Source organism: Pelodiscus sinensis, chromosome 3, assembly GCF_049634645.1.
Source record: "Pelodiscus sinensis isolate JC-2024 chromosome 3, ASM4963464v1, whole genome shotgun sequence".
Taxonomy (NCBI): Eukaryota; Metazoa; Chordata; order Testudines; family Trionychidae; genus Pelodiscus; species Pelodiscus sinensis.
The window spans coordinates 103,156,523-103,264,177 of NC_134713.1; the positions used below are offsets into that span (position 1 = coordinate 103,156,523).

The window sequence follows — 107,655 nt, forward strand, 5'->3', positions numbered from 1 at the left end:
TGCCACAGTGGCATGACCTCAGTGCAGAGGGCATGTCTACACAGCAGTGTTCTTTCAAAATGACCAGCGTTATTTCCAAATAACGAAGTGAGCATCTACACAGCAAGCCCACTATTTTGAAATAATTTTGCAATAGCAGGCTTCTTATTCCAAATTCTGTAATCCTCATTTTACGAGGAATAATGCCTATTCCGAAACAGTTATTTTGAAATAGGGTGGGTGTAGACAGGGCAGTGGAAGTTATTTCAAACTAAGTGGCCTCCAGGGCTTCCCACAGGTGCCCTGATGGTCACTCTGTTCATACACATCAGAACTCTATAGTTCCCCTTCCTCTGCAGCCCTTAAAGCTGCAGCCACAGGGGGAAGGGCTTGTGGCCCACAGCAGGCCCAGCTCACAATGTGCCACACCTCAGAACCCTGAATGCTTTCTCTGCTGCCATGGCAGATCCCTGTGCTCTCTCCAAGCCCCACATGGCTGCAAAGGAGCAGGGAGCCACCTCCCAAACCCCTGCCCAGGAGCAAAAGCAAAACCCCTGCCCCTCATGCACTGACACGGAGATCCTGGATCTCACTGAGACCTGGGGGGAACATTCCAACATCCAGGCTTTCGGTGCCAGATGGTTAAATGCAGGTGTCTTTGGCTGGATGGTCGACAGACTGTCCAGAGGGGGCACAGCTGCAATCCGGACCAGGTGCAAATGAAAATAGAAATTCCAGCAGGCCTATACCAAGGCCAGGAAAAGAAGTTCTTGATTGGGAGTGGCACCCCAGACCTGCTGCTTCTTCTCACAGCTGGAGGGCAACCTGGGAGAGGGGCAGGTTGCCTCCCCTCCCCAGTGACTCCAGCCTGGACAACCCTGTTGTCAGCCTCCTGGAGGGCGTGGCTGTGGAGGAGGAGGAAGAGGCCAGCACAGACACCATGCCCAGCAGCCAGGAGGTCTGCCAGTCCCTGGAGCCGATAGCTCCCACCCAGGATGTCTCCCACAGCTCCCAGAGACGGCCCATCAGGTGAGTTACATTACTTTCCCTTGACACACCTGGGGGGAGGCGGTGAGTGGCAAGGGGCTGTGCATTCCTCACCCAGCATTCTCTGCTTGAAGATCGCGCACCAGCCTGTGGACATGGGTGTGCATGGAGCTCCCATTTGGAGCACACAGCTGCAATGAAGCAGCCACTCAGGAACCCTGTGCTCCTGCTCACAGGGTTTCTGGAGAGGCCTGCCTTACTCATGACCCCATAGTGGGACACCTTCCCACCTCTAAGGAGGATGCAGTCAGGGGGACAGATGGACGGGAACACACACAACCCCCCTCCCCCGCACTCTTCGGGCAGCATGCACTCCTGGGCCAGTGTGGCGAGGTAGAGGACACCAGTCCCCTGCCAGGGGAGCCTGCGGGGAGGGCAAGGAAGTGGAGGGAACCCCAGCAGCACCCTCTCCAGCAAGCAATGTTTGCCACCCACCCACACCTCCCCCAACATCCTTCCCCCTCTCCTCCAGCAGGCAGGGATACAAGTCTTCTACCTATGGGACACCACTACTGCCGGACCTGGTGTGTACATGGCCCAGAGGGAATCCAAGCCACCCTGTTGCCCCACCTCCCACCCACAATCTCCCAGCCTGGCCGGCACCTTCCCATGCCTGCTTGTGCCCAGGGTGAAGGGGTAGCAAGGCTCCCCACGGGACATCTGTGCCCCTGCAGAAAAGGGCCCACTGTCTAGGTCACAGATGGCCTTGCTCGAAGCACATCACCTTTGTCTGACCCAAGACCTTTCAGTGTCAGCTCACACATGAGGGGTAGATTTCATGCATAGTGTCTCCTGGGATGACTGCTCTTCTCACTTTTCTTCATAGCTAGACCAGCTCTGAGTGAGGGGTGGGACATATCTCCTTTGTCAGCCTCCCAACCCCAAGATCCACAGTGAAGGCGACCCCAGAAAGACCTGCAGTGGGAGCGCATCACCTGCCTGCATGCCCTGCAGCGATCTCTGGACCGCAGCACCTGGCACGAGCTGTTGCAGCAGGCCCAGACCATGTGTGCAGCTTGCACCACCGCCATCAACCACCTGGTGGCTGCTCCTGCTGCTGCTCCACCTCAGCTTCCACCCCAGATGCCGTTCCTCCAGCATCTTCCTCTAGCCCCCCTGTTGGCCACCCACAGCCCCACACACAAGGCAGAGAGACCACCCAAGGCAGGCACCAGTTCCAGCCCCACCCCTGAGCCTCTCCTTCACCTTCCTCCTCCTTCCACCTCCCAGGTTCTTTCCCCAGTCCCTCCCAAGTTACATTTACCCCAATTAAACAAAAATAGAGTTTATTGGTTCAGAACAAAAGGTCTGGTTTATTTTATCAACAGAGGAGGATGTTGGGGAGTAGGGGAGGAAAGGGCAGGGGAAGAGAGGGGTGTGGGAGGAAAGGCACAGAGGAGCAATGCACAATGCTCAGCTTTTGCACTCCACCCTGGCAGGAACATCTCCCCCTTGTGCTGACACTTATTGTGGAGGACACAGTATACTACCACCAACTGGGAGAATGTTCCACTCACCGAGGTCAAGGTGGGTTTGGAGGCAGTGGAACCTCCCTTTCAAATGGCCAAAGGCACCCTCCACAACAATGCAGGCACTGCTGAGTCTGGAGTTAAAACATTCCTTGGTGGGATCCAGGTGTCTATTGTAGGTCTTCACTAGCCAGGGGAGCAAGGGTAGGCAGCATTCCCCATGATGAACCTGGGCATGTCCACTTCCCTGACCCTGATGGAGCAGTCAGGGAAAAAATGTGCCGGCAGGTAGCTTCTAGAAGAGGTGTCATGAGGTTCATGAAGATGTGGGTGTCATGTGCCTTCCTTGACCACTCAATGTTAATGTTAGTGAACAGGCCTCAGTGGTCCAAGAGGGCCTGCAGGACCATAGAAAGTACCCCTTGCAGCTCATATAATCTGATGCCTGGTGGTTGGGGGCCTGGATGGCAATATGGGTGCCGTCCATGCCCCCCCTTCCCTGCAGTAGGGGAAGCCCATGGTGGCAAAGATGATGACCCTGCACAGCAGGATGGTGTTGATGGCCCTCACCACCTGTACAAGGATACAAACAGGGACTCACAGGGTTGCCAGAGCCTTTAGGAGTTCCCCAAGCCCAACCCTTCTCCCCACACACCAGGAGCATTCCCCATCCCCCAGCAGGGCTTTGTAAGGGCAGGACAACAAAACCTTCAGGGAGGAAGAGTCCCCCCCCTTTCCCTAAGAAACCCCTTTCCAGTACATCACCCCCTCCTGTGACTATAGCAAGAGAGCCATACCCGCACGAGCACTTTCCTGATGGTTGATCTCCCCACACCAAACTGGTTGCCAATGGAATATGAGCAGTCCAGCGAGGCAAGCTTCTAAAGTACAATGGTGACCTGCTTCTGGAAGGGACTAGTGGGTCTCATTTGGGTGTCTCAGCACTGGAGGGAAGGGGTGAACCACTCACACAGCTCCAGAAATGTGTCCTTCCACATGTGGAAGTTCTGGAGCTACTGCTGGTTGCCCAACCGCTCCATGACAATGTCCCACCAGTCGGAACTGGTGTCTCATCACCCGAAGCAGCGGTGCACACTGTGCAGGGGAGGGTGGGAGGAATCATGCTACAGGAGCAGCGCCAGGAGAGAAGTGAGGAGGTGCTCCACACTGAACTAGGGGTCCTGTTCCTGCAGGGCCACGAGTGCAGCCTGCAGTAACTGCACTAGGAGGTGCAGCATGAGGTCTAAGAGCAGACGACTGCTTGGAGGCAAGTCCAATTTCATGGCTGGAGTGCTGTGTTGTTCGCAATGGCAACCAGAGCAAGCAGGCTTTCCTGTCCCTCAAGGAGGCATGCAAAGGAGAAGAGCCTGAGACACAACTGTACAGGAGAGGGTCCCTTTAAGCACGAGCCTCAGGAAGCAGCTTCAGGAAGTGACTGCTGTTCTAATGCCCTGCCCGAAATGCTTCCCGGTGGCTTTACATGCGTTTCAGGCTCCAGTCAGTGTGAATGCTCTATTTTGAAATGCTCAGCACTATTTCAATGGGCATTTGTAGAGTGGACACACTATTTCGAAATAAGCTAATTTGGCATTTTTATTTGGAAATAGCTTATTTCAAAATAAACATGTAGTGTAGACATGCCCAGAGAGAGCTGTGCTTTGTAGAATTGTAATGCCAAACACCATACCAGAAAAGCCATCCATGTAAATGACTGTGACGGGGCGAAGCAGCCCCGTCCCTTATCAGCGCCGCAAGCCGCGGATGCCGGTGAAGCAACCACCGCCGCGGCCAGGGTTGCCTCGGCACGGCAGGGAACCGGAGAACTGGCACGTCATCAGGGCGTGCCCGGGGGAAGTGATGACGTCATGGGTGCACCCGGGTGGAATAGGGAGGGACACCCGGAAGTGAGGGAGAAAAGGAACACTGACATGGGACTGGGAGATAAAAGGGACGAGCCAGGGGAAGAAGAAGGAGGTGAGGAGGGGAACGGAGAGCAAGGTACAGAAGAGGGGGACTGGCGTGCGTACGCGGGCTGGTAATTGACCGGCGGAGTGGAAACGACCCAGGGCGGGCTGCGGAACCCGAGAGCAGGTGTGTTTGGGGGTAGACACCCCACCTGCTACTATCAGGAGGCACTCTCCTGACGTTAGGGCCCTGGGTTGGGGTCCGGAGAGAGGGTGGGCCCGGACCCCCCACTCCGCCCCGGAGGGCTTTGATCACTGCACAAACAACCACAAAGGGGTGCAAAGGGGGAGGCATATCGTGACGGGGGGCGTATCATGACACGTGGTGGAGAATATGAGTATCGACCCGGGCCCTGCACTAAGGGCATACAACAGGGGGATAGCTGTATTTGTTGTTTAAAGGGACAAGCGCGATGGAGGCGGATAAAGTTGTGGAATGGCTGGTGGAAAGCCAGCGCCAGTTGCAGCAGCAACAGACCGAAGCATTGCAGCAGCTGACGTCGGAATTCAGGGAGCAGCAGCGACAGCTGGTTCGTGAGTTGAGGGACGGAGGGAGTGTGACGGCACCCGCGGGCGGAGACGACGAGGGAACAATAAGCTCCCGCCTCCCGATTAAGCTAGCCAAATTGGGGCTCGAGGATGATGCAGAGGCATTTTCGAATGAGTGGCGATGGTGGCCCGATGGCCCCAGGAACACTGGGCCACGATGCTTGCCCCGTACCTCTCTAGCCCAGCACAGTTAGCCTACCGGGGCATGTCGGATCGGGACGCTCTCTGTTACTACAAGGTAAAAGAGGCGATACTCGATCAGCTGGGCATCACACCAGAGACCTACAAGCAAAGGTTCCGGGCAGCTAAGTACTTACCAGGGGAGCGACCCCTGGTGGTGGCCCAGCGGATCAAGGAGGCGGGGCTACGGTGGCTGGAACCTGCCGCCAAGATGGCGGATCAGGTGGCCGATCTGGTGGTGTTAGAGCAATACTTGCAGGTCCTCCCCCCAGAAGGACAACGTTGGGTACGCCGTCATTTGCCAGGGACCCTGGAAGAGGCGGTAACATTATTGGAACATTTTATGGCGGCAGAAGGCCCGGAGGAACGCAGCAGGGCAGGGACGGGGGCTAGCCCAGTGGGGCGAGAAGGCCCTAATCTGCGAGGGAAGGAGGTATGGAGCAGTGAAGGAACAGGCCCAAAAAGTATGCCAGGACGAGACCTGGAGCGGTGGCTAGCCCCGGTATGGCGCAGCCCAGAGAGGAAGGAGAAAGGGGAGACACGAAACAATGAGGAAAAAGGTCCCGAGGTCAAGACGGGCCCACCGCCGAGGCCGACCTGCTTCCAGTGTGGACAGGAGGGCCACTTCTGCAGAGAATGCCCCATGATGGACTGTACGTATGGGCAACCCACTCCTCGGAGGGTCTACTACTAGGAGGGGACCGCACCCAGAGAGGAGACATAAAAGCCGTTTGGGCGGCCCAGGAAGAGGAGGGCACGCGCCAAGCCCAGCAGGAGGGGAGAACAGCGGAGACGCGGAGACCCGCAGCAGCCTTAGAAGTGGACGTGGAAGACTTCCTGGTTTTGCAATGGGAGGACCCAACACTCCGGCATGGTTGGGAGAATGCGTGGACGCCCGCAACAGGAGCCGGGGGCACAGGTGAGGAATGCGGGCGAGGACCGTACTTCGAGATCCAGGGAGATAAGTTGTACCGAATCCCGGGGGGAGCAGGGCGAGAAGAGGAGGAAGCCCAGTTGGTTGTGCCCAAGGCTTACTGGTGGCGAGTAATGGAGCTGGCGCACGACAACCCGTGGGCCGGGCACCTAGGGATGGCGAAGACCCAGCAACGGGTACTCCAGCGATTTTATTGACCCGGCCTTTTCCAGGATATTAAGAATTTTTGTGCCTCCTGTCCCCAATGTCAATGGACATCGGGGGCGAGGGTGCCCCGAGCCGTGTTGGTATCCATGCCGGTGGTGGCGGAACCTTTTGAGCGCATGGGCATGGACCTCATAGGGCCCCTGGAGCACACACGGAGGGGACACCAGTACATCTTAGTGGTGGTAGATTACGCCACACGCTACCCGGAAGCCGTCCCCCTGCGTAAGACTAACGCGGCGGCGATAGCCGATGAGCTAATGAAAATGTTCGCACGGGTCGGCCTCCCCAAAGAAATCTTGACTGACCAGGGTCCAAATTTAGTATCACGCCTAATGACAGAATTGTGTAAGTGGTTACAGGTCAAGAAGATCCGCACAGCGGCATATCACCCCCAGACGGACGGGCTGGTCGAACGTTTTAATCAAACACTGAAAGCGATGTTGCAGAGACTGGCACAGGATGACCCTCAGGAGTGGGATAAATTGCTACCGCCCCTGCTCTTTGCAATACGCGAGATACCTCAGGCCTCGGTGGGGTATTCCCCATTTGAGTTGCTGTACGGGAGACAGCCCCGGGGAATATTAGACCTGGTACGAGAGGGATGGGAAGAACAAACCTCAACGGCGCTAGGGGCCGTCCAATACGTGGTCAAATTGCAAAATAAGATGCGGACGATAGGGCAATGGGCCCAAGAGAATCTGCAGCGGGCGCAGGAAATGCAAGCCCGCCATTATGATAAAGGGGCGCGGACAAGGACCTTTAACCCGGGTGACCCGGTGCTGGTATTGTTGCCAGCGGGGGATTCCAAACTGTTAGCTAAATGGCAAGGGCCCTACCGGGTGATGAGGAGAATCGGGGAGGTAGATTATGAGGTGCAGGTAGGGGGTAGGCAGCGCTGGGTACCCAGGGAAGCCCGCCCGGTAGAAGCTCTCAGTGCCGACATCGAGTTTGGGCCATGCGGGGAGGAGGAGGTGACTTGGACGGCTATCCCCATGGAGGCAGGGTTGAATAGCACCCAACAGGAGCAACTACGGGAGGTGTTACAACGATCGGCAGCCAGCCTAACAAGCAGACCCGGAAAGACAACCATGGCATGCCACGAGATCGACACGAACCCCAGCCAGAAAGTAAGAGACCCAGTGCACCCCATACCCCGGAAGTTATGGGCAATAGTACAGCAGGAACTGCAGGATATGGTCTGGTGGCGGGTAGTGGAGAAGTCGCGAAGCGATTGGCGTAGCCCAATCGTGCTAGTCCCCAAAAAGGACGGGACTATGTGGTTTTGTATTGACTTCCGCAAAGTAAACGCAATATCAAAGTTTGACGCATACCCCATGCCTAGAGTCGACAAGCTCCTGGAGTGGCTAGGACAGGCCAAGTACCTGTCAATTATCGACCTAACGAAGGGATATTGGCAGATCCCACTGTCGCCCTCAGCAAAGGAAAAGACAGCGTTTGCCACTCCCTTTGGTCTATTCCAGTTTGTTACCATGCCATTCGGATTGCATGGCGTGGCAGCCTCCTTCCAACAACTAATGGACCAGGTCCTAGAGGCTCACCGGGACTATGCGACTGCCTACATTGATGACATAGTCATCTTCAGCAGTTCCTGGGAAGACCACCTCCGGCAACTGGAAGCCGTACTACTAACGCTCCGGCGAGCCGGACTTACCGCGAACCCAAAGAAGTGCCAGTTCGGTAAGAGTGAGGTGTCTTATTTAGGATACACAGTGGGGAACGGGCAGCTGAAACTGCTACTGGACAAGGTACGGGCGATCCGGGATTACCCCCGCCCTCACACAAAGAGACAAATCCGTCAGTTATTAGACCTGGCGGAATATTACCGGCGTTTTATAGCGCATTTTGCCTCATTGGCTGCCCCCCTGATGGACCTCACAAAAAAAATCAACCCCAAAAGGTATTATGGACACCCCAAGGGGTGCGGGCATTTGAAACGTTACGTAAATGCCTGATATCGGGGCCGGTGTTGAGACCACCAGACTTTGAGAGACCGTTTGTGTTACAGACAGATGCGTCAGAGGTGGGGCTCGGGGCGGTACTAGCGCAAGAGGAGGGCGGGATAGAATACCCGCTGGTATATTTAAGCAGGAAGCCATTCCCCCGCGAGAAGAATTACGCCACAATAGAAAAAGAGGCGCTAGCCATCAAATGGGCGGTAGACTCTTTACGATATTTTCTCGTAGGAAACCACTTCACGTTGGTGACCGACCACGCACCACTGAAGTGGATGCAAACCATGAAGGACACGAACGCGAGGATACTCCGATGGTACCTGAGTATGCAGCCGTACCATTTCGAAGTAAGGCATAGACCAGGTAAAGACAATCAAAACGCCGATTGTCTCTCTCGACTGCCGGGTGACGAGCAGGAGAGAATGGCAAGTGCAAAAATACGGGGGCAGGAAGAGACGAGGAAGAGGGAGAGGCAACCCTCTCGCCGACAACTGCCCAAAAGGGAGGCAGGGGAGGAGATGTGTGATGGAGCGAAGCAGCCCCATCCCTTATCAGCGCCACAAGCCGCGGATGCCGGTGAAGCAGGGTGGCCAGGGTTGCCCCGGCACGGCAGGGAGCCGGAGAACTGGCGCATCATCAGGGCGCGCCCGGGGGAAGTGATGACGTCATGGGTGCGCCCGGGCGGAATAGGGAGGGGCACCCGGAAGTGAGGGAGAAAAGGAACACCGGCATGGGACCGGGAGATAAAAGGGATGAGCCAGGGGAAGAAGAAGGGGGTGAGGAGGGGAACGGAGAGCAAGGTACGGAAGAGGGGGACCGGCATGCGTACGCAGGCTGGTAATTGACCGGCGGAGTGGAAACGACCCAGGGTGGGCTGCGGAACCCGAGAGCAGGTGTGTTTGGGAGTAGACACTCCGCCTGCTACCATCAGGAGACACTCTCCTGACATTAGGGCCCTGGGTTGGGGTCCGGAGAGGGGGTGGGCCCAGACCCCCCACTCCGCCCCGGAGGGCTTTGATCACTGCACAAACAACCACGAAGGGGTACAAAAGGGGCGGGGGCATATCGTGATAAGGGGGGCGTATCGTGACAATGACCTTACTACTTTCCTCAACATTGGAAAATGGGCATAAAACACTAAGTCTTCAGACCTTTCTTCTATAGCTTAGTTTCTTCTATATTATCTCAGCTAATAGAGATTGAAATCTTTCCGTCCAATATCAATGCTGATACAGTGGAATCTCTAGTCTCTACACCCACTCCCAGTCATAAGAACATAGGAATGGCCATACAAGGTGAGGCCAAAAGTCCAGCTAGCCCAGTATCTTGCCTTCTGACTGTGGCCAATGCCAGGTGCCCCAGAGGCAATGAAGAGAACAGATAATCATCCAGTGACCTATCGCCTGTCACTCATTCCCAGCTTCTGACTATTCTTTTGCCAGAATAGCTTATGCCACAGAAAATTCAGAGTCCTTCAAACAGAGAATGCTGCTATATCCAAGGCATCTTCTGGACCACTTCACATGCAGCCTATTTTCATGCACAACAGTGACTATGCAGGTAGTTTGTGTCTTTCTGACCCATTATTGAACCAATGTTCCAGCTTAGAGTTCAGGGATACTGTGCTCCTGGTTGTGCTACTATTCATAAAAAGGTATCAAAGACCTTCTCACTATTCGATCCCATTGTACTTTATGTAAGAGTGAGTGCTAACACCCTCCTCCATTCCAACCAAACCCTAATATCTCTTTGGAACCTTATTCATTTATGATTATTGTTGACAACATTTTTGTAGGTGTCCACTAATTTTGGGTGCCTCACTTGAGACACCTAAAGTCTGAATTTCAATGTCAATGAGCACCCTTAATTCCTACTGATTCTATCTGGAGATGTGGGGCTCAGCATCTCTGACAGTGAAACCCAAGGTGTCTCCCACAACAACACAATAAAAAATGGAGGCACCCAGAAACTAATGGGCACTTCTAAAAGCATTGGTGCTAGGTGATTTACAAAGAAAGAAGCAAAGCCTCCTCTGGAAGGCTCTTGAAATGTAAAAGACAAAATAAGACAAGAGATGCAACAAAACACATTGTTGTTCAGATAGATAGCAATATTAGTTCCATATTGGTTTTTATAGGTGACATTTTTATCCAATTTTCCCCTAAAGTTTCCGCTGGATTCCTATTTACTTCTCTCTGTAACTAGTTTATAGTTTTGCTATAAGCTATTAAAGAGTTGCTGTTTCACCTGCCAAAATCTCAGGAGTAAGAATTTCAACAGTAGATACAGTGATTCCAGTAGACAGATGATACAGATACATAGTGAAGTGTTGTTGGTCCTTTGGGAGGAAAGGTGAATAGATGTGTGCTGATATTCTCTAAAAAGGAAAAAGAAATGTCCTGACAGTGTGATGAAAGAAGCAAACACTAACTCATAGAATCCTAGTACTCCCATAACAAATATCTGGCAGGATTGATTGGGATGTACTGGCTTGCACTTTGCTTTTCTTTGGAGAAATTATAGCAACCTAATCTGAATAGGTTGGTGGTAGGTTTCGCTTTCCTCCAGCAATAGAAGTGAAAATGGAAATCCCATTTTAAAAAGAGTAAAATTAGAAAAATTCTTTTCTGAGACAGAATAATTCATCCTTGAAGGCCTCGCAAGAAAAACTCTTTACAACTTTCTTTTGCAGCCTTAAAAATTAAGATTCCAAAAAAGGAAGTTACTCACTTCGTGCAGTAACGATCGTTCTTCGAGGTGTGTCCCCGTGGGTGCTCCACTTCTGGTGTCGGGCTGGTCCCGGCGCCGCAAATCGGAGCTTTACAGAGCTGTGTGTGTGTGTGGTCGGGCAGCGCGCGTGCACTCTCGTTTCGCGCCTTTCATCTACCGCGCGCTGCCCGGCTCCCGCCAGTTCGTCTCACCGCCTATCTGAAAGACAGAAAGACAAGATTCCGAAGCAGGGAGGAGGGCGGGTCGTGGAGCACCCACGGGGACACACCTCGAAGAACGATCGTTACTGCACGAAGTGAGTAACTTCCTTTTCTTCTTCGGGTAGTCCCCGTGGGTGCTCCACTTCTGGTGACTCCGAAGCAGTAATCTCGGCTAAACGTGTGTTTCGGAATCGGTATTCTGAGCAGCAGGCAACACTGCCAAGGCTACTGCTGAGTCAGAGGCGAAGTGCTGAACAATTGCATAATGTCTTGAGAAGGTAGAATTTGAAGACCAAGTCGCAGCACGGCAGATGTCACGAAGAGGGACACCTTTCACGAAAGCTGTAGACGCAGCAACTGCTCGTGTTGAGTGAGCTCTAGGTTGCGAGGTGAGAGACTTCTTACGAATAGTATAGCACGTCGTAATACAAGAGACAACCAGTTTGGAAATGCGCTGGGCGGATAAGAACTTGCCCCTAGAAGGCCCCGATGTTGAAATGAAGAGGCGGTCTGTCTTACGTAAAGCACGGGTTCTGTCTATATAGAAAGCCAGAGCTCTACGGACATCAAGCGTATGCAGGAGAGCGTCTCGCTGAGATGCATGCGGTTTTGGGTAGAAACATGGCAGAACGATTGGTTCGTTTATGTGAAATTCCGTACAGACTTTAGGTAGAAAGGCTGGATGAGACCTCAGTATCACTGATTCCGGGTTGAAGACTGTATAGGGAGGTGTTGACATTAGTGCGGATAACTCGCTCACCCTGCGTGCTGATGTTATGGCCAGAAGAAAGAGTACCTTCATTGTAAGCATCGGTAGTGGTACCGTGGCCAACGGTTCAAACGGTGGCCTAGTGAGGACATCAAGTACCAGGTCAAGACTCCATGCAGGTGGCGGAGGCCTCCGTGGTGGGTTGAGGTTAGCCAATCCTCTGAGAAATCTAGCCATCATGGGGTGAGAAAAAACTGACTTGCCTTCAACGGGGTAGTGAAAGGCAGCTATCGCCGCTATATGGACCTTAAGTGATGAAATGGCTAGTCCGGTTGCCTGCAGCTGGAGGACATAGTCCAATAATACATGCATCGGCGAAAGCAAGGGATCCAGGAGTTTAGGAGCACACCATCGTACAAATCTGGACCACTTTGACAGGTAAGTTTTCCTGGTGGAATCTCTCCTGCTGTGCAGGAGAACACGCTTCACCTGGTCCGAACAAAGATTCTCGGACTCGCTGAACCATGTACCATCCATGCAGTGAGGTGCAGAGTATCCAGCTTTGGGTGACGCAGGGAGCCTCTCTGTTGTGTCAGCAAGTCCGGTAGGCAAGGTAGTCGGCGCGGTGCTCGTACAGAGAGCTGCCGAAGGGTCGAGTACCATGGCTGCCTGGGCCATGCTGGGGCTATAAGTATCACTCGGGCCCTGTCCATCACAATCTTCTCGAGTACTCTGGGAATGAGTACAACAGGGGGGAATGCATACAAGAGTGATGTGCCCCAGTGAAGGAGGAATGCGTCTCCCAGAGAGTGAGGTCCCACTCCCCCTCTGGAACAGTAAGCTGTGCATTTCGCGTTGGCATGTGTTGCGAAGAGATCTATCACCGGAAACCCCCACTGATGGAAGAGAGTTAAGATGACATCTGTGCGGATCACCCACTCGTGGTCCTGGGGGAAATACCTGCTCAGTGCATCCGCTGTGGTATTGCTCACACCCGGTAAGTATGACGCGACTATAGAGATGTTGTTTCGAATGCACCATTTCCAGAGGCGGATCGCCTCTGCGCAAAGTGAACGGGATCGGGCACCCCCCTGTCTGTTTATGTAGTACATTGCCACTACATTGTCCGTGAGAATTCTGGTGACAGTACCTCTCATGTATACCTTGAAGTGTTTGCAGGCATGAAACACGGCCCGAAGCTCGAGAAGATTGATATGGAGCATCATCTCCATCGTGGACCAACGACCCTGAACTGTTTTTGTGCCCATGTGGGCACCCCAGCCGATGAGAGAAGCGTCTGTGGTTATCTCTCGTGACGGTTGTGGTGCATGGAAGGGGACTCCTGACAACATGTTCTTGTGATTCGTCCACCATACTAGGGAGTCCTTGACATGTACTGGAAGTACCACAGTCTTGCGGATGCTGTGGTCCGTAGGCTTGTAAACCGTGCTTAGCCAATGCTGCAGACACCTGAGGTGTAGTCTTGAATGGCGCACTATGATTGTTGTGGAAGCCATATGTCCCAGAAGCTGTAGACACACGCGTACCGGGAGCATTGGAGCTTGCAAGACTGTTTTTATCAGGTCTTGCATTACTTGAAAACGCTCGAGTGGAAGGTGGACTCTTTCCGACTGGGAGTCGAGACGCGCTCCTATGAAGTTTAAAATCTGTGTTGGTAGTGGGCGTGATTTTTGAGTGTTCACGATAAGGCCGAGGGAGTCGAACAACTCCTGAGTTGCGACTACCATGTGCTGAGCCTCTAACTGGGTGCGTGCCTTGATGAGGCAATCGTCGAGGTAGGGGAAGATAACGACTCCTATCCTTCGAAGATGGGCAGCCACTACCGCTAGTGTCTTGGAGAACACCCTTGGGGCCGAAATGAGGCCGAAAGGCAGGACCCTGTATTGAAAATGATCGTCTCCCACTACGAATCTGAGAAAACGCCTGTGCGCTATGTGAATCGTTACATGGAAATATGCGTCTTGCAAATCCAGGACTGCGAACCAATCTCCTTTGTTTAGTGCTGGCATGATTTTTGCCAGGGTGGTCATTTTGAAGCGCTGCTTTCGGATAAAACGGTTGAGACCCCTCAGATCGAGGATGGGTCTCCACCCCCCGGACTTTTTGGGAACCAGGAAATACCTGGAGTAGAACCCTTTGCCTCGAAATTCGTCGGGTACTCTCTCTATGGCTCCAATCTCGAGTAGGTGAAGAACCTCTTCTCGAAGAGCGGCCCCATGAGACGGGTCCCTGAGAAGGGATGGGGTGGGAGGAGTGGTAGGAGGGATTGATGCGAACGGGATTGTCAGGCCCGATGATATGACCTCTAGGACCCATCGGTCCGAGGTAATGGTGGCCCATTGATGAAGAAATGGCCTCAGGCGGTGGTGGAATAAGGTGGTGGTGGTGATTGCAGGCTTTAGAGTGTTGACCGGTGGAGATATGTTCGCGTCCTCTGCACGGGAGTCAAACCTGCTGCTTCTGGGAAGGCCGAGCAGCAGAGCGGTTCTGTTGTTGATGTTTGCGCTGAGGGCGCTGTCTGAATCTAGGCTGGTCGGATCCACGCTGCTGTTGCTGCTGCTGCTGCTGCTTATAGGGGAAAAAATCATATCTCCTCTGGAAGGGGTAGTATCGTCTGCGTTTAAAAGGTGACGTGTTGTGGGAGAAAAATCAAATAACTCCAATTGTGTCTAAAGGGGGGGCTGTGCAGGAAATCAAAACTCTTTAAAGAAAACTGCTGTAAGGGTTAAAAGTTTTCCAGACCTCTCTCCCTGTAACAGAGAGAAATCAAATTAGCTCTAATCAAGACCCTTACAATACCTCCCATCTCAAGTTCATGGAGACTCCTAGTCTGTCACAATTTGTCATGTAACCCTTATCTTTGTCACAGTTTGCCTTGTAGACTCCTCCACTCAAGTTCTCATGTGGCTTTGTGTACTGTAAAAACTTACTTCTAGCACTCCTGGGGTGAACAGAAGTCTCAGAGTACTTCTGCTGAGACTTTGATATGTTAAAGAGAAACAATCCACAACTGAGCTATCTGATCATACTGTATAAAGACTCCCTGAATCTGTCTGTCAGGGCTGCTGCTTCACTCTTGGAAGTGACAGCCTGCATGCATGCATCATAAAGTTTTCTCTTCTAAGTTTCTTTCCTGCCTCACTGATTTGACCTCCGGCCTCGGACCCTTCTGGGGTCTCTGTACCCCAGGGGAGCGAGATTTCCCCTTCAATTTGGTGTCAGAAGTGGGATGGCTTGGAACTCCAGTTGGAAAGGCTGATGATGGGGAATGGGAACGGACTACAGCACGCATCTGGAGGGTAAGGGATCCATTTAAAATCCCCCAGTCCGCCTCCCTGTTCTCGTCACCAGCTGGACCGGCTGGCGGTAAGAGTCATCTTTTACTTAAAATTTTTTTGTTAAGAGGCTTGAGGGAAACTTAAAACGAAAACACTGGGTATAGCCAAATAGGGGTTGGATTTTGTTGTTGTTGTTGTTGCTGACTGATTGGTGGCGAGTCCAAGCACATGGTTTTGAGTGAGTGAAGTCCGGAGGGGGACCGCAGCCGCACCAGTGCTGTCAGTGTCACTGCACAGCTGCTGAAAGCAAGGGCGGTTTCCCCCGGCACATAAGGAGTGTGAGTGAAGCTGACAGTTTGTGTGGACTCCCACACTATCCTTGGAGAGGGTAGTGTTGCTGGACGCCTGTGCTATCCTTGGGGAGGGTAGTACTGTTGGGCTCCTGCGCTGTCCTTGGACAAGACAGTGCTAACATGGATAAGATTGCTCCCTCAAGTCTGTCTCCTACTGAGGGAAAAGGTTTCTCACAGCCTGGGACTCCCTTGTCTCAGATGATCAGTCAGCTAGGTATTGCCTGCAGGTTTGAAACTAAGGAGACTTAAGGAATTATTGAGCATTTGGAATGGCTATACTCAGGGGAATTCCCAGAATAAATGGCAACTAGAGCTTTGACTTACAAAAGCTTGCTTATCTTAGAGTTTTCCTCGAGGAAAAACATCCTAACCAGATGGAATATTGGTGCCTCTGGGAGGATGTGGCAGTAAAAAAAAATAATCAGAGCATTATGGCTAGCAAAAAAAGATTCTATTGAAAAGCTGCAGCAAGAATTGGCTACTCTAAAGAAACAGCTTGATTCCCCAGATGTGCCATCTGCACCCCCACCCGCTTTGGACCCTTGTCAGCTGAACATTCTTTCCTGTTATCTCCCTTTTCTCTTGTAAACCTTATGGGACGTGACTTGTTGTGTAAATTGGGTGCAAACCTTCTCTGTAGAGAGGAAGGGATATTTGTTGACCTTTCCCCCTATCAGGCTCCAAATTTGATGGCATTACTACTCTCAGAGGAATCTGATGAGACCTCAGGACATACACCCCTCCTGGACCTCTCAGAAGTCCCAGAGACATTGTGGGCAGCCCATTGTGAATGAAGTGGGGTTGCTAGCCTCTGCAACACCAGTGCAAATAACATACAGACACAACAAGCCTTTCCCAAGGGTAGCCCTGTATCTATTGGCTAGGGAGGCACAAGAGGGCATTAAGCCTGTAATCTCTCCCTCCTTAAACAAGGGATACTTGTTTATACAACTTGACCATGTAATACACCTATACTACCTGTGAAAAAGCAAATCTATAGATTTGTAGAAGACCTAAGAGCCATTAATAAGTTTGTAATCCCTAGATTTCCAGTAGTACCTAACCTGGTTTTCTGTAATAGATTTATGTTCTGCCTTCTTTTCTATTCCAGTGCATAAGAATTCCCAATTTCTCTTTGCCTTTTCCTTTCAGGGTCATCAATTAACCTGGACATGTTTTTGTAAAGTTATTGTAAAAGCCCTACTCTGTTTTCTCAGTTTTTAAAAAAAAGCTGACCTTAATTCTCTCTCTCTTCCCTGCAGTTCTGTGTTAGTTCAGTATGTTGATGATGTGCTAATTGCTAGTAAAACTAAGGAAAGATGTAAAACTGATACCTCCTATGTGTTAAAGTGTCTTGCTAATAAGGGTCACAAGGCTTCCAAAGCCAAATTGTAGTTTGTAAAACAAAGAGTTCAGTACTTAGGACATTTACTTTCAGGAGATGGCCGCCAGTTAACACCTGAGTGAATCTCACAAGTTTTTTCCATTCCTCACCCTTTCACCAAAGTCAGGTATACAAATTTCTGGGTACTGCAGGATATTGCAGACAATGGATTCCTAACTTTTCTGGACTCACCAGGCCCCTTACTATTCTACTCTTAATCTTAGCTCCTGACCCAGTGACCTGGTCCCCAGAATGTGAATCTGCTTTCCTTTCCCTTAAAACTCTTCTGCACAGTGGGCTTACCTAAATATAGCAAGCCTTTTACTCTGTTTTGTCATAAACAGGATGGAATTGCAGCTGGAGCTCTCTGTCAACCCCTTGGACCCACACCTCGTCCAGTAGCTTATTTTTCTGCAACACTGGACTCAGTAGCCCGTGGGTTCCCACTTTGTCTGAAGGCAGTTGCAGCTACTGCTGAATTACTTTAAAAAAGCCCAACCTGTCACATTAGGCCACAGCATTATCTTACAGGTCCCTCATGCTGTCTCTGCTCTCTTACAGCAACACTGCACCCAGCACCTATCTGTTCAGAGACAAACCCGGTATAAAAATGTTATCCTCTCTTCCCCAAATGTGGTAATTCAAACATGTAATGTACTTAACCCAGCTACTTTTTCTCCTTTACCCTCTAATGGTAAAGCACATACCCATAACTGTGAAGAATTGCTTGAGCACTGTGTAAAGCCTCCCCAAGATTTGTCTGCTCAACTGCTGGAAAATGCAGTTCTTGTATTGTATACTGATAGCTCATGTAAAAGAAATGCAGTTGGTAAACTAAAGGCTGGATATGCAGTGGTCTCAGATAATAATGTTTTAAAGGTTTTTTTTCTCTTCCAGAAATCAAATCAGCTCAGTCTGCTGAGCTCATCGCTTTAATTCGTGCTTGCCTTTTAGCTTCTGGACAGTCTGCTGCCATTTATACTGACTCAAAGTTTGCTTTCTCTGTCTGTCATGCCACAGGACAAATTTGGAAACAACAAGGTTTCCTTACCTCTTCTGGCTCTGCTATCTCTCATGGTCCCCTTATCTCCCAACTCCTTGATGCTATTCAGCTACCCACATCCCTCTCTATTACCCATTGCCCGGCCCGCACAGGTGCCACTGATCCTGTTTCTCTGGGTAATGGGAGTGCTGATGCAGCAGCCAGACATGCAGCAGCACATGGACCTCTGACTCCCTTTCAGATTCTGGTCTCTCTTTCTCTCCCTGTTTCTTTGCAGGACCTGATAGAACTACAGCAAGCTGCTCATCCTGCAGAGAAAAACCTTTGGGAGAAAGCAGGCTGCTCCTTATCCCCAGCTGGGATAATGGGTGCACCTGATGGCTGCCCAGTCGCCCCAAAAATCTCTCACACGGCAGCTTGCTCAGGTGTCTCATCAAATGACACACATGAGCAAAAGGGGGGTGGCCTCACAAATCCCAAAACAATTGTACGCCCCAGGCATGCACCTAGAAGCTGTCTCAAGAATATCTAATTCATATCTAATTCATGTGTGATTTGTAAGCAGTTTAATGTTGCAGGAGGCCCACAGGCTAGCAGCCACACAGAAAGAAGAAACCTAGACATAAAATGACGGTTAGGAGAGCTTGCACCTGCAGGTAAAGGAAGCCCTCCCAGCACCTACTGATGTACCGTGCCACAACATCCAACCAGGCGACTACGTGTTCGTGAAGGAACATCGCAGAAAGAATTCCCTGACAGCCCGGTGGAAAGGACCGTTCCAATTGCTGCTCATCACCCACACAGCAGTAAAGGTGAAGGAGCGCCGCTCGTGGATCCACGCAAGTCATATACGCCGAACTGCAGATCCGACAGAGCTGATTGACCCCGTCACCCAGGACCCCTCCCTGGAGGAATCACCTGAGGACGAGGTTCAGCGGACCGAGGCGGCAGACTCTCAAACCAGACTGTTACCAAACCGGCCTCCACCAGGAGCTTCGAGGTACAACCTGAGAGGTAGGACTGTACCAGCAAAGACCTACAGGTGAGCCTGGCGCCCTGTAGCTCTGACAAAGGGGAATCCATTCCAGTACTGAGTGAACTAAGAGACTACGAAATCTCGAAGAGTGCCTGCAGAGGCAAGCCAAACAATACTAACTGATTAAGTTTAGTTAAAAGACTGCTTTGCTAGTTGCTAGATAATTACTATATTATTATTATCCTTTCTACTTTAGAGACTTAAGATACTATAATAAGATGGGGATTGTTTTCCTTCTTTTAGTAGTCAGAATAGCCTTAGTATATAACTTTCCCCACCCTTATTGGGAAGCCCTGCAAAAGGTTGTGTCCCTCACCAATACAAGTGATACAAGTGACTGTTGGATATGTGAACAGCTTATAGAAGGCTCTGAAGGCCTTTTACCATTACAGTTTATCCCAACTCCTGCCTCCCTGTGGACCAGACCCCTAAAATTCAGATCTACTGGTAGTCAGTACTCTACAGGAGAGCGGGAGTGGGTAGATGCCCAGAATGATAACACTGTGCCAGAAGTACATAGTCATGGGGGGGAACCGGCAGATTTGGCATAAAAAGCTGATTGCCTCAGAGATTCCCCTTACTCAAGCATTACATCCATCAGGGACTATGTTTCCATTGTGTTTTGAAAGCAAAATTGGCACTGGTAAAGATCTGGGGTTGAATGGGCAGTGGGTCATTTACCCAGCAGATAAAGAAAACCTCCCTCTAAGATGAGACTTCATCCTAGCAAAGGAAGAATACCTAAGAATGTCCAGAATAAACTTTGAGTAATACTCCAGTAGGAGTATTAAAGGGGGGAATTGTGGGAGAAAAATCAAATAACTCCAATTGTGTCTAAAGGGGGGGCTGTGCAGGAAATCAAAACTCTTTAAAGAAAACTGCTGTAAGGGTTAAAAGTTTTCCAGACCTCTCTCCCTGTAACAGAGAGAAATCAAATTAGCTCTAATCAAGACCCTTACAATACCTCCCATCTCAAGTTCATGGAGACTCCTAGTCTGTCACAATTTGTCATGTAACCCTTATCTTTGTCACAGTTTGCCTTGTAGACTCCTCCACTCAAGTTCTCATGTGGCTTTGTGTACTGTAAAAACTTACTTCTAGCACTCCTGGGGTGAACAGAAGTCTCAGAGTACTTCTGCTGAGACTTTGATATGTTAAAGAGAAACAATCCACAACTGAGCTATCTGATCATACTGTATAAAGACTCCCTGAATCTGTCTGTCAGGGCTGCTGCTTCACTCTTGGAAGTGACAGCCTGCATGCATGCATCATAAAGTTTTCTCTTCTAAGTTTCTTTCCTGCCTCACTGATTTGACCTCCGGCCTCGGACCCTTCTGGGGTCTCTGTACCCCAGGGGAGCGAGATTTCCCCTTCAGTGTACATCCCCAGAGAACGGAGGGTCATACGAGAGTCCTTGCCAGAATGGAGGATCTCATCGGTAGTAGAAGCAAACAACTTCTGGCAATCAAAGGGTAAATCTTCCACTTTGGAGTTCAACTCCTTAGGGGCTCCCGCTGACAATAGCCAGGAAGCTCTCCTCATCGCAATGCCTGTTGCCATCGCTCGAGCGGCTGTGTCGGCAATGTCCGCGGCTATCTGAAGGGCTGTCCTACATGCGGTGAAACCTTCCTGGACAACCGATCTAAGGAGAGACTTCTTACTGTCAGGGAGGTGCTGCATAAGTTCCGGTAACTTAGAGTAATTATCAAAGTTATGGTTCGATAGCAGAGCAGCATAATTGGCGACCCTCAGTAGCAAGGTTGAGGAGGAGTAAACTTTCCGACCAAAGTGGTCCAATTTCTTTGTCTCCCTATCCGGTAGGGAATTCTTAAATTGGGGCATTTTGTTCTTGTGACGAACCGCATCCACTATCAGGGAATTCGGCTGGGGGTGATTGAAAAGAAAATCCAGACCTTTGGATGAGACAAAATACTTCTTATCAATTTTCTTATTAGTGGGCGGTATCGACGTTGGCGTCTGCCAGATATCCTGTGCCACTTCTAAGATGGCTTCATCTACCGGGAGTGCAATCTTTCTCTGTTGTTTAGGGTGCAGATTCTTAAACAACTTATGCTGTTTAGCTTGAGATTCAGTGAGCTGCACTTCCTGGGATTGCGCCACACGTTTAAACAGGTCTTGGAATTCCCTAAGATCGTCCGGTGGTGACTTCTCGCTCATAGACAACGGTTCATCCCTAGAGGGCTGTGGTGAACTGGTATTAGGGGACATATCCGGATCAGCTTCCGAGAGTTGCCCTTCCTCTAGGTCTGACATTCGTGAACAATGCGTGGGGGAACGAGAAGATACAGGGCGTCGTAGCGGAGAACGTTTGGAGATCTCCGAGCGGCCAGAGCGTGGACTAACTGACCTACAGGAACATGGAGACCTGCGATGAGATCGAGAGTGACTGCGATGAGATGATTCAATATAGTCCGGTCTATAACGATGGGTATAGTGCCGGCCAGACCTTGCAGGGGACAAGCGTCTAGAAGATCTAGTGCTGTCATACCTGACGTAATATGCACTTCTAGATGAATGAGTTGGTGATCGTGAGCGTCTCGCAGGAGAAGGAGATCTGGAATATCTCTGGTGTGAACAGCTACGCTCTCTATCATAATAGTGATGAGATGAGAGACTGCGGTGGTAATAACGCCCATGGTCTCTTGCGTGGTGCGTAGAGGCACAACGGTAAGGGGATGGCTCATGGTGAGACCTTGGCGAGGTACTCTGAGAGATTCCCTGGGCATTTGATCTTTGTGTTGATGCTGCTGGCTGTGTAGAGCCTGGAGAGTGAAGGGTTAAGGGCTGTGAAGCAGACATCTGAGTATGGGCACGCTGATCCCCTGCCGGTGCTGAGGACAGCTCCCTGTGGGGGGCCGTGGTTAAAAGCCCTTCAGCAGCCGGCACCGATACAACTGGAGCCGCTGCGTCTGTCTCTTTAAGAAGCCCCGGTGCCGGGTGAGGATCCCGAGCAGGGGGCTGACGAGACTCTGAAGTGCCGGCCGGCTTATTCACTGACGGAGCACGGGTTACCCTCGAACGAGAAGTGCCCGGCTTGTCACCTGCGCTTGCCCGCGACTGCGGAGCAGCTGGCAGGGAGTGAGCAGGAGAGGCTTTCCTCTTTTTTGATGAGGACAAAGCCTCAGAAGGAGCCTTCCGCTTATCAGTGGTGGGGTCCGAGGCAGAGGATCCTGAGGCAGTGGAAGGCATGAGAGCCTTATCAAACAGGATCTCCTTCAGGCGACGTTCCCGCTCCTTGCGGGCTCTAGTTGTTAGGCTGGCACAGTGGGAGCACTTCTGGGGGATGTGAGTCTCCCCAAGGCAGCGAATGCAAGCCGAGTGACCATCTGACACCGGCATTGGTTCAGCACAGCCTTCACATTTTTTGAAGCCGGGGGAGCCCGGTATTTTGAATTGTGGGGACTGAACGTTACCGCCGGCTAAGTGCAGCCGCTTGTATGCGTCCCCAGCTTCTCTGAGTTAGTTTCCTTCTGTTTACTTTATCTAAATTTTATTTCCTTTGTCTTTTTTTTTTTTTTTTTTGGTAACCGGAGCAGGCAACAGAAAAAAACGCCAACACTATATATGTAGCACTGCTCTTACTCGGTTTTTTCTTTCTCTTTTCCTTTTTTTTTTTTTTTTTTTTTTAAACCGCGTCTGCCAACGGGGCTAGACGCGCTATGTATTTTAACATTTAAAACTATGAAATTTCCCCACGGCAAGCAGCCGAAGGGAAGAACGGGGAAATTTGAAGAGAAAGTGGGGAAGCTCCGTCTGCGACCCAAGGCGGATGAGAAGAACTGGCGGGAGCCGGGCAGCGCGCGGTAGATGAAAGGCGCGAAACGAGAGTGCACGCGCGCTGCCCGACCACACACACACACAGCTCTGTAAAGCTCCGATTTGCGGCGCCGGGACCAGCCCGACACCAGAAGTGGAGCACCCACGGGGACTACCCGAAGAAGAATCCAGTTTTTCAAAACTTTCAGTTAGTGCTACATAGCATTTATTCAAATGCCAGTAAAAACCACAATGAATGAAAAAAAAAATCAGTCCATGTATAGAAAGGGAGCATTTGAAAAGAGTGGAAGATTAAATCAAATTAGTTTGGAAGACATTTTGAGAGTAGCATATTGAAAGAATATGAATTCTGTGTTTTGCAAGTCCCTCAGGGACACTCAAGCTTGTTTATGTGACCCCGCACAGCTCAGACTATAGGAATGTGAATTCTGGTGCGCACAATTTAAAGAAGATGACATTAATGCAACCTAAGTACTTTTTAGTTCGTGCCTGCAGCATCCCCACTGGTGAATTACAGCTCAAGAATACTGCAGTTCACAACCCCATAGTTTGACGAGTGGGGCCATATAGACATAGCCTATGTTCTATATATTAGTAATGGAAGAAGGTAGATCAACATTTACATCCATAAAACTTTGATGAGGCATTTCTGTTCTCTTTGTTATCTTTCCCTTTTCTTGTGGTACATTTACTTCCTGCACTTATCTGTCCTTGTTTTAAATAGGCCAAATGCTGCAAGTCCTAACTCATACAAAATTCTACATGAGCAAAATGGGAGTTTAAATTGAGTTAGGATTGCAGGACTGGATGATGTATCTGTATGTTGATCTTTATAGTTAGACACATGACACTTACACAGTCATTCTGGCCCATTATTGAACCAATGTCCCAGCACAGAGTTTGGGGATACTGTGCTATCGGTTGCACTATTGTTCGTAACAGGTATTAAAAATCCTCTGAGTATTTGATCCCATCATAATTTATGCAAGAGTGAGTGTTAAAACCCCCTTCAGTCCAACCAAACTCCAAATTGACTAAATATCTCTTTACAAGCTTGTTAATGTTATTGCTGACAACATTTTTGTAGGCGTCCACTAACTTGGGGTGCCTTACTTGTGACATCTATGATCTCAATTTCAGAGCCATTGAGCACCTCTAGCTCCTATTGATTTTGTGTGCAAATTCCCATACTCACAATGATGAACATTTATTCACCCCACTGGAGTCCTTAGGAATTACGTGTGTAAATAGTCACTTAACTATCAGGTTTATTATCTTGTCTTTTCAGATCACATTACAACAGAGCTTGGCTTTCTTCTGTTAAATGGTGCATGCAGTGAATTCATTCCTTGAGTAAGAATGGACTATTCTGGTTGTTGAACTCCATGGAGAATGTTGGTTATGTAGGGAGGGGCACTTTTTGAAACACATTATAAATTGCATCTGTGGTTATTGTCAGGGATAGTTCGCTGGTTTGTAATGACACATATTTCTGATGACTAGGAAATACCACCTGTCTTTGGAAGCATGGCCAAGAATGACTTGCAGGAGATAGGCTGCAATGAGAATATCAACTAAAATGCTATTTTAGGTATTTGGGGCTTGAGTCCATTTTCCACTCTACATCAGTCACTACCCACGAACCTAACACTTGACGCTTAAGTGGTGCTTTTGATCTGCACATCTCCAAGAGCTTCACAGCCACTATTGTTGTTTCGACAGCAGTAGTGCCTAGGAGCCCTAGTCATGGAGCCATTGTGCTAGGCACTGTACAAACACAGAAGAAAAAGACAGTACCTGCACCAAAGAGCGTAATTAATTTAATTTCACAGTATATGGCACGTAGTAATTAATCCCATTTTACAGAATGAGGAATAAAGGTAGAAGAAACTCTAAGCTGAGTAAGATGCTTTGGAATTTCTAAGAAGGCAGAGAGAAAGAAATCTTCTCCCCAGCCTGGAAAAATCTCTGTGCTCTTTGTATCCAGGCCTTATAAGAACAGCAGTTGGATTTGCATGGTGGTTGGTGCTTTGGCCCCACTGCTGGCTAACCCAAACCCCACATTTGTCTGTCCAATGATTGCATGGAGCTCCCTCAGTGCTGTGTCCTGTAATACTCAAGAGATGCCCTCTTCTGACTAGGCCTCTCAAAAGCCTACCCGCAAAGCATACCACCCCATTTCACTGCAAAATACTGCCTGAGCTTGCTGTAAGGACAGGGCAGTTGTCAAAATCTTCTCCAAAGACACAGTCTGTGGGGGCAAACTCAGCTTTTTACTCCTTTCCAGATCAATTTGCACAATATAACAATGTAAGACAATGCCATTGACTTAGGAATATAAAAAGAAAACTTACAAGAAAACGTAACTGGAGGTAAGAACACCTACAGCAGGAAGAGAAGTAAATGCAGAAGCCAGTTACAAAATGGCCACTTTAGGGCAGCAGCTGCTGGTCTCTGCCAGTTTTAAAGGACCAGTTCCTGGAAAGGCTTGCTGGGAAACAGTGCCTATAAGAGTCCAAATCTACACTGGTTACAGTTACATTGACCAGAGATTAGCATTGTGGAGAAGGGCTTCTTGTCTATGTTGTATACCCCACTCAAGGAAGTGGGGGGGACAGGGACAGTTGCCTCCAGGCACCACGCTAAGGCAAGTGCAGGGAGAAAGGCATGGGCAGGTGTGGGACTGCCCGTCTCCACTGCAGCAGCCATGGCTATGTCAGACCCACCCATGCCATTCTCTCTGCACTCACCTTAGCGTGGTGTCTGGGGGGAACTCCCCCCCCCCCTCGCAACGCCCCTGACCCCACTACAACTTTCCAGTCTGCTATTGGGAAATAAGGACTGCTTAATTTCTGTACCAGGAAAGATTATGGAGCAAATAATTAAGCAACCAATTTGTAAACAACTAGAAGATAAGGTGATAAGTAACAGCATGGATATATCAAGAATAAATTTTGTCAAACCAACTTGATAATTTTCTTTGATTGTGTAACATGCCTTGTGGATGGGGAGGGGGAGGCAGTATACATGACAAGAAATTCTTCCACTATAGTCCATGATGATTAGAATAATAGAACTGGAAGGAACCTTAATAGGTCACCAGCTCCAGTCGCTTGCACTCATAGCAGGACCAAGCAACATCTACACCATCTCTAGCAGGTATTTGTCAAACCTGCTGTCAAGGCTGTTCCCCATTCTAGCAGAACGAATGCAGAAGTGGGGGCCCACAAGAGCACTCCAAAACTTTGCCTCTACAGGCTCTGGTACAAAAACTTCCCCCAAAAATCCTATTACCCACATTTTGGGGAATCCACTGCCACCACCCAAGTAATTCCAAGAAAACCACGGAAGAGATCACTTGGAAATTTTCCTCCCTAAGGTAAAACTCTCCTCCTGCCCCAACCTCCATTTTGCTTGGAGTTGGGAAAAACAGAGGGGATTCACAGACAACAGTGGACTCTGCCCTTGTAACTAGGCACTGAGTCCTAAGGACACAACAATCAACCAATCCCAGTTAATTAGAAAAGAAAACAATCCTTTTTTATCAAAACAAAACTACAGTTGCAAGCATAGTAAAGTGGCTAGATGGAAAGAACCAACAATTGATATAGATACTCAGGAAAAGTCCCTGGGCTAAAACTTAGTTACAAAGAAAAAAAACTACAGTTAACAGCTCAGACATTATTTCCAAATCCCCAAACAAGGAACACAACAAATCCTGACGGACTATCTAAATTTTTCCCTAACAGATTTTAAGAAGTCTGTTCTTGGAGAGAGAAGTGTCTCCGTCTCCCTCAGTCTTGGAAGAAACTGCTCTCTCTCTCTCAAACACAGAAGAAAGAGAAAAAATTCTATCTTCCAGTTTGAAATTCCTACCTGCATTGTTATTGGCTGACCACCCAATACCTGGCTAGGTACAGGAGATGTAAGTTAACCCTTTAGTCACTGGGTGATGGTCAGCACTACTGATTAGGACACCTGCTCTTAAAAATCTCTAATTATGAACATTCCACAACCTCCCTAGACAATTTATTCCCACGGTTAAACAATGTGACAGTTAGGAAGTTTTTCCTAATGTCTAACCTAAACCTCCCGTGCTGCGATTTAAATCTATTGCGTCTTGCCCTCTCCTCGGTGGTTAAGACGACCAATTCTTCTCCCCACACCTTGGAACAACCCTTTATATACTGGGGAACTGTTATCATGTCCCTTCTTGGAATCCTCTTTTTCAATCTTCCTTCATAGGTCATGTTTTCTAAAGCTTTAATCCTTTTTGCTGCTCTTTTCTGGACTTACTTCAATTTGTCAAGTATATAAGCCACTGGACTTTAAGTTACAACCCATAATTTGTAATTCTGTTTTACATATCAGGATATCACTCTTTTCTGTAATTTATACTTTTTATTTTGAGCTCAGAACTTGTAGTGACATGAAATCAAAGATTTCTTTACTTTTTCTTTCTTGTCCTTTTTTCTGTTCTTTTTCTCCTCTGTCTTCTGTTAATTTTCTGTCTTCCTTCCAATGCTTGTTTCTGCTTCTGCCTCCTGTTTTTTGTTTCTCCACGAACATATGGAACAGGTCTATGTGGGTGGCGCAAACCATATGTTTTTTACATATCACTCTCTGAAACATTATGGGTTGGTGCCTAACCCCGGTTTACATCATGATTTATCAAACACATTTTACCATCTCTCTAGACCTTCTCATTGAGGGAGGTTAATGTATGTGTTAGCATTAAATTGCCACCATTTTTGTTCCAGTCTTAGCAAGATCTGTGTGTTATTATCATAGCATCTGATATTACTATAAACTCTCCTTAATGCTAATCCCTGCTGATTGATCCAATGGTAATATCAAGATGAGTAATGGTTTCTGTACGCTGACTTCAATCCATTTTTCTTCTCTTCTTTCTATCCAAGGAAAAGCATACCCAGTGTGAAATGCCTCCACTTCCAAGGCCTGAAATGCTCAGTGCTGGTCTGCTGATCCACACTACATGGAACTTTCTTCCTAGCCTGTGAATCAGACACTTTTCTCTTTTTTCTTCAGAACAAATTCATCTGGATCTCAAACCACTGGATCTGCGTATTTCTGGTTCTATAGTGAGCAGCCTTGCTCAATTCTGCTTAAATACTGCTGGATCAGATGGTTCCTTGTCTCATGGACTGGATCTTAAAGAAGAGGCTGATGCCAGTGTTGAATAAGCACTCTTGCTTGACATACCAGATTGACCCTTCTTTTCTCTCTCAAGAACCTAACCATGAGAGGACAACCCCAAGGAGGGTTCAGTAGTCTTATTCTTTAATTCTTCCCTTATTTTCTAGATCCCTTTGTTCTTTGTACCAAAGAGGAGGTTTTAGCCTACTTCATTCCAGACACACTTCGAGTCAATGCTGGTTTACAAAGCATATCCAAAGCAAGCAAATCCTTGGTTCCAGAAGACTTTGTGGTCAAAGCTACTTCAAGAAGAATCACTTGAATTCTATTCTGACTCCCTTCTATCTCACTGTAAACATCAAACATATGGAGCATTTTGATGGCAGCTGATCCTTGCCCAAGCATAACAACTAGCATGAACAACAGACACTGGAAACACAGCTGGACATATCACTTAAAGACCAGCTTCATGGTTTCATCATACTGGTACTCAAAAACTTATACCTGTGTGTCACGTTACTGGATTTTAAGGGGATCAGACAGGTCACTGCTGCATCCATGGGGGGAGGGGGGCATTTGCCCCAAAGTCTGTACAAGGGGGCCAAGGGAGGTGTCAAATGAAAGCTTATGTTCTACTGATTCTGTATCTGCCATTCATGTACTTATACGATATCTGTATGTGGAATTATAAATATTTACTCTGTGCTTATGCTAGAAGATTCTCTGTCTGAGACAGAGCAATGGACCAGGAATGTTCAGGCAGTGACTTTGCTAATTAGCAAGACTCCAGAGACAAGACTGTCAGAGAGGCTAATACACACCTGAAGAATGTGTCTGGGACCTGCAAACTAGCCAATATCATGGCTTCTGACTTGGGACACAAGGATAGGTCACTGGGCCATGTAACCTGCTCCAGCTTGGAAGATACCAGGGATGGATATAAAATGCCATGAGGCAGACTCCATCTTGCCTTCAATTCTGCTACTGATTTCAGATGCAGCCTTGCGAGGAACAGCGAGCCGGGAAGAATCATGGGCCCATCCTGACACAGGATGTACACCAGAGACTTTTAAGCTAGCAGAGAAGTTATAAAATGCTAAGAGACTGCATTGAAAACTTGGTGATTCGATGCATGTAATGTATTCTCCTTAACCTTACTCTCATGCTTTTCTTTCTCTTATTAATAAACCTTTAGATTTTAGATTCTAAAGGATTGTCTCAGCGTGATCTTGTGGGTAAGATCCAAAGTGTAAATTGATTGGGAACTATGGCTGGTTCTTTGGATCTAGAAAGACCTGTTCAGGGTAAGTGAGATTGGGTTCTATAACCCCTCACCTGTGTGTTAGGCCCAGGGCAGATTGTGACACAGGGAGAGCTGGGGTGTCTGAGGGGTTTTGCTCAGTGTAACCAGTTTGTGACCTGTTTGGGGATGTCTCTGGTCAGGAGCTCTAAGGAGCCCTGTGTTTGAGCAATTCACCCTGAGCAGATGCCCTCAGCAGTGCCCAGACCCAGCCTAGTCCGTCATACTGTGTCTAAAAAGTTGAAAGTAGATATAATGATAATAAACTGAACTAAACGAATGGCTAACAACTGTAATTAAGTAGGCACTGAAGGATACAGATCTGGAAGAATCGCAGGAGGATTCCTAATATAGCTGGTAAGGATTGGAAGAAGCTGAGGGGTCTGGAGCACTACACCCCTTTTATACCCTTGCTGTGGAACATTGAACATTTGCAAAATAAAAGATTCAGAAGTGGGAGGAGGGTGTATGCGCATGCCAAAGGGCACAGCGAGGTAGAGTTCCAACGTTCAGGCTGCACTGGTAGGAGCATTCTATTAGTGGGACTATGCGGAGGACACTCAAAGAAGAACTTGATATTCTCCCCCAATTTTTTTATACATCAGTGAAGCTTCTTACAGCTCTTTCTAAAAGGTCTTTTAAAGTAATTGAATAGCATCAATAGTAAATTAAACTGGAACAAAACTCAGTTCCAGAGAGCAGAGTGGTATTTTGAGCAGTCCCTGATGGAAGGGCGGGTTGGGACATCACAATTTTAAGCTCTATCAGTGGGCTTCATCCCTAACAGGTTCAATCCTCCTCCTCCTCCTTAAGCCCATGAAGTAGACTCAGCAAGGATTTGATTATCTGTTCTGTATGTGCATTCTAGCCCCGCAGGTGGAACTCTAGTCCCATCTAGTTGAATTTAAAGCACCTTAACCCTAAGAAAAACCTCAAAGAATCCAACACTGCTAAGCATCCTTCACCTCGTTGCCTGCAGATCTTTAAGCAGGCAGGATAACAAAAGCCTGAATCACTGAACTATCACACAAATGTAGTGACAAAGATGGATTCATTGTTTCCAAATTACATTTTTTTATCCTGAGATAAAGAAGCCGCCCTGAGGGAGCATTAGACTCCTGGTTCACGCTCTGTAATAGAGCCACTACACTAGCTGCCTGTCTGCACAAAAGAAAAGCTCCTGAGGGATAGAAGAGAGATTGAACCGAGGGCTATGGAGGGCTCTAATCAAAGGAATATTCTTAGGAATCTACAGGAATCTCTAGGACTTATTCTCTAAAGATACACTCCATTACTGCTAGGAAATAGATACAATCAATACACATAGCTATAAGGTAGGGAAGGGTTAGCCTCAGGTCCAGAGCATTGGAGTAAACTCAACACTTGTGCAGTCACCATGTGCCCCTGCTTCACTTGGACACACTCACAAAAGCCATTCACTGCCTGCAGCCATAGCCCCTTCTGGAATAGCTAGCTATGAGCAACTCCCTGTGTGCTTGCTGTAGCTCATCAAGAGCAGTGATGAAATGAAGCTTAGATAAGCAGTAGAAATGTTGCTGGTCTGTGGGAAATGGTTTCTTCAGGTGCACACATTTCTATGGTATCTGTTAATACCCTGGTTATTGAAGTGCTGCACAGTAAACATGCCCAAGGGGGAAAGCTGCTCTCCCAGCAAGCAGAGTATATAGGAACTGAATTCTAACATGTTTTCCCCTCAGCCGAGGCTTAGAATCAGAACTTCCAAGGCAAACTGGGACAAGAACTGATTTAGCTTCACAGCATCCCTCTCGGAAGCTCCTTCCGCAAAACACTTGAGAACATGTTTGACTTTAATTATGTGCTGAAGTTTCATGCATTTCAAAGGTGGATGCTTAATGTTTTAAATAGCAATGGACATCAGCACATTCTCAACATTAAGTGCCTTGCTGAATCAGGGCCTCTGAGGCTAGGACTAGACTGCAGGCTTCTTTCAGAAGAAACTTTTCTGGGAGAGAGATTCTGACAAAACTACTTTTGAAAGAGAGCGTCCACACAGCAAAAGCACATCGAAAAAGTGGTCTGCTTTTTCGAAAGATAGTGTCCTCATAGATTGGACGCTATCTCGCATTTCAGTTGTGATGAGTATGGATGGAGTGGCCACCAGGGCACCCGTGTTATTTCCTGGAGGCCTCTTCTTTCAAAAGAGCTCCCTTTTCTGCATCCACACATGCCTTTTTCAGAAAAAGGCTTCTTCCTCGTAGAAGGAGGTTTACTACTGTTGGAAAATCCCCTCCATTCTTTCAACTTTCTGTTGAAAGATCGCAATAGCAGTGTGGATGTAAGTTATAGTTTTTCCCAGAAAAATGGATGTTTTTCCAGAAAAACACTGCAGTGTAGACATACCCTGAAAAGGGAGTACTATCATCTCCATATTAAAAATGCCAAAACTGATAATGAAAGGGGTTAAGCCCCAAACTCTGTTCCGAACCCAGGTATCTGCACTGAGCACTGCTAAGTTCCTTAGCCGCAGGGAGAGAATAATCTCAGCCTAGGTGTGGGTCTTGCTGGAGGCCTAGACATAACTCACAATGTGAACCAAAGCCTGGGAACCAGAGTGGGCCTGGCCCTGGCTAGTTAATAACACACTAGGAATTAGCGAACACCAAATAAGTATACTCCTAACTGGAGAGGATGGTACAGGAACATCCAGCTCTCTAACGAACTATGTAAGTTGTGTACTATGAATTACGTACTTCCTAAGAGATGGTACAAGGAAACCTCGCTCTGTCGTAAGATAGGGATGGAATGGACAAGGATGTTTTGATTGAACCAGTACCCCTGGAGTGTAACGCATGATTTGCTTGTATTGATATAAGGAGAAGTCACAGGAGGGGCAACTTTGAGGGGACAGGATCCTAGTGTGCCGATTGAGCAGATACCTTGCTGCAGGCACACCTCTGTTAATGTCCCTGTCACTCCTATGGGGTAGTTGTACCATGCTTTGTTGACAGTAAACCTGGCTGACCACCTTCGTCACCAAACTGAGGCTGTGGTCTTTCTTATGGCTAACATGGAAGTCCGCTGAATGAGCATGCTACACCGTGTGCTAGTGCAGCTGACACCGGCACTCCGAGAACAAGGACGCTGGCAGCAGAAATAAGGCACTATCAGCGACAACATTCCACAATCCTCACAGCACCCAGGCAGGGAGAGCCTGCGGATCAGAAGGAAAGGAAGAGCAGATTGCAGCAGCTGTTCATCTGCCCCCATGCATTATACTTATTTGTATTGTGCCATCTCTGTCTTTCTGCACACCCTTACCCCTCAGCCATGCTTTACAGGCCAAACATTCTTCTCCCCTCACCCTGCATTGTTCCATTGGTCATTTAAATAGAGAATAAACCAAATGCTGTATATTGGATGCAGGATGTTTGGCAATGCCTCTGGGTAATTGGGGGATTATTAAATCTCGACACATCTCTAATGCATATGGCTGCTTGTCTTGTTAAGCAATTGTACTGGGTTAATTGATTCGATTTGCTAAAACATTGACTCAGCGTTAGATGGGAAATGAACAGCGGTCCATTCTGTGGGCATCATGTACTGTTCCACCTAATTGTAAGCAATCTAATAAAGTGGGCAAATATGACCCTGCTGTGTTGCGGGTCTCATTGCTGGCAACAGCCACGAGCATTTTGTAAGGGAGCCTTAGTATAAACAATGACAAAAGTGGAACAAACTACTTACAGTAAGGAAGGAAGTGGTAAACTAAAAAGGACTTGCCTTATCAAAATGAATGTGCATGTGGAATAACACTAAAAACCAGCAGAGCTTCGAACCAAGGAAACCTCTATTGCTCAGTGTAGCGGGTTCACTCACTTTTTCCACACAGCCTCTTCCCTCAGGGTGGCTTTTAGGGGAAGTAGCTGGCTGTTCCACCACCGACGCGCCCCCTTAGGGTGTGGTGTTGGTCTTCGGGGCACTGCCCTCCGGCAGTGACCACTCTGTTCTTAGTCTGCGACCCCTTCCGGGGGAGTCATTGCTGTTCTCTAGTCCAGGTCCCTCCCTACTCCCTAGGACCCCCAGTTCTTCTGCCCCAGGAACACCCAGTTCCCTCCATGCCATCCCAGCCTCAGTGGCCCGCTGCTAGTCCCTTAATAGCCCCTCTGGGCAGGCCACAGTATCTCTAGGCCCCTCCTCCCTGGCCACAGGAGCGCCTCTGCCTGACCGGTTGCCTCCTGCAACACTGCCTCCTGGTCTTATGGCCTGGGGCGTCCCTAGCTCAATCTCCCCCTGTCTACTGCAGCTGTCTCCACGCTAGCCACGGCTGCCTCCTTCGCAGCCCGGCCTTTTAGGGCTGCCTCCATGCTAGCCCTGGCCCTTCGAGACTGCCTCCTTGCAGTGCTGGGCCTCAGGCCGGGTAGCCTGGGTTCATCCTGCCATAGCCTCCCCAGTCCTGCCCTCTTCCAGGGAGCCTCTTGCTTCCCTGGCAGTCAGGTCTCCACTGCTCTCCCTCCAGAGCAGCATGCAGGTAGATCTCCCTCTCCTCCTCCTAGGAGCTGTTCTTATTGCCTCCATATAGTCCCTCCTCATTTGCCGCAGCTGGTCTTCCCCTGACTCCCTACTCTCAGCCCCTTAAAGGGCCAGGGCAGGGCAACGCCCTGCCATACTCAGGTGTTCAACATGCGAGTCCCAAAGGGTGCATGGAACCTGCAGTGTGGCACTAGGGAATGGAGTGATTCATGCATCCAAGATCAAAACACCACTTGCCACCTCTTCACTTATATTGTGTTCTTTGGAGCCACCTGTCTTCACTTGAACTTGAAGCACTCCAAAAAGAGGGTAAAATAGGCAAAAAAGCACTACTTCAGCCTATGTCACCGGGGACTGGAAAGACTCAAGAAAAAATTAATGTCAGACTAGATCTAGCGATCAAACCCCTTTGAGTGTGGAGTGGCATTTGTCTGGGCACAATGTCTTGGCATGTCTGGCTATGTCTAAACTGTAGGCTTCTTTCGGAAGAAGCTTTTCCAAAGAGATCATCGTCTGAAAGAGCGCATCCACACTGCCAAAGCGCATCGAAAAAGATCTCCTTTTTTGAAAGAGAGTGTCCACACTGAATGGATGCTCTCTCACATTTAAGGTGTGATTACTATGGACAGAGTGGCCACCAGGGCACTTGTGTTTTTTCCTCTTTCCTCTTCTTTCAAAAGAACTCCCTCTTCTCCATCCACACACACCTTTTTACGAAAGAGCTCTTTCAGAAAAAGACTTCTTCCTCGCAGAAAGAGGTTTACCAATGTCAGAAAACTCCTCTGTTCTTTTGATTTTTTTCCGAAAGAGCGCGATTACAGTGTGAACGTAAGTGAAGTTTTTTTGGAAAATGTCCATTTTTCTGAAAAAACTCTGCAGTGAAGACATAGCCGCTGTCAAATAAAGCAGTGACCAAATACACTCAGGAACATTAACTGGATTTGGGATGCTGAAGGGTTGTGGGACCATGACCCCATGTGGAAGCAGCTCTTTTTAGATGCAGCACCTATAGGACATTGTAAAAGGAATGTAGCAGAATTAAATCCACACTAAGGAAAGGAATTTCCTTGAATTATCAGCAATTTGTGGGTATGTTTTAAAAGAGGCGGGGAGGGGGTGATAGGAGGGAGTGAAAAGCAAAAGGAAAAGTAACACATGAGTAAACTCATGCACTGAAATTTGAAACAATCATGTGTGTGCACAGCAGGAAATGTTGCTAAGAACTGCTGTCTTTATGAATGATTGCCCCGTGATTCTGTCGAGGTCGACTAAGTCACTGGAGAGTTCAGTACTGTAGGTTCCAGTTACACTTTTGAAGCTCATTAATTTCCTTTCCAAAATGTGTGATTGCGAGTCTGTGAAATTTTGCTCTTTTGCCTTATTCTTCTCATCCCAGATTGTGTTGTCTCCATTTTGAGCTCATGTGCACCTACAACATGTGCAACATTTGGGTCTGGATTCTTAGCCAACAATGTTAGCAAGCACAATATGGATCTCAGATATGCAATAAAGTGAGTGGGAGAACCAGTTTCAACTTCTTTTAGTTTCCAATCCCCTGGAAGATTAAGCCATTTCATCTGATCATTTTACTGGCATTATGTATTACATTGAGACTGGGATACAGTCATCAAATGTCCTGAGTGCACTTCTCAGTGCCAGCCATTGTGAAATTTGCACAGAACAGTATGACGGCAGATATATACACATTTAAAAGTCATCTCATCGTTAATTAAAGCTGAGCTCCAGCAAAGCACTTCAGCCCATGTCAAATGTTTTGATTGAAGTACATGGGACTATTCTAATACTTAAAGTGTGCTTTGGTGCTTGGCTGGATCAGGTCATAACTGGGGAGAGAATGTGTCCTGTATGCTGAATGAAGGCTTTTATAATTCTAAAGAACAAATAGGCTGCGTCTAGACTGGCATGATTTTGCGGAAATACTTTTAACTGAAAAGTTTTTCCTTTAAAAGTATTTCCGCAATAGCACGTCTAGATGGGCACGGATGCTTTTGCGCAAAAAAGCCCCGATTGCCATGTTAGCTATCGGGGCTTTTTTGCGTAAAACAGTTCTTCCCTGTCTACACTGGCCCTCTCGTGCAAGAATTCTAAGTATTCTTGCGCAAGAGGGCTTTCTCCCGAGCGGGAGCGTGAAAGTATTTGCGCAAGAAGCATTGATTTTGTACATTACAAAGTTAGTGCTCTTGCACAAATTCAAGCAGCCAGTGTAGATAGCTGGCAAGTTTTTGCTGCACAAAATCTTGCCAGTCTAGACTCACCCACTGAATGTTTGATTACTTGCTACGTTCTGCAATTACTGTCCCCTTTTCCTTCCCCCCATCAAAAAAAGCAAGTGGACTTTGAATAGGTATAAACAGGTTCTCGGTTACATTCCCTTCATGTCTTTTTCTCTTCTTTTTTGTCTCTAAGTAAGCAGATTCACAGAAGAACAGATGCTCAGGTTACTCTTTGCCTCTCCCATCAGTGATGATTTTCTGTCATAAAATGCCAATGGATTTTTTATTTATTTATCCCAGACTTCGATAGGGAGAACTCAGTGTCTAGACAAAAGTACATGGAAAACCAGTTTTGGAAGCAGCTTATGGTGATTTCTCCCCCGTGTCAAAGAAGTGATATGCTTCTTTAGCCTGGAGTGAGGGAGGTAACTAGAAAAGGAGAGGATGACAGCTGCATATGGCAGGCTAGGTTCCGATCTCAGCATCAGAGGTGTAAAACTGGAGCGTCACTAAAGACAAAATACTCCAGCTACTACCATCCTTGAAATCAATATATGACCTTCTACCTGGTGGCCCATGGAACAGCACTTACGTTAGGGCTAGTCAGGGATGGAGAACCATGTACACCACTGAAATCACATTTTTTATTTCAATGTCATAAGCAGAATATGCTGATGGCATAGCTCACCATTTGCCAAAATGTATTCTAGTCATGTTTCACATTATTTCTTCTCAGCAATCAAGAAAGGCCTAATCAAATTTTTCCTCTTTAAAATAATCATCTTGGCAGATTTTTTTAAATAGTTTGCCAGTTATTCTCTCTTTTTTTCTTTTTTTTTCTTAATGTCTTGTTGCAGCATTTCTTCAGCTATCCAGCCTCGCATACTTCCAGTCATTAAATGGTGAAATAAGTGGAATTAAACTTCCAAAGCAAATTGAAATAACAGGTAATCTGCTCTCACCTCCGGAGGTGGATCCATATATTACTCCATCCACTGATCCTTTTACCAGGGTTTCTATTCACTTCTAAATTGTCCTCCAGGTTTTTGCCACTCTCCGTGGACTCCTTGACCTCTCTCTGCTCTGCCTTCTAACTCTGCTTCCTCAGCATCAGTCTCCTCTTCCTGGATCTTTGCCAGGGACCTTGCACCACTGAAAGGTTGTTCATTCTGCCCTGTCTCCTTCTCAAATCACACCTTCTCTTGCTATTGCTATTAAACCTTCCTCTTTTATTAGTATCTGCCTGACTCTCATTCTGCAAAATGTTGTGTCATTCTGTGTTGTAAAGCAATTCTGTGGCATCCTTCATAAAAAGCACACTATGGTTCCTATTTCACTTATTGTTAACTCTGCTTTCATTGATCTCTTGACCTTAAGAAGCTCTTCTTTGTCTATCATCAAAGGGAGACAGGCAAAGTTAGAACCTTAGGCCAAAACTTTAAAACCTAGCACTCAGATCCTCAGTTGGGAAACTGACTAGGAATTTCACTCGTAGTTAAAGGGCATGTTGAGGGGCTATATGAGCCCTTAACGGTATTATTACGAAGACAAGTCAAAAGAAACACCTGACTGCTGATGCTTGAATCTGTTCCTTGTTTTAAAATGATGCAAGTCCATTCCAGCTCAGAACATTTTCCCTAAGGTATATGTACATTGAAGAGCCAAGCCATCCAGATTCTTAGTAACTAGGAACCAGGCGTCTGCATCTGCAATCAAGTTGAGTTTTTGGAGGGAAGGAAGGGGGTCCCTGTGATAGTTGAATCAATCATGTATACCCCTAATATACCATTAACTTAATTACAAGCTTACACTGATAATACAGAGCAAGTCTCTCAGTGGAGTCTTTACTGCCATTATAGCAGTTTAAGCCCCTAACGTTATCATCATCCTTCTAGACTCTAGAGACAAGGTTGGTCAGGCTTAGAAAAGGGAGGTGATTTGTCCAAGCTCACACAGCAGCAAGTCAATGACACAACAGCAAGGAGTGCCCATGTCTCTTATTTTCCAGGTTGACACCCTGAATACTGGACCTCCCCCACCTTCATGCTCCTGAAAGCACCCGATTGCTCCTCACCCAGCACATCTCTTTTAACTACACACTGTGAACTTCGTCAGTTATGCCAGGGGCAGAGAGTATCTGTGTAAAAGAGGAAAATGAATCATCTTATAATGAATTGACCTTGAGGCTACTGTTACTGCAATTACATTCTCCCACTCTAGGCTTAACACTGGGAGTCCTTTCCCCAGCTGTGCTCAACAGGCTGTGCTGTAGCAGCACCAGGTAACAGCCATTGCTGTCTGACAGCAAAGAGCGTGCATCAAGCCTCACACAGTTCTTTGCTTCCATTTGTTTAGGCATAGTTAATCAGTACCTTTTCCCACCTACTTACCCTACTCTGCAACACAATCCCATGCATCCTGATTCAGATCAAAACTTATAACTATTCCTGGGGCTTGCCTTTATTAATATGGCTTATTTTAATGTACTAAAAAAAATCACCATCTATTAAAGTCAGATTTAGCACCTACAATGACAGACATTGCCACTGACTTTTAAGATTTGCTTTCCTTGGTTGAACTTGAGAATAAATTTTTTTCAGAAATAATACATACCCTGATAACAGTGATATCAATAGGGAGGTTTGCTACTGACATCAAGAAGGGGTTACCTAAATACTACACGCAGCTACATAGATGCAATTCTTATCAAAGACAGCAGAATTTTGCCTGTTTTCATTTAAAGGCTGATATCTGCTTGCCAGATATGTGCTTTCTCCACAGTCCTTCTGTTTTTACTTACATATTCATGATTTCCCATTACATAGCTTCAGTGTTTCTTTTATTCGTGGCATGGGGTTATTTTGCTTTAAATCCTACATTAGCTTTGCAACATCTCACTGCAATTTAGTGAGAAGGATAAAAGGAGAGAGGAAGAAGGGTTTATGGCAATCTTCTTTTTACTATATCAACAGTTTTCCCAGTTGCAGAACAGTAAAGTCGGTGTGTAATCCTTAAAGTAGAGATGAAAGAAACCCACGGTGGTAGGTACTAACATCCATTCTTTTGCCAAGGAAAGGTTATTCCCTATGGTAACTTTCCTACAGTGCTTGTGCTTCTTCAGAGACTGGGGTTGTATCAGTTTCCTTAGGAGACTCTTCCAGGTGCACATAGGTCTCACATTTCCCATATCATCCACCCAGAAAAGTTGGAGTGAGAGAGTAGATAAAAGGTGGCCCAGCACCACAGGGATTAAAGAAAGCCTTTGGATCCAGTTAGCTCCACTCTGCTTTATCTGTAGCCACTGCCAGGCCTGAAAGGGGGAGAAAATGAAGGAGCCTGGCTCAGTTTGGGGCTGACTAGAGAGGAGGCAGGAGCTTAGCCCAGACAGCAGCCTGACAGTCCAACAGATACAGGAAGGAGTAAACCCCCACTTCTACCCCTCTTGGCAGAAGAAGAGGGGGACCTATGGAAAAAAACCCAACCAAAGGAAATCTGCACTCCTGGGGCCATGTCCCAAACTTAAGGACTTGGGTAAGGAATGGTCAGGGGCTGCTGGGCCAGGAACAAAGGGGGACAGTTGCCCCCCACCCACACATACTTTCCTCCCGACCTACTCAACAATCTAGCCATTAGGCTACCCAACCCCACAGGGACCTATCCACAGTAGGATTAAATTCAGTGAGCGGAATATGAGAATTTTCCTGGGCACCTGGCTCCTATCATGGATTTTCTTGAATAATAGATGCAGGTATCTATAAGCTTCTCAGGGCAGGGACTGTGTGTACTTTGGTAACTTTTGTAGGACATAGAATGCAGTTAAAATGAATGAGACAATTGAAACTGAATGCTTTTGTTATGACTTAAGTGCAGTAGCACTTAGAGGCTACAGCCAATATCACATCCACATTCTATGCTATACAAACACAGAGTGAGCCCTAAGGAGCCTGCATTCGGAACAGATAAGACAAAGGGTGGCCAAGGAAGCAGCGGTAGGAAATTTATTTAGCAGCAGTCACACAGCCTGTCAGCAGCAAAGCCCAGAATAGAATGCAGAGTTACTTTCACCCAATCCCCTATCTACTAGACCATGCTGCCTTCCTAATTAACTGTTAGTTATTGTACCCTGTTTCCTCACTGGTCACATGTTTTTATCACAGAAGGAAAAATACTCATGAAGTGCAAGCACAGTCAGCAAGTCCCTCTTGCAGTGATATTAAGGCAGTTCAGAACACTCAGGCTACGTCTACATTGGCCCCTGTTCCGTAATAGGGATGCAAATGTAGCACTTTGGAATAGGCAAATCCGCGGGGGATTTAAATATCCCCCGCGGGATTTGCATTTTCATGGATGCCGCTTTTTTCCGGCTTGTAGATAAGCCGGAAAAAAGTGCCAGTCTGGACACGATCCTCCAGAAAATAAGCTCTTTTCCGGAGGATCTCTTATTCTTACTTTCCTCTTATTTTCCGGAGGATCGCGTCCAGACTGGCGCTTTTCTCCAGCTTATCTACAAGCCGGAAAAAAGCGGCAGCCATGAAAATGCAAATCCCACAGGGGATATTTAAATCCCCCACAGATTTGCCTATTCCAAAGTGCTACATTTGCATCCCTATTACGGAATAGGGGCCAATGTAGACACAGCCTGTGTGCCTTGTGATTTTTGGCTATAGGAATAAATATGTATATTAGTGTCTATCCTAATATTGATCATTAGTAACCGGGAGTTGTAAATGGTTCCAGTTCATGCAGCAAATTCCATTTGCTTCTTCAATTACATTAGATAAAATAAAATGAGGGTTTTATTTCTACCTGGGCAACAAATCCTCAATGTGCCAATTCTAAATGACATCCATTTTCCCCACTGATACCTTTCAGTGATGACCTTTGAGCTCTTGAATCTGTTTTCTCTCCCTGTCCTCACACACTATTTCAGTTTATTTTGCCCACTTTAAAATGAGTATTTCAGTTTATCAATTCTTAATTCTCTTCTTAGGAGTTATTTTTGTCTTAATATCATCTAGCCATAAAGGTGCTACTACAGGGAGGAAACACACATGCATATTAACAGCAACGGTGCCCTCATCCTTTCACCTAAATTGCATACGCAGTTTAGTGTGCACAAATGGCTAATGAGCCAATCAGCACAAGAACACATTTCAAATTAGGATTTTAATAGATAAGCATTAGATACAGGCTTATCCTATAATTATGCAGCTGGAAAAATTGAATATTATGAAACCTTTGCTTTTCTTTTGCTGTAGCCTTTTGCAGTGGGCTCTTTATTTAAATGTCTGGTGCTTACTAATTGCATTTGGCAGGCAGGACTTTCAATTAGCGTTACCTACTAGAGTGGCTTTCAATAAGGAGGCAGGAATCAGTGCTCTGGGGACAATGTGACAAGTGGGTATATTACAGATTATGTACCGTGGGTCTACAACCTTTGGGAACTCTGTGACTTTTCCTAGTACATTTTTGGCATTCGTTTATCTAATCCATTTATGTAATCCAACAACTGTGTCCCCCTGTCACTACTGTACCACAGTGCCTCATCGGCATTTAAATATAGAAACACCAGTCGAGATTTGATTCAGTAGCACTACAATTTATTTACTAGTTGCAGCTCTTTGATGTTGATGGTATCCACTGGATTCTAAATTACTGGTGTTCTTGTCCAAAAGACCTGGAACTCAATGTGGTGTAAACTTGTACATCAGATCTGCACAACATGAAGAATTCCTGCCTGGCTCCTTCTGCCAAAGAGTGGATGCTCTGAAGTACAGAATTCAATTATCCTTAGCATGCAACAACTATGAATGTAACCACTGAAAACAGTACTAGGTGTATCCTACCCAGCTATACTGAAGGGATCCATGGAATATCCTTTAAGCCTGCAGTTTCAAAAGCACCCACACAGAACTATAACAGATTTTTGTTTCTCATGCATCTGACAAAGTAGGTCTTTGCCCACAAAAGCTTATGCTCTAATTAATCTGTTAGACTATAAAGACTTCTCGTTGTTTTTGCAAACTTCATAAGAATTCTGTTGATAAGTTTTCTATATTTGGATACTGAATCAAATCCAAGAAGTTCTCAGAGATATTGAAAAGACAGAGAATGGGAGGGGAAGTAGCAAAGAATTGACCCAAATCCCTTACTCACTGGAAACCATAGCTAAGTCATCCTGGGTAAGGTGTAATTTACTTCTGGTATAGGCAAGTGTTAAATACTTACCTCCTAAGATCAAATAGGAAAAGGAGGAGGAACTGGGAGTCAGGTGTGAGTTACCCCATTACACCACTGCTTGTCCAGGGCACTCTTGTGCTCTGAGAATAGGTTGGGCATCATCAAAACCTTTTGGTTCACAAAGGCAGGCACACAGATACAAAACATTGTTGTTCCATTCAGACCATGGGAGTCAAGAAATAAACAAATGTTTCAAATGGCTACTTTCTCCTCTTATGTACAGATAACGAACATATGAGCCAAACACATGAGAAAACACCCACTTATGGAAGTGTCATCAGGCTTTTATTTAACAGGCTATAGTTCCACCCAGTATCTAACAAGACATACATTCTTTCAAAACAGAAATAAAGTAGTGGTCAGATAAATAAACTTACAATAACTTTCAGTGGCTTTTTCCCATCTGGAGGCATTGGGGCAGAAAATAAAGCAAAATATATCATGATGGACATTCTCCCTGAATACTGCCTAGAATATTGTAACAGTCTGATCACTAACAAGTCTCCACTATTAGAGTTTCCTTATAATTAAGGTCGAAGTGGGTAAGATAGGGTCTGCACACTGAATCTGGCCCACCCAGCCAGTTGATCCAGCCCATGGCTGCCCTACCAGACTAATCGCAACCTGGAGGCTGGGGAGCGCACAGAGTCTCCTCCCCCCACCAGCTGGCAGATCTCTCTAGGCACCACACGCCCCTGGCAAGGCAGGGGCAGGGAGTGAGAGACTTTGCATGCTCCCCCGCCCTCAGGCCAATAAGGCCATTTCATTATAAATGTCTTTGTAAACACACCAAAACAGAAGGCTCTACCTAAAATGGCCAACATCCCTGTCTGTCTAAGCCAGAAAAATACAAAACCCACACCACTGATTTCTATTTCTGTATATAGTACTCCTGAATGCTTCCGCCTTCTTCCTGCCAGTCTTGCCATCCCTCATGCTTGTATCCTGTGAGATTTTCCTCAGCTCCCGGAGTCCCATGACTACATGAGAATCTCAGCTTTCATTTTGAACAATAAGTTCCTAGCCCACCTTGCTGCAGAGAAAAATTTGAAAACAAGACCCCCTCCCCACAAGGCAAATAAAAAGACATTAATTGTTTTCAAACCTCATGATTTTTCACACACACTCTCTCCCCAAGCAACAAATCTGGGCAGTTCAACTTAGGAATTTTGAATGCTTAGGGTTGGCAACACTGCAAACATCTCCCCTGCTCCAGTCAGCTTTTCTACCACTACTGTCTGCATGAGTAGCGAAGCGGTCCAAATTTCTGATAAAAATCATCTTCAGCGCGAACCAGAGCTTCCTCATCTATGTAGACAGCGGGTCTCCTGGAAGCCACAAAGTATTGCACTTTCCTCAGATTCCATCCCATCACATACTTTAGCCAGCCACAGATAGCGGCTGTGGACCTGCCGACACCAGCATTGCAATGCACATAGACGACATGACCATTCTCTAGTAGCCCGTGCAGGAGACAGACAGCCTGAGGTAACATCTGTATTCTTCCTAGGATTAAAAACAGGGCATGTTCCCATGAACTCAAGGAAGGAAGGATCACTGTTAAATATATATCTCTGTATTCTGCTGCACTGTGAAATCATAGTGGCAGGCAAAGAGAAATCTATTAAAGCTAGTTTCTCTTCTCTCTCCGTGCATTCAGGGCCCCGTGCTGCCCAGCTCCCCGCCCCATCCACCCAGACGGGAACCACATGGCCATGCAGCTCAGCATGCTGCCTTGGGTCCCCTGCACACTCTTTGGCTGGGCCTGTCTGCACTGTCAGAAATTAAGTACTTTTTGCACAGGGTAGGGCCTGAGATTTCCAAAAGTCCACAATACGATGCCTTAAAGAGGCTCAGTTTTAAAAGGGTGGGAGCAAAGCACCTCCTAAAATTTAGGCCCTGTCTCTGGTTAGGCACACAAAATCCACAATCTTTGTTGAAAATCATGGCCAATCTGTGAAACTAACAGTGTCAGTTTTCTCAAATCATTTCCAACCCTCACATTTCCTAAGTATTAGGCCCAGGTAATACAAAAGTACATATAACTTGGACCTAGGACTTCTTTGGTAACAAATGATGTTATGCACAAAATGTGTGTAATGAAACAGTGGTTCTCAACCTTACCAGATTCCTGTATCCTTTTAAGGAGTCTGATTTGTCTTGCATACCCCAAATTTCATTTCACTTAAAAATTACTTGCTTATGAAACTAGGGTTCACAGGTGTCTGGTTTTTGACTGGAATCCACTGTTGGAAAGGGACCCTGGTGACTCCAATCAGCACCACTGACTGGGTTAAGAGTCCAGTTGTCAGTGCAGTAGTGCTAGGGCAGTCTCCCTGCCTGCTTTGGCTCACCATGGCTCCTGGAAGCAGCAGCATGTCACTCCTCCAGCTCCTATGGGTAAGTCTAGACTACATATTTTTGAAGGAGATATTCAAATTGGATGCTAATTTGCATATCTTCTTCTGATTGCTTTTTCAAAAGTGGGTTTTTTGAAAGTGAAATAGTCTGGATGTGGGGGGGTTTTTCGGAAAACATGTCCAGAAAACTTTCACTTTCAAAAAAACCGCTTTCAAAAACACAATCAGAAGATATGCAAATTAGCACCAAATTTGCATATCTCCTTTTGGAAAAAAAATAGTCTAGATGTACCCTAAGTGTAGGGGAAGCCAGGGTTTCCAGCTCCCACTGACCAGTAACAATGGCGGTACTTCAAAATGATTATGTAACAATACAGCAGCTCAGTAGTGGCACATGACTGCAAAAGGGAGAGTTGTGTTGTGAGGGAGCCAAAGTAGGTTACCTAGCACTGCCTCTTTGGTTAAAACCAGAATTATAGCAATTTCAGAATGCTGATGTGTAAGCCAATGACCATCAACCTGCTACATTTGCATTCTCACTAAATTAATGCTGAAAGAAAAGGTTTTCAAGCAGTCACCAATTTTTGGAGGGAATAGAGATATCCTGAGAGAGGAAGATCTGTATCAGAAATAGTTTGAATGAGTTCTGTGTATGACAAAGGGTACTGAATCCATTAGGAGCAACACCACAAAGTTACCACTTACTATAGGTATGTCTACATTGCACAGCTATTTCGGGATACAGGAAGTATTCCGAAATAGCTACTCTATGTCTACACAAGCTGCCCATTGTTTCAAAATATTTTTCAAAATAATGGACATGCTATTTCACCATCCTGGCAAACCTCGTTGTACGAGGGATAAAGGATGGCTTGAAATAGCACCTTATTTCGAAATTTGGCACAGTGCAGATGTGCCAAATTTCAAAATAAGCTATTTCAAACTAGTTTCAAACTAAGATACACAAATTTGCACTAGACAAATGGTGTATCTTATTTCAAGTTTAGGCTGCTTTGTGGACGAACCCTATAATAAAAAACTAAAGCTATTCAGGAAAAAACACTTTAAAATAATGTAGTCACATCACTGAAAGGTTTATTACTTATCCAGTTGTAAGACACATTTGAATATTACCTTCAGTGCTCATGTCTGGGGTTGGCATCCAGACATAAGCAAGACCTTCCTCTTTATACAGTTTCATAAGGATCTCTGGGCTCATGGGTTCTGGATAGCGGTTGCAGCCCCAGGAATTCTGAATGACATCCCACTCGGTCTGGAAGTTCATTACAGCTGTAACACCCAATTCTTGTTTTAGCTTGATAGTCACATGCTCCACTTGCCGAGGACAGCTTCCCAGCCAGATGTTTGGCAGAATCCTAGCGTTGAAACACAAAAACTTAGCAGAGCTCATTAAGTACTTGCAGCAAAGGAACTCACCCACCCCTGCACAAAACTCACACATTCTGTCAGATTAAAAGGCACGCTGGTTCTAACATACTTGGATAACATCAGCATATGAGATGCACTGTTAAACACACCTGTTTCATATCACATACTTCTTGTTTCAGTACAATTTAACCAGTAAAATGTTTAAAATGCTGCATAGTTTGGACCTCCCTGGTCCGGCATCCTTAGGACCTGAGCAGTCCTGGACAAGGGAGTTTGCAGGACCAAGGGAGGTCAGGCCTAGGCTTCTCATGGGATTCCCCTACTGGCCATGGCCCCAACCAGTGCATTGCCCCCAGACTGCCTGCTGGGCTCTGCTGCCCCCCAGCCTGCTGGGAGGGCTCTGCTCTCTAGTCACCAGTGGCACTCCTTGCCCTCAGCCAGTGAGACTTCTCTCCAGCTGCTGGCCTCACTCCGGCCAACAGGGCTCCGTGCCACCAGCCGCTGATGAGGCTCCCTGGCCCCTCCCACCAGGGGACTTTGGGCTAGGATCCATGCCCCAGGCCACTGGGCCTGAGAGTTGCCAGCCATGGGCAACTTCCACGGCTGGGGTTCTCTGGTCCACAGAGGTTCAATCTGTATTTTAAGAACCAAACTGTAAACTCAGCACACATGGCTAAACTCACTTTGCCTGTGTAGACTGGAGCCCCAGCAAAACCATGGCATAATTAGTAGCACAGGTCTCTGAGGCACTAGTCATTCACTGCTACAGCTGAAGCCTATTAGCAGCACTGATGAGGATAGGGAAACCCAGAAGACTCACACAATCTCTGTGCAGAAAGAGACTCACAAAACTCAAATGTGGAATGTTACCGTACAAAATATAAGCCATATAACACTTGCTGTTTTATAGCTAGTACTATCGCCGTGGGCAAATCAGATCTGGGTGAGCCACCATCAGCCTAAACCATACTTTCTGTGGTCAAAAGAGTCTGGAATACTTCTTCCCCACCTGCCTATGCAATATCTGGAGTCCAGCCAGAACCAGTTTCAGAAATATGAACTGTGTGTGTTGATCCTGGAAGAACCAGAAATTCTGTGAGGAAAATACTAGAGGATTGGATAATTTGTAAGAACATCTGCACCTTTTGGTATTTAGCTAAACCAAACCTCTGAACCTTCTGTGGTTTTCCCATCTCTAGTGATCATAAAACTATTATACGCTTTAGCAAGCTTTGGTACACAAATGGAAACACGGAGGGGCTTGCTTTCAGAAGTGGGTGCCCTATTTGCACATGAAGTTAATGTGATTGCATTCCCAATAGATTATTTACATGTTTAAATACATTTAAGTAGTCTTTGGCATGTACAAATTTCTAATTTGCACATGTAGTCACAGTCAGCACCCATGCAAAATAGGCACACAGTTGCACATATAATTTTGAAAATCAGGCCCTTAGTTATTCACAACTAAATAATATGGCATCTTTAAGAGGAAGCTTCCATGAGCTGTTTCAATCTATGATGAAAGTAAGTATATTCCACTGGTGAGTGTGTGTGACAGGTCCCACTTTGTGCCAATCCATATACAACAAGAATTGTTACAGCTCCCAATCAGAGAGCCAGTTGCTCAGACTTCTGTAATTTTCAATAAGGAACAGATCATTGCCTGGATCATCCTATGGTGGAGAGAGCAAAACGGTGGCTTAATGCCACTTTTATATCTCCTCTCCCCATATCAAGTTGCACTGAATATGCCTGGGCCACAACATTTGATAGTACAGGATAAGAAAAAAATGTGTACTCTGAAGACAAGAGCAGTTGGTATTTTTCTTCACAGTTTTTCCTGAGAGTTCAGTACATTCTTATGATAAACCCCCAATTTTGTATGATCAACTAATATACAGATTTATCATCTCTTCCAGGGGATAGTATAGACTCTAGTAGATGATTTAACCAGGGGGTACTAGAACCCTTAGGTCAATGATGCAATATATAAATCGGGCAACAGAGAAAAAGCTACTTTCGAAATCTTTTCCTATCCTTAGCCAGTATGGCTGTGTCTAGACTGGCAAGTTTTTCCAGAAAATCAGCCGCTTTTCTGGAAAAACTTGCCAGCTGTCTACACTGGCCACTTGAATTTCCGGAAAAGCACTGACGATCTCATGTAAGATCGTCAGTGCTTTTCCGGAAATACTATGCTGCTCCCGTTTGGGCAAAAGTCTTTTTCTGAAAGACTTTTGCGCAAAAGGGCCAGTGTAGACAGCACAGTACTGTTTTCCGCAAAAAAGCCCCGATCACAAAAATGGCAATCGGGGCTTTTTTGCGGAAAAGCGCGTCTAGATTGGCCACGGACGCTTTTCCGCAAAAAGTGCTTTTGCGGAAAAGCATCCTGCCAATGTAGACATGCTTTTCCGAAAATGCTTTTAACGGAAAAGTTTTCCGTTAAAAGCATTTTCAGAAAATCATGCCAGTGTAGACGTAGCCTATATGTATAGATGAAAAGCTATACTTGCATCATATTCTATAGCCAGATTATCTACCAAAAGCTTTGAAACTTTCCATCAGAACTTCTGGACCTTCTAGAATCCCTATTGTACCTCAGTTCACAATTGGTGAATTGTCTAGTGGCTTTACCATTGAACATCACCATATTCAATGGAATGGAGAAAAATGGCAGAACACAGCACATAAGCAAGACTAGGGGTGTCACCTGCCTGGATTTAGATCAGTTAACTCTTATGAACTGGTTCTTCGATACCAGTTTCAGGAGTTTTGCCACTAACATAAACAGGATTAGGGCTTGGCTTCTGGGCTTTTCTCCTCAGTTTACCAGTAACGGCTATAAAGGCTTGGTATACAGTGCATGTATTACTTAATTGGGTTTAATTGTTCTTTTATCAGGGTAACATTCATTATAGATAACATGCTCTGTACAATGACACCAAGCAGATTTGTTTATTTAGCCAATTTATTTAAGAGATCTAATTATGATTATTTCTTTCTTAGATGCCTGGGCTTTCATTTGGTTTTATCAGGTTCACTCCTTTATTTTCTCTTCACATAAAAAAGGGTTTTAGTTCAAATACAATCTGCAGAAATTGATGAACACTTCAGTAATTGTATTCTATATATTTATGCCTCATATTTCTCACGACCGTTTCACTGTTTGATAGATAATGAAAGTTAAATAATTGTAATGCTAGCGGGTGATCTTTTCATAGTTTAACTTCTCTTGCCTACAACTATGCTTTAAAAAAATGTGTTTCCTATTGGATTGGGGTAGTACTTGAGCTGTTCAACAGTTGTTGCCTTGCAGCTCTAGAAGTGATTACATTTCAATTATTAAAATAACTCTTCCATATAGTTTGAAAAACATTTACAGATTAAAGGGCCTATGTAAATGTAAGATCATTTCAACCATTAATCCTGTTCTTTTCCTAAAAATCAATGAGTCAAAATAAAATGACACACTTTTTAAAGTGGAATTATAAGTAGAATATGTCAGTGGTCCAAGGGCATTAGAGAGATTATGTAGGAGAGGAAATATCTTTTATTAGACCAACTCCCATTGCTGAGACACCAACTCAGTGTAGCTCAAAAGCTCATATCTTTCACAAGCAGAAGATGGTCCAATAAAAGATTTTGCCTCGCCCACCTAATCTCTGTGTAAAAATGGCCCTTTCTTATTTGATGTACCTGTGCACTCTGTGTTACTAAGACTAAAACACTACATAGGCATTCAGAAGATGTGTTCACATCCCAACTCAGACACAGACACCCCGTCAGACTTTAGGTTGAATAGGCTCTCTCACAAGGCTTTTATTCCCCAAGGGGCTAAGGATGCAATATGTCCCTCAAAAGAAAAAAACTGTTTTATATTCCAAGAAAAGGAATACAAGTAATCAAGTCTGAATTACACCAGACTTCCGCAGTGCCTAGATATGCATGGAGTCTTCCCTCTGCCAGCTCTGCATTCCTGATATTTATTGAACCAACTTCTGTTGGCGAGAGAGACAAGCTTTCACTAACAGAAGCTGGTCTAATAATTGATACCACACCCAGCTTGGTTCTCTGATATCCTGTGACTAGCACAGCTACAGCAACTCTGCAAACACTCATGCCACACACATACTTTACGTCCTTTACAAAAGTCAGGGGTGCTCAGTGCTACCTGCTGCTCAGAGCTTCAGTTCAGAGTGTATTTCTGATTCCTTCCTTGATTGGCATTGCAAAACTCTGCTATCCTATCTTTCCCCTCTACCTAGTGACTTCAGTGTTCTTATGTCACATCACACCAAAGTGTAACATCACCACAACATGCTCACCCACACCTTTGTGGTGACCTTTTTTAACGTACATATATGCAGTTGTTCTTATGAATCTTCCCACCTGTGTACCTATTTGTTCTTGCTGCTTCTGTGCCTTCCAAGTTCAATCTCCTTAAAAACCTATGTGAGAATAACAGTATTTAGTGTCCAGAGGGTCCTTGCAGCTTGTCAGGACGATGACGATGATGATGATGGAGGGCATATTCCAAGCAAACTAGAAATATTACTTAGGTAATAACCTAATCTGCTGGGCTATGTTGGATTTTTAATAATGACTTCAGGGGCAGTAGAGTTAGGTCAACAGTGAGGGCTTTTGAACAACCTATCCTAAACTATATGGAGCACACTGTTTTTGGAAATGTTTCAATCTTTCCAGATCCATATGACTAAAATGCAAAAGAAGCTAATAAATTAGTTTCACTTTCTTCTCACAAATTAAATGGTCTATGGTTCATTTTACTCTGTTAATCAAATTATACTGTAGCACAGAATCATGGAGACCAGATGACTTAGATCTACAATGCCATATTATGATCTCACTTATATCTTTGTATAACCTGAGTAACTTCAGTACTGTTAATGAAATTATTACAGATTTATATTAGTATAGCTAAATCTATTGGGTCTATTCCATGTCCATCTCAGTAAAACCTGTCCCTTATGGTATATTTTTTCTTATTTTATCCAGCTTAGTTTTAAATTATTCCAGTGATTAGGCTTCCACTACTAATCATCTACTTCTGTTGCTTATTATTGCAATTCTATTCGAAAATAGAATTCCTAATACCCAACAGATTTAGAAAGACTCTGGATTGAGAGAGTTGGTGACTGATTTACTTTCTCACAGTTAAATGTGCTCTTTCTCCAGTCGAGAACTGGAATACTCTGTGCTGTGCTTTGACTGGGAATGCCACTGCCTGCACTACACCTATTCTGTGGATTTGTAGAGGAATTCAGTCTCCAAGGTTCTGTCAACATTTTTCACAAGAAAAGGAGGTAAACCAGAGCTGGGCAAGATATGGCCCGGGGCCAGAACTGGCCCGATGAACACTTTGATCGAGCCTGTGGACTGCATCTGGCTGCTTTCTACTTCTATCCTGCTGCCTGTGCCATCAAAGTTCTAGGCAATGGCTCAGGCAGCAGGATCCTATGACTTCCAGTTGCCAGTTGCAGTGCTACCCCAGCAGGGAAAAAAACATCAAAATCACTCCTTATCTGATGAAACAGTGGTGTAGAATTGGCAGATTGAGGCACATGGCTTTTTCAAAGCTGCAGTTGTTTACCCTGAAGACCAGACCAATTCTGTTAGTGACTTGTTACTGATAAAGTTCACCACAGAAGCCAAGTCAGATCAAGTTTTACAATGAGAGGCTTGATTTGAATAGGATTGAGTGAAAGCAGCCAGATGTACTGAACTACGGACCGAATGAGGAGAAGCACTACTAACTGGCTTAAGAGAAGAAGATACAAGGATTTGCAGGCAGTATGATCTATTCAGTGAAAACTGATCTAACAGGCATGATAACATCAATTTTATCAATAAAGACACACAAAATGGCTATAAACTGAGCAGAAGCCTACACAGGAAAAAGCTGATTAATACGGAAAACACAGACTGCTGTAATGACATAGCAGCAGCCTTGTTAAGGCTACTTGCGCTCCAGAACAGTTTACTTTTATCTAATGCCACAAGCAGAAGAAATTTGGTGATTAGAAATTCATCTTAGTTTACTCCTAATGATATACAGTTTATAAATTCAACTGCAGAGTTTTAAAATTAGGAGAATTTTTTAAAAATGACAACGTAGATCCAATGTCCGTCCCCCCCCCCATTATGTGCGGCAGTCTGATGTAAAGTAATTAAGAGCTGGAAATTTTTCTTCTTAGATGTAATATGAACTATCATCTAGGATTCTCAGATGGGAGCAGACTTGGCAACTGGAAGGGAAACACCTGTTTTTATCACTGCAGAACACCATTGTTTATCAGTCTACTAAATTCTGAAGTCCTTAAATATGAGGTGATATGCTTAATAAGCTCTTACTTATTCACTGTTTACAAATTTATGTATGACATATAGCATCAGAGAGGCTGGTTCGCTGATTTGCAATGTGAAAAGGCATTAAGCAAATCAACCTTTAGTTAACAATGGAATCAAATGAAAACAAAGACTAAGAGATACAAAGAATACTGTGCTGATAACTGAGATATGAAGATTTGCTGACATCAAGATGCTAAACAACGCCTGCAGATGCACAGCACCCTCAACCTATACTGATTAGAGGCAAGGAAGAATATGTTAGAAAATTCCAGAAATGGAAACAAAGTCCTCCTGTTTACTATTTTAAATTACATCCATAGGCCAAATCTGCAGCCCCCCACTGTTCCAACGACGCAAAAATGTTGAAATATTGCCTTCACAAGGTGGCTACAGATTCTCTTTCATACCACTCCCTCATCCTGTATTTGGTAGATGCATCAAGGAGTGCAGCGTGCTCCAGTCATCCTGGGCAGATGGAATTACCACTAAGGCATAAATAACTGATGGCATAAATTGAAGCATCTCAGAGGCTATGCTGTTTTATGTCACAGCCTTAACCTGGCTTCCTCCATGAAAAGAGGAAATGAAAAGGTGGATTTAAGCCATCTTTGCTCCTTTGTGCCAATTATAACTCACCTGGACCTACGGATATGGCCAAATATTTTTTAAAAAGTCAAATTAGCCCTCAACTGCAGAGAGCACACTCCCCTAAATTCAGTTGACATATTCCTATTTGTGATGTAAGTGAATTTGGCCCTACAAGTAAAATAAACAAAACAAAATAAATCCCTTAGTTTCTTTATAGCTATATAAGGTTATGTTAAAGTCTCATGAGATCAACCCTATAAAATGATATATGATAGACTACACTACTTTGATTCTGTCTTCTGTTCTGGGAATATCCTGGCACAACTAGCCATGGTCATACATGGCTTTAAATATATGACCATCCTTCACATTAAAAAATGAAGCATTCTCTTTCCCATCACTTTAACATAAGGCTGCATTTCATGTTTGTGCATCCAAGTTAAGAAAATCTGAGGTCCAGGTGGTTATTTATACACACACCAGTGCCTTATAGGACTTGAAGTCCAAAGTTAGCCCTGTGAAACATTCATGCTTAGGTCCCTTTGGCTGTCAGAAGATGCTTGCATTCTATCTACAGCAGAAAACAGAATTTGGTCCTTGGAGACCTGAGTTTTTCCTCACTTTCACCAGTATAAACCAGGTGAAGCTCCACTGAAGTAAATGGCATGTCACTGCTGAAAAGCTAGGGTGAAAGAAGAATCAGGTCCAGTGGGCTCATGCCAAATGATCTGACAAGCTAGTCATGAAGATGGCTTCTCTGAAAATTAATATTTAAATGCTCTAATTACAGAACTCTGCTCAGTGCATTAGTTGCCACCAATTACTTGCTACATATGTCTTCATCGTATTGCCAGCATTCAAATTTGTTTTGAATTAGAACTAATGATCATGAGTGAGAGGTACAACAGACTACATAACTAAGCCAGATAGCAATGAGCCATCAATCTTTTGGCATGAGGAACCAGGAATTCTAATATTAGTGCTTCACAATGGGAGCGAGGCTACCATTAACACCTTTAAGTTAAAATGCCTTACAACGTTGGACAATGCCACTACAGCTGAACTTTAATTAGTTCAGCTGACTTGGACATTGCTAATGAGATGTCTTATTTTATCTTTGTGCTAAGTTAATCACAGTGGTTAATTCAAAATCTAAACTTCCCAAATAATGAGCTGTGAACCTACTGCCTGAAATCCTTTAGAGGTAATCCATTGGGTACACATTAGAAACATGCCCTTGAAGATGAAAATCAAGTAAGTGGAAATTAATTTATTCTGGCTGACAGTTGGCTGTGTAGGCTAGGGCTAGCACATAACATGAAAATGACTGAAAGTCTCTGCTGGACAGGAAGAACCAGGAACTCTGGAGGTAATACATACAGAATCTGTGGTATGTGAAGAGGATGGAAATGGTTCGTTAATGTCATTCAAATGCATTCTAATTGAACAGTTATTTGCATTTAAATTGTCTTTGTTTTGTTTTTTTAAATAACATCACAATGAATATTAAGACTTGTTAAGAAAGCTAGAGACACGGGCTAGAGAACTACAGATGGGAACATTAGGCCTTATAAATATTACAAGCAAAATTTGAAAAAACTCATCTGACCACAGTGAGAACTCCAAAAAGTTCTAAAACAAGGTTACATCCCAACGCCCAAGCATAGGGACAAGATGGCAGGATACTACAACTGTACATAACATGCCATTCAATTGTTACATTATAAACCAAGGGAGACTTTTATAGGTAAGGGTTGTTTGCTACCAGATTTATAATATGTAGCTGCCACATATTATTCTCAGGGTAAATACTCCTCTCTGAATGTTAAATAAACAATTACACTGTATACTTTTAAATGCCATATGAGTGACACCTCCAGTACTCATGTGGAAATTCACCCGAAGAACCAAAAAAAACTCCAATTTCCAACCTACCATGTAGTCTGTCACCAGAGATGACTGGATACTCAACTAGCTATTCCACTGCCAGAGACCATAAAATGTCATACATGCCACTCTCACCATCATCACTGCAGCTGTCACATAGGAAAGCTACCTATAGGAGCCTCCATGATACTGGGAAGAGGGGAAGCGTGATGAATTGAGAAGCACTGGGTTGGGCTGGGTTGCGTGAGGAGGGGCTGGTGGATTTGAGGTGAGGCAGAACGGATGGATTTGAGAGGTTTTCTCCTGACTTTTGGAAGAGGCCCTTAGGTGGTGTGTGTCACAGGGAGGAGTGGCCTCCTACCTACTTTGGAGTTGTGAGGAATTATTGGAGAACAAGGCACCAACCTCTCTCCAATTTCCAGGTCTTCAAACTCTGGACTAGATAGCCAGCAGTGAGGAAGGCTTCAGAACTCCCACTCAGTGCAACAGCAGATGAGCTCTGTCTCTTCCCTTAAAGAGCTTAACAAAGAGAAGATTAAGGAGTGACTTGATTACTGTCTGTAAATAACTACATGGAGACCAAATATTCAACAATGGGCTCTTCAGTCTAGCAGAGAAAAGTATAACATAATCCAGTGACTAGAAGATGAAGCTAGACAAATTCAGACTGGAAATCAGATGCAAATTCTTAACAGTGAGTGGGATTAACTTTTGGGACAATTTATGAAGTATCCTGGTAGATTCTCAACCTCTGATTCTCAACCTCTGAGCTGCTGTATAACACAGACCATAGAACTTCTAACAATTATTTTGGGGAAGTTCTATGGTCTGTTTTATACAGGAGATAAGACTAGATCAGTGGTTCTCAACCAGGGTAGATATACCCCGAGGGTACACATGGTCTTCTAGGGTATATCAATTCATTTAGTTATGTCTAATTTTATAACAGGCTACCTAAAAACACTAGCAAAGTCAGTACAAATAATGTACTTATTTTCACAGCTCTATATACTACGCACTGACATACAAGTACAATAATTCTATTCCAATTGATTTATTTTATAATTATATTGTAAAAATGAAAAGGTAAGCTATTTACAGTAATAGTATGCCGTGACATTTTTATTTTTTATGTCTGATTCTGTAAGCAAGTAGTTAAGTGAGGTGAAACCTGTGGTACTCAGGACAAATCAAACTCCTGAAAAGCATGCAGTAGTCTGGAAAGGTTGAGAGCCTCTAGACTAGAAGATCACAATGACCCCTTCTGGTTTTAGAATCTGATTCTCTTCTGGCACTGAAGCAGTAGGAGGGGAGACAAGGTTATGAGTACTCTGAGGGTATGTCTAAACTACATCTCTCTGTTGAAAGAGGGATGTAAAATAGGCAAATCGAAAGTGCAAATGAAGCAGGGATTTAAATATCTAGACACGGTTCTTTCAGAAAAAAAAACCTTTTTCAAAAGATTCCGTACTCCTCAATGAGGAGCTTTTTCTTTCAAAAGAACTACATCTAGACAGTGCTTTTATTTTCAAAAAACCCTTTTTCAAAAAAGCGCTCGGATGCCATTATGCAAATGCAGTGCTGGATATTTCAATCCCTGCTTCATTTGCACTTTCGATTTGCCTATTTTACATCCCTCTTTCAACAGAGGGATGTAGTTTAGACATACCCTGAGAGATGGTATAAGAAGGGAATTCTCCCCAGCAGTAGCAGGTAGTTTAGTCCTTACTCAAAGAGTGTGTCTACACAGCAAAATTATTTCACAATAATGGACATTATTCAAAAATAACTATGCAAGTCTCTGCACAGCAAGTATGTTATTTCAAAATAATTTCAAAATAATGGGAGGCTTATTCTAACTTATTCTGTAAACTGCAGGGAACCCTCAAAATTAGTCCAAGGCAGGCTTCCCTAATGTAGACATGCTATTTTGATTTAAAGCCCCAGCAGGCACTGGGGAGGAATAAGTTAGAAAGGCCCTGGTAAGGGACTATTTTGAAATAGCAGAAGTGGAGTGTCTACTCAGCCCATATTCCAAAATAACTATTTTGGAATAGGCATTATTCTTCATAGAATGAAGTTTACAGAAGTCGGAATAAGCCTCCTGTTATTTTGAAATTATTTCAAATTAACGCTATGGCTGTGTAGATGCTCGCATAATGGCTGTTATTCTGAAATAACTTTGCTGTGCATTCTACAAAATAGTTATTTTGGAATAGGGGCTGTGTAGATACTCCACGTCTGCTATTTCAAAATAGCCCCACCAGGGCTCTTCTAACTTATGCCTCTCCAGTGCCTCCTGGGGCTCTAAATTGAAACAGCACGTCTACATTATGGAAGGCTGCCTTGGACTAATTTTGAGGAGTCTCTGCAGTGTAGACGTGCTATTTTGAAATAAGCTATTTCAGAATAACTATTTCAGAATAGCTTAATCTGAAATAAATGTGCAGTGTAGACGTAGCCAAAGAGGGCTAAGTGCAATAACAGGTAGAGCTTTTTCCAGCTGCGGAGGGATCCCAGGAGGAACTGTGACCAGTCCTCTTTAGCCAGGATTAGCAACCATATTGTAGAGTACTGAGAAAGGTTTGGAAGTCAAGGAGGGCAAATAATTAGTTTGACTAGAAATTTTAGGAAGCTGGGGTACAGCAGTTTGTTTCTATGGAAGCACAAAGTTAACAAAAACTGGGAAGGGAAAGTGGTTATCTGTATTTTTAAAACTACTTTTTACTTAAATTGTCTTTGTTGCCTAGGATTATGATTTCATCTGCTTTGAATAGAAATTGTGGGCACTTTGGTAACTGGATTAAAAGTGATCAGCTGTAGTTTATGGAAGTACCCCCTGGAGATCTTCTGCTAATTATTCTTATTGTAACTCTGTAAAGTGTTACCCAATCCTGGATAACAGTCTTAGGGTATGTCTACACTACCCCGCTAGTTCGAACTAGCGGGGGTAATGTAGTCATCCGCACTTGCAAATGAAGCCCGGGATTTGAACGGGATGCAAATGAAGCCCGGGATGGAACGAGGTGTACAGCTAGTTCGGATTAGGAAGCCTAATCCGAACTAGCTAGTCCGTGCCGCGTGTAGCCGTGCGGCACGGAGTCCGAACTAGCCGGCATTTAAAAATGGCGCCGGCCGGCTTCATGCAAATGAAGCCCAGGAAATTCAAATCCCGGGCTTCATTTGCAAGTGCGGATGACTACATTACCCCCGCTAGTTCAAACTAGCGGGGTAGTGTAGACATACCCTTACTTCCCACACCACAAGTGTAGAGGGGAAACCAGGTTGGCTTGTTATTTTGTTATATCTTTTGTGGTGGAAATGTTACCCAGTGGAGAGTGGTGAAAACTACTCTCTCACCTTACCATAATGGATGTGAGCTGTTATAGCCCACAGCTACAATGCCTTGAATCTGTAGCAGCTCAGACTTTTAGCTCTAAAGATTCCCAATGTGAGGACCAGGAAGTTGGACATGACAGAAGCTTAGTGTTTACAGTAGGTTAGCACTAAGTAGCATTAAAGGATCTAGCCTTCTATAGTGATGCTCATGGTGAAGGTGAAATTCACACAAATCTGAAGGGCCCACAAAAGCTCTTTTACATCTCTGAAGCCTGTTACAGAGGGGAGAGCACCAAAGGAACATCATGCTGGGAAACTTTGCACATCCTATCTGGTGGAGAGCATAGCATTTTTCCAAAAAAGGCTCTGAATATGCCAGTTCTGGGGTTGACTAGACAGGCCCCAATATACATAATTACACTATCCAGTGGCCCAAAACTGCAGAGCCAAGAGGCAGCAGCCATTGAGAGAGCTGATTTTGTGGCCACAGCCCACCAATATATTCTGTGGGTGAACTGGGCTCTCTCACTGTTTCTCCTTCCTCACTCAACATCATGTACAAAGTCCAAATACTTGGACTATGTGTTTGAAGGGGTTAATTGCACCCTTAAAGAGAATACCTAAAAAAAGAACTACTAACATTTATTGCTTTCGCAATGTTGTTTGCATTTTACTTTTCTCCACATTAAACATGAAATTCATGTTTTCTTTGCAGTTCCTCCCTCTTCTCCTTTTTTTCCTCCCAGGATGCTTATAATTATTTTCACATTATGCAGTCTTACCACAGGAAAAAAAAAAAAAAAAAAAGAAGCATCAGACTTTTCATTCTAATTGGCAACTCTTTTGGGGCTGGATATTTTCCCCACTAATCAAGAGTATTTGAAATCCATATTTCATAGAGGTTGGCAACCCGCATGACACTTTGGTCAATTTTTGTCATGGTTCACTGAGGACTTTTCACCACACTCCTTAACAAATAACAGGAGTTACATACCTAACTCCCTGAATCTTAAATGATTTTTTTTTCACTGAAGAGCATTAAAGCTAAGAAGGCAGCTGCAGTTCATCTATTTTGTTTTTGTTTTGTTTTCTTCCGCAAAAATAAAATAAACTCCAGAAAATATAGCAGCAACTCTAATATTTATTTACTCTCAGGAAATAAAACAGTATAGTTTCTGAAATGAAACTTCAGGGAAACAAAAGGAGATGATCAAGTTTCATTTCAAATAGCTTTTTTAACAGTTAAAATATGATCCCTCATATATTTACCCAGGGGAGCCTTGCTGAATTTATCTTTCAAACATCAAGGATTTTTAAGCCATAAACTTGCAACTATATTTATTATCTGTTTTATAAATTCTTAAAGCATTCAGGAAAATTCAGAATGTGCAGCTTAGCTGTAGTTCACTAGTTTTCAGAGATATTCTCTACTCTACTTCTATCCTTACAACTAAGCAAGCTATACTTACTTTACTTAGTGATAGAGATGTAGCCGTGTTAGTCTGGTGTAGCTGAAACAAAATACAGGACTATGTAGCACTTTAAAGACTAACAAGATGGTTTATTAGATGATGAGCTTTCGTGGGCCAGACCTCATTTACTTTACTTAGGGCATTTTGGGTCAGATCCACAAAGGCACATAAGTACCTACAGCCCAGTTGTAAGTTCTACTAAGATCCTCAAACCTCCTATTCAGCTGCTACCCAACACTGTAGGTGTCAAAACTCATCTTAGCACCTACATTTTTGATGTAAAAATTCTGTAGGTGTTTTAAGTTTTTACATCTGAGGATGAGCACTACTTCCTGTCATTGACAAGTTTAATTCTTATGCAAATGATATGAATAGGAACATCAGCTGGCTCACACACAATCTTCCACATCCTAATGACTTAACTAACCAACTAATCATTGGAGGTGCTAACTATTCCTAATCAGCTTCTTGAAACTACTTGAACCACCTACTCAGTCTCTCTCTTTTTTTTCTTTTCCCCCCTTCTTTGATCTCTCTTTTTTCCCTCCTTTGCCGTTCCCCCTTCCTTTATTTATTCTTGGATCTGGACTTCTAATACTCCAGTCATCTGAAGAATTGGGTTATGCCCATGAAAGCTCATGGTACCATCTACATGTTTTATTAGTCTTTAAGGTGCTACTAGACTATTTGTTGTTTTATAAGCTTTTCCTATACATACAGGCTACGTCTAGACTATAAACCTGTTTTGAAAGAGAGTGTCTAGACTGCAACCACTTCTTTTGAAAAAGCGAGCCACTTTTTCGAAAGAGAGCATCCAGGCAGTCAGGATGCTCTCTTTCGAAAAAGCCTTGTTTGCATTCAAGAACACCTATTTTCGAAAGAGCGCTTTTGAAAAAAGGAGTTCTTCCTCATAAAATGAGGTTTACCGCGGTCAAAAAAACCCACTACATTCTTTCGATTTAATTTCGAAAGAACACGGTGGCAGTCTAGATGCAGGGGAAGTTTTTTTGAACAAGGGACACTTTTTTTGAAAAAACCCTGTAGTCTAGGCACACCCACAGACACCTATAGCCTACCTAAGCCTCAGTATGATACACAAATAAGAGAATAACAGGTGTTCCCTGCTCCTCCCCAATGGGTCCCTTTTGGGTAAAATTAGGATGCTACACAAGTAATGGCTTAGGCACCGACATAGTCTGACTCCAAAGGAGGGGTTCCTGGCTGTGGATGGAAGCAGAAATGGCTTAGGCACCTACACACTGACTGCAGAGGAGGCTGTAGTGCTCACCCTTCTCATCAGCTTGGTAGGTGGCTCCTCCTGTAGCTGGCCAGCTTTTTAAATCATTTTTAGATGCTTGTTTCTTCCTAGTCATTGTACAGGAAATCTGGGCACTTAGCGTAGACTTTTCAGATCCCATTTGTGTACCAGTCATTATTGTAGACACTCTTCTCAAACCCTTCGTAACCAACACCCCCAGCTATCTCCGAGACACTACTGACTTCCTAAGGAAACTACAAAACATCGATAACCTCCCCAATAATACCATCCTTGCCACCATGGATGTAGAAGCTCTATATACCAACATCCCACATGAAGACGGATTACAAGCAATTAGAAACACTATCCCAGAGGACACTACTGCCAACCTGATAGCAGACCTATGTAACTTTGTTCTCACCCACAATTATTTCCAGTTTGAGAACAACTTATACCTCCAGATCAGCGGCACAGCCATGCGTACACGCATGGCCCCACAGTATGCTAACATCTTTATGGCTGACCTAGAACAACGTTTCCTCAACTCCCGTCCCCTTTCACCTCTCCTCTACCTACGGTACATCAATGACATCTTTATGATCTGGACGCATGGCCAAGAAACACTGGAGATATTCCACAGAGATTTCAACAACCTACACCCCACCATCAACCTCAGCCTGGACCATTCTACACGAGAGATCCACTTCCTGGACACCACCGTACAAATCAACAATGGAAAATTAGACACCACTCTCTACAGAAAACCCACCGACTCATACAGTTACCTCCCATCCAGAACACACCACACGATCCATCGTCTATAGCCAAGCCCTTCGATACAACCGCATCTGCTCTAATCCCACTGACAGAGACCAGAAGCTTCAGGATCTCTACCAAGCATTTATAAATCTCAACTACCCACCCAGAGAAATAAAAAAGCAAATTGAAAGAGCCAGACGAATACCTAGAAACCATCTACTTCAAGACAGACCCAAGAAAACCAACAATAGAACACCACTTGTCATCACCTACAACCCCCAACTTAAACCTGTCCAACACATTATCAATAAACTACAGCCTATATTGGAACAGGATACCATACTCAAAGAGGCTCTGGGAGACAGACCCATAGTCTCCTATAGACAACCACCTAACCTCAAGATGATTCTTACCAACCACCACAGGACATACCACACTAATACCAACCCTGGTACCTTCCCTTGCAACAAACCCCGTTGCCAGCTTTGTCCACATATTCATTCTGCTGATACCATTATTGGACCTAACCAAGTGAGTTATAAGATCAAGAACACATATTCCTGCGCATCCAGAAATATAATCTATGCTATCATGTGCCGAAAGTGTCCGTCTGCTATGTACATTGGACAAACATCTCAGACACTTCGCCAAAGGATTAATGCCCACAAAACAGATATCAGACAAGATCACAAAGAAAAAACAGTTTCTTGCCATTTTAACCAGAAAGGACACTCTCTCAATGACTTAACCACCTGCATTCTGCTACAAAGACCTTTTACATCTGCACTTGAAAGGGAATCCTCTGAACTGTCATTCATGTTAAAATTCGACACTTTCCAAAAAGGACTTAACAAACATTTGAACTATCTCACCCATTACCAAGATAGTTTCCCCAATTATCACCTCTAATACCATTAACTCACAAACATCCCACTCTCCCTACCTCTAATATCATCAATTCACAGACACTTATCTTCCTTCCTCCCCCCCCCCCCCTGCATCCCCCTCCTGTTCTGCAATGTGATTTGTCCTTTTCATATTTGTTCATTTTTTTAAATTGTATCCTTTGGTATATATGGTTGTGACTACTTTCTTCCACTATTTGATCTGAGGAAGTGGGTCTGGCCCACGAAAGCTCATCATCTAATAAACCATCTTGTTAGTCTTTAAAGTGCTACATTGTCCTGCATTTTGCTTCAGTCATTATCTAGGCAGCTAACAGGTACATATTGCAATGCTGAATGTTGCAACATGTAAGTCCCTTTATGAATCTGGGCCTCAGCAATTAGGAAGGTACTTGTTTCAGAAATATGGCATGTACCTAACAAAAAATCCTAGCAAAAAACTAAGTCATTTGTAATTATATCAGCTTGTTGATGATGGTTAATCAGTTTCCAAGAAAGAATAGTACATTCCAGCTTGGAAGCACTTTCCCCACAGTACTGGCTGTGAGTGAAAATTACTCAGATTTCAGAATCCTAATCAATTTCATTCACAGCTGGTAATGTAGGCAAGCTGCTTCTCTATTGCAGTGCAATGCTATTCTGTCTCCTATAGCTTGGCCCTTAAAGTACAGAAAGAAAGTAAAAATGGGAAAAAACAATCAGAAGGAAAAGAAAGTAAGGAACAGAAAAACAGACTAACAAAGAAAGAAAAGTAGACACTACAAGAGTAATGACCAAAATCAATTTTCCCCCAACCATGGTACCTCACCTTATATTTGATGAATTGGATCATCAAGAATTGCCTTTTGATAACCCACAGGATAAAAATGGTGCAAATCAGTTTGTTTACACTTGTGGTTTCTTTGCCAAGAGGTTTCCTGTTTTTCTCTCTGCTCTTTTTCCTGAAGAAAATCAGTGTCATTTTTCCACAAGATATAAGGACAACACCACAGCTATGTGACTTTCCATTTCAAAGAGCAGCAGTGTTTTTAAACAAATGTTACACACTGACAGTTAATTTAGGAAAACTGTCAATTCTGACATCAGCAGCCTCTCTCAGCTCACTTGTTTTACATTGAGGAGATCATTCTACCCTGCACAGTGACTCACTCATAGCCATCTCCCTAAGTAATCTATTCTCGGTCAGACAGACAGTTCCCTTTCTCACACGCATACAGCATAAAAAAAAAACCCTGATAACAAAATAACTACAGGAAACTATTAGGTGGAGTGTTAAACTTCTTCACTCACTCATTTTACATTATTGCCGACCATTCCCAACTCCTGAGGTTGTAGAATGTGTAATTCGATTGTACACTCTTTTAGCAAAATCCTTGCCTTTATATCTGTTGCCAAGCACCTTGCATGCTGTTAGTGCTGGACAAATTGCCAGCTGCTTCTGTGAAACTGTAGCATTATTTCTAGTGCAATCGTATGCACCTTTCCCATCCCCCAGTACCTTGAACAATGGACCTTATTGCCATCTATTTTCATCCTGTCCTGAAAGCTTGTTTCTCTCACCAACAGAAGTTAGTCCAATAAATAATACTATCTCACCGACTCTAACATCCCAGGACTGAGAGGACTACAACTACGTTGCATATAACAAGTGACATCATTTTGAACTTCAGAACCCATTTGGTTATGAAAAGAACTCTGTTTGAATGGCCATCAAAATGTATGTTTCAAGTCCAGTCTCTTTGGGGCTGCCATTCATATGGCCAAATACCATGCACAAAACTAAATAGACCTCTGAAAGCCCATCCTTATTCCAGGCCCACAAAGTCGTATTTGCTTTTGAGAGGAAACCCACATTTAATGGCAAGCTACATAAGAGCTATGTGACAAGTCCCCACTCTGATCAAGAGGTTGAATCCATGTCACCTTTCTGCCTGAGGGTATGTCTACACTAGTTCGAACTAGGGTGGCTAATGTAGTCATTCGAACTTGCAAATGAAGCCTGGGATTAAAATATCCCGGGCTTTATTTGCATGTTCCCGGGCACCGCCGTTTTTAAATTCCCGGTAGTTCGAACTCCCTGCCTGCGGCTACACGCGGCACAGGTTAGGTAGTTCGAACTAAAGCCCCTAATTCGGACTACCGTTACTCCTGCAATGAGGAGTAACGGTAGTCCAAATTAGGGGCTTTAGTTCGAACTACCTAGCCTGTGCCGTGTATAGCCACAGGCAGGAAGTTCGAACTACCAGGCATTTAAAAATGGCGGCACCCAGCAACATGCAAATAAAGCCCGGGATATTTTAATCCCAGACTTCATTTGCAAGTTCGAATGACTACATTAGCCACCCTAGTTCGAACTAGGGTGGCTAGTGTAGACATACCCTGAGTTCCTAGCAATAATGGCAGAAAGGCACTGCACATAAGGAGGAGGGAGAAAACTTGTTCATCTTGGCCTCTGAGGATAGAACAAGAAGCAATGGGCTTAAACTGCAGCAAGGGAGATTTAGGTTGGACATTAGGAATAAGATCCTAATTGTCAGGGTAGTCAAGCACTGGAATAAATTGCCCAGGGAGGTTGTGGAATCCCCATCTCTGGAGATATTTAAGAGTAGGTTAGATAAATGTCTAGCAGGGATGGTCTACAGTTTTGGTCCTGCAGGAGGGCAGGAGACTGGACTCGATGACCTCTCGAGGTCCCTTCCAGTCCTAATATTCTATGATTCTATGATTCATTCTGCCTCTCCACTTACGTACAGCTGCAGTTGTTCCATGGCTGAGTGAGTTCCATAGGAATTTAAATGTGTTCGTTTTGACATCATTTTTCAATGTGACACAATGCTTTTGGGAATAAGCTACTTTTTTTTAAAAAAAAAAAAAGAAATACAAACTCAGGGAGGTATTTATTCAGGGAGGAGGAAGAAGTAGTCCTTCACAAAACTTGTTGGCCTACAAAAGAAGAGTGAAACAGAAGAAAAAGAAAGAGGGGAAAGGAAATAAAAGGGAGGAAGTTTCTTTTTTTAATGCGCTTTTGACATTTTAATGGGTTTGAATTATCTTTGAACTGTAAAAAGAATTACTTATTTAATGACAGAGACAAGATCAAAAATATATGGCTAAAAAGGGATATCCATATATCCATGTCACATGAACCAGGCTAAATCAACAAAATAAAACATGACGTGTCATTGGAAAAAAAAATCCAAGTATACATCAAGAATGTGTACCAGCTGCTTTATGGTCCAAAGGCAGGCAAAATCCCAAATAGAAAATCTCGAGTTAACTGGATTATTAATAATACAAGCAACATGCAGGGTAACTTCCTGGAAAGAGGAAAAAGGAAAACAAATTATCCCCAAACCAGATGCACATTAATACTACTGATGGCTATCACTTAATAAATAGCTTGACATAAAAAATAATTAATGGCTGCCAAAGTTGGTAAGGTTTTTAAACAGACCATTTGCTGTCACACTAGTTTTTCTCCCATTTCATCATGTTTATCCAGACAATCTACCATTCTTCGGTAGTTAATTCCATAGTGTCACTCCAATGTCTAGACAATATTTTATGTCCTGCTGATACAACAGTATACAGTAAATCTGACAGAGTACTAGAGAAAGGCAATTCTTCAGGCTGAATAGATAAAATGCAGATAATTATGATAATGGTAGTTTAACAACTGATGAGAGTCAAGCAAAAATCCTGCTCTGAAATGACTCTATCATCGCACAATCTTAGAACAAACTTCCATATAATCTTCTGTTCAATCTAAATTATAATATCTGCTCTATAATACCATATTCCTTATAATTGCAATAATCACTCAAAGTGTGGCTAGATCACAGGACTGAAAGCCAGGAGTCCTAATTTCATTCCCCATTCTGACACTGGGATATATGAATAAGAACATCTTGTTTGCATTCAGAAAACAAAATAAGTCTCTTGCCCACTTTGGTTCACCTGTCAAATAACCTTATTTACAGGGATGTTGTAAGGCATAAATAATATTTAGAACCTGTTTCAACATTAATTAGCTATAAGGTGATGATAAAACAGAAACTATTATCTTTAAATAGTTTCTCTGAAATGATTTTAATTGTAATTTGTTACATCTCACATATTTACATATTTTTGTTATGCAGTATCAAAATTAAAATTGATACTTATTCTTAAGCTTTCCAGTAGCCTGTGGATCTTATTTAACAACTATTACTAGTCTTGGCAGAATTAAATTTGCATTTTTTTTAAATTTTAATGGATAATATTAATGCTTATTTTTAAGCATTTTTAAATGTTCACAGTAGCACAAAAGTAGGGGACCAATGATTTTCCCCCCCAATTTCTTATCTATTTATATGTTCAGAGTTGTGGGAAATTGGGGGTGGGGAGACTAGATAATTGACAGTAGATTTTGCATTGCAAGGTTAAAACTTGATAACACTTAAAATGAGGGCTGTCCAGCAATAAAAAATTAAACAGGATTAATCATGTGATTAATGACACTTAAACCACAACAGACTACAATTTATTTAAAAATTTTGGATGTTTTCAACATTTTCAAATATGTTGATTTCAGTCACAACACAGAATACAAAGTGTACGGTGTTCAGTTTATATTTATTAATTAAGAATGTATGCACTGTAAAAAATAGTACTTTTAATTCACCTCATACAAGTACTGCAGTGTAATCTTTTTATCATGAAAGTGAAATTTTAAAATATATATTTTTTTTATATAACTGCACTAAGATAAAAAGAAAAAGTTTAGAAACTTACAAGTCCACACAGTCCTATTACTAGTTCAGCTAATCACTAAGGTATATCTACACAGCAACATTATTTCAAAATAACTATAATAATACACAGCAGGCAGTTATTTTGAAATAATGTCGAAATACTATCAAGCTAGAGGACTTCTTACTCCGACACCTGTAACCATCATTGAACAAGAAGGAAGGGAAGTTGGAGGAAGAGTGCTCTATTTCAAAATAAGTGCTGTAGAGATGCTCCCAATTTTAAAATAAGCTATGCAATTGACGTAGCTCAATTTGCGTAGCTTCTTTCGAGTTAAGCCCTACCGTGTAGACACACCTTAAGACAAGCAAATTTGTCTACGATTTTGGGAAACATGCTGCCCATTTCTTATTTACAATAGCACCAGAAAGTGAGAACAGGTGTTCACATGGAACTTTCATAGCCAGCTTTGCAAGGTATTTATGTGCCAGATATGCTAAACATTTGTTTGGCCTTTAATTCTTCAGACACCATTCCAGAGGACATGCTTCCATGCTGATGACGCTCATTAAAAATAGATTAATTAAATTTGTGAATGAACTTCAGAGGGAGAGAACTTCATGCCTCCAACTCTGTTTTACCCACATTGTGCCATATATTTCGATTATAGCAGTCTCAGATGATGACTCGGCACATTTTGCTCTTTTTTAAGGGTACTTTTGCTGCAGATCTAAAACACAAAGAAGGTACTAATGCAAGATTTCTTAAGATAGTTACATGACTCAACCCACGGTTTAAGAATCTGAAGTGCCTTGCAAATCTGAGAGATATAAGGTGTGGAGCATGTTTTCAGGTGTTACCAAAGCAACACTCTTATGTGAAAACTACAAAACCTGAACTATCAAAAAAGAAAATCAATCTTCGGCTGGTGGCTAGTGACTCAAATGATGAAAATTAACCTGAGTCAGTTTTCACTCCTTTGCATGGATGCATGTCCTTTGGAGTGGTGGTTGAAGCAGGAAGGGACATGTTCATCTCGCATGTATGTTTATTTTGCCTATCTGTAAATTTAGATAAAATGGAAAAACATTTGTGTGTGCATTTGGCAAAATTGACATTTCACATTTACTAGTAAAAATCTAATCTTTCCATGCCTAACTGTTTAGACGTGTGTACATGATATGTATGGATGCATGGCATACTATAATTAAAGTACTGTTAGGACAGGCATAATAAAGAAACTAGCTGGCAGTTTAGTGGCAAAACAATGCACTGCCATGCAGAAGGTGCAAATTTAGGTCTCAAATGCCAAAAAAAAGTTTTCCCCATTGCTCTTGAGCAACCTCCTCCGGCTGACATTTTCAGTTAATCAGATCCAGATGTTACATTCATTGGTTGTCCCAATGTCTGGTCAGTAGCCAGCAGTGGCCCTTTTCCATTTATGATTTGTTTTAGTAGATGCAGACTTTTCCCTGCTTTCCCCTATATCTTTTGTCAATTCCAACGTTTACGGTCTGAAAACATCCACTCAATATGCAGCAGCAACCAAAAAATGCAAAAAGAAAGCTGGGAATCATTAAAAAAGGGCTAGATCAGAGAGGAAATATCATATTGCCTCTCTAAAAATCCATAACACACCCACCTCTTGAATACTACGTGCAGATGTGCTTGCCCCATCCCAAAAAAAATACATTGGAATTGGAAAAGGTTCAGAAAAGGGCAAATGATTAGGCGTATGGAGCAGCTTCAATATGAAAAGAGATTAATAAGACTGAGTCTTTTCTGCTTGAAAAAGAATGAGTAAGGAGAAGATATGATTGAGGTCTACAAAATCATTAATGGTGCAAAGAAAACGAATAAAAAAGTATTATTTACTCCTCATTACACAAGAACTAAGGGTCACCAAATGAAATTAATAGGCAGAAGGTTGAAAACAAACAAAGGAAGCATTTACTTACACAACACACAGTCAACCTGCAAAACTCCTTCCTGGAGGAGACTGTGAAGGCCAAGACTATAAAAGAGTTCAAAAAAGAACTAGAGAAATTCATGGAGGACAGGTCCATCAAATGGGTATTAGTCAGGATGCGGTGGGATGATGTTCCTAACCTTTGTTTGCAGGAGCTGGGAATGAGTGAAAGGGAATGGATCATTTGATGATTACCTGTTCTGTTCATTCCTTCTGGGGCATCTGGAATTGGCCACTATCAGAAGACAAGACACTGGGCTAGATGGGTCTGACCCAGAATGGCCATTCTTATGTTCTTATGGAATGTGTCCTACCTGAAGACCTGTCAGAAATGTTAGGAAGTATAGAATACAACTCTCTGCTTGTTCAATAGTACTTCCCTCAGGCAGCATGTTATACCTGTTCCCGTTGACCTGCACTGGCTTCCTATACATTTCTGATTGCAATTCAAGGGGCTGGTTTGAATCTATAAAAGGATCAGGCTTTGCTTATCTTAGAAACTGCAATACCACCAAAGTTGAAATCAGCTGAATTATCTGAGCTAATAGTCCTCTGGTTTACATCTGAGAAAGTTGAGGACGAGGATCCTTTGTCTCCTAAACTTATTTTCTCTCTTCCTTCAGTCTGAATTTGTTTCCCTTCAAGCCACAATGCAATTCCTATCTATTTTCTAGGCTTTGTAGGTGAGGACTATGCAAAGTTAATGAGGATGAAGGTCTAGAGCACTAGAATCTGTCCTCTGAATCTGGTCTATATCAATGCACGTTAACAGATTGTTAATGCATGTCAGCAGGATCCACCTAAATAGTCAAGACTGTGGCAGGCAAGTGGAGATAGATTCACACCCCAGCTTGCTGTGAACTAAATGTCTGTGTAGACAAGCCCTTGCACTCTGTGGGAAAGGCTGATAGTGGGAGGTTAATGAGAAAGAAGAATTTCAATCTGGGTAGGTTAGGTAACATCTTTCACTGGTGAGAAATTGAATCCAATTTTTATTTGTATGTGCTTGTAGCCAGACATGAACCCCATCTTGTTCCCCTCTCCCTCCCCTCTCTCCCCCCCAGAGAGCAAGAGAAAGGCAGCTAGCCTTTGATGCCCTGGGAACGCAGGTGTGCTGCCTGTCCCTGACTCTACCATAAACAGAAACCAGACAGTAAATGGGCTAGCTGACTACTGGGAGGCCTCCCGTCGCCCTGATGGCTAGTATCAGTAATTGACACGCCTGCACTGTCCCAGGAGAGGAATCTTCGCCCATCACATACCAGAGGTGCCTATTGTCTGCATTTTCCCAGGTGTGAATTATGCTTTGCACCCTTCGTGGGAAACTTGGCATTCAAAGCCATTTTTCCTAATTGGCCACTTGAGACCAGGAAGAAGCCTATGTGACCCAAGGGGTATAAAGAGGGGTTTAGTAGCTCACCCCATTTGAGCTCCAATCACCTACACCTGCTGGCAGGTATTGATTGTCTCCCGAGGTCCGTGGGACGCCCAACCTCGCCCTACTTCTTCCCGAGGGATTGAGAGAAAGACGCTGGCCATGCCAAGTCTGGAACGCAGGGGTGAGAATTGTATCTGCAATGTGTTTCTTTATGTGTACACTTTAATTGTCACTCTGTTATAAGTTTAGTTACTTTATTATAGTTTCTTAAGGCAAATTGCTTCATTTCTATTGTAAATTGCCTTTGGTAAGGTGATTTAGCCATAAACTTTGGAAATAAGTGGGTGCCCTCATTCACTTATAAATATATATATATATTGAACCAAGTTTCTTTTATTTTATTTTCTCTTTCTCCTATAAATAAGCCAGTGCAAGTCAAGCTTCTGACTTGAACCCGTGCTACTGTACCCGAACCGAACACAAACAAAAGAACTTCAGCCGGTCAAAAGGATAGGTATAGGAAGAGCTTGGGGTTTTGGATTGTGTCACTCCCAGGTGACAGATCCGTTGGGGCATCTCTCAGTCTTTCCCAGACTGCCCACTGCGAAGGGATTTCTGTATCCTAGCAGCTAAAATCTGAGGTGTAATAAGCTCTTCCTATAAACTCGGGGCGTCTGAGAGCCTGTTGGCGGCCCTCTGCGACGGGACCCCGGTCCTAGCAGTAAAGTCACAGACGTTAAACTATTTTTCGGGGTGCCCTCCAGCCTCCTAGGCTGCCCACTGAAACAAGACTTTGCGTCTCAGCAGTTGAAGACTTGGGTGTAACACACACACACACACACACTGCCCTGACCATCTCGGCTGACAGTGCTTGAAACAAAATTTTGTTCAAGCTAGGGATAGGCACAGTTTTAAATAAATGAGCCCAGAGAATACAGATAAGGTTCTGTTCCCATAATGTGGATACCTTCCTCATTCCTCCCCTTTCCACACGTGCATACGCACTTGTTTTTTAAAATAACTTAAATTCTAAATTGTTTTTAAAAGTATCTTCTGCATTTAATCCCTCTCTTCCCCCAGAAATGGCATCATACAACTCCAAATGACATTAAACATAGATATACATGGCACACATAAATAAAGTGACTTTTTAAACTATTCAGTAAAAGGTTATTTCTATTGTTAAGTAACCATTAGAACAGATGTAAATAAGTTTAAAATTGTGACTAATAATAATTAGATAAAACTAACATTTCAAGGATGGATAGCCAAGCCTTCACTTCAAATGTCCTGTCTTTGGATGATCTTTGTACTACAAATATGGTACAAAATTACTTTTTTACATTTAATTTGTAAGTGACTCACTAAAATTATTGGCTTTTTTTGTATAATTCACATCCCCATATTTCTCCCTTAAAATCACTTGTAAAACACCATTAACTTAACTGAGGAAGAAGCAGGCCCTTAGTGACCTTTTACAAATACTCCCATCTTGTTCCTTATTTTTAATGAAAAACTGCCTTGTATTTTTTTTAAATTTACTTGCAATACAAAGGGATGACTTTGCTCTGTAGCTCATTATTCCTTAGTCCGGTTACTGATGCTATTACTGTATTGCTGCGATTCTCAAGTGAGGCCATTAGAGCTGCACATGGTCACCACGCTGACACCATAACTTTTGGGGTCTCAGAGCCCCTTCCCTAAGCTCTCTGCCATGGGTCACTGGTGCTGCTTTTTTCCATCAGCAGCCCAAGTCCATGGTGAGCCTTGTGCTGTTTCAGTGTAGTGTAGTAGGGCAGCTGCCTCTGGCTCAGGAATGGAATCAGCCCTGAGAGAGAGGAGTGTTGAACAATTCCTGTCAAGAACCTTTGAAATAAAAACTAGTTCATTTGCAACTGGTAATTTTAGTGGTATTATTAGAAGTACATATCATTCCTTAAATGGAAGAGATTTATTTTCTTTATATTGACACTTCCAAATAATCACATGATTATATTAGCACTAGTTTAATATTTTCACTGTCAAAATTGCAACCAAAATCAATTTGCTATGATCACCTTTGTGAACCACAGAGAAAGCTTGTTCTTGGCTTTTAGTCCTAAAAGTGGAAAGCCCAGTAAACATCAGCAGACACTGTCCCTTAATTTATAATTTAACCATAATGTATTGTTTCAACTTTCTACTGTAGCACCAGTTCATTGCCGATTAGTTAAAATTAGCTGAATTTATAATTTTGTAATAAAAATTCAACCCAGGAGGACACTTAGTAGCTGAATGGATTTCTTAAATGCACATTTAGTTCAAGTTACAGGAATGAAAACATAAGCATTTTGGTTTAGCTTTTTTTTTTCAGGTTAAATAATTCATAGATGGCTGCAAGGGTGAATAGTAAATATTATTCATTAAGGCAGAATAGAAATCAATGGGTTTTTAAAAAAAATCCATCACAATCTTGACTTTTAAAATAAAGTCATATTTTATTCCTTATTTGTTAACCTATGTGATCTGATCAAACTGGCACAGGCTAATGGGGTTGCCTCCTCCTCACTAGTTCACCTAAGCAAAACATCAATCAGTTTGAAGTTTCTACTCCCCTGTGAAACCACACCTAAAACCCTACTCCTTTTTCAGGTGAGTATTACCACAACTCTAAAGGAACTGCATAGTTTACTAAGAAACTGGGATACAGGGAGGGAGAAAGGATGGCAAGTGTCTATGCTGGAATAACCAAGCCCCAAGGACTCAAAAGCATATGTAAGGAGCAAAATTTGATTGTGATGTAGTCTCACCAGTGAGATTCAAAAACACAGTTTTCATATAAAATGTAGGAGAGAAAACAAGCTGAATCTAAATAAGGAGAGTCCAGTGAAACAGAACATAACTGTGTGGGGAAGAAAAAAAACAATAGGAGCAGGCATTCAGATCCCAGTCTTCATTTACTCAAAAAAGTGAGCCCCTCATGAGATCTTGGAACTCTGAATTCATACACTTAATTCTACATCAGGCATTAATGTTTCAATAAAATATAAAAGGAGCATCAGGGTTTTGCCTTGCACCGTTCCTCATCCATTCAGGGTTAGCTCCTATGCTCTCAAAAGATTGGAAGGGTCTGTATACAAGATTGAAAACCTCAAGAACACTGTTTGGGAAGCTTAAAAATCCTGCTTGAAACCTGTAAGAGAATAAAGTGGCTACAGAACTTTCTAAAGGATTGGGATATGTGGAGTTACCACAGCACTTAAACAACTCTGGGCAGATCCAAACCATGGCAGTATTTTTCCTTTCCTGTTTTGCGATTACAGTAGAAGGTGAAGAGAGAGGTGCTTGATTTAAGAACCAATTTATGAATCACATGTGAGAAAAAAAAATATCTTTTTGGAAAATGATAAATGGCAGGAAAGGGGAGCTTCAGGACTGTGCTGTAACATGAGGAAGAGACTTTCTTGTGCATAAGCAGACTTCTTGTAGACTGAGACACTGCCTGTTAGTAGTCGAATGTTGCTACAACTGCTGCAAACTACATCAGTATACCACTGCCTACATAGGCTGTCTCAGTTTCCTAGTTGAGGGAGATTTGGAAATACTAAATAGGAGCTGAAATAAAACAAACTAATTAATATAAAAAAAATAAAAATAAAATCCAAACAAGTGTAGGGTCCATTTATGGAAAGTTTGAGGGCACCAGTAGAGATTAGTGATTGCAACATCTTAGTCAGGCTGACAAGTTATCTCCAACATACCCCCATAAAGCGGTCAGAATCTTCATTTTCAGTCTACCCTGACTGAAATAACTTTCTTGTATTTAAAGTACATATAAATACCTTTAAAACCCGCTTGTCCCTGCCAAATAATGCTGGGTTTCCATGACTAGTCTTGCTCAGTGACTTCACTCTCCCATCTGCTCAATTTAAAAAAAATCAAATGTTCACTTTTTACCCAAATTCAACCTGACACCTACAAATCAGGTTACTCTTTTCTGCCTCTACCATTATCAACAAAAATACTGCAATCACAGCTCAGCTGAAAATGTCTGGTTGGTGTCTGAGGCTTTACGGAACCATGTTCACTCTTCCATAGCTTTTATTAGTTCTGCAGCACATAGAGGAATAAAAATATTTTCCCCCAACAAATGAAACAGACAGAAGTCAAAGATAAACAAGAAGCAGAGATTCTGAATAAGATATTTTTTGCATAAAATAAGGCTATTCACCACGGAGTAACTGGAGTTCTTTGAGATGTGTAGTCCCTCTCGGCATTCCTATGGCTGTGCCCCATGTGCCTGAGACTGAAAAATGTTTCACTAGTGGTGTCTGCTGGTCCGTGTCTGTGCTCTGTGCCTCCTCATGCTCCAATCAGGGGACAAAAGAGGTGGCACAGACTGCCTGCCTGCCTCTTCAGTTCTTACTGTACTATGAATTATAGTACGGTTCCAAAGCAAAGAGAAGAGAGGGCTGTCATGGAATACACATAGGATCACACATCTTGAAGAACTCCAAATAATATGAAGTAATGTGTCTTCTCCAAGTGCAGGTCCCTTTGCGTATTCACTGTGTGTGACTCTCAAACTACACGCTTTGAGGAGGCAGGTATGAGGAACATGCTGTACCCCAGATCACAGGACCAATGTTCCAAAGGAAACATCTATGGATGAAGCTTGCTTAAGGCTTAGTAAAAATACCTACTGAGCCCATTGCAGTAAACCCACAAAGGCACCTTGTGCTTTGGCACAATGAGCCCTCACACTTTCTTTTCATAGCTAACATGGTTAGTGTGACCTGATGTCCCAATTTTATAGGGACAGTCTTGATATTCAGGACTTTTTTTTATATAGGTGCTATTAACCCCCATCCAGATTTTACACTTGCTATCTGGTCACCCTAAAGAAGCATGAAATATGAAATCCTCACAGAGACCCTTTGCAATACAATTGCATCTCCTTTCATTTGCTCAGTATCACTGTTGCAAAGGTAAGGTTCTTTGGCTGCTTTAATTGTGCACTCTCGTAATAACATATCTGGGCTTCTTTTAAGTAGAACTGTGAGTTTTCTGGGTTTGTTATACTGGTTTTGCAATAACTACAACAGCTCTGCAAAGATTAAATTACCTTTAAATTACTGATCAGTACTCCCACTCCATGGGAGATCGCCACTGACCAGAGGAGCCAACAGAACTGCTGGGCCTTTGGGCAAGAGGGAAGGGGAGGTAAAGCTGGCTCTGGATTCCCAGAAGGGGTGAGACCTTGGGCAGAAGGGGCAGGGTGCGAGCTTGCCTCCCCCCACCAGTCCTTCAGTGCCACCTGAAGCATAACACCTAGTGCTCCAAGGGCAATTTAAAGGACCCAGAGCTCCCAGGCCCTTTTGAATCATCGGGCCCCAGAGTAGTTGAGATTTCCTCTTTAGCTGCCAGGATTGAATAAGCTCATGAGTATTCTCACTGTTTGTTTTTTACCTGGAATAGTGAATGGCTTGATGGCCTGCGATATTAAAATAGAAGTCAGTTGTGTGCTTCATCTCATCAGTGTGTCCAGAGACTTCAATCCAGTGTCCTATTGGCAGGCAGTAAACACCATCTACCAAGTTGCTTTCGTTGTAGACACAACAACGGTCGTGATGGGGTCCATTACCTGAAACAGAAGCAGCAACGTACACAGCTTGTGAATCAACAATGTTGTTTACACAGAATCAAAGTAGATGTGAATTTAAATATGAATGTAAGGTCTTTGAACAGGGACTGTAACACAGGGTGGCTGAACTCAGTACATGAAGTAGATATAGCTCTCCTCTCTGCCAGAATCGGTGTTCCCACTTGCCCAAGTTTGAGGGTAGGGAAACACTTGATGCTCTACAGAAAAAAGGGGGAATAGGAGACAGTGAATCAGATGCCTGAGTGACGGTCAGAAAGGGCAGATGAGAACTGCCAGAGGTAGAAGGTGTTTCCGGGGTGAAGGCTGAAAGCAAGGAAAGCATCAAAAGGGGCTTTCTGGCTGGCATCCCAAACCCAGAAAGAGTGCGTCTAGACTACAGGTTTTTTTCGGAAAAACAGCCATTTTTCTGAAAAAATGTAACTTACATCCATACTGCTATTGCATTCTTTCGAAAGAAAATTGAAAGAATGCAGAGGGGTTTTCTGACATTGGTAAACCTCATTCTACGAGGAAGAACACCTTTTCTAAAAGAGGGTATGTCCACACTACCACCCTAGTTCGAACTAGGGTGGTAATGTAGGCATACCGCACTTGCAAATGAAGCCCGGGATTTGAATTTCCCGGGCTTCATTTGCATAAGCCGGCCGGCGCCATTTTTAAATGCCGGCTTGTTCGAACCCTGTGCCGCGCGGCTACACGCGGCACGGGCTAGATAGTTCGAACTAGCAAGCCATTCCGAACTATCTGTACGCCTCGTGTGGCCATGGCCAAAAGTGCCAGTGTATGGTAGCATTCACGCGCAAGATGGCTTGAGTTTTAATGACTGCTTATACTGTGTGTAGGAAATGAAACATGTCGGGGATTTTGTTGTTTGCGTTTTGGTAATACACTAGACCCAAGGAGGGTATTATTTAATAGAGAGCCTACATTAGCTTTACTGAGGATACTAAAAGGCAAAATAGAGGCAGGTTTGCCTGTCGTGCTGCACCCTGAAGAAATGGAACACTCCAGATGAGGCTATTCTATGACAGACTCCCACTTACTATCTGTTTGGAGAACACCCAGCATAACACAATTCATATCACCCAATCTGACTGTCCTTGCACACAACCACAAAATAAATGCTTAGCAATCACCATCACTGAAACCTTTTAAAAGAAGAAATAAGAGGTGCTGTATAGGAACCCAAATCCTCAACAGGCTATTACAAGCACCTAAAGGTTACAAAATGGGAGAGATTAAACAGTTTTTCAAATGTATGTCTCTTTGCTGCTTCCCTGCAAAGCTCTGCATTTTCCCTGCAACTTTTGAGAGCATCACTAGTACCTAAAGAAAATCTCATCTACAATAGGAGATTTTTCATAAAAGTTTCCACTATTGCTATCATCAGTTCAGCTCCCCATGTGGTAAAGAAATCTAGAATAGACAATGTAACAGGTTTTAAGTACCATGTTGTGTCAGTCTGCTCTCAGCAGGGTGTTTAAATGCTGGGGGTCCTATCTACACTAGCAGTTCCCATACTTAAGTATATATCCAACCAAAACCCAACTTCCTCTCTCCATTTACACATTTGTGGTTTTGTCAAATGTTGCAAGGAAAACAAAAAACTCAGGTCTTGACAGATAAAGAGCCTTTCCATTTCACTGTTATAATGCTTTCACTTGTCATTTTTAAAGGTTAGAGTTAAAAGGGTTAATTATGCCTCTTTCTTCAGAGGAATGCTAAGAAGGGGAGATAGCTAAAGAACCCAAATCAAGGTTCAACACAGATTTGTGGAAAGCAAAAGGTGTACTAGCTTGTTCTGCCATCAGTCTGTTGGTCCCAGAAACTGGGTGAGGCACAGGAAGGCAGTATGGAACCTCAAAGGAAACCAGTGACTTTGTCTAGTATAGGGAAATAACAAAGGATGCTCTCCACAGCACCCAGGAAACATCACAACTTTTAAAGGTACTATATCGCCAAGGGCTGATCCTGATTGTGATATTGCCTCAGTCCCACAAGAGGCATAATTAAACTCCTAGGTTATGTCTACACTGGCGGGTTGTTGTGCCAGAAATATGCAAATGAGGCTAAGTGTGGAATATTGCCGAGCCTCATTTGCATATCTAATGAGCCACCATTTTGCGGAAGAGGCTCTTGTGCCAGAAGGAGCATCTACACTGCCCATTCTTGCGCAAGAAAAACTCTCTTGCGCAATGCCCTCATTCCTGAAAATAATGAGTGTAGCGGCATTGCGCAAGAGACATAGCCCTATTGTGATTGTGAGATTGGATCTTATATAGTTGGGGGTATTTTAAGTTTTACGTTACACATATAATATGTAGCTCAATCAATAATAAAAAGCAATATCTATTTTTTCCTCACAAAAGCAACAACATTCAAGCAATAGTACTTGAAGTATAAAATCACATACTAATATCTATTTTCTTTCTCTGTTATTGAACTGGCATAATGACCAATCTGTCCCTATCCTTCTAATACAAAGATCAATTTTAAAAACTACAGTTCATATCTACAGTTAAAGAAAGATGAAAATACTGTTTTTCTATTAAAGAATTAGTGTGGAGCACAAGAAAACTATAAATATAATTAGGGTTTCTATTTTGCCATTTATTTTATAATACGATATCTGCTAAATTTGCAAGGTCTAATACCAACCAGGGAATATCTCAGTTCAGTGAAACTGTGTGTTTTTTTAAACTATAATTTATAGGGACAAAAAAAAGATATATTTCGGTAAACTCACTGCAACTGTAAAAAAAAATGAGACTGAATAACACTGAGGTCTTAACAAGTAACAGAATGGTTGCTTGTGTGGATAGATAATCGAGTAGATGTAAACTACTTTCATTATACTGTTGCTTACTGAGTAAACAGATATGAGAGACAAATAAGAGTTATAGGAAATTTACTGTGATGAGAGCAAGTAACAAATACTAATGCAAATTATTAGGATCATCATTTAATAATTCTTAATTTTCTTTTTTTAATGCAGCACTTTTTGCCCTAGTTATGTGTTATTATTTCAAATATAAAATAAGGAATATAAAAGTACAAGGGAGAAAAACACTTCTGCCACACCTGTTGCTTAAATATTATATTCCATATACAATGATACAATACAACTGCTAGTAAAATATGGCACTCAGGACCAGCTTATAGCTTTTAACATTATGAATCTTGTCCTTTTATGCATATTTTTATTTCACATCTTTCATTGTTAGGGTTGCCAGGTGTCCGGTTTTGAACCAGACAGTCCAGTATTTAAGCTTTCCGGTTGGAAAACAAATTGAGAAAATATAAATGAGAAGATATAAGTGTCCGGTATTTTCTAAATAAGATGTAATGTAGATTGTGATGTAATGTCAAGTGTGTCCGGTATTTTGGTTGAAACCATCTGGCAACCCTATTCATTGTATGTTTTTCTTGATGCTTTCAAATAATATTTCAAGACAGCAGACTACATCAAAAGTACAATTAAAGTAGAAAAACAGTGACATTTATAAACACAAATACACCATCTGAATACACGATGGTTAGGACTATCTGGGTAGAGCTACAGCTTCCATTTTCTCTTTCTCTCTCTCTCTCTTTTAAAGTTTATAATAAAACTTATTTCAATGGTAAGGTTAAAGGGCCCAGTCCTGAAGGCACAGAACAATTCTCCTGTATATGGATGACTCGTGCCAATAAAGGTTGCAGAACTTTCATGAAACCCACTTATGATAACTTCCTGAAGTCACTTTTTACAATGTGAACAAGTCTAAATAAAATATTTTTCTTTATAAATTCTGAAACGTTCCTTTGTTATATTAATTGAATATGTTATATTCATTGAAATATATAAATGATAAATGAAATGTATAAATGATGCCATCCACTAAATGGCCACATTGATTGCCTTCTTCAACAGCTTTGGCCCTCTTTCTCAATGTTTACTTTTCTTATCACCCCTCTTCACCTACTCATCCTAATTCCATATCACTATATTATTTCCCCCCTTTCCTGGCCTGCTTCAATTTATTCTACAACGTTCACTCTCCCTTCATACTGACAGAGGCGCACCTTCCCTCTACTGGTCTAACATCACTTCTCAGCTCTTCCTCTTGCGCCCTTTCCCTTCACCTCTGGCAACACCCATTCCAAGCCCACATTGGCCTTTTCACTTTTTTCTCTTCCTCCACTTCCTCTTATTCTTACCCTTTTCTCCACCAATCACTCCCGCTGGAATTCTGCAACATTATGCGATGCAGGATTTGCTCAGAATCAATGGTCGTTAGACAACTTTATTTTTCATGCAGAATTTGCTACTGTGGCTGCTCCCGCCTCCTATAGAAGGACGGGGTCCATGTGGTTGAAGAGTAAATAAGAGGATGCGGGTGCAGGACGGTATTGCCAGTGCTAGGCAAAAGACATGGAGACAGCAGGGACCCAAGAGCCTAGATACAGCAGCTATAGCTGCTGACACTCATTTCATTCACACTGTAGGCTCCCATGGGCATGGAAGACACACAGTGAGGAGAAGGGGAACCCAACGACTGGCAGAGAAGGGGAGCTGTGCCTTGTGGCTATGCTCCCTGCCCCTCAGGGGGACACTGCTAGGCAGAGCAGTGTAGGAAACGGGCACCAGGGTGCGTCCAGCACAGTGACTGGTTGCAAGCTGTGCTCCTCAGGCCACTCCCAAGAGTGCCACGCAGTCAGGTATGTGATGCCCTCTGCCCAAGGACAATGCAGGTTTCTGAGGAACTGTGGGACAGTCCAGCCACTGTCTACCTCCATCTTTGCATGCACTAACAGCCAGGGAGCTCCTCAAGCTCAGAGCTCATTTTTATTGCCTCAAAACTTGACGTAAGGTACACTAGGAAGTTTGTCAAGCATCAGCTTTTTAAGGTGTTGGACACATAGCCACCTGCATTTGGACAGTTTGCCCTCATACTCCTATTTCCTTCATGCTCTCTTTTTTTGTCCCATTGTCAGTTCAAAAGTTTTAATTCATTAAAGGTACAAGTATAAGGAAATCAAATTCCCTGCATTCCCCATGCTAAAAATGCTTGGCACTATATAAAGTTAATATGCCCCTGACGAGACTACACAGCATTCTGCAGAGGTACAGAAATAATATCTTTGTTCACGTTACATCCTGGGAAACAAGGATACAGAAAGCTTAAGTTACCTCCTGCCCAAAGTCTCACAGCAAATGAGCACCCAGAGAAAACCCTAGAGTTCCTGGTTCCTAGTGTGGGGTTCATTTAACAGGGCTGCACTTGCCTCACCATTTAGATCACAACTTTTATTTTACCAAGCACTGAGATTGACTTCCATATAGATTATTTTTCAGATAGAAACAGGGACAAGGAGCATTTTTTTCTTGGGGGTGTAAACTTTGTGCCCTAGTTTGAACATTAGTTTACTCAAAATGACTTAAAGGACAATGAACTTTGGTCATACGAACAATGTTTTGTGAACCATACTCTGCTTAGAGTGACAATCCACTAAAAAGACCTCAATTATAAGGCTTCCCTGATAATACAGATATTTTACTTCACTTTATTTTCTCTTAACAGTTGTGATTTTTACATTTTATATTTGATTATTTGAATGAAAACCCTACAAAATTCTTTTGCTAAACATTTTTTTTTCTTTTTGGATGTGTGTGTTATTTCATTTTATTCACCTGGGGTGGGTTCTGCTTCCCATGGGCATTGGGGCAGGCGGCCATGTACAATACCCTACTCTGCAAGTTGGGCCCAGTTTCACACACTCTAGGTATTGCAACCTGAAACTTTTTTGTCGCCTGTATGTTGTTACAAACAAACTTGCTGACAGGGTTGTTTTTTTAAATAAATTAAAATAATTGAAACTGACATGATTATAGTGTGTTTTTTTGAAAAAAATGCAGAATTTTAAAATAGTTACATTTATTTTGGCTTAGAATTTTTCCAGATGTAACCCTTGTCTCTTTTTAGTGCAGTGTAGGGGTGCTCAACTTCCTTTATGCTGTTCCCTGCTCTGGGGATCTTGCTTTATTTTTTTGAAAGCAGACAATCTGTGACATTTCTCTCACACACTTCCTCCATCTTTGTTCTTAAAGGCTTTCTCCCTATACCACAGACAGTCAAAGGAGAAGGCAACAATAGAGGCAATATTCCCATTCATCATGCTCTCCCTTTTCTAACTCTTTTCCCTCCTTCCTCTTGAGTTTTATGCAATCTGCTGACTAGCTTCCTCATCTCCTCATCCTATTTTCTCTTCAATTTGGCTTCCTGGTCCTCCATTTCCTTTCTTCCTAGTCCTCCTCCTTAATTCTTGATATCATTAACATGGCAGTTGAAGTTCTTTTCAAATTTACCATCATTCACTTCCTTTCCCACATGGCACTAAATTTACAACCATAATAAAATCTTACCACTTCTTCAAGTTAATAGTCTTCACTAAACCCTGGTATCTCTCATCTGTCACTTTCAAGTAGCTTTCTCTCTTTGATCGCTATTTATCATTAAAAGAGGTGAAGGAATAAGCAATCATCACTTGGGTTTTATTTTTTTTAAAACACCCTCTATTTATAATAGTGCATTTCACTCAAAATCACATCAAATTACTTTAGTAGCAATTTTTATGCACATCATATACACATCAATCATTCCACTCACCACTGACAAACAACAACAACACAGAATGCACAATTTGAAACAGGAAGGGAAGATGAGTTTGAAGAAAAGAAGTGAGATAATCATTTATAATTCATATACTGATTTTAATAGCATTCAGCATTCATGTCTTAGTTTTTTTCCTCCATAACTATTTAAATAATAAAAAGTTGTGGCCCCATATGGAGCAGAACTGCTGACACATTCTGTGGGACTGTGTCACAAATAACTCTAGTAGGGGAAACCTTCCCTGCAATAAAATGTATTTGGCCATAGCTAGGTGAAGAAACCACTCTAAACTGGCAATACAGAATAGACTCACTTCATGACAGAGTGAAGATGAGTGAGCTATGCCTGCTCATTGAGGGTATGTCTACACAGCAACATTATTTCAAAATTACTTAGTCCATGTCTACACAGCAGGTAGTTATTTAGAAATAATGTTGAAATACTGTCAAGCTGGAAGACTTCTTACTCTGACTCCTGTAACCCTCATTGTAGGAGGAATAAAGGAAGTTGGAGGAAGAGTGCTCTATTTCAAAGTAAGTGCTGTGTAAACACTCCAATTTCAGAATAAGGTATTTCGAAATAAGATACACAATTGACATAGCTCAATTTGCGTAGATTATTTTGAGTTAAGCCCTGCTGTGTAGATGCACCCTAAGGTAAAACATTGCAGTCATGTCTGTGAGAATTAGAAGCCTGCAATAGAAATAGTTGGCACGTCAATCTAATAGCTTTCAGTTCTCTGTCACTGGTGTGTAAAACTAAGTTCTCTGAGAACCATAAAGCTGGCATCTGAAGAGAACTAAAATGGGCTCCCCATCCCAAGACTGAAGCATTTGGCCATAGCACGAAAGTTGGTTGTGGATGGACAAATGGAACACATGCACACACATTGGCTAGATCTATCAACCAATGTAGGGATGTGAGGATATAGAAAGGCACTCTTACCGCAGAGTCCATCTGATGGTAGCTTGCTAGTTAGACAGATGTCTCTCAGCCCTGCAAGGGTTCTGAGTCGTAGCCTGATGTAGTGAACCACATACATGCAAGAGGCCATGTGACCCAAAAGTTTCAGTTTTGTGTTGTTGTGATCAGCAAACCTATGACAATTGATTGAATTGCTTGGAATCCGGAAGAAAGGCCCTGGCTTGAGATAATTCCACTGCAATCCCTATAAACTCTTAGGCTATGTCTACAAAGCTTCCCTCTTCTGCAAAAGCCTATGCAAATGAAGCATGGATTAGCATACTGTCACACTTCATTTGCATAATTAATTAGGAGCTGTTTTTGCGCAAGAGGTTTTTGCACAAGCGGGGGTTTTGCACAAAAAGATGCTGTGTAGATGCCACCTTTTTGCGTAAAAACGGCTCCTAATTAATTATGCAAATGAAGTGCAGCAATATGCTAATCCATGCTTAATTTGTAAAGGCTTTTGTGGAAGAGGGAACCTGTGTAGACATTGCCTTAATGTTCTGGACTGGGGAGAGGAGATATTTTTGTATCAGGGTAACACTAAGCACTTGCCATTTGGACTGGCCTTTGACAAGACAGTTATGTAGATAGGCATTAATATACACTCCTGCCCTTAAAAGGAATGCAACCACTATAGCCATGGCTGAGAGCAGCCTACTTGTTAATAGGTAAATTAGTCTCAGTTTATAAGTACTCACATTGGAACAAATATTTAATAATGGACTCTTCATTCTAGCACAGTGTTTCCCAATGGTGTTCCGTGGAATCCTGGGGTTCCGTGAAATGAAACTAAGGGTTCCATGAGAAAATTCTACTCACTCCCCTGCCGAGCCCGTAGGCAGCTCCCATTGGAGCTTTGCCAGCGGGGGTGGGCTTCTGGCGGTGCACAGCTCTGGCCACTCCACCACCCACTGTGGCTGCCCTACTACTGTGCATGGCGCGGCCCCCTCTTCACCCCACAGGACAGCCCCGTCCCACGGGGCCTCCAGTGGCCTGCAGCCTCCTCCTACTTGTGTGCAGACGGCGGCTTGTTACAGTGGCCACTGCTGCCAGCAGGGGAAGGGGTGGCCAGGTCTGAGGCACCAAGTAGCTGCTCCCAGACCTTGGTGTTTTTAAACTGCTTCCTGCGCCCTGACAAGGGCCACGCAGAACTCGGTTAGGGCTCTGCCCCCTCCCCTTGGGGTGAGCTTGGGCTTACCTCCCCCCCTCCCAGGGTGCACTTGGGCTTGCTGCCCCCCGTGCTGCCGCTCTCTCTCCCCTGCACTCCTCCCCACCCTGCTGGAGAAGTGGCAGAGTCTGGTCTGGTGGGGAAGGTTGGGGTTTCTACACCTCTCCCCTCGCCCTACCAGCGGGAAGCCTAACCTGGTGCTGCAGTTGTGCTGGGATCCCTGCTGCATGAGGGATACCGAGCTCCCTCTTCCACCCCCCTGCTGGGGGAATGACAGCATGCTGCCTGGAGGCTTTCCCTGATGCAGCAGGGTGCCAAGCCACGTACGCATTGCCCTCATGGCCAGACCCCTCACCCAAATCCCCTTCACTCACTCCCCTGCCAAGACCCCGCATTCCCAGCTTGCTTTGACACCCTGCCCCAAGTCCCCTTTTGTACCCTCCCTCCTGGCCAGACACCCTTCCTCAAGCTCTCTCCTGTATCCTCCCTCCTGGTCAGGACATTGCAGATCATCTTCACGATTTATACACATACAGCATGAAGTATTTTCCAACCATAAATGACAACAATAACTGGATTTGAAATCCATTAAGTATAACAGAAAAGCCAGTCGGTTTTTCTACACAAGATTAATTGAAATCACTTCAGACAGCCAATTAATACTAAAATTTAAATACGTTTCTCTGATTACATTTGGGGAGGGGCTTATGTCAAGAATATTAAGCTTTATCAAGACATGCAATTCATCAGTTGTTACCCTTCACCAGCACGTACTTGTACGAAACTGGGTTCTCAAATTATGCAGCAACAAAAATGAAATACAGAAATTGACTGAATGCTGCATGTGATATGCGAATCCAACTTTCCAGTATTAAACCAAATACAAAAAAATTTGCCAAGAACAAAAACAGTTTGCATTGAAAACTGCCAATATAATGAATATTAGTTTTTTAGCTTTATTTTTGTACACATTAAATGTGAATTTTGTTTTTAAATATGTTCAATTAAACTAATTGTTGATCTCATGACCTTGTTTAGCATTTGTTTATTATTATCCTTATTTATTTGTGGTCTACTTTTTCAGCTCCATATATAAGACTGTTATTAGGGGTTCCGCAAAATTCTTTCAAGCTTAAAAGGGTTCTGTGGCCAAATAAAATTGGGAAACACTGATCTAGCAGATAAAAGTATAACAGAATCCTGTAGCTGGAAGCTGATGCTAGACAAATTCAGACTGGAAATAAGCCATAAGTTTTTAATTGTGAGGGTAAACAACTACTGGACTAATTTACTAGTGACTGTGGTGGATTCTCTCTCTCTTTCAATTTTTTCAATCAAAATTCAATGTTTTCTATAAATGATCTCCTCTACATATTATTTTAGGGACCTGTCTTTTATGGGCAGTTAGACTAAGACTATGTCTACACAGCAGCGTTATTTCGGAATAACTCATGTTATTCCGAAATATCATAGTGTGGGTCCACACCACCAGCCTTTATTTCGAAATAATGTCAAGCTGGAGGACTTTTTACTCTGACTTCTGTAACCCTCATTTCATGAGGAGTAAGGAACGTAGAAGGAAGACCGTTCTTCCTTTGACTGCCTACTGTGTAAACAGTGCCAAAAGCCGAAATAAGCCATTTAGACGTAAGCTAAGCAATTGATGTAGCTCAAGTTGCATAGCTTATTCCGACTTTAGCCCTGCCGTGTAAACGTACAATAGAAGATCACAATCATTCCCTCTGGCCTTGGAATCTATGAATAATCACAAAATATCAGTATTATGCCATTTCAAAGTTCCTGTATGTTTTAATCACCAGCATTTCTTTTTCACTTTTTTTCCCTTCTACAACCAGTGTTAAAAAAAATAAATTCAATTTTAAACTCACCCTTTCGTCCCTGGGGTAAAAGAAAATCAAGCAAAATATCCTGTGGGAAAAAGGCCACGCACAACAAAAAGGATATATTTTTAAAAGCTCAGACCACTTTATAAATTGATCTTTTTCTTTAATCTTGATTGTATTGATTTTTTTCCTCTGGGAACAAATGTTGGTTTAATTTCTGAGATGAAGGCAAACTTTAAAAATGTTGTGAAATAAAATCCAGTCATGTCCAATGCTTTTCAAATATTTAATCCATGACTTGACTTAATCTACAGACCTCTCTCTCCAGTCATAGAATCATAGAACATTAGAATTGAAAGAAACCTCGAGAGATCATCAAGTCCAGTGCCCGGCCCTCATGGCATGACCAACCACCATCCCGATAGATGCCTAGACACCTATCCAGCCTGCTCTTAAATATCTCCAGCGATGGAGATTCCACAACCTCCCTCAAAAAAGGCAATTTATTTCAGTGTCATGCACGTCATTCTAATTAAAGAGCAAAGAATCTGGATAAGTTTATGAACAGATATAGGTTTGACTAATATGCATCCTGAAATGAGGAAATGCAGTGCCCTATTTTCCTGCATCAGTGAGGTCTAGAATAATTGTATTTGGCTTGTTACAAGACCATCTTTGAGAATGGCACTTCAAAAGCAAAAATGTTTTTTTAAGAGGAAACTAAATTAGGAAATATAAAAATATCTTTATGGTGACTAGATCATCGGGGCCTGATGTTTTTGTGCCTTACTTGATGGCTCTCATTGCTGCTGAAAGCCATTCTATGGACTCTGCTAGAAGAAAGAGTTATACAAAAATAAAGCAATTAACAGTATTTCATATAGATCAATCTTCACTATTATTTCAAAGCTTTCAGGATTGCACATATGACTCCTGCACATGAAGCACACATGACTCCTGTCTCTATTACAATGAAGATTAAAAACAATTACTAATCAACTGAAAAAGTGCTGGCATGAGGACAAGGCACAAATTTGACAAACAAAAATGGCTGACGCAAGGGCAGCCAAATAAAGATGGAGGGAGCTGTATAGGACCCAATAGATGGGAGAGAGGATAACGCCTTTAACAGCTGAACTTAAAGACAAAGCAAAAAGAGCATTCAGTAACACATCTGAAGAGGTGGGCTGTGCCCACGAAAGCTCATGATACCATCTACATGTTTTGCTAGTCTATAAAGTACTACCAGACCATTTGCTTACTTTTGTTAAAGGTATGCTGCAAAAATATATAAGCAATTAAACCAAAATGTTCACATGGAATAGTCATGAATATAACATATTAAAAAACAGATTTAAAACAAAAAATTGTGAAGGATTATATAAGTGGTAATGGGGATTATAAGAAAGATCCTGATGGACCTACAGGCTGTGTCTAGACTGGCCAGTTTTTCCGGAAAAATCAGCCGCTTTTCCAGAAAAACTTGCCAGCTGTCTACACTGGCCGCTTGAATTTCCACAAAAGCACTTACTTCCTACTGTAAGAAATCAGTGCTTTTTGTGGAAATACTATGCTGCTCCCGTTCGGGCAAAAGTCCCTTTTGTGCAAAACTTTTGCGCAAAAGGGCCAGTGTAGACAGATGAGATTTGTGCAAAAAAACCCCGATCGCGAAAATGGCGATCGGTGCTTTTTTGCGCAAAAGCGCGTCTAGATTGGCCACAGACGCTTTTCTGCAAAAAGTGCTTTTGCGGAAAAGCGTCCGTGCCAATCTAGATGCTCTTTTCCGAAAATGATTTTATCTGAAAACTTTTCAGTTAAAAGCATTTCCGGAAAATCACGCCAGTCTAGACATAGCCATAGTGTCTAAGTCAATCAGAATAGGGCACTTTTGAAAATCAGGCTCCCAGGAGAAAGCCCTACTCCTCCTCCACAATCACCGTGGATCCATTGACAGAAAAAAGCAAACTGACACCCTGCTTGCCCACATCCCTGCTCAACATAAACTCCTTGTGTAGTTTGCTTGGCAGTCAGTGTATTAGCTCTTGCAGGGAGTTGCCTCTTCAGAGTGGCTATGAAGAGGCTACATGGTTTACACAAAAATTCCTACCCTAATCATCCGCCCAGTTCTTGGCTCGGCTATGCAGGGTTTGAGTCTATGTGCACAAATCCCCCCAAAGGGCCCAGTTTTTGTCTTGCATTTATTATGCACATAAAACTCCCATGGACATAACAGGAGATATACATCCATCATACCTTCAAAGTTGGGCTCTAAGGGTACATCTACACAGCAACATTATTTTTAATAGCTAGCATTATCTTGAAATAACTTAGTCTGTGTCTATACAGCAGGAAGTTATTTCGAAATAATGTCGAAATACTGTCAAGCAGGAGGACTTCTTACTCCGACTCCTGTAACCCTCATTGTAAGAGGAATAAGAAGACACGCTCAATTTTGAAATAAGCTACACAATTGATGTAGCTCAATTTTTTGAACCTTATTTTGAGTTAAGCCCTGCTGTGTAGACGCACTCTAAGGGAGCATCTACACAGCACTCATTTCAAAATAGAGCACTCTTCTCCGACTTTCCTTACTCCTCGTATAATGAGGGCTACAGAAGTCAGAGTAAGAATTCCTCCAGCTTGACAATATTTCAACGTTATTTCGAAATAACTGCCTACTGTGTAGATGTAGACTATGCTATTTTGAAATAATGTTGCTGTGAAGACACACCCTAAATGTGTAGGCTAAAATGTTACAAATAAATTCATCTAAAAATTAAATTAGGTATTTGCACCAAGAAGAGAAAATCCTGAGGCTAGAATGTCCCCTGAAAATTAATGACATCACAAGCACCATAAACCGAAAAGATCTCTCTGTTTTAGAGGTGTAAACATCCATTAAAAAAGTGAACCAGTTAAACAATTATAATTATTTAATCAGTTAACCATACAACTGGGGTCCAGCCAGCCTGTTGCGAGCTGGGGGGGCTGCTCTGGCCAGCTGAGGTCCTAGGGCTACTCCCCCTGCCCAGCCTTCCAGTTAACAAGTTACCAGGAAAGCATGCTGGTAAGGCTAAAGTTTACCGGGTAACAGGTTAACCTTTTACTTTCCTACTCTGTATAACTTTTTTTTTAAACAACAAGTTTAAAAAAACCTGTAGGATCTAAAGGGGATGTAGAAAATTGAAAGATTGTAAAGGGCATGCATTTCTTGGTCTCCTTCTCTTAATACATTACAGTGAAGAAAACCCTCAGTTTTGAGATGTTCTATGACCTGTGTTTTACAGGAAGTCAGACTAGATGATCATAATCGTCCCTTCTGGCCTTGAAAACCATGAATAATCACAAAAAGTCAATTCTTCTGCTGTATATCGTCTACAGTACGGTGTCAGTATCAGCAGTTTCAACAAATGCGCTTCCACTGGTACACATAGAATACTCAAATTTACTTATGTTTTATAGTAGAACTGTTTATTAAAGTCTCCCTGTTGGCTAATTGAATAAAATTCAATCTTAGATGTCTTGGAATAAGCTGTGCCTCAATCCAACCAAGACTGAATTGCTATTGATTGCTACAAGATAGAGGTATGGGAGGGTTGAACTTCCACCACCTGAATTTAGCAGGGTCAGATATTATGGCAATTGATCCTAGTAGAAATTCTTAGTGTCATTTCAGTCTCTTGTCTATATCATGTCGACATATGAAAATTATATCAATGGAAAATTCAGCTGTGGTCTTGATTTCACACAGCTTATGAATATTGCCAAGATAAAACACTTGTTTTCTATGACTCAGAGAGATTCTTACTCCTGAACTGAATATACTTAATTATTGTGCTTTTCAGTGCTGGCTTTCCTGCTGTCTCAATATGCAATCTTTTCTATAGGTTCAGAAGCAGCAGCTAACTTTCTTACACTGGTTAAGTATAATGACATGACACTAGTATTCATTTCCCAGACTTACAGCACTTCTAGAACAGAAACATTGTTTTTTAAATACATCCCCCGCCATAAGTTAATAACATGTGATTAGTTTCAACTAGCCATACAGTAAATCCTGGCATGATCTTTTCCAGCAAAGATATAGAGAATTTGGGCTTGGATTTTTGAGATAACAAAAGTATGAAATTAAAAAATTCCCTATAGATTGAGGGACTTCAGAGCATGAAAGTCATGCCAGCCAATTTTAATCCTTTGCTGACTCATTAAGAGAAATCAGTAAAATACAAGGATGGTATGATGTGCATATTTGAATCACATACACTTGAAGATCAGTCATGTTGATTTTTGCCCATCTTTAAGTTTGAATTCAAAGTCACAGTGATATTTTAGGTGGACAAAAATGCTATTGTGATCTGAAACATGATTGCACAAATTTACAGAGAAACTGTTTAAATGCAGTCACATAAAAATAGGAAAGCATGATCCTGTGGCTGATTTCAAATTGATTCCCATTTACTCTCATCAACAATGTTTCCTCACATGAAAGGCATTAATATATTTACCCTTTACTCTCTCAAGGAAGTTATAGGTTTTCAATAAATCATTCTATATTACACATAATTACTCAATGTCAACATCATTATGCTTTTCTTCCCTCCCTTACATTACTAATTTAAAACTAAGTTTGCTGTGGGAAAAGAGAATAAAATCCTACAGGGCCTTAAAAATGAAGTATATTCCTATGAAGCTGCCTTCTACAAGATTTGGGGAGGTATTTGTTATATACAAGTAAAATGGTGACACCTAGTGGAAGTAATGATCAGTAAATAAAATGGCTACCTTAAAAAGAATAGAGAAATTCACCTCTCTTTTGTTTTACAGCTGTTTCCTTCAGGGGATCAGCATATTAGTTTGGAGGAAGGAAAGGAATAATAGGACAGGGAAGAAATAAATTAATTGCCTGAAATTCCGCTTCCTTAGAGATTTAATGTAGAATTCTTACTTATCCCCTTGCAATCCCCCTACTGCTGCCATACATTTGAAAAGTAAATTTTAAAAACAAAAATTGTAATTCGGCATATAACTTACATTCACTCCTTTAAAAAGTTTCCCCTTAAACAGAGTCCTACTAGCCTCGTGCTATAGAGCTAAGCCAGAAGAAACCTGCACAAACTGTAGATTTAAAACTAAATACAGGACTATGTAGCACTTTAAAGACTAACAGATGGTTTATTAGATGAGCTTTCGTAGGCCAGACCCACTTCCTCAGATCAAAGTTTTGATCTGAGGAAGTGGGTCTGGCCCACGAAAGCTCATCATCTAATAAACCATCTTGTTAGTCTTTAAAGTGCTACATAGTCATGTATTTTGTTTCAGCTACACCAGACTAACACAGCTACATTTCTATCACTATTGTAGATTTAAAGTTTCATTACATAGATTCACTAAATTCCACATTGTCAACACAATGCCATGAGCAAATGAATTAAAAGTTTCTAACAAGCTGCACACAGCCAGAATTCTGCAAGCTCAGAAAGAATCTCAGAGGTTGCACCTTTGCACGTCTTTTATAACATTCCGCTCAGCTATGACATCATGTGTCCTGGCCACTTAGAGCCAAGAGCGGAGGCCTGAAGTATGCAGAGTTTTCTTGAGTGGAAGAAACTGAAAGAGGGGAGCTACAAAAAAAAAAAAAAATCAATAAAATAATACAAAGTAAAGACGACGCAAGATGGGAATGAAAAAAGCTGAAGGAAAAGCGAGATTGAAGAAAGAAAAGCACATGGCATGTGAAACAGGATCCTGAGAAAAAGTAGACCACTGATCACACAACCACTCACTACTTGGGCTGATAATTCATGCTGAGTAAGGCAGTGATGAGAGCACTGAGACAGTGCTCAAGAAACAGTAACTGAACAGACCTAGCTGTGGGAAGCAAGGAGACCCACTGGACTGGGAAGAGTAACATTTAAACCCAGGGACAGCTGTTCTGTTTCTAAAGCACCCAGCATGTAGGCATTAACACCAGTATCTTGACCAGTTAGTTTAATGTGAAATAGTGCCCTCTTCTCTTTGGTAGCCAACATAGTTACATTTTAAAAGACAAAGAATCCACTACCATTTACGGAGTTATTTTTATTCCACAATGACAAGAGCAAAGCCTGGTATGTATGTAGAATGCTTTCATGGAAGGAGCTAAAACATAAGCCTGATTTAAAGTTGTCCAGCCTGCTTGATTGCTCTTGAACAACACAAAAGTGTGCTTATTATAAAATATGCAGTTTGCTTTAATTATTATTTGAACTATAATGTGCCATTTCCCAATTGAGAAAAATCCAACTTCAGTTGCCTAACCCAACTTGGCAGGGACTGGGAATGCTGCAAAGACAGCATGCTCAGCCCCAGGCTTTGTAGCATAATTGTTTCTAAACTGATTTTTTTTCTCCAGAGTTTGCCATAAGGCATCAGCTGCTCCTGAAAACAAGAAAAATGAGAGATCGGCACAATTTCATTTGGAAAGCAATGAATCCCTAGAAAACAAAATTGGGAAGATTAATGTGAACAAGATAGTTTGGATTTTTTTCCAAACTAATCAGGGTTGAGTGTATATCATGTCATTTTATAGTAAACACACCCTACCCATTCTCTACCATTTAAATTAGTGAATTCACGGGGAAAAAACCTGAACTAGTATGTTAAAAGACTATAAACACAAGTCAAGAATTTCAAATATTACTAGTTATTTCTGATGCCAGCATGTTGCGGCTGCTAATTTGCATACTGAAAAAGGCACAATCCCTGCTCTGAGGAGTTTACAATACAAAGACAGACAAATAGTGTAAGAGAAGGTGTACAAGATAGTTGTGAGTAAATATATTATATAAATATTTAAATAGAAAACTTTTCCCTAAAGACTCTTCAAGCTTATCATTGTTAGTCATTAACTTTTCCATTAAACAGAGGTGCATCTTCAGAAGGGACTTGAATGTAATGAGGGTAAGGGCATAAAAAGCAAACAATAAGGTACTGTATGTAACATTATTTTGACCACAATGCATATAGATTTGTGGTGTAAATGTAAGCCAGTAACTGGGGGTATGTCTACACTACCCCGCTAGTTCGAACTAGCGGGGTAATGTATGCATACCGAACTTGCTAATGAAGCCCGGGATTTGAATTTCCCGGGCTTCATTAGCATAAAGCCGGCGCCGCCATTTTTAAAAGCCAGCTAGTGCGAACCCCGTGCCGCGCGGCTACACGCGGCACGGGCTAGATAGTTCGGAATGGCTACGTAGTTCGAACTATCTAGCCCGTGCCGCATGTAGCCGCGCGGCACGGGGCTCGCACTAGCCGGCTTTTAAAAATGGCGGCGCCGGCTTTATGCTAATGAAGCCCGGGAAATTCAAATCCCGGGCTTCATTAGCAAGTTCGGTATGCATACATTACCCCGCTAGTTCGAACTAGCGGGGTAGTGTAGACATACCCTAACTAATTCTCGTTTTGATGATAGTTTTCTCACTGGCTTGGAAGAAACAGGATCCCATTACCTCAGTTTATTTGTAAAATAGTGATAATACCTACTTATTTCAAAGAAACACCACATTTACGAGGATTAGTTTGTTTGCAGTATAATTTGAATATGTAAGTATTATACACATAGTATTTTTATTAATATTTTAAGGAACATTACCTGACTAAAATCCTATTTAAAATTAGTTGTCTTACCTAAAGCAATCAATGTGCAAAAAATAAGCATTAAAATAAGCACATATAATTGGATGAAATCTCCTTAATTGTATAGGAGTGCCTCGATCCACATATTTGTAATAAACATAATTCTGCTCTTTTTTTATATCATTCAGACCATCGATTGCAAGTATGCCTTCAGAATTGCAGATGTTCCTATAACTATGTTATTTTCCTGAGGACTGGTTCATTTTCACCTTTAACACACATGGTATTGCAACCAGGTAGGAAACACAGATTTCTGAATACTCACCATGATAAAGAATAAAATTCCATGCAGGTTAGGCCGGAAGGAGCATTTATGAAAAAAGTAGAGTAAAATCAATATACCACCCAGGAAACAAAACACTTCACGAGTGAATAGAAGCCTTTATATTTTTATATGTCTGAACTGAACAGCACCTGAGTCTCTAGGGTTACATGTAAATTGGTTCAAGACATTTTCATAATGTACTAGGGGGCTGTGCCCCCTGCTTGCAATGCTTGCCAACCCCCCTCTCTCTGGCCACTTTTCCTTCACTGAGAGAGCCTGTTGATGCTGATGACGTCATTCTGTCGCCTGGCAGGAAAAATGTGTTTATATATACACACAGAGAGAAAAAAGAAGGAGAAACATTTCCCAATAAGTACAGGACAGTCTCACTACAACTACATTCTATGGAAAACTGAAGGATGGTTTAACACAAATTAAAGGGGTGACTTCAATCTAGCTAAACTGAGCTCTTCTGATCAAAGTCTATCACTTAACAACCTCGCTTGTACATTTTCTTCATGTGCCCTGGGTCCTACCATGATTATTAGCAGTCAATTATTTAAAGTATCTCTGACACACCTGGTGATAAAGTTGCCCCATTTCCCTAGCATTTCTCTTTTCGTTGAAGCTCTACAATAATAACTTCAGACTGACACCAAAGTAAGTTTGAATCACTTATCTTTATTGCATGTCACATAGTGTTTATGTGTATAGTAGCGGTCTGTAGGAACTATCATTGATAAGAGAATGGATTATTTTGAACTTGGCCCCTTCTAGAAAAATGCCTCATTTACTGCTCCTTTGGATGGATGAGAGATTTTGATTTCATAAGTTCACCTTTCCTGGACTTCTGCAAAAGAAAGAAATTGTCAAACAAGCTAAGTATGTCTAATTCAGTTAGACATAAGAGATTTCATTAGTCACATATCCAAGGTACATCATAGCACCAAGTGCTGTTTTCAAAGACACAGACTTGTAGCTGTATAGTTTCTCTGTAATTTTTTTATTTTGCTTTCCTCCATAACCTGAATATGCCAATGACTGAAATTTTACATATATATCCTCCCTAATGTAGGAAGCACAGTAGTATTGTCACTTGCTTACTCTGTGCACTGAATTAAACTTTAATAGTACTTCAAAATGTATGAATGAGTTGCTCCTTATTTAAAAAGAGAATATCCTTTAATTCACCTTCTGCCTTACACTAAGTCTCAAGTTCTCATGTTCCCATCACAGAGAAATGCACAGAATCAGATCTTTACAGATTTAGCAAAAAACTAAGTGCTTATACTCTCTTATGTCAAAGATATTAAATGTAATTCACTGAAACACACTACGGGCTGGTGGACACTACACAGTGAGGTTGACATAAGACATCTTATGACAAACTAATTATGACAGTGTCTACACTACAGCCTTCCTCCCACCAGTCTAAAGTGCCCTACTACACTGACGTAATTCCACTTTCCATGATAGGCCTAAGGCTTATGTCACTATGGTTAGGGATGTAGGCGACTAGTCAAGTAGTTAACTACCCGATAAACACAGGCTCATAGAGTAGTCAAGTGAGTACTTGACTAGTTACTTCCCCCCACTTTCTGCTGCCTCTGTTTCAGAGGCAGCAAGGGGGAGGGAAGGGTGAAGCAGGAGCCAGTGCTGGGGGTAGCTTGCTTAAAAGTCGATCCCCTAGCACCATCTCCGCAGTCCTGGCTCACGCCATCCCAGGGAGCTAACCCCTCTGTGGCTTTGCACTTCAAATGTAGTAAGAGCTCTGTGGACTTTTATTACATTTAAAGTGCCAAGGCGCAGTGGTAGTACCCCCCATATCGACTAATTGAGTAGTCGATGGAAATTCCATTGACTACTCGATTAGATAATTAACTGATACAAAAAAAGTGATATAATAACCTAGGCCTTTTCCTAGTCTACCTTATTATTTTAATGGAAAATCTCACTAGATATAAAAGGCCACACCCGTAGTTCAGATGCTGAGTTCCTTTTAAATATTTTAGTGAATCATGGGTTTGAAGCGGGGAACATTGGGTGTAATTCTGTGGTCTGTGTTATGTCAGACTACATAATCATAATCGTCTTCTGTTGTACAGGGCATCCGCGCTATAAGACATTGCAGGATACATCTGTTCCACACTACAGACTTTGATGCTTGTAGGAACTGATGTGTTATAAGTCCTCCCATTTCCCGCTCTTAAGTCATGCAAGAAAACCCCCTAATTTGCACAAAGGGAAGTCAGTCACAGGAAAAAAATTGCCTGCTTTAAGTTGTTTCACTGTAAATCCATGTTTTTTGGAATGCATCTTGGACTTATAGTGAGGACAGCCTGTATTAAAACTCTGGAAATGCACAACATGGAAGAAAGACTATATGGAAGAATGATAAATCAAATTCTTTTCTAGTAGTCTTAAAAATTTAGAAGATGCTTTATGTGACTTTTTCCATTTTCATTTTAAAAATAAGACAACAACTAACTAAAATCCTAGAAAATCATCTGTGGATGCATAATTTAACTATTCTGTGTTTACAAGAAAAAAGTCCAAGGTACTATTCTAATACCTTCAAAAAGATGAGTACCAAAACCCATCCACTCGAAAAAGAAAACACCTATTTTGCAAGCAATCAGATGGCTGATAAAGGCAGAAAGTCTTTACTACAGGGGTGGAGAACCTTTTCTGGGTCGCAGGCTGCTGACCCACAGAAAAATCAGGCAGGGTCCATACAAGCGAGAAGCAAAACAAAACAAAAAGCTCCCAAACCCTCACTGAGGCGGCCCTCGACCGAGGAGGAAAAAGTGACTCCCCACATTCCCCTGACACACTAGAGCCTGGAGTGGCCCAGGCTAGTACATTTTGTATGCTCCAGCCCCACAATGGGGCAGCAGGGGCACTGGACCACCATGCAGCTTCCAAATGCTGAGGGGAAGCCCTGAGTCTTGGGGGCGGGGGACCAGATCTGGGTAAGCTGAGGGCCACATTTGGCCCCCAGACTTTAGGTTCCTCACCCCTATTTTACTACTATAGCAGCACATATTTTCTGGATTCCTCACATATACCCAATAAAGACAGAATCCTTAAAGTTGACTGTAAAGTGAGTGATCTAATAGCAAAGAAAGTTCCAACTATATTTCTCTGGTCTCTCAACCAACCTCGGAGTTTGGCACAATATACAAGAGAAAAAATACCGTATATACTCGAGTATAAGTCGACCCGAATATAAGCCGAGGCACCTAATTTTACCCCAAAAAACTGGGGAAAAGTATTGACCCGAGTATAAGCCTAGGGTAGGAAATAAGGCAGCCTAGGGTAGGAAATGAGTCGGGGCGAAAGCTGCTCCGGTGCCCCTGGTCTGCTGGAGACCGTCTCCAGCAGACCAGGGGCACCGGGCGGGTTCCCGCGCTTCTGAGGCTTTGCCAGAGCAAAGCCTCAGAGGCGCGGGGAAGCGCCGCTGCTGCCGCTTCAATCTGGGTGCCTGTGGTCTGCTGGGGACCGTCCCCAGCAGACCACAGGCTCCCGGACTGAAGCCGCAGCCGCGGGGGGGGCGGGTCCCGCGCCTCTGCGGCTTTGCCCGCCTCAGTTCGAGATGCTGACTCGAGTATAAGCCGAGGGGGGCATTTTTCAGCACAAAAGCTGTGCTGAAAAACTCGGCTTATACTCGAGTATATACGGTACTGAAAATCTGCCTCTCTATTTTTCCTGACCAAAAAATCCCCAAAATCCTGAGGCTGCAATTTTATTCCAAAGAAAGCTAAGCTTTCTATATTTTGAGGGAGACTGTTACAATCCTGTTGGATAATATCAGAGCTACAGTGACAGTTTTGCACAATAGGACTCTTAAGTCTATATGAATACTGATTACAAGGAAAGAATTACAAGTTGAGAGATTTATCTGGATCAAATACTGCGCTTAGTGGTTTACTATATTACTATAATCCCATCTATTTATCAGTATCTGGTTTCTTCAGCTCTTCAAGAAAGAGACTGTCTGTTAAAAACTGAGCACATTTTGAATGCTACCACAAGACAAATAATAATTACAAAATGAAGCAATCCAATTAATTCATATGCCATTGTTATAATTAGGCCTTTCACTTGCTGTGTTAAGTAGCAAATTTTACACAGTAAACACATAATAAAGCTCTTAATGCAAAGGTGGGGAACTCTTTTGGGTTGGGGACCACTGACCCACAGAAAAATCAGCCAGGGGCCACACACAACTGAGAAACAACCCCTCCCCCCCCACAAACACTCACAGATGTGGCCCCTGACTGAGGAGGAGAAAAGCTTCAGAGGTAGCCGGATCTGTAACTGGAAAAACTTAAAAAACAACAAATAGTCTTGCAGCACCTTAAAGAGGAACAAAACATATAGATGGTATCATGAGCTTTGGTGGGTACAACTGACTACTTCAGATGAATGGAGTTATTAAAAGTAACTGGACTTATTAAAAGCTGGGGGCGGGGAACTGAACTCCCTTTGGGGGCCGGATCCAGGCAGCCCAGGCCTTAGGTTCCCCACCGTGTCTTAATGGGTTGATTTCTCTTGGCCTTTGTAACGGCCATACACCAAACACTTCACGGTGCATAGCTGAAGGTGTTTTTTCCATTCGACAACTACATTATACATCCCTTTCTTGGCATCTTCCACTCAGGGTATAATCCAACAAAGGAATTTAAACTTTATTGCCGAAAGGCTTGTTCACACATGCAAATAAACATCCGAGACACGCACCAATGACGTGATAACATTTCCAAAGCGTGGGTGCCCACCTCGCGGTACTTCTCCCCCCCGTGCTCCTTGATACTAGACACTCGGGCTCCCCTGCACTACAGCGGCACAGCCGGGGGGCCCTACCCTACTGTAGAGCCGAGGCTTCCTCTCTGGAGGGAAGGGGTTTCTCCGCAGCGCCGGTTAGTTAGGGCTGTTCGAAAGCGGATAATTGGGGAACTAGACGGGGGCGCTCAGAGCCCGCAGCCGGGACACCGTCCAGAAAAACCCCTCGTGCGGGGGGGGGGGGGGGGGGGGGCAAGCTCCCTACAAGCGAGACGCAACGGGAGTCCCGCGGCAGCAGCTGCTCTCCGCGCGGCCCGGCCTGGCTGCGCCCCCGCCCCGCAGAGGCCGAGCAGCAGCCCGGGGCGGGGGGAGGTCCCCGGCGCTACCTTCCCAGACGGTGTCGGCGCCGCGCCGCCGCAGGAACTTGAACCAGAAGGTGCCCGCGGCCTCCTCGTCCGGCAGCGCCGCCTCCGCCAGCCACAGCGCGGGCTCCTGGGCGGGGAGCGGGGCCGCCGGGCGCGCGGGCTTCATGGGCAGCGCGCGCTGCGGGTCCCACTGGCCCAGCTCCGGCCGCGAGCCGGCCACCAGGAGCACCGCGCCCCCCGCGCTCAGCCCGGCCGGCAGCACCACCCCGAAGCGGAACAACATGGTAGCGCCCGGCCCGCTCCCGGCCGCGGGGAAGGTGAACGAGTCCTGCACCCCCCCCCCCCCCCCCCCCCCCCGGGAGACTTGTCACCTCCCCACCGCTAGAGGGACCCCACATGCCGCGCGCTTCTGGGATGTGACGTCACCTGGCGCACGGGTGTGAGGCACGAAAAGCGGGCGCGCCACTTGTTGGTGTGTAGGGTCTCACGCGCATGTGCGGGAAGAGGAGGGAGGGGGGGATTGAGCGCGTGCTGCTCCCGGGGAGCCGACGTGTCGGGCGCTGGGCACGCGGCTCGTTCGGGTCCTAGCGCAGCTTGTGAGTTTAGCTCGCGTGGAACTGTGGCTGCCGCCAGCTCAATTCTGCAGCAGCCCCGGAGCCTCCTCGGGGGGGGGGGCTTCTTGCGGCCAGGGGACCCCTCGCTCGCGCCGGGAAAGTTCACCCCTGGAGTTGGCTGCAGTGGAAAAGTTAGCAGTAGAAGGGGCCCCACTGTGCGCAGCAGGGACGACACGGGGCGCTGTTACCAATAATCGCTTGAGTTCTACTAGCAAACCAAACAGAAGTCTAGTAAAGGGGAGAGAGAGGGACACAGAGCCCGTAAAATTTGCATTACTTGCACTCGCGCTATTTATATCTCCTGGAAAATGCCCCGGTGTGTTGGTCATCATTCTCACTGTTGTCATCAGCTTTTCTAATGTGTGTGTTAGGCTAATGCCTCCTAGTGGTTTATATATAGGGAGATTTTTACTACTTGAAGCTATGCACCCCACTTCTTTGGGGTGCCCCATTTACATTTGTGTCTTTGTCATAGAAACAGGCTAGCACAATGGTGAGTAATCTGCATCCCATTGGGGTTCTATTTGTAGCCTGAGGGACATTTTGTTTACTGTTGCCTGCCCACCGGATTGCCAGAGTCAGCTGCTTTCTGTCTGTATAGTTTGTTTCCTACTTGTGTTAAAGTACATGCACATACAGTAAGGCTACGTCTAAACTGGCATGATTTTTCACAAATGCTTTTAACGGGAAAGTTTTTCATTAAAAGCATTTGCGGAAAAGGGCATCTAGATTGGCACGGATGCTTTTCCACAAAAGCACTTTTTGCGGAAAAGCGTCCGTGCCAATCTAGGTGCACTTTTGCGCAAAACAAATCTGAGCTGTCTACACTGGCCCTTTTGCACAAAAGCTTTGTGCAAAAGGGACTTTTGCCCAAACGGGAGCAGCATAGTATTTCCGCAAGAAACACTGATTTCATACAGTAGGAAGTCAGTGTTCTTGCAGATATTCAAGTGGCCAGTGTAGACAGCTGCCAAGTTTTTCCGCAAAAGCACTTGCTTTTGCGGAAAAACTTGCCAGTCTAGACGCAGCCGGCAGGTATATGAAGCGAGTTATGTGCTCAATGCGTGCAACTTTCTGGAAGCCATGTGCTCCCTCTACATCCATCCAAACAACACGCTGCTACAGTTTAATCAGCACCGCCCCCTCCCCCCGAATTCTAGGTACGAAGGCATGGGTAGAAAAACTACCCTATTCATGGAAACCATCTTGGTTACAACAATCTTGCATTCCAGTGAGATGGAGGGGCACTTGTGGCCCGCTCACTAGCTGCCTATATTGCCCATCACTGATCCACACTGAATAGTTTACACTACAGTTTAAGCCCCCAATCTTGCAAACATCTTCTCACAGGTAGAAGTGTTTGCAGGATTGATATCGGTGAAGAATGTTAGCTAATGTGTTCAGTAGTGTCATTTTATGTATGGGATTGTAGGCAAAGTGAAACCTGTGGATGGACACGAGACAGGTAATATCCATAGGCGTGCGCAGCACATTTCATTAGGGTGTGCACCCAAAGAATTTTTTAAAAATGTACTTTACCCCCATTAGCCCTGACCCTGTTAGCCACGCTCCTGACCCCCAGTGGCCACACCTCTGGAGGCAACACTTTCTGGGCAAGATGGACACATGACCAAAAGGTGTCATGTGACCCCCCCCCCGGACTTTTCCCACTATCCTCCTACCAATATGGATTAGTTTGCCCCCCCCAAAACTCCCCTCATGCAACTATCCTGCAGTTGCATTACCCCAATGTGTAAGACATTAACTCAGGGTGGAGAGGCTGGGGGAAGTGTTCCCTCTAAGTTTCCTCCGATGAGCAGAATGAATTTTGAGTTGTGCATGTAGCTTGTTTGGATGTGTCACTCTGGCACCCAAGTTATTAATAAATATCTCATAAATCTCTACCTTTACCCTCTGTTGCCATGTCTCCTCCCCTTGCTCCATCAGCTCCCCTGGTGCCTGCTGCCCCCCAACCTTTCGCCCTCCTCTGCTGTCCTGACTTTTGCCCTTCTCACTGCCCTCAGCCTTCCTGAGACCTGCCCCCCTCCACCAGCCCTTCTCCCCCCCACCGTGCCTACTCCTCCAGTAGCCCCACTCTGATCATGTGAGCTACCCTTCCTCATCCCCTCTCGTAACACCTCCCTCTACACACCTGCCCTGCCTCTCTTCTCTGGTGCTGGTACCTCCCCTGCAGGTGTCTGCCCTTCTGCTTCACCCCCAGAATCGCCTGGCACCTGTACCTTCCATTACCCCTGCACCCTCCTGGTGTCCCCCTTCCCTCAGTGCCCCTGCCCCCTTTTTTCCTGATGCCCACCCCCTCACTACCCTCTGCCCCCATTCCCTTCATGCTCCTGTGCCCTCACACATGCCTTGCTCCATCCCTGCCTTCCTCATTCCCACCCCTTCTTTCAAGCCTTCTCCCAGCACCTCCCCTTCTCCTCTCTAGCCCCCAAAACCCTTACCCTCTCCTCTCCCGGCATCACCCTGTCCCCCCTCCCACTGACACCTCCCCTCCTGCCCTTTTCCTCATTGTCTCCACTTGGCCCTCTGGCATTTGCCTCTCCTCTACCCTGTCCCTTAGTGTTTTCCCCTTTCTTCTCCTGATCTTCCCCCTCCCTTCAGCACAATCCCCTTCCTCTCCCACCCCTTCCTCTTATTTTTCCCCCTCCTCTCCCCTTCCCTTCCTTCCCTTCGGCTTCTGCCTCCAATTCGCAGGGCTGGAGTCAGAGCTGGCCCAAGCTACAGGCCGACCAGGCCCTAGCTGGGGTGCCCCCAGGACGCCGCACGGTGCTGCCAGGCTGGGCAGGGGTGTCCCCGGGGCGCCTCGGGGGGACCGTGCGGTGCTGCTGGGCCGGGCAGGAGCATCCCCAGGGCGCTGCGTGGTGCTGCCGTGCGGGGAGGAGGGTGCCTCAAGGGGTGGCCGCACGGTGTCCCCAGGGCACCTGAGGGGGCGCCGCGCAGTACTGCCAGGCTGAGGGGAAGGTGCCTCGGGGGGCCACACGGTGCTGCCGGGCCGGACGGGGCGCCCCCGGGTGCATAAGGGGCGGTGTTGCGGGGCCCGGAGCGCAAAAATGGCTCGGGCCAACCAACATTTGTAGTAGGGCCTCAGCTGCTTCTGGAGCTGGGCCACACAGTTTGAAAGTCCCGGGCCGTGATGTCACGTCACAGCCAGGCGTCTCCCCTCTCACCTGTTCCGCGGCATTTCAGCACGCCGCGCATGCGCACTCTGCCCCACAGTGCCCCGTAGATGGCCGTGGGGAATTTAAAGTGAGGGTTTGTGGCGCTCCGTCACAAATTCCTCTCCTCCTCCGGCAGTCACTAGCTGGCCCAAGACATTAGGGTGTGCCTAGGCACACCCGGCACACCCTGTACGCATGCCTATGGTAATATCTGAGGACACAGTAAATGCATTTTCGATTGCTAGATGGAATGTTCAGTTGAATTGCAGCAGGTGGGTAAGAGCCTTTGTAAGAGCATTAAGACTTGCCGGCTGAAAGCTTGATTACTGGGACCTAGCTGACACTGCCAGGAAGGGGCTCTAATTGGTTCATTCATAGTTTTACTTGCAGTTAATAAAGCCACAAATCATTAAATGGGTCAAGATTGGAGCTGTGGTGACTTAAGTTTTCCTGCAGTGGCTTTGAAAAGTACCTAACATCTGTATCAGACAGCACCTGGTCCTGGGGACATGGTCCTTCGTCTAAGAGAGCAGAGTGAGCAATGAGGTAAAATTGCCAAGCGTGCAACCCAATGGTTGCACAAATTATCTGAGCCCAGGGCATAGGAAACCCAGGATCATTAGATGGCCTAAATGGACATCACTGAGTAAAGTTGGGGAAAAGAAGGTAAGTTAGCAGAGGTGTCTAGGGATGATCCCCCATCTGGGACTGCCCCAGGCCCCTCAGCTGCCATTTTGGGAGCTGGGGGAAGCTGCAGCCACACTTACCTGGTCAGTGTGGGTTTTTCCCCCTGTTCGCTGTTACTAGGAAGTGAGGAAAAAGTGCAGAGCCTGCTGTGTCCTCTTGCTCTGGCTGCCCCAGAGGGGCAGAAGAGAAACGCATCCCCTGAAATGACACCCCACACACACTCATCCCTAAGCCCCCCTTCCCTGAATCCTACATCTTCCATATCTGCCCTGCTTTGAGTTCCCCCCCAGCCCTTCATGCCTCCCAACCCTCTGCCCTCAGTCCCCCTGCTCTCCATCCCACACTTAAATTTCTTATAGGTACTACTGTATCACAACTCCCCACACCACCTTCCAAGGGGGGCAGGTTGTGAGAAATTTAAATTACTTTCACCCCAGGGTCTGACCCAATATGGCCGTTCTTACATTCCTATGTTCTCAAAGGGAGATTTTCTCTTTAAGTTATAATAAACTGAAGTAGAAATTGTAACAAGGGTAGATTAAAAAAATCCAGACAGAAGATTGACTTTTTTTAATTTGATATTGTTTCTTCAAGAACAAATGAAAAAAAAGAGAGAAACCAGTTGAAATAGAAAGTTCCTAATTTGTTTCAAACAGATGCTGCTTTTTTCTGTTCAGTATTGTATTTGTCAATTAGTTGCTTGTGGTGCTTTTAGCAAGCCATAGGTTTCTTTATTCTACTTGCTTCAGAAGAGGCTTCATACTCATCTTTATATATTAAATAGGCAGGCAAAGACCTTGTTGTAAAAATGTGGCCAAGAACATACAGGTTATATTTTGGTTACTAAAAATGAACAAATCAATATGATGTACACATTAAAACCACTTTCTTAGAATCTTTTTTATTTAAATGAATCCCACTTGTTCATCTTGTTTTTAACATCTTTAGAAGTTCTTAACTTTATCTTTTTAAATACCAAGCTCTCATATAGACAAATACATACAGAGAAGCATGTTTTACCTAAGATATGAAGACTTGGTAACAGTAGGTATTAAAGAATCCCTAGATGCTATATAATAGAATTCATGCATTATAAGCATCACTAGCATTCTGAAGAATTTAAACTAGATATTAACTTGTCTCTAAGAAACCACTAGTAAATTAATATTGTGAATTTTGCCCTGAAATATGAGACATCCACAACAATTTTTTCATTGCTACACGAGAGCAAATCTTTAGAACAATTCTGAATAAATAAAGTCAACTCAATAGCATAACATTAAGCAGACTTTGAAATATAAAATGACTTCAAATGAAGTGTGAATGAGAAACAGTTATTGACATTGCATTAAATATATTTAATGTATTTTGAATGTAGTTGGTATAGGTAAATTTCTGGTAACAACAAAAATGTATTAAGATATGGACCTGATTTAATTCTCCTGTCATTTGCATTAATTTTACACTGGTATAACACATTGAATTCCTAGAATTACTAAATATTTAACATGGTATTGTTGCATAAATTGCTAGTTTCGTCCTCTGGAGGCTAGTCCAATTTGCCTCAAGAAGAGAGTCACACTTTCAGGCTGGGTCCAACTCCATTTATTGTTTGCAAACAAGGTCGACAAAGGAGCTCAGTGCTCAAAGCAAGGTCGACCTTGAGCAGCCTGAGCTGAAACTTTTATAGATTTCACATTCCTTCTGGTCAGCGTGTCACAACGTGATTGGTTGCTGCAAGTTTACTTAGGTCCCTTATATGAAAAAAGCTAGCAGAAAGTTTAGCAGCTTCAAAGGCATGCGCAATTAGCTAAATGATACGTGCTGTTTCGAGCTTAAGCAATGGGGGAAGAAGCACACTTAGTTTTTACTACAGTATAGCCCTATTTTTGCATGGACTTACGCTCATGCTTAACTTGCACTTACAGTAATGAAAACTACTCAGTACTCACAGGGCATAAAGTTAAGCATATGCACAAGTCTTTTCAGGACTGAAACCTAAGTGAAAGAAGAACTGTGGGCCATGTCCACAATACTTGATTTAGATTTTCAAAAGTGTGTATGTCTACTGTAGGACTATCCTGAACATTGATACATTTCTAGTGTTTGTAATGTTGGTATGATTTCAAAAGGTATTCCCATCTCTTTCTAACTAGATGTTTCCTTAAAATTGCTTGCTTTTGGCACAGCCTTCTTACAAAATGAAAAGAATTCTCCTGCCAGTACTACATTGTAGTATTATGCAAAGCTCCAAGATACTTCCTTTTAGTGTCTGGACTACAGCAGGACTATATATCTGGTACTATATATTTATGTCCGTTTACAAACAAAAGGTAAAATATGGACAACGAGGTAGGAGTGGAAATGTCTTCAAAAGAGGCACTTTGAACCAGCATCTCAAATCAGATGTAATCTAAAGCAATTCCATTAACTCTAATGGAGTTAGACTCACATTTTTAAATGGTTTTCATGTCTGCAATTTCCCACATCAAGGGAGATCAAGCAGAGTTAACTCTGCAGCTCAGTGTAAGAACATACTGAAATGGCTTTAAACTTTCATAATTGCTCTTTCACTGGCCATTCTTGAACAAGGTATGCCAAAGAAAAAAAGGGCAATTGTTTTGGAGGGAAAGGAATTTTTAGCTATCCTCATTTACTTGTTCTCTCAACTTCAGAATATACATAAATGGCTAACCCATATAAATTGAGTAAGCCCCTATGCTCTTTTAATTTATTCCCAAAACCAGGCCCACTGATGGGGGAAGCAAAGAGGGCAACGGCCGTAGGACCTGGCAATTCAAACAGGCCCACAGCTGCCACTGCTGCTACTGTGCCAGTGGCCAGAACTTCAGGCCTTTTAAATCACTGAGGGTATGTCTACACTAGAAAGTTAGTTCGAACTAACGGACGTTAGTTCGAACTAACTTTCCTATGCGCTACACTAGCGCTCCGCTAGTTCGAATTTGAATCGAACTAGCGGAGCGCTTAGTTCGAACTAGGTAAACCTCATTTTACGAGGACTAACGCCTAGTTCGAACTAGCTAGTTCGAACTAAGGGCTGTGTAGCCCTTTAGTTCGAACTAGTGGGAGGCTAGCCCTCCCCAGGTTTCCCTGGTGGCCACTCTGGCCAACACCAGGGAA

The 107,655-nt window shown here is 43.7% G+C and overlaps 1 protein-coding gene and 1 long non-coding RNA gene across 3 annotated transcripts; both read right to left on the reverse strand.

Moving 5' to 3' along the window:
* Positions 1-42,505: 42,505 nt before the first annotated feature.
* On the reverse strand, positions 42,506-100,376 carry EPM2A (EPM2A glucan phosphatase, laforin). Of its 2 annotated transcripts, none has more exons than XM_075924371.1 (4): positions 100,056-100,376; positions 76,110-76,284; positions 45,752-45,993; positions 42,506-43,763 (listed from the first exon to the last, which is right to left on the reverse strand). In XM_075924371.1, the coding sequence occupies exons 1-4, from the start codon at positions 100,315-100,317 to the stop codon at positions 43,489-43,491; spliced, it is 954 nt and encodes a 317-aa protein (XP_075780486.1). In that variant the 5' UTR covers positions 100,318-100,376; the 3' UTR covers positions 42,506-43,488. The 2 variants fall into 2 exon arrangements, with proteins under 2 accessions (XP_075780486.1, XP_025039897.2); XM_025184112.2 differs by lacking the exon at positions 100,056-100,376 and adding an exon at positions 99,628-99,768.
* LOC142827903 (uncharacterized) lies at positions 95,546-99,805 on the reverse strand. Its single transcript, XR_012902705.1, has 2 exons — positions 99,666-99,805; positions 95,546-95,734 (listed from the first exon to the last, which is right to left on the reverse strand). It is a non-coding gene; the product is annotated as an uncharacterized LOC142827903 (long non-coding RNA).
* Positions 100,377-107,655: the final 7,279 nt, after the last annotated feature.

What these genes read in the sequence shown, in the direction of transcription:
- EPM2A (XM_075924371.1), bottom strand. Translation starts at nt 100,317, where the DNA reads ATGTTGTTCCGCTTCGGGGTGGTGCTGCCGGCCGGGCTGAGCGCGGGG. An exon ending in CGCCGACACCGTCTGGGAAG is followed by an intron (nt 76,285 to 100,055) that starts GTAGCGCCGGGG and finishes CTTCTGTTTCAG; the next exon opens with GTAATGGACCCCATCACGAC. An exon ending in CAAGCCATTCACTATTCCAG is followed by an intron (nt 45,994 to 76,109) that starts GTAAAAAACAAA and finishes TTTCAACGCTAG; the next exon opens with GATTCTGCCAAACATCTGGC.